This window comes from Metopolophium dirhodum, chromosome 1, assembly GCF_019925205.1.
Source record: "Metopolophium dirhodum isolate CAU chromosome 1, ASM1992520v1, whole genome shotgun sequence".
Lineage (NCBI taxonomy): Eukaryota > Metazoa > Arthropoda > Insecta > Hemiptera > Aphididae > Metopolophium > Metopolophium dirhodum.
In genome coordinates this window covers 147,709,418-147,853,596 of record NC_083560.1, presented here as the reverse complement: position 1 = coordinate 147,853,596, position 144,179 = coordinate 147,709,418, and the positions used below count along the sequence as shown (strand labels likewise).

The 144,179-nt window shown below is 30.7% G+C and overlaps 9 protein-coding genes, 1 long non-coding RNA gene and 1 pseudogene across 10 annotated transcripts; 4 read left to right on the top strand and 7 right to left on the bottom strand.

Moving 5' to 3' along the window:
• Positions 1–8,761: 8,761 nt before the first annotated feature.
• Positions 8,762–18,484, bottom strand: LOC132933288 (uncharacterized). The gene is made up of 4 exons (XM_060999598.1): positions 18,266–18,484; positions 17,723–17,939; positions 9,032–9,275; positions 8,762–8,972 (listed from the first exon to the last, which is right to left on the bottom strand). The coding sequence occupies exons 1-4, from the start codon at positions 18,482–18,484 to the stop codon at positions 8,762–8,764; spliced, it is 891 nt and encodes a 296-aa protein (XP_060855581.1).
• A 14,345-nt stretch (positions 18,485–32,829) lies between these two features.
• Positions 32,830–33,856, top strand: LOC132935318 (uncharacterized). The gene is made up of 5 exons (XR_009663210.1): positions 32,830–32,964; positions 33,122–33,210; positions 33,275–33,407; positions 33,476–33,687; positions 33,765–33,856. It is a non-coding gene; the product is annotated as an uncharacterized LOC132935318 (long non-coding RNA).
• A 23,323-nt stretch (positions 33,857–57,179) lies between these two features.
• LOC132934076 (uncharacterized) lies at positions 57,180–57,932 on the bottom strand. The gene is made up of 2 exons (XM_061000358.1): positions 57,830–57,932; positions 57,180–57,466 (listed from the first exon to the last, which is right to left on the bottom strand). Exons 1-2 carry the CDS (start codon positions 57,930–57,932, stop codon positions 57,180–57,182), a joined length of 390 nt encoding a protein of 129 aa, XP_060856341.1.
• Positions 57,933–57,944: 12 nt separating this feature from the next.
• Positions 57,945–58,960, bottom strand: LOC132933287 (uncharacterized; the record flags this gene model as incomplete). The annotated part of the gene is made up of 3 exons (XM_060999597.1): positions 58,926–58,960; positions 58,129–58,654; positions 57,945–58,055 (listed from the first exon to the last, which is right to left on the bottom strand). Coding segments are annotated over exons 1-3 (672 nt in total), but the record flags the coding sequence as incomplete, so codon positions are not given.
• Positions 58,961–87,426: 28,466 nt separating this feature from the next.
• Positions 87,427–89,259, top strand: LOC132933286 (zinc finger MYM-type protein 1-like). The gene has a single exon (XM_060999596.1). The coding sequence runs from the start codon at positions 87,427–87,429 to the stop codon at positions 89,257–89,259; it is 1,833 nt and encodes a 610-aa protein (XP_060855579.1).
• Positions 89,260–96,282: 7,023 nt separating this feature from the next.
• LOC132933285 (uncharacterized) lies at positions 96,283–97,791 on the bottom strand. Its single transcript, XM_060999595.1, has 4 exons — positions 97,515–97,791; positions 97,146–97,346; positions 96,799–97,070; positions 96,283–96,429 (listed from the first exon to the last, which is right to left on the bottom strand). The coding sequence occupies exons 1-4, from the start codon at positions 97,789–97,791 to the stop codon at positions 96,283–96,285; spliced, it is 897 nt and encodes a 298-aa protein (XP_060855578.1).
• A 5,701-nt stretch (positions 97,792–103,492) lies between these two features.
• On the bottom strand, positions 103,493–107,095 carry LOC132933284 (uncharacterized). The gene is made up of 2 exons (XM_060999594.1): positions 106,794–107,095; positions 103,493–104,390 (listed from the first exon to the last, which is right to left on the bottom strand). Exons 1-2 carry the CDS (start codon positions 107,093–107,095, stop codon positions 103,493–103,495), a joined length of 1,200 nt encoding a protein of 399 aa, XP_060855577.1.
• A 10,534-nt stretch (positions 107,096–117,629) lies between these two features.
• Positions 117,630–121,119, bottom strand: LOC132933283 (uncharacterized). The gene is given in 10 exon segments (XM_060999593.1): positions 117,630–117,965; positions 118,032–118,183; positions 118,527–118,710; positions 118,818–119,005; positions 119,571–119,736; positions 119,854–119,920; positions 120,458–120,600; positions 120,759–120,791; positions 120,793–120,963; positions 121,099–121,119. Coding segments are annotated over 10 exon segments (1,461 nt in total).
• A 2,132-nt stretch (positions 121,120–123,251) lies between these two features.
• Positions 123,252–124,354, top strand: LOC132933282 (uncharacterized; annotated as a pseudogene).
• Positions 124,355–130,690: 6,336 nt separating this feature from the next.
• Positions 130,691–132,789, bottom strand: LOC132933280 (uncharacterized). The gene is made up of 4 exons (XM_060999592.1): positions 132,693–132,789; positions 132,092–132,286; positions 131,574–131,913; positions 130,691–131,462 (listed from the first exon to the last, which is right to left on the bottom strand). Exons 1-4 carry the CDS (start codon positions 132,787–132,789, stop codon positions 130,703–130,705), a joined length of 1,392 nt encoding a protein of 463 aa, XP_060855575.1. The 3' UTR covers positions 130,691–130,702.
• A 5,077-nt stretch (positions 132,790–137,866) lies between these two features.
• LOC132933279 (uncharacterized) lies at positions 137,867–138,445 on the top strand. The gene has a single exon (XM_060999591.1). It carries the CDS (start codon positions 137,867–137,869, stop codon positions 138,443–138,445), a length of 579 nt encoding a protein of 192 aa, XP_060855574.1.
• Positions 138,446–144,179: the final 5,734 nt, after the last annotated feature.

Genomic DNA, 144,179 nt, shown 5'->3' with positions numbered 1-144,179 from the left:
TAGAAATACGCAAAAAATGTAATTTATAAAATATACCTATGTGGTAGTAGTATAACGTAAAATAATATATTCAATTAATTAACCTACTAAAAAATAATATTTAGATATTTCGGTAATATTCGTTTATGTTACAGTTATAAACTAGATATTATTTACTGTATTAAATATATTTTTTATGAAGTAAGTATTTAATAAAGCAATAAATACAAGCCGAATAGGTACGCGCGAATATCAAAAATATTACGGCAGCAATGTGGCATAATTGTACGACGTGTGTGCATTGTATTTACTCGATCCGTTATAGACGATGGTTGAGAAAATAATAAACATCGCTCCCGAATGAGCACAATTGTCGGCCGGCAGCCGATGGGCATTGTTATCTGTGGTCCGAGCCTGATGGAAAAAGAGGCTCATATGAAATTGCTTCCATTATATTTATATATTTAAAAACTATCGATGAAATAGGTACTTTTCATGATATAGCACTTTATTGTGATAGCTGTCCTGGACAAAACAAAAATCATGTTGTTTTGTCCATGTTGCGATATTTCCTATTAAATTCAAAAAATATTAACAGTATAACGATTAATTATTTATTGCCAGGACATACCTACATGCCAGTTGACTCTGTACATGCATGTATAGAGAAAAATTTAAAAAGAAAAACTGTATGGGCTCCTTCTGAATGGCCTACTCTAATCAGAAATTCAAGAAAAAAATTTGGCACTTATAACACTGTGGAATTAAATCATTCAGACTTTTTAGATTGGTCCGAAGTATGTAAAACAATGTTCAATCGACCAAAATTAAAAGATACTAATGGCTGTGATGTTAAATTTAAAAATATAAGAACAGTACATTTTAATAAAGACAATCTAAATGATTTGAAGATAGCTTATTCATTTAAACATGATGATGAGAATAATATTATGTTGAACTACAAAATTGTTAGTATAACTGAGAGTAGAGTGAGATCTAAAGTAAAAAATGATGAACCAAAACAGTTATATTTCACCAAACTGTCAATAACCGAAACCAAATACAAAGACCTCAAACAGTACCATACGTATGAGTGGGTTTTGACTACGCCAGGCATGCCCAGCCCAAAGCAATCTTTTGTTCTTTATTGTTTCGAGTATACTGGGTTTATGAAAGAGTGTCTCTAGTTCATCATTTTTCCTTATTCTCCATTCCCCACTAAGCATGTCTTTTATTGGTCCAAAGATCTTCCTCAGTATTTTTCTTTCCAGAACTAAGAGTTTTCTTTCATCACTTTTCCTTAATGGCCACGCCTCAGCTCCATAAGTAATAACAGGTCGTATTAATGTGAAGTATAATTGTAATTTTAATTCTCTTGAAAGTGATCTTGATCCCAGTAATTTCGCAAGACCATAAAGGCATTTATTTCCTGACTGAATTCTTGCTCCTATTTCTATTTCGATTTCATTTTTCTCTGAAAGTATGGATCCTAGGTACTTAGGACTTATATTGTCTTGTTCTTTTGAAATTTCGGTTGTTGATGTTAAGAGTTGGATATAATCTTATAGTGTCTCGTCTTCCTACTACCATATATTCCGTTTTGTCCTCATTGACATGGAGTCCAACTTTCAGTGCTGCTTTCTCCAGCCGGTTTAATAAACCTTTTAGTCCGTCTTGTGAATCCTCCATGATCACCAGATCATCTGCATAAGCCAGAAGTCCTATGGACGATTCCTGGAATTTAACTCCTTCTTGCGGTGTAATATTCATCTCTCTTACAACTTTCTCTACTACTATATTAAATAAGATTGGTGACATAGCGTCTCCCTGTCTTAATCCCGATTTAACTAAAATTGGGTCTGAGTTTGTATTTCCGTTATTATACGTTTAGGAGGGCTATCCCACGATAGTTATTGCAGTCTTGTTTACTTCCTTTTTTATGAATTGGACAAATCACCGCTGTCTTTCACTCTTTAGGCATTTTTTCAGTTGTCCAGACTTCGTGAATTACCTTCCAAAACCACTTTACCATTTCCTCTCCGCCTTCCTTTAAGAGCTCTGATTGAATGTCATCCTCTCCGGGGGATTTGTTATTCTTTAGCATGTTTATCTGTAATTTTATTTCCTCCAAGGTCGGTTCTTCACAATCCTGTGATTCTTGGAATTCCTGATTAAAATTAAAATTAAGGGTTTCACTCGGTTCTTCACAGTTTAGCAACTTTTCAAAGTAGCTAGCCCATTTCTTTGCCAACTCTTCACTTGTAGTTATCAGGGAGCCATCATCATCCCTTAGGAATCTTTCTTTCTTTTTGTATCCACCTCTGAGATCATTCACTCGCTTATACATATCTCTAGTTCTGTGTGTTTTATAATCGAGTTCTGCTGTTTCTAATATGTTTTGAACGTATTTCCTCTTTTCACATCTCAATATATTGCTGGCTTATTTTTGACGAGTTCTAAATCTTCTCAGTGTTAGTGAGTTGTCAGTGTCAATTAACCACTCTTGTCTTGCTAATTTTTTTCTTTGTACAGCTTCTTCACAAATCGTATTGAACCATGGTTTTGTTTTCGATACTTTTTTTCCCAAGACTTTCGTTGATGCTTCATTTATGCTTTCTTTTACATGTTCCCATGTTTTATCAACATTTAAGTTTCTTTCTATATCTAATTGTTTACTTTTAATACTATTCTGAAAGCACTCTACATACTCTTTGCATATTTGTTTGTCCTTTAGTTTATTTATATCGGTTCGTCCTTTGTTTGTTAAATTACCTTTCTTATATTTCTTAATTTTAACTTTCATCCATATACCAACCAGTAGATGGTCCGAGTCCATATCAGCTCCCCGTAAAGTTCTTATATTCAGAATACTATTTTTGAATCTATTATTTATTAGGACATGGTCAATTTGATTTTTATGTCTCCCATTCGGCGAGATCCATGTATATTTATGTATGTCTTTTCGTTGGAACATAGTACTTTTGACCACTAAACCCTTTCCTAAAGCGAAGTCGATTAGTTTAGTACCATTATCGTTGGTGCTGGAATGTAGGCTGTAGATTCCAATAGTCGATTTGTAGCACTCTTTCCTTCCTATTTTTGCATTGAAATCGCCTAGTACTAATTTTATATCACCTTTTGACATGCTAAACGTATCTTCTAGTGATGCATAAAACAGCTCTTTTTCTTCTTCATTTTTATCCTCAGTTGGGGCATGCGCGTTGATTAATACCATGTCAAAATTGTCTGTTTTAATTGTTAAAGTTGTAATTCTCGGATTTATATCTCTAAACTCCTTTACTGAGTGTATAATTGATTCGTGCACAGCAAAACCGGTTCCCAGTTTATGACCTTTTTCGAATTTTCCATTGAAGATGGTTGTTTGAGACACTTTTGTTGACCCGGCATCTTCCCATCTAATTTCTTGAAGTGCTACACACTTCGTTCCATATTTTTCTAATTCCTTGACCAAATCCAAAGCCGCACTTGATTTGTGCAGAGATCGCACATTCCACGTACCCAAAAATTGTTCCGTTTTCCAGTTTCCAGTCGTTTTACCATATACTCTAGTCCGAGGCTTGTTGTATGTATCCTGAACAAAAAGCTTTTTACAAGGCGGGTTGTCAACCCTGCGCTCAACCCCCAACCTGGAGGACCAGACTACCCCAACCAATTAAGGTCAGGGTAGGGCTACTGCAGCATACTTGTTAAGGTACACTGGACGATGGGCACGCCACTTTCCCTTCGCCAAAAATAATATACACTACTTTAGACAAATGAAATGAAGAGTAAATTGAAATTAATTTTTGGTCCTGAAACGATTGTTGAACGGAAATATTAGTCAGTTTTAATTATGATTTGATATTGTAACATTGAAAGAGAAGTGTAACCACACCTGATGACTTTACATTGTAGGTGGTATATATGGTTTTAAATGTATACTATTGTGGGTACCTTATCATCATCAGGGTGAACTAACTCATAAACATTAATTACTGTTTTTATATTTTCAATTTTGAAGGGACCACCATATAAAATAATTTAGATGTTTTTTGTCTATTTGATTGCTTAGCTTATGAGTGCGGACTAGTACTAGGTCGCCTATTTTAAAATGAGTGGGGTTAATATTTTTTTCTTGGAGTTTCTTACGAGCTTCTGCTTTAGTTAATTGTACTTCTTGAGCTAATATTAATTGTTTATGATAATTAAGAGGAGAATTATTGTCGAGGAATTGTATGAAATGTACTAATGGGTTGTGTTTTGAATTTTGAAGGAAGAGTGTTGAGGGAGTTTGGTGGGTGGATTCATGACGTACGTTGTTGAACGTCCACTCTATGTAGGGGACATATTGAGGCCATGTTTCTGGTGGCAATACGTCCTGAACATCCTGCCTAGCTCTCTCATAACACGTTCAGAGAGATTTGATTGGGGGTGATAAATACTTGTGTGAGATGCTTGAATTTGATATTTTTTCAGGGAGGTTTTCCAATACTTGCTAGTAAACTGTCGACCGTGGTCGGAAACAATACTTTTTGGAACTCCATAGTTTGGGAAATAATCTGTTGTTAACTTTTTTATACATATCTTAGCATTGGCACGCCTAAGGGGATATAATTTAATAAAACGGCTAAAGTTTTCAACGATAACAAAAATATAAGAAAATTGGAACATACCTACAGGGAGGGAACCATAAAAATCAACTTATAATTTGTCAAGGGGCTTATCTGAAAAAAAAGGGTAACATAGGGCCTGCAATGCAAGTAGTCTTAGGTTTACACTTCTGACATAACTCACAAGCTTGAACTACAGAACGGATAATTTTAAAAAATGAAGGGAAACAACATATGTTTTTTATAGAATGAGCAGTTTTGAGGGGATCAGTATGAGCATAATATTCATGAAATAAAATAATAACTTGCTTAACCATGTGGTTGGGTATATACAGAGACCAGTTAGAATCCTATTTAACTTTTCGAATGAATAAAATATTGTTTTTCAAAGTATAATAATGGTGCCATACTGGTGCGGGAACTGATTTTAATAATGAAATAATTTTAACTAATTTTGGGTCCTTTTGTTGTTCTGATGAAATATTTTGAAAAAACAGGATAATATCAGGGGGGCTGGGGGAAGTAGAGTAGAGTGTAAGACAATAGGGGAGTCTCTGGGAGGTCGGTCATCGCGACCGAGAGGGTGGCGAGACAGAGCATCAATAGGATTATCTTTCCCAGGACAATGATAAATGTTGAGATTTTTTAACTCTTGGAGGAAAAAAGTCCAACGGGTAAGGCGACTATTTTTTAATTTACAAGAGAATAAAAAAGTAAGAGCTTTATGGTCAGTATATACGTTTATGGGATGTCCTAAAATGTAGATTTTGAATTTTTGACAGGCGAAAAGGATACCTAACAATTCCAATTCAGTCACCGTGTAGTTCCTTTCGGCACCACAGAGTGACCTACTTGCAAATGATGGAGTATTTCTTTGCCCGTTACCATCAACTTGAAACAATTCAGCACCTAACCGAGCAATATATGAGGCATCAGTTTGGATACAAAAGGGTATATTAAAATTGGGGTGAGTTAGGGAAATTTGAAGAGAGAAAGCATCTTTAATCTTTTGAAAATCTATTTTGTTTTGTTCGGTGAAGGTCCAGGAAGAATGATTTTGTGAGAATTTACGATAGAAGTTACAGAAACCGAAAAATTATTAAAGGTCTTTTTTATTACGAGGAAAAGGAAAATTTTGAAGAGCTTTAATTTTATCAGGGTCCGTTATCATACCTTTGGGGGATATGAAATGTCCGAGAAATTTGATTTGTTGTTTATTGAAGTTGCATTTTTTGAATTTTAAAGTGAGACCAGCTTGTGAGATTTTATGAATGATCCACTCAAGAGTATTGAGGTGACTTTCGAATGAAGGGGAAGAGATTAAAATGTCATCTACATAAGTATGAATGTCATTGGGAGATGGACAGAGTATAGAATAATTATATAGGGCAGCCTCTAATCCTTTGCCCATGGGAGTTGAAAATTTTTTGATCGCAAAATATAGTGACTGCGCGTACTATGTACGTTACTGATTTCTTAGAATCTTAGCCGTCGTAGTTCAACTTAAAGCGTTCGGGGAACTCATACACACTAATGATCAAGTCACTAAGTCACAACACATACAGTCACTGACGCTGGATATAGAATATTTCCTAAATCCAACCCCTTAAAAATGATTCACTTTCGACAGCCTTTTAATTTTTATCAATCATAAAATATAATACAAACAAGCAAAAAAAAAATTTCGGGGGTGGGCAAGTGCCCTGGCTACGGTCTACGGCACTGGTATTTTGTATACTACCCAATACTGATTAATTACCTCTGGATATTCGAATGTCTTCATCTGTCCTTAGGTAATGACTAATGCTGTGCTATTTCTAAGTTTTTAATTGGAATAACTGTAGCAATAAAAAGATTTTGCCTCGTGAATATATATTTTAATCAATGCTACCTACTACTTTGGTTTTTGAAGGTCATAATAATTTTACAATAATATACTTCAAAGGATCATTTACCTGCATGGAATACATTTTTTAGTTATTATTAATTAATTATTATCACAATAAAGGTAATATAGGTACTACGATTGAACATAATTATCAGGGCCAATAAGATTAAATAATATATGTTATTAATAGGTACTTATTATCTATCATTATTTTTAATAATACGGTTAAAAATGTAATGGTGAAATAAGTTGGTAGATATTATACAGTTATACATTATGTTTATGATGTAGATACAGTCTTGTTAAGAATACTTTTCAAATGTATTCTTAATACGTATTTAAATACTTGGTGTCAATTGTATTTAAAATACGTATTCCAATACTTCCTTTTAAAAGTATTTGAATATAAATACAAATACTTTTTAAAAGTATTCAAAATACTTTTTTTTTAGTTAATTATAAATTTTATATTAAAATATTTATTTTTGTTTAGTTAATACTTACCTAATTATGGAATGTTAAAATTCAGTAACTTAGATATTAATATATAATCAATAATTATAATAATAAAACACACAATTATTCTAATAGTAGTACAGTATATTGTATAGTAATACAGTATATTGTATATTTTAATAGATATGAATTACATATTTGAATTGTATTTTAAAAAAATTGTTTTTTCAAATGTGTTATCGTCCATCTTTCCTCGACGTTTTGTTAGTATGGCATTGGTAATACTAAATACGCGTTCAATGGGAGCACTGCTAGGCAATGGAGTATTATGACAAATAAAAACTTTTTTTATATTAGGATATTCATTAAGTGATGTCAGTTTTTTTGTAGGGCTTCTACTCAGATATTGAGTTACTTCATTTTCCACAGAGATAGTTGATGTTCCTTGAAGTTTGTCATTAGACCATGAAAAAAAAGAAGAATCCTCAACTTCATCTTCACTGACTTCACTATTTTCAACTAATCGTTTATCTGTTGAAGCCTCATTTTCTTTTGAATTAAAGACATTTAAAACTGTTTTTTTAAAATCCGAAATAGCCAAATCCTTTTTTACTTGGTTTTTTATCCAAACAGTTTTAAAATACGGATGTGAAATAGCTGCTGTTGTCAAAAATTGGTCACTTAATATTTTTTCAAATCGTTTCTCAATGCTATTTATTATTACTGCTACCAATGGAGAACAGATTTTTAATTGATTTTTATTAAGTATTTGTTCATACTTGTAAATTAACTCGGTAATTGAAGGTATTAGAAAACCAAAAAACATATTTTTTTCACCTTGTAAAAGGTCTAAAACAATAGCTAATGGTTCCATCATCTGAGAATATTCTTCAAGGAATTCCATATCATTTTTATTAAATCGTACAATATCAATCTCATCACACAATCGAAATAATTTTGATGAATTTAATTTGGATTTCTTCAAAAAAAAATTTACTGAGTCATATGTTGAATTCCATCTTGTTTCTGTTGGAGTGACAAGGTATACTCCAAAACAACTTTTTATAACATCAGCAATTTTAGTAGATCGGTTTTGCTTATTCCAAAGATTAGTTAATTTCGCAAAGGTTGTTCTGCTCTGCTGCTTATACTTCCACAGAGGCGATACTGCATTTTTTACACCAGAAATAGCTTTTTGAATATCCTGTAATTGTAATTTGTAAGTTGATAATAATATATAGTATGAATCTAAAATTTAAAAATATTACAAAATAAATAAAATTCTCTTACATTAGTAGCGATTAAATTGAGAGTATGTGCTGCACATCTATGATGTTTTGGTAAAATATATACTTCATCCTCTGTGTCTTCCAATACTTCAGCAATATTTAAATGAGATATATCTTGAAAATCATTATCTTCATCTTCATTTGTAACAGTACAATTATCCAAATCATCTACATCATCAGGAATGAAGGTGATGTATGGCATTGTGGCTGTGTTATTATCTAGCTGTGTAATATTCAAGGCATTGGTATCATCGTCATTCGCCCCAAATACTCTAAAAAGTTAAAAATAAATTAAATTGATTGAAACATAAATTACCTATTAATTTTAGATGTAAAATTCTTGATTAAAACATAATAATTTAGGTTATAAAGTATTAATTGAAACTAATGAAAATTGAGAAAAATATTTTCCCAACCTCATAGCCCATAGGTACAACTATAGGTAGGTATAATTGTATAAACTATAAAAGAAAACCTAGGAAAACTAATGATATCTACCCTTTTTCGCATTAAAACTCAATTAAACATTAATAAAATATTTACCTAAAGCTTTTAACAAAATTGCTGCCATTATCTGTTGTTGTATATAAAATTTTGTTATTTATGTTAAATAATGTATAGACAGATTCCATAGACCTGGCTAATATTTCATAAGTGTGACTTCCTGTCAATCGCTTAATAGATAATAAGTAAGATTTGCGTTCGAGACTTCCATCTTCAATCCAATGAACAGTTATTCCCAAATAAGATCTAAATAAATTAATGACAGATATTATTAAATAATGAAATTAAAAATCTAAAAAATATACCTTTTAAATGTCGACCATGCGTCAGCAGTAGTTGTTAAATGTTCAACTGAGTTTAATTTACATTTCAATTTTTCAAAGACAATATTAAAACTTTTGTCAATATTTTTCATAAGAGTCTGTCGACACAAAAGATTTCTACCTGGGAATCCTTTAGAAATAATATCCTTAAAATTTACATGTGACACTATATTAAATGGTAGAGATGCATTTATTATTAAATCTTGAATCATTTGATTAAGTGTATCTGTGAAATAAGACAACAAACAATTATTAATAATTACTAATTACTATACAATAAATAAATAATATAACATATTTTTAAACCTTTTTTATTATTGAATATCTACTTGAATCAATTTATCAAATACAAATAGCTTTTTACATTAAACTATTAAGTAGGTACTAGGTACTAGGTACCTATAATATGTAGCACTAAAATAATATCAGTTCTTAAATATGTAATACAATTGATTTAAAAACTAACTATAGAAATATTTATATATTCTAGAACTATACTCTATTCCACGAGAGAGCAATCAGTCCGCCGACCGATTTTCGTCCGTGTTCGCGCATGTCCCCACTCTTGAGACCACGTTCGAGCGGTTTCGTCGGTGCGCGCCGGTCGTCGGTGAGCGCCGACGACAGGCGCTTGAACGTGGTCTCAAGAGTAGGGCGAACCACTTGTGGAATGCCACTGCTATAAAAAAGTATGTGTAAATACGTATTGGGCAATATTGACCGGGCGTATCGTTTTGGTGGCGCCAAAAAAATGTAAAAAAAAATGAAACAAATAACAATTTAGTTGACAGTTGTTGTAACTAATAACTGTCAATTGACTTACAACTAATTTACGAAATTATGAGAGGCAACAAAACGAGCAAATCAAATACCAAAAACAATTTTTATAAAATAAAACTAAATGGATCATTTTATACATATAAAATATTACCTAATTGGTTTATTTTGATATTAATGATAATACAAATAATAATTTTACATATTTCATTTTCTTTTTGTGCATATTAAATGTTTATATGTATTGTTATAACTGTTTTCTAATAAAATAAAATTCCATACATGAAAAATAATGAATTGTATAATGTAGTTTCATTTTTGATATACAAAAAATAGAATACCTATTATTTTGTGAATTAGTACGTAAACATTTTCAAATTGTGTAGAAAGAACACAGATATACAAAGGTTGAGAACCACTTGTTCGGGGGCCCTAATATATTAGTTATAGTACGAGGGTTCAAAATTACTGGAAAAAAAAATACCTCGGTGTGTAATGTTGCGTTGTGCATCAGCGTTGTCTATTGTGTAATGAGTGTCCGGTGATCGAGGGACCGACTGGCTGGAGCCTGACAGATGTTATTCCATAATATGGAATGTATACAAACTACCAACATTCAATCTACGGTCACTAACAATCAAACCGTACGCTAAGAGAGTACTCTGTTTGCACGTTATTTTTTATCCACGTTTTTTTGAATATTTTGTTATTTGAAATTGTAATTTTTTCAAAATTTTTCAAATTATGGAACGAGAATCCGATAATACTATATCTCCAGGAAAGCCCAACCCATGCGGAAAGGTAAGTCATTTTTTAAATATATAATAAATAATAATTCTTGAACTCTGAACTCATTATAATCAGTTTTCTGTAGAGTACTTTTCAAATGTATCTTAATTCCGTGTAAAAAATTGTTAGAATAAAAAAAATAGATCTTTAACTTCGGTAACATTTCATAACTATAAAAGGTGGGTAAGTGGATGTTGCTCTGCTGTACAGTATGTGACAAGTGGGTCACTGTAATGGATGGTGTTAAATTTGAATTCAATGATATAATATTATTGTATAAGAAAAACGATTCTAAGCGAAAACATTATTATGACATGAAACTAAAAAAGTATATATAAATTATTGAACTAGTATTTGATAATATTATATTTTAGATTCTGAGCGGAGCGATGAATGTATTGATTTTACAATGATGTGTGTTTTTTTTTTAATTTTTAATTTATTTTTCAATTTTTTTTCATTATTGTGTCTGTCATCACCTTTTAGGACAGTAAAAATTCTTAGATTTTTTTCAACAGTATCTTTTCTGATAGGAAAGTCTAGAATCTAGTTGGTACTTAGGGGGGTCAGAAGTAAAAATTTCCCAGTAATTTTCAAAAGCGCCATGAAAAACAAAATAAAAATTAAGGAAAAACGGGAATTTTTACGCAAAATCTGTTTTTGAGAAAATCAATTTTGGTTACAATTTAAATTCATATTATTACAACATTGGATATTCACTCGATTATCTATACACGATAAAACGTTGATAAAAAACATGACTATTTTTTAGCTGTTTACAGACATTGTCAGTTTTAATTTTTTTTAGTTTTTTTTTCTATAAATATTAATACAATTTTATTTATTGAGTAAAAAAGCGTGAAAATTTAATGCAAGGCTTCTGACATATTGTTGCAATAGCATTTGAAAAATATTAAAAATACATAGGCAAATTTTTTTTTTTTTATAAGCATTTAAAGTTCGAATTTTGACAAAATTTATCAAATTTAAAATTGAATTATTATTTTGTAGTTAAAATTTTATAAAATATTCAACTTTTATAGCTTACGATAATTAGTATCTATAATCACCATTTACCACATTATTAATATTTAATTACAAATACGTATATTATATTATATTATTGAAAAAATTATACATTATAAAAAATATTTTGTTTTAAATTACGATGATATTATGTGTAATAATTCAACTCAATTAACTACAACTTCACAATTAATATAGCATGTAAAAATATTTTGAATGATCAATATGTCTAATAATAAAGCTAAAAACATATTATACAAAATATAGGTAATAATAATAATATTTATCAAATAATAATTTATTGAATGCAGGCTGCACGAGGCATATTACACATAATATATTATCTTAATTTAAAACAAAATATTATTTATAATGTATAATTTTTTTAATAATATAATATAATAATATACGTACCTATTTGTAATTAAATATTAATAATGGTAATTATAAATACTAATTATCGTTTAAAAATATCTGTTGCACTTAATTAAAATTAATTATTCTTAATATTTAAATTTTAAATCAAAATTATAATTTATATAAAAATTAGAAAATTAAAAATTTCTGATTTCAAATTAAAATTTTTTTAAATGTTAAAAGTGCATAGGTAAAGATTAAAAAGTATAGACTGAAGTGAAATTTTTTTCTGTATTTTTTTTCGTGGTATAAATAATTTAATGTATAATACTTACTATAATTTATTTTCGTTTTTTGATTTTTTACCCAGGTTTCCCCTATATAATTTATAATTTATAATAAAAAATTTATAATTATTAATAAACACAATTAAAATATGATATTATTGGGTATTGGTCAGTATGCTATATTAAAATATTTATTTTAATAGACAATTTTTTATTTTCGGACTTTTTGTACCACCACGGCAATTAAAAAATGAATCGGAACTTTGTCCAACTTTTTTCTTACAGGGCCTTTTGTCCATGGACTTTTTGTCCCCAGACTTATTTTGAGTTGTTTACGGACATTTTCAGTTTCCAATTTTTTTAATTAATTATTACAATTTTTTTCAGTTTGTTTCTTCAAGTCAAAAGCTGATGATTATTAATGCTTATAAAGCAAAAAAGATACAAAATCCAGATTTAAAAATGGTTCATATGAAAAAATTACTTTCACAGGAGCTTGGAATCGGCCAATCAACAATCTATAATACTGTTTTGGAGTATCAACGCGATAAAACCGTTTCTTCACCGAACAAAAGAAAAAATAGGCGAAAAATTGCAGAAAAAATTGACGAGTTTGACAAATATGGCATTAGAAGGAAGGTTCATCAATTTTGGCACAACCGTGATCTTCCTACACTAGACAAGGTTTTAGTTGCCATAAACGAAGAAGAGGGTCTACCAAATTTTTCTCGTACATCGCTCTTTAAGTTGATGAAATCTATGGATTTCGTTTACGTCAAGCGAGGACGTCAAAGTGCGCTAATTGAAAAAATGGAGATTATTATTTGGAGGAGAAACTACCTGAGACAGATTAAACAATATCGGGGAGAAGGTCGGCCTATTTACTATTTAGATGAGACTTGGGTGAACGCCGGAGATGTAAATAGTAAAGTGTGGTCCGACAAGACTGTGGTATCAGCTCGAATGGCATCTTCAGAAAGACTATCAACCGGAGCAGTAAATCCTACTGGCAAGGGTAAACGATTGATTGTCAGCCATATTGGTTCAGAAGATGGATTTGTTCCCGGAGGTCTTCTATGCTTTGAGTCAAAAAAAAATACCCAAGACTATCACGATGTGATGAACGGGAAATCTTTTCGTGAATTGTTGGAAGGTGTTTTGCCCAGACTCAAAGAGAACGCAGTCATCGTCATGGACAACGCTCCTTACCACTCGGTAAAATTGGAGAAATGCCCAACTACAAATTGGAAAAAAGCTGATATTATCGAGTGGCTTCGAAGTAAAGGGGAGGTAATCGATAGCACAATGGTTATCGCAGAGTTGTTAGAGCAAGTACAAAAAATTAAACCAATGTACAACAAGTATGAGATTGATGAAATGGTCAAGGCTAACAACAAAACTGTGCTTAGATTACCTCCTTACCATTGCGAGCTTAACCCCATTGAACTTGCATGGGCTGCAGTAAAAAAATATGTCAGATCCAACAATAAACCATTTAAACTACAGGACGTCAAAAATTTAATGGTGGAAGCAGTGGACAGAGTTGGTCCTGAAATGTGGAAAAATTTTATCAGCCATGTCGTCAAAGAAGAAGAAAAAGCCTGGAGGTTGGATGCCATGGTCGATGATTCCATGACTGCAGAAAACCAACCGTGCGTTATGACCATAGGCAACGACTCGGACGACTCGGACGGTGACTTCAGATACTTGTCAGATACTGATTAAATGTTGTATATAATATATTATGTTATGTTGTTGTACAGTGTGTAATTGTGTATATGAGGCGTTCCGCGGCAAAGTCAGCAATCTCCACTTTCTTTGAAATAAATGTTTTAAAAATATTCATATAATACATTTTACTCTGCGTCGACTGGTAACACTGATTTTTATCACATATAATCCCCTATCGAGATATAACGTTTTAATACTAGCTTATCGCAGCAAAGACAGCAATCTCCGTTTTTAAAATAATAACGTGACAAAGTCAGCAATCTCCATTCCTTTTTAAAGTAAACGTTTTACTATTAAGTATGTTTTATATAATATAATGAGACACTTCTAATATTATTTAAAAAAACGTGAAGTTACCTTTAAATAACAGTTATTACATTTAAGTCATTACATTTAATTGAAATGAATCCTGAGATTTTGCAAAGTCCTTTGCATGCACGAAAAAAAGTTGGAAATCCAGATGAGTGGAAACGAAATATTGCTAAAGTTGCTCGGTAAGTATTACAGTACTTAATGTATTTTTGGTTTTAGTATCATTTAGTACGTAACTAATTTAGTACCTACCTAGGTACTTGATATTTCTTCAAACTGTAAGGTAAATCTACTAAGTTAACTAAGTATTGGTGTTAGTCATACGGTAAAATATATCATAAATCGATTTTGGTTTTTGGTTTCTTTAGTAAAAACTCCATAAATAATAGTGCTGGAAATCTTTATTATATTTCATCTATTTTACTATCAATAACAGTTTTTTGTTATATTAACAAATTATAGATACAAACCAAAAAGCCTGCCCAAATATCCTGTTTGTGAACATAACACGAACGCATTTCAGTGTCGAACTATACGAATGCACGATATAAAACATTTTCATAACATCTTTTATGCATCAAATATCAAAACTCAACAAGATGTTTTGATATTAAAATATACAAATTTCGGTCCCGTGAAACGTCATTGCCCGAAAAATGAAAAATACGCGAGTAAAAAGTTCCATACAAAGTTCTATGTTCCTTTTCACCAAGATAATGGAACTTTGAAATCCATTCAAGTTTGCCAGGCAACATTCTTAGGAATTATTCAGGTCTCTAGGTCACGTGTTGAAACTGTTATTCGCAATTTTATGCGAAATATTGAATCACCAAAAGAAAATCGTGGAGGGCTTCGGGAAAACAGAAAAGTAACTTACGTTTCAAAACAAGAAGCCGTTATTAAATTTATTCAAACGTTAATTGTTCAAGAGTCCCATTACTGCCGTTCTAAAACGTCTGTACGAAAGTATCTTGCTGGTGACTTGAATATTCGGAAACTTTACTGGTTGTACAATACACAGGCAAAAACACATAATCAAGTGAAGAAAACATTTTTTTATAAAATTTTTAACACCAAGTTCAATCTTGGATTCGGCCGTCCTGCAACAGATGCTTGTTCAACGTGTATTGAACTAAAATCCAGGATAAAACATGAAAAAGATCCAGAAAAGAAAGCTACGTTGGAAGCACAAAAACAACTACATAGAAAACGAAAAAATGCCTTTTTTGAGTTGGTACGTGAAAAACGGCCTGATATGGTTACATTATGTTTTGACTGTGAAAAAAATTTACCACTTCCTAAAATTCCAGACTCCATCACATACTATTCTAGACAGCTTTATTTGTATAACTTCACTATAACTGAAGGGTGTTCAAATGACGTGTTAAATAAAGAAACCGTGTGGTGTTATACATGGATGGAGGACGAGTTTCAGAAAGGTTCCAACAGACCTTATTCCACAGACTTCAAAATTTAACTTTTACCGGTGATATTAAAGTCTTGCGATTGATAGCGGATGGGTGTCCGGGTCAAAACAAAAATTCAATCGTCCTATCAGCAATGTCCATGTGGTTATTGAATCACGCACCACAGCAACTTGAATCAGTAGAACTAGTATTTCCAATCACTGGTCATTCATTCTTGCCTCCCGATCGGGTTTTTGGTAATGTCGAGCAAGAAATAAAAAAAAATGAAGAAATAATTTTGCCGTGTGAATATCGAACTATTATAGGAAAGCATGGAAAAGTACTGAAATTAGGTGACGATGTCGATGTCTATGACTTCAAAACAACAGCTGGAAAAATTACTAAGCAAACATCAACTTTACATTTCAAAATTAAAGAATGTAGAAGATTTTTTATTCGGCGTCATAAAAATGGGAGAAATTGTGAAGTGCGCGGTGAACTGGTTTACAAGCATAACGTGGGTGAATACAAAACCATAACAAGAAAACAACGCAATTTCAGAAATGTAAAACCTTCAATAATACAAAAATATGAACAATCCCGAGTGAAAGATGAAAAAGCTACGGATGTGAAGAAACTACTAGTAAAGCACTTTGGTCTCGATTGGGAAAAATCTGCTGAGAATCTGCAATATTATATCAATTTTTTCGATCGTCAGGTATCAACCCACGACGAAAGCAATGCATGTAACTCTGACTGCGAATATGTAGAAGAGTGTACGGAGTTTATAGTTTAACGTTAGTTTTTGTTTTCTATTAACACGTTTATTTTGTAACTATTTTTTTGTAATATTATTTTATAAAAATCAAAAGTTGTATGATCATTTTAAAAGTGTTGATATATTTTTTGTTTTGTATTTAAGAAGAGAGTACTGAATTATTTTATAGTTAAACAGTTGTTTTTGTTTTCTAGCAACAGATTTATTTTGTTACTATTATTAATATTGTTATTTTATGGAAAGTCAAAAGATGAATAGTTATTTTAAAAGTGTTAAATTTTGTTGTTTTTTAATAATAATAAAAAAAACCAGTTATTATTGTATGTTTTAATATTCTACTTTTTATAATATCAACATGACTTTTCCACCACACATGATACATTTTCCCCGTTTCTGTGGCAAATTAAGCAATCTCCGTGCGTTTCTGTGGCAAAAGCGTCAATCTCCGCGGTTCCGCAGCAAATTTGACAATGTCCATTTTTTTTCCTTTATTATTTAATATTATCGACATTTAACAAATTAAATGATAACGGCGAATATCATCAAAATCCATTATCAATCAATGAAAAAAAAAATATCGTGGAGAAATACAAGAAATAACGGCAAAACAGTTTTTCCTAATTTACCGAAAATCACTGCGCTTGGAGATTGCTGACTTTGCTGTAGAACGCCTCATATATTTTGTTGTTCTAATGTTTGTAAATGTGTGTATATAATAATATGAATGTCTGTAATGTCCTATACATTATTACATTATGTTGTTGACTGTTGTATAATTGTCTATAATTACTTCGACTTCTATTTTAAACATAGTGATGATCAATATATTATTTCTAATTATGTCTAACAAAAGTTTTATCCTAGGTAATATTTTTAAAAATATATTTGAGTTTTTACTAGTGACAATTGAGTAGTTTGATTAGCATTACGAAAGAATTTATATAAAATTATGTTGTACATAACAGACGTACAGTAATTGCGCCGTCTGGCGACTGCCAACAGCGTAGCGCCGTACTGCCGTAGTGGCGTATGCGCGCTGCGCGCGTAAACTTTAAAAGAAGGAGTATCGGTTTGTCACGTGACCGTCCTCGGCTGTCGCCGTGGATGTATGGAAGGGGAAATTGGGGTCCGCCGTCTCTGAAGCCGTCATTCGTGATGCGCGAAAAGTGATTGCTCTCTCGTGGAACGGAGTATAGTAGAACATATTTACCTTGAGAAACTATATTTATGCGATTATCTTTTGAATGTATGAAGCTTTTCATAGATGATTGTGTTGTATTAAATTTTTTTTTTTTAACGTTTGATCCGCTCCTGGTGTCATATTGATCAGTGCTATCAATTTCTTTTCTTGTACAATTTACATCAACAGATACATTCATACTTGGCATCAGTAATTCTTTTACAGTTTTTACATGACTATGTTTAAGCTGTGAAAATTATAAACTATTATAGGAATTTACTATCTAAAATATTTAATTATATATCTAGATATAAACTATATGTCTACATACATTGACTTGAGATATACCTATTAATATAACTACCTAAACCAACAAATATTGGAAAAACTATTATTTACTTATAAGGACTAACATTATCTAATCTAACCTAACCTATTAATAATAAATAATTTTAAGGACTTTTAGACTTGCCAGCAATGGCCTACATTTTCAAATGCCTAACATGTATTTATAAGTAAATAAAAAAAAAATAATACCTTAATAATAATAATAATAATAATAATAATATCTACCTTTAAATGTTTACGGAGATTGGACATAGATCTTGAATCAGCAGTTTGAGTCTTACTTGTCACACAATGATTACAAGAAACTTCAAAAGTTGTGTATAAATCACAGTCGATAAGTATTTTTTTTACTTTAAAATGTGAATTATATACCGGCCATGGTAAACTAATATTCACTTGTGGACATGGATTGTCCAATTCACAATTTTCCTCGGTTTCATCCATTGTTGTTTAAAAAAATAATACTTGATAATTTAATAAGTAACAACTAACAACTAGCACCAAAAATTAACAACGCAGGACGCACACGATGTTTCCTGTCGCCTGTTTGCCTTTGCACGTTTGATTTAGACATATAGTATTAAATTGGTAAATAAAATACTATGATTTATAAATTATAAGAAACATCAAACATAGACGATAGACTATAGAGTATTATCAACTCTTGTAATAAATAATAATGTAATATTACAACAAATATCTTATAATTATTAACTATATAGGTACTCTGGTGACTGGTACTGTATAGTACCGTCAACCGACAACGCGACAACCATACATCCACACATTAGATAAGAGATACAATAATAATTTTTAATTTAAAGTCGTAGGGTCAAGGGGGGTAATTGTAAATAGGGGTAATTGAAAATAGCATTGTTGGAAGTTTTAGTTTTAGTAATAATGACGTATTTGTTGTGTTTTATAGTGGTAGACATGTGTTTCGGAGTTGTGCACTAAGATAATTGATAATATTTTTAGGTTATGTTAATAAATTGTTGTTGTGAAAATCACCTTAATTTCAAACTGTGATACTAACTTGTACCGGTTTTTATTTTTTGCGTTGCTGCTTCAAAATGTAAGTACATTTATACTTATTATACATTAAACTTGAACTTGATACATCCGTGAACATAATAGTTATAATTAATTAATTTAAAATAACTATTACTTAAGATAACTTACAATTTACATTTGCCCCAAATATTTTGGTTACGGGGTTATTGTAAACATTAATTTGGGGTAAATGAGAACAGTAAAATATATTAAAAAAAATTATGTATGGTAGTTAAACAATACCTAAATATTCATGTTCTGATTCCAAGCTTTTACTATTTGATATAAACAAGTTCACAAGTTAATTTTTGAATTGTATTAGTAATATTTATTTTTATTTTAGAGTGAGAAATTATGTGAAAAAACGAAGTGGCCCTAGTTATACTCCAAATGATTTAGAAAAAGCTGTGAATGCTGTTAAAAGCGGAAGTCTTACATATAATCAAGCTTTTGAAGAATTTAATGTTCCTAAGGCAGTAGTTTTTAACCGTATAAAAGGAAGAAAAACTCCAATGTCATGTACAAAAGCTGGTCGGTCTCGTGTTTTCTCTGATGAGATAGAATTAGTATTTGAAAAATGTTTAATAGCTAGATCAAAAATGGGTTATCCATGCGATAAAAATGAATTTAAAGAATTAGTTGGACATTTTACTAAGCAAAGTAATTTTATCACACCATTTAAAAATGGTATTCCTGGAGATGACTGGTATTACGGATTTATGAAAAGGCATCCTAAATTATCATTTAAAAAACCTGAACAACTACAAAAAGTAAGAAAAGATGCTAGAAAGCCAGAAGTAGTATACGATTTTTATGAAAAACTGATGGATGTTGTTGTGGCAAATAATATGCAGAATCGCCCAGAGTTCTTTTTTAATGCAGATGAGAGTGGATTCCACACAGACCCTTCAAAACTAAAAGCAATTGGTGAAAAAGGACAACCTCTTAATCGTATAGTTGGAGGTTCAGGTAGAGAATCAATTTCTGTATTAGCATGTGTATCAGCTGATGGTAAATATTTACCACCATTAATAGTTTTCAAAGGATGTGCCGTTCAAGCTCGATGGACCTCACCTAAAGCCTATCCAGGTATATTATTTATTAACAGATGTTACCTATACATTATTTTTCCAATTTACATATTTTTTTTTATTTGTTTCAGGAACATTTTATGCTGTTAGTAAGAACGGTTGGATGGAAGAGTCTGTATTTTTTAACTGGTTTAGTCAGTGTTTTGTTCATCATGTACAACAACTTCGTCAATATAATAACAATGAAAGCCAAACTGCTCTCCTTTTATTTGATGGGCATTGTTCACACATAAGTATTAGGATATTTTTAGTCATATAAATTGTTTAACTTTATATTAACTGTTATATATATAAGGATGTTTCTTAAAGAATAAAGAATCGTTAATTTTTCTCACATTAATAAATAAAATCAGTTTTATTTTTTCATTTCCAATTGCCCCTAATATATATAAATATAAAAATGATGATGGTTCTCATTTGCCCCACGCCAGGTATTAATATTGGGGTAAATGTAAAAATGAATGATAATTAAATGACAATGTAAAATAATAAACTTATGACAACTAAATAACTATTGCCCCAGAGTTTATTCATATCCAATGCATACAAACTGAAGTATTCATTTACATTTGCCCCAAAAATATTGGGGTAAATGTAAATGTGTGGGGCAATTGTAAATATGCTATAATTTATAAAATAATGGAAAATTTTTGTGTATAGTAATCAAATTATAGTTCTCAGATGTGCAACTCAATGATAATGCTAAAAGAAAAAAAGAAAAATTATCCAAAAAGCCATAGTTTAAAGTCATGTTAAAAACTTGTGAATTTAGTTTACAATTACCCCACTTGACCCTATTAATCGTATTATTGTTATAATGTTATTAGTGCTTATTACAACTTGAAAATAAACACTATTTATAGATTCAAGAACTAGTCGTGGTGGTCTGTGTGACTGGGTCCCGTTTGCCTGTAAGTGGGAGTGAGTGGCTGACGGGGGTTTCAGTCATTCTGTTATCAGCTTGTATTTTGGAGAAATCTAAAATCTTATTTATAAATTCTCAGAAGTTAGAACCATTATAAAATAATATTTTAAAAACAAAATCTAAAACAGTACATTACAAAATATTGGAAATTGAAATTGGAGTAGAACATAGGAATGTAAAAGAGTATTTAGTATTCTAGAATATAAATACAAATAAAAAGTATTTTTTAAGTATTTAAAATACATTGGTTAAAAAGTATTTAAAAAGTATTTGAAATATAAAAAAAGTATTTAAATACTAGTATTTAAATACAAGTATTCGAATACTTAACAAGACTGATACTATGCAAATGACAACTTAGTGTTTATACTTACTTTACCTCTAATCTATCAAAATGATTTTATTTTGTATAATTTAATACCTGTGCCAGTGTGCACCGGAAACGATTGTTATTATATAAAACCTAGTAATAAGTATCTAGCTATAAGTAAGACGAAAGAACACTATGACGAATTTTATTACACACATTGTAAACACGCTAGAGACTTTCTTTTGTGTCCTGAAGGTTATCCATTACATCCACGCACTTGTAGACCAGCGTGCGAAGTACAATTACTCCAAGATCCTATAAAAGTTCCAAGAAGCTGCGAAATCATGCACGTACAAATGGGTACATTCATCTTTCACAAAAAAACGATTCAAAAACGAGTGGATCTACGTCACTAACTATGACATAGTATTCATCACCTGCGACGAAGATAAAGAATCCACCAGCCATACACTAAGAGGTGTAGGTATCTTAAGACTAAACGAAACTTGTAAAGGGTACGCCGCTAGAGACGTACTCATACCAGGAAAAGTCGATTACAAATCTGAATATATGGATTTCAACCCGAAATCAGTTTTAGAACACATAAAGGATATGCCGTTCACTGACAACAACAACTTAATGTAAGACTACCATGTTAAAACAAATAACATGGAGGACCTACATAAAGTGTCAGGTTCAAACAAACAATTAGAAAAACAACGGAAAGTCGACAACAAAATCGACAAACTAAAAGACACGCAGCGATTATATACTATATGTAATAACAAGTGGTATTTTTATGGCAGTAATCATATAAATAATAAGTATGGTTAAAGCAAAAACAGTAACAAATCACACGGAAGTAGCACAACCACAGGAAGAAACAGAAGAACTTGACGCAAACCCAATGATGTCACCAAGAGGAATCGACATGGTCGAGTTTCCACTCGCACCAAGAAACAGCCCTACCGGCTACCCAACACTTCGAACATTCTTGAATTAGCGGAAGTCAGGGACTTCCATCTTTGGGGGGAGGAATGTAGTAAACCGGTGGTATTACTAATATTCTAAGTACATTTGTATCCGTATAGATTTTATATAAATATAAGATAGAATCTATAGTAAAATTAGATTTATTACAGAGTCTGCACTACACACACGCTGAGTCTCGGGCAGATGCTTTTCGCTCTGTCCTCAAATTTATATGTGAAATTTATTACTTTTTAATAAATTACTTATAACTAACTTGTGCAACTTGACTCTCTACAACCTTCTCTCCTACATTAACCATCAACGTCGACGAACTCAAAAATATAAGCTAGTAGTGAGGGATCACTACAGTATTATGTTTACAACGAACAATTGTTTCAACTTCTTAATGAAACACATGCGTCTGTGGGACATGGAGGTAGAAACCGTATGGAGTATGAATTGAACTTGAAATATAAAAATATAACAAGGGAGACTATAATGATATTTTTAAATTTATGTGACCACTGTCAAAAAAAAGGCAGTACAATTAAAAAAAGTTTAGTTGTAAAACCTATACTTTCATCAGAATTGAACTCTCGCTGTCAAGTAGATTTAATAGACATGCAAGCTCAGCCTGATGGCGATTACAAGTTAATAATGGTCTATCAAGATCACCTTACGAAGTTCGTAATTCTTAGACCGTTAACCCATAAACGGGCTGAAGAAGTAGCCTACGTGTTAATTTATATTTTTACAACATTTGGAGCCCCGGCAATTTTTCAAAGTGATAATGGAAGGGAATTCGCCAATAAAGTTATTATTGAGTTGTGTAGTAAGTGGGAAGAACTTAAGATTGTTCACGGAAAGCCTAGACACTCACAAAGTTAAGGGTCTGTTGAAAGGGCCAACCAAGATATTCAAAATATTCTCGCAACATGGTTAGCCGATAATAATTCAAGAAAGTGGAGCGAAGGTCTTAAATTTGTTCAATTTATGAAGAATCGGAGTTTTCACCATGGTACAAAATGTTCGCCATACGAAGCTATGTTCGGAACACATGCTAAAGTTGGCCTAAAATCAACGCAAATTCCAACCGATTTAATTTCTACTTTAAAATCAGAGGAAGATTTAGAAAAAGCTCTAAGCTGTGGAATCAATATCAATATCGTGATAAGGACAGTGCAAAACAACTTTTTTCTGATGAAGATGAAAACGATCAAATAAAATTCAGAATAGAATCAATTTCTTCAAATCGATCGAACGCTGCTGAAAATCTTACAGTACAAGCTAAGAAAATTAAGAATATAAATTCTTAATTTTCTTAAAAAGAACGTTTTTTTCCAGGAAAAGAAGGAGAAAATGTTAAAATAAAAATTCCTGATGTGGATCGAGCAAGATGTGATCTTCAGTGTATTCTGGGAGCTATACATTCTGGTAATTAATTTTAAAATAATTTTAATTATAAAATAATTTTCAAATTAATAATTTTTTTTATAGTAAAAGATAATTTATATGAAATTGGAACAAACGAGGGCAGATTACATCAACTCTACAGTCGGAACCAATTCACAATATGTAAAGAGATGTTTATCCATGCTGATGATGTACCACCAGTACAAATTTCATTAAGGGAAGTGGCAAGAAATCTTTTAATTTGGGTGGCCAAGGGTACGATAGGTGTACATGCAATACATTGTGTAAGACCAACCGGTGTAAATGTAAAAGATCTGGTCGTCTTTGCAACTCAAAATGTCATAATAGTGATATTTGATCCACCTCACCTTTTAAAATGCATGAGGAATAATTTAATCTCAAAAAATTTAAAATTTACTGACAATGATGGTAAGAACAGAGTTGCTAAGTGGGATCATATCGTCCAACTATATGAATTGGATAAACATGAATGTGTAATTGGTGATCGTATAAATCCCAAATTGACTGATGCACATGTATATACAGATAGAATGAAGAAGATTTTTAGCCAACGAGTCGGCTCAGTCATGAAAATGTTGGCAACTTGCTCAAGTATGTATTCGATTAAATTTAACATTTTATTTTACTCTTATTAATTTTTATTTAATTTACTTTAGGCAAATCAGAGGACAGTAAATTGGATCCAGCTGCTGAAGATACAGGTGTGCTTAGGCCTGTTCGATTATTTCGATTAATCGATTATTACGTCGATTATTTTTTTCCATCGATTATTTTACAGTTTTTATAAAACTCGATTAATCGCCAAATAATCGAATAATCGAAATTTCCGATTAATCAAATAATCGAATTTTTCGAATAAACAATATGATTAATCGTTGTTTTGACGGTTCGAATGAACTTCTATTTTTAGAACATAGGGAATTTTGTATTCTATACCATTTTGTGTGGGTCCGTGTTTACTTTACACCAACACATTAACGACTAACCTTCCATAATATATTATTATTCTAATAGACCAGACCTGGTCAGACCTGTCCATGGTTGCTATGCGTCGTATCTTATGTAGTTATGTTCTATTGTCTATCTGTTATCAAGTATCAACCATAACGTCTTGTATAGCTGAAAGTATATTATAATACATAATAATATAATACATTTATACAGCAACATTTGTATATTCACAACTTATTATTATTCATAATTTATATTGTTATAGTTAATGTTTAGTCTTATATTATAAACTATAAAATATTTTTAGACTCAGATTATCTTTAAAATATGTAAAGTTCTCAATTCATAGATAGATACCTACTAATATAGATTAAATATTTAAATTTGAAAATCTGTGCTAATATGATGTTTTGAGTTCAATGATTGGGAATGTATTAAGGATAATATAAAAGTGGACATCTACATCTAAATGACTTACTGCAAATCTTGTTTAAAATTGTGTAGAAGTTAAGGAATCAATTTGCCCTTAGTAAAAAAATCGATTCATCGGTTAATCAGTCATTAAAAAAATCGATTAATCGGTTACTAGGTCATTAAAAAAATCGGTTTATCGATTAATCGGTCGTTAAAGAATCGATTTTCTGTTTGATTATTAATTTTCGATTAATCGAAATAATCGATAATACGTGAAATTAATAATCGAGTGGTAAAAAAAATAATCGAACAGCCCTAGGTGTGCTTTGTCTTTTTATAGACAAACTTTTTGATAGTGTGAATGACAGCACAATTTTACCACCAGTTGGAAAAAAATTGAGATGTGCAGTGACAAAAACATCTGCACACTGGGACTTCTGGAACCAGGCCCTAAGAACACTTGAAACAATGAAATTTGATTGTAAGCACAATAAAGTTGTTTCCATAAAAAATTGGATTGAAACAATCAAAGGGGTCAAATATATAATATGTAAGAAGTTATTAACAAATGGATTTGATTTTGTAATTTTAAGGAAAAACTTTTTTTGCTGCATTAGAAGCCATGGCTTAAGAAATGTTAATCATGCTGTAGTTGTATCTCTTCATTTAAGTCTTTATTAATATCAAATTTAACAACTACCAATTCAGTAGGGCCAAACTGTGAGAAGGACGATTGTTATGTAGTTTTGGATAGTCTAAAAGATTTATTGGAGTTAGATGACCATGAGATAAGTGATACAGAAAATAATTTATTATAAAAAAATAAACCTAGTAATTCAACAAAACCAATGTCATATAACGATAAAACACCAATTATTTATACTTCAGAATAGGGCTGGCGGTATTTAAAATTTTGATACCGGTATCCGGTATTTGTTTACTACCGGTATTTAATTAATATAAGTGTTTCCAAGTTTCCAACCTAAGAAAATTTACCTTTAACATGTATTTTTAAAAATCTTGTGTAATTATTTATTATTGTTTAAGACTTTAAGACTCTAAATATTTTGTGATATGGTGAAAAGGGGAGGGGTAGTTTCTAGAAAAATAATAAATTACTTCTACAAACGAAGAGGTAGAGGATCGTGAGGTAACTGATTTTATTTTAATCTATTTTTTTTGGTATTCGTGACTAAAAAGGTTGAGAAACGCATCTAGATGCAGGAAACGGTCTGCAAACTGGCAGTTTAGAATCACTCATCTTGTACCTATCTAGAACATGTTGGCTTCATATGCAGATATGTAGATATCTTATAGGTCATATGATATGAGTATATGACTGATATCACATATGTATAAAATAAAATAAAATAAATAATAAATGCTGGTATTTTCGGTAATTACTGGGGTTCGGTATTTTCGGTAATTACCGTGGTACGGTATTTTCGGTAATTACCGGTGTACGGTATTTTCGGTAATAACGGTAATTACCGAATCACGGTATACCGGTATTCTGAAATACCGAAGATACCGGATACCGGTATTTCTTAAATACCGGTATTTATCGGTATACCGAAAATACCGCCAGCCCTACTTTAGAACTTCAGAAAAATACTAGGTCATATGTAACAGGGTGGATAATAAAAAAAACTAAGCCACTTTTAAATAATTGTAAATTATGCCATTATAAATTAACGTCTGATATATTTCTCAGTAAACATAATTTTATAAAATCTTGTGAATATGAAAAATGTAAACTTAACTATCCTAAAACAGAAACGTCTAATTTATACGGAATTATAATACATTTGTTCAATTCAAATATATCAGATGTAATTGGTATGTCAAATGTAAAAAAAGAAATAATTTTAATCCTTAAACAATTTATTAACATTGAAGCATTACAATGTCCAAAGCACGATTTAGTTGATATATTTTTAAAAACATCTGTTCAGTTATTAATTTTTTCATTCATTAAAGAAATAAATTACATTTTAAAAGTAGGTGAAAGGAAATAAACAAACACGAGTAATAATATTAAAATTGCTGCTTTAAAATACAATAAAACCTATAAAACTAAATCTGCAAAAATTAATTCTATGAAATTTGGAAGTAAATAATTGAATATATTTCTATTATATTCTTATCATTACTAAATTTGTTTGTATAATATGTACCTATAATTAATATTAACATTATTTTATTTGTTTTTTTTGATATGGATAATTATTATTATAATAAATGTTATTTATGTCGCACCTGTAGGTAACTACAATCAGAATTTGTATAACATACCTAAATATATGAATATAATAAAATGTTTATTTTTTACAATTAATTGTGTCATATTGTATAATATTTTATAAGTAGAAATAAATACCTACCTACATTTTGATTAATGATATTTTAGTTGTTTTTATTTTATAGCATTTTTATTTTAAAAAAACAGAAATATGAATATTTGGCAATAATTGATTAAATCGATTAACTATTGATCGATTATATCGATTGTTAGGTGTGATTATAGTAGACAACCACCGGGAGCAGTAGTGTCGGTATTTCAGTATGATTGCAATGAGTGGTCTTTCTATTTATCTCTTTTCTATGCGGGCACCGCGCAATGGACGTGCAGTGGGTTGTATTCTTCTTTGTTATCTATTATTTTTACTTATATTCCCTCGTAAATTCGTAAATAATAATATAAATATTAAATTGTGTTTATCATTTATAATTAGTATTAGTTCATGCTAAGTGCTAATACCCCTAAAAAAAAATTTATTTGAACAGGTTACTGTTTTTATTTTTTTTTTTACTTTTACAGTTTTTCAGTCAGGCTGTTTTGGCCGGTGCACACTGGGCGTCTGGGCGTCTGGGCGTCTTGCACTTGAAAGTGGCCGTGGGTACTTGATTCTTGTGCAAACGTGCAAAATTTTAACTTGTAAGGTTAGTGAGTCGTGAATGTTTTGACTGTGTATATAACTATTAAATTAAAAAATATTTTTTTATTTGTATACGCTGAACAGCAAAGTTTTAATAAGAAATCGAGAATCTGTGGCTTACAATTTCAAACCATTTTTATATGTTGTATTAATTTATAGATAGCGTTTCAGTCGCTAAATTTCTCCCACTACAGAAACACTGTTGAATAACTTGACCGCAAATATTAACACCGTCGCCAGTTCATACTATCTTAGTTCATGGTCGGGAGCACGATTTAAGATATACAGGTTAAACATCGGCCTATAACGAATAGTGCTTTACGGTGACTGGTGATCCAACTATATGAAACAGCTGAGGGCCCAGAATCACTAGCGCTTGTTGTGGTTTAAATATGTTAAATTTATATATAATATCGTAAAGATATAAACCACTTACCACGGTTATTTGCTTTTGAGACCAATAATACCTATAGTATATAATTAATATTGAATCTTTAAATTTGTCCTCAGGGTGTGCTAGTAGTACTGGGAACAGCTGTTTCAGATAGTTAGTTCACCAGTCAAATTATGGGAGTTCGATACGCTACCTGTATGTCTTAAATCGTGGTCGAGAGTGACGACACCTTATCAATACACCTTGCCGTCGACCAATAGAAAAACGTGGCTTGTGAGCTCTATAGTCTGAACATACCCCCCTACCATCGTCGGTCAACGATGCGGCGATGCCCGAAGCTGAACTACGATTTTCTTAAATACTTGTTTAATATCTTTCGCATCGTATCGCACCCTTCGACACGCGCAGACCTATACTTTGACAATGGTCAAAACGCCCGAAACAAGTAAAATGTTTATTAAAAACTTGCTGGCTTGATGACAGGGGACGAAGATGAACAATCGGGTTTGCCAGTAGAACACTGAATCACGTTGAAAAAAGAAACTGCACAACAGAAATTGAATTATTGGCAATCGTGTTTGGGTGCAAAAAGTTCCGGAACTATATAGTTGGATATGAGATAAATTTACTAACAGATCATAAAGCATTAACTTTTTTTACAAAGCTGTCAACTATTGAATGACCGTCTTGTGCGATGAGCCATCAAGCTACAAGAATACCATTTAAAAAAACAATATATTCCAGGAAGAGAAAACATCGGAGCAGACACATTGTCAAGATACCCACAGGCCACAGTCACCGGAAGACCAATACACCAAAGAAGATACCACAATAATAAATAATAAGTCATTTCTAACAGAGTACAGTGACGGAAGTCATTCTCATTTTTTCGATTTCCAACAGTGAAATCTAACGTTTGTTCCGATTTAAATGTAAAATGTTGGCTCAGCGAATGGCATGGCTTAAATCATTAAAAAGAATCGGCGTACTTGATAAAATCAATTGGACAACGTGCGCATTTGTTCAATCCATTTTAAAACTGGTAAATACCGATAGTTTATAAGTTATAGTTAATATAGTTTAACATCACAGCATTTTTTGGCACATTATTTTATTAGAAACAGTCCCCGAGCGTACCTTAGTAGTAACAAGACACAGTTGCGCGTACCTACTATCATACAATAGTCACAAAACAAATAGTATTGAGCGCTAATACGCTATTCCCCCACAACCTGACGTTTGTGAAGCTGGCCCCCCCATATTGTCCCACAAACTTCAAACTCGTATCAAAATTTTGCAACTTTTATCCAATTAATTGCATGTCTCGACAAAAAAAATTGCAATTCATCGTGGGGCCCGTAAATTCAAGAATAATTATGGTAGCCCCCCCCCCCCACCCCCTCACACACACACACAGATGATCCGAAACAAGCACAGTTAGTAAGCGGATAAATAGCAAATAGTAGTTAATCTGTTATTGAAGTTGTCGACTTCAAACATTTATTTTTGCCGAATTTTTTTATTCAAAAATTTCCCATGTTTCCTATAATTGGTATAAAAGTAACAATAAACATAATTTTTTATAAATATACTAAGGAAACTATTACTAAAATTACCATAACGTATGCTACACAGTCCATATGGTCCCACTGACTTCAAACTGGTATCGACGTTTGGGAATTTTTCTTGGACTAATTGCATGTGTTACGTCCCAACCGACGTCGATATATACATCAACGCAGAAATGAAATACGTGATGTACTAGGTATGATTAATATTTATTAACGTAGTACAAAATTACAATGTTATAATATATGGTGTAAAAGAGTAGTGTTACGACTCTTTAAGATAGAATTTAAACTGCGAGTGGTGTTACGACCTGACTCTGAATGTCCCTAACCGTCTGAAGAGCTCTTGTCCTGTATATATATATGATTGTGTCCTTTGGAGTGGGTGGTTATAGTAGTGGCTAAGCTCGGTCATGAGACAGAGTTCGGGTCTCGTATTTGGTATGCTGGTAGACTCGTAGTACCCTGCGTATGGGTGTTGGCTTTCCAGGAAAAATACGTGTAACAACACCTTCTATAGTTTAATTGTTTTCTCTACGCTTTTGCAACGACCTCCGCATGTTATACTATACTAATTGCCTTATTAGTTATAGTGTCAAATATTATTAGAGACGTGCGTAATATATGACTACTTAATACGTGGGTACGTAACACCTCCCTTCTAAAAAAAAACTTTATGTTTAAAAACTTAAATATAAATCTTTAACATTTCCATAGTATGTAGTAGTAGTATATATATACCATTCCTGGCGCAGTGCCTTTTAGTACAGTAAAGATCACAAAGAAAAAAATTTGTAAAAAGATCAGAAAATCGAAATGCAATATTCCCCAAAATATTTTTTCAAAAAACTTAAGTCGAAATGTACATGATAAAAGAGGGGGCAAAACGCCCCCTCTGGTTCAAACGAAAAAAACAGCATTTCAATCACAAACACATTTTTATATGTCAGGACTTTTAACATTAGAATACCCAGACTTTAAAGTCGAAATGTACATGATAACAGAGGGAGTAAAACGCCCCCTCTGGTTCAAACGAAAAAAACAGCATTTCAATCATACAAATGAATCAGGTTTATATTGTCTCTTGTCTTAATCCTTCAAGAATATTTTTTCTCAAAACTTATGTTATTAATAATTAAAATGGAAAAAATCTGCAAAAGTAGTCCCCATTGTACAGACATCGATTTTTTAATTTTTAATTTTTTAATGTTTTTGGTGACATCTGTACAACAGGGGGCTTCTAAGATATATAGCCTTCATCGTATCACAACACAATGGGGAGACGTTATTTGTAGACTCAAGGGACCAGTGGGGAGAACATTAGCCCCGATAACACAGGCCACACACTAGTGTCTTAAATCCGACTATACTTAACATATAATCGAACAAGCCACGAGTCGTGTGTGGCGTTGTAGTTACCACAATAAAATACCCACCAGCCAGTATCGAAGCTAACATGTATGCATACAAAGCCTAACGCGTTCCCACTGCGCCACGACACTCGGGCATGTATAATAGTATAACAAACACTATTTAAATAAAATTAAACTAGTATAATTATACCACACTGTATACTATAATTTCTACTAAGAATAGTAAAACCGAATTAAAAGGAAACTATTCAATTGAACAATTGAATCGTTTATTCTCTTCAATTATGTAGTTGGAAAATAATGGTAATTACATTAAAATAACAACAAAAGATTATTTTTCATTAGACAAACATTTTAAATTAAGTTTAGGAATTGACAATATGAATTATTTATATAAACACACTGGAGAAACCTTAAATAATAATATAAATAAACGATTAATAGTATGATTAATACATTGCAACAGAATTGAAAAATCTTTTTCATCTGTTAATAATGTTAATCACATAGAGGAAGATCTTTTGTATAATTTGTATTATGATGATGTCAATCCTTATATAAAAACTAACCCAATAATGTACATACCAGTTAAAGGAAATTTTCAAACTATAGAAATACATATTATAGACCAAAATGGTAAAAAAATATTATTTTGATGATGATGATTTCATTGTTTATCTTGATTTAATTAAAGAATAAGATTGAAATGCAGTTTTTACCGTTTGAACCAGAGGGGGCAAAACACCCACCCCCCTATATTAAATTATTTTTCAAGAGAAATATTCTCTTGAAAGCAAACATATATTATATATAAGTATATTATATTTTAACCACTAAAAGTTTCTTCAATAGTACCTTTTTCAATGTCAAACAAAAATTCATCTTCTCTTATGAAAAAAATATAACAAATTGTATCTTTAGGTAAATCTTCATGTGAACGAACCCAATAATACGCATCATATATTATTTTGATCGTTTCCCCTTCGGCTACATTTGTCAACATAAAGCTTAGATAAATATCAGCACGTAGAAATTCGGCTAAATAAATCAGTCATATATCCAATTAGAAAACCTATGGGGATATAACGAGAGGGCAATGCGATCTTGATAGGTCCTACAACCTCATAGGGATGGGTAATTCTTGAATGAATCGATTCACTGAATTGATTCAGCTAGATGAACCGATTGAATCGATTCAGTGCTGTAAAATGAATCGGTTCATCGGTAACACTGTTTGTCTGTTTCAAAACTGAATTAGGTAATATGGTTTTATATCTATGGTTAAATTTTGTTCAATGTTCATGAAAACGACATCTAGTATACAATCATTATTTTATGCCAAAAAGCAAAAATACCTGTGCCCATGTTATCATTATTATTTATGATCAGTTATCATAAACAACACATACAAATTTAACAACATTTTGCAATTCATTATTTTATTTAATAAAAAATAAAATATTTATGACTTATCGACTTAAAATCAAAAACAAAGTTATGGTAAGTACTAAGTATGCTATTCTTATAATTACATAATAATAATCAACTTTTTAGTGTAAAATAATTTAGTATTATAATTGTATAATTTATTTTAAATTGAAATTTAAAAAAATAATTTACTCAACCCTTTTACTTGATAATCTGTTTCGTTTTTCAGTTACAACTTGTCCACCTTTGGAAAACACACGTTCACTCGGAACAGATGTACCTTGTATGCAAAAACGCCGTTTCATTATTTCAAACAAAGTAGGGTAAATATTTTTATTTTCATTCCACCATCTTAATGGATCGTTTGATCTTGCAATTAAAGGTTCTTGAAGATACTTATCTATTTCGATAATCATCAACGCTTTTGGATCCTGAGACTGAACTATATCAGTAACTTCCAAATCAAAGTCGTTCCAAATTGAATCTTCTTTATTACTCGCTGTCGGTGGTATCGGGTAAGTTGTCAAGTTACGTTGCTGTACATTTTTTTCACTTATTATAATTTTTCCTTTATTGACAATAGATCTTTTGGTGTCTTGAAAAGCAAAATGATTTTTGAATCCATATTTTTTAAACCGAGGATCCAAAAATGTTGCCTCAGCTAACAGCATATCTTTTTCTAAGTGACCAAATCTCTTATTTGTTTCTTCAGTTAATTTATGTATAAAGTTGTCTATGCATGGAATTGACTGATGTTGGGTCATTAGTTTGTTACAAAAGTTAATTAAAGCCTGGGTAAATAAAATAGTTTTAGATATTGTTACTCCTTTTTCACATCTCATTTCAAGAGTTATTTCTTCAAATCGTTTCAGAATATCGCAAGATTTACTTATTATCTGCCAATCATCTGAAGTTAAACTGACATCATAATTAAGATCTGCTAAGGAAGACAGTATTGGAGTTTTAAATTCAAAAAACCGTTGAAACATATGAAACGTAGAATTCCAACGGGTGACTACGTCTTGTATAAGTGTATGGACTGGAGAGTAACCTAATTGCTCCTGCATTTGTTTCAATTTTTCAGTGGCGAGTGTACTTTTTTTAAAGTACTCGACAATGCTTTTAACTTTAACTCTAGTTTCTTTGATTTGTTCCAGAGAAGATTGAACAATAAGATTAAGGCTATGGGCAAAACATGAAACATGTCTCCACTGACATTGCTGAATCGCTGAAATTATGTTTGAAGCATTGTCAGTAGTACAAGCTGCTATTTTATATTTTAAACCCCATTGACTTACAATATTTTGAAGACAGTTTTTAATATTTTCACTTGTGTGTCTCATTGGAAATTTTGCACATGAAAGTAAATATGATTTTAATTCACAGTTCTGATCTATGAAGTGTACAGTAATTGCCGTATAACTCTCATTTTTAAGTGATGTCCACGCATCTGTAGTTAAGGCAACATACTGTGCATTAACTTCAATATCTGCTTGGACTTTTTTGTATATTTGATTATAAAGAACAGACAATAATGATGTTGAAAGGGTTTTCCTAGAGGGAAGGGAATAACCAGGGTTCAACATATTTACCAGCTTTATAAATTCAACATCTTCAACGATACTAAAGGGGTAATATTCTTTAACTATCATTTTAATTACCTGTTGGTCAATTAATTGCCTTTTTGATGCAGTTACTGGTTTGCTGAAATAATTAGAAATTTGACATTGCTGTGGACGAATTGATGATGACGGCTGGCGATTAAGAAGAGGATATCTATCTTTATTATATGTTGCAGTCGATACGACTCCAAAATTAGAAGATGTTGATGCTGATGGATTGCCATTATTACTAGAAGGATCATCTGGGTTATTTTCTTCTACATCAAAATTAGGTCTTGAACGTTTGGACAAATCAGTTGTTGGATGTTTAGATTTTATATGTCTTAATAAATTAGTTGTCGAAGATTGATTAAATTTAAGCACTGTTTTACAAAATCCACACTTAGCTTTATCACTTTCAATTACTGTGAAATAATCCCAAATCACACTGGTCTTGCGATTCATTTTTATAAAAAAAAAAAGAATTTAATTAAAACACCTGTAATTTTAATTTAATACACAAACGTATTCAAAAAATATGAATTGACATTTGACAAGACACAGTACAAACTTCAGTGGTCACTGGTGTGTTGTGAATGATGATTATTTATACAAAATATAAACAAAATTAAAAGTATCTATCAAACAAATCTAGCCTGCAGGAACATGATTAATCATGTTGCTTATTGTATGTAAACAAAGACATAATTATATATGTATGTTCTGTAATATTATTTTGTGAGTATGAAATAAATGATTTTGATGTAAAAATATATATTATAGACTATATTATTTTATTTATAAATAATATACACCATATCTCAAGATGTTCTGACGTATTCAATAATTTGTCTACATTAAATATTATAGTTATTTGTCGTCGTCATGCAAAAAGCGATCAAGTGAACAATTTCATAATTAATAACTGCACAATTTGTATTTTTTTCTCTTGGTCGATTTTTTATGACTGCAACTGAGTTGCGATATAGTATAGCAATTATTGTGCAACGAGTAAGCAATTAAAAAAACTAAAATTGTTTTAAAATTAAAAGTAAAGTATTGTCAATCAAACAACTCGATTTATTTCCAATATAAAAATATATATAAATTATAAATATTTTCACAAGTGATGATTCATAACCAATTAACTTTTATTTATTTAAAAATATTTTAGTTAGTAGCTAATTCTATTGAAAAATGTATTCCATAAATGTATTTAAATTAGTCGTTTCGTTGTACCCAATCAGTATATATCATGCATTTTTCATGAATTGTAATAATAATATTTTCTTTTTGGAAAAACAATTTAAGTCTTTATTCTTTAGTTATGTGTAGAAGTTGCAATGTCATGTTGGCTTCAATAGCTATATACATTACACAGTATAGATAAACATCCATATATTTAATATCTATAACTTTTTCAATTATTTTTACTTATATTTTGGTAATACGTATAAAATGAGTAAGAGTAATATTTTTGAGGGAATGATATATAGATTTTTTTAAATCATAAAAAAATTTAAAAATGTCTAAAGAATTAAAAAATTTAAATTTACAACATTTTTTTTGTTTATTATTAAAGTCAACCACATATTCAAAAATAACAATAAATTATATTATCGATATGTCATTCCTTAAAAAAATATTCTCCTTTATCTTTTTTGTAATGGGTGTTTTTACTATATGATTACTTTAAAACTTATAAAAAATGATTCTGTGTAAATGCGTTTTGTATGTTGATCGTGGGCCGGAGAGAGAAAACAAATAGTGCGCTGACATCAACTTAATGCGAAAAGCCCTACATTGCAGTGGGAAGATGAATTTGTTACTAGCGTAATTAACCAGGATTCGAGACGCTTTTTTTAAATATCTTTATTCATTTTTATTGATTTTTATCCAATAATGTTTTGTAGCGTCATGATGCTTTCTTATATTTTGATTAAACGTTTAGGTACGTAATTACGTTATAATCAAAAGATTCAGTTAAGTAAATCATTAATGTTTTGATTCATATTTTATCTGAATACTTTTAGGTGAGTAGTTGATTGAATCGAGATGAATCACTGAATCGATACATTGAATCGATTCATTTAATTGAATTGAATCAAGAGAATCAATTCACTCAAATGATTCATATTTCCCATCCCTACAACCTCACCTAATTCATAAATGTATGAATATAATGTTTAGAAATTTCTTACGAAATATACATATATATATAATGCATAGTAGGTATCTAAATATTGTCGGATGGCGTCTACCATATATGGCAAAACTCGATAACACGATAACACGGACACGACTCTCCGATTAACCAGGCATGGGAATGGAAACAACATCCTGTGAAGTCCACGGATATATCGATAGACTAAGGGGAAGTAGGAGAGCAGGAGGCCCTATAAAACCAGACCCGAAACGGCCTGTAGATTAGACGTGTGACACTATAGTACAGACGAGCACCTTCACGAGAGACAACATAACAACTTTGTCAAATTAGACTTAGAATATTTTATGCAGAAGAAATTCAATAAACAACTTAACTTTCAACCAGTCTCATTATTTTGTCAACTCGACCTAAGAAATCCTCTACTAACGGTCTTCCTACCTGCAACTTATAAACTAAGCAGTTATCTCAACAGCTAGTTTATAACACATGTAACTCAATATGTAAAATAATATTTATTTTAGTTGCAGACATATTCATTGGTTGGTAAACTGTTTTAATTAGAAATATTGACCTATATATTTTATCAATAATCATGTTATTCCTAGAAGGTAGAGTATCTATAAAGAACAATAATTATAAATTAACAATTATATACTGATTAAAAATAAAAAATAAATAAATATAATACTGATTTTGTAAAAATAATAATCAAATGTTATTATTTGTTTTTTTTTCAAATAATAATTTAGTTTGTTTTTACTACTGATTATTTGATAGATTAAGTAATATAAATTACTGATTACCATTTCAAATCACCATAACCCCCCTACCTTATATGCCCATTACAATGGACCTTCGAATACAAAGTTAAATAAATTAAAAACTACTCTCACAAATTTTGATTTTGAAACGTCGGAAATTTTTTTTAACTCATGTAAAATAAAATTATTTCACTGATGTGTTCTATTAAGTGCGCCTATAAACCATCTAAATAATAGATGCAGTGTACTGATAATAATTTCCATACCAATTTGTGTGTTATCTGGATTATTGAACTCATCATCACAATTAGTATTCTCTACTATGTCCACGCATGGCCCTAAAAATCAAACAGTAATTTTAATAAGTACCTACTACCTATTATATATTATTTTTATTTTTCACAATTACCTAGACTATCAATGGAATTTGGACTCCATGCTGGTAGTTTATTAATTGCTTTATTTTTTTGAATTTTCTCCTTTTTATAATGTTCTCTTTTTGTTGACTTCTTCTGCCTAGTTCTGATTTCATCATTTGTTTCATATGATGAAGATGAAACGTTATAAGTATTTTCAGACCTTTTTGCTCGGACACAAGCCTGAAAATAATCATCTTAAAAATATAAATATATTTTATTAACATAATAGGCAATAGCAATAATATGTATGCTTTAGTATTATATATTATAATATTACCTAAGTCCTTGCACATTTTTTTTTTAATTGTTAATACTGAAAATCATAGTTATTTGGTACTAGTCTTTGTTTAATAAACTGTTTTGCATTTTTTTTCGGCCAAGCAGATTTGTTATCTTTGACCCAAAATGATGGCACAACTTCAACAGTATTATCTTTAGAAAAATTCACAACTGACCACATGTTTAACTGAAATATAACAAATACTAAAATAACAAAACTGCCACATTTTAAATAATTTTAAATTTATTAATTAAATTGTTTAAATAGGTATTAATTAATTAATATAGGAACTATAATCTAAATTATCATAAAACCAATATTAATGATAAATATAATTAACAATCTTTATATTTGGTAACTAATAACTAACTTCTGATATAAAATATTAATAACTATTAACTATACATTACAGGTAGTATGAATTAATGGTAAGGCTATTAACGCATTACTGTCAGAATGAATTAAAATCATTTTTTTTTTTTTAATCTCATTTATAGGATAGCAGTAGAGTTCATGACTTAATGTATTAACATTATAAATATCTAATTCTGAAGATTTGATCGGCTTATCAAATAAAATGTCTTTGTTTTGAAATTTTTTACAAATTAAAAATATTGCATCATCTTTATCTTTAACTATATTGAAGACTTTTATTATGTCACCATTACATGTTAAAAGACAACTATCAGCTTCTGTATTTAATTTGATACTAAATGTTTTCATTTTAAAGGTAGCATACTGGAATCCTTCTATATTTTGAATCAATGGTCCATGTTTATGAAATCCAGAAAAAGTAAACATGGGTATTTCTTTTTGAGAATTTAATTTCAATAAACTTATTTCATTACTTCTTTTAACAACTTGTATAAGTGGTTTGTCTGGCTTCCGTATCATGTTCTTTAGAGTACTCATGTAGTTCTCGAATGGAAATGTAGAACAATTGTCCAATGGACCGAATTTAATATAGTCATCACAGATATGGGTTAATCCATGAACGTTGTTCATACAGTGACCAAGATCAAACTCCTTGAACACCAGTTGGGGCTTATTTATAAACGGAAAACTAAACAGTAATGCGTTCTCAAGTCTGGCATTCCCTTTAAAAACAGACATGCCTCGTCGAACGAGAAAATTCTCTCGAATATGAAATTCTCCATATTTACAAAAAAATGGGCTTGACTTGACGCAGACCGATCCGATCGGTCTATAGACCGATTCCCTAGTGGCCTCCTGTCGCCATTAAATCCCCTGACAAGTCCTCCTCATAAGTCGCCTGTTGCCGGACCGTCCTGGTGGTCGCCTTCTGGGCCGAGGTCACCATTGGTGAAAACGGTTGTTTTAGACGACGCCGCCCGCCGTCTTTCACCTCCAATAACTACGGCCTCCCCACTCAGGCTGGACAATGAATGGGTGGACATCGACGACAGCGACGACTTCAAAAAGTCAAAGCGTAGGACTGTGACGGAAAAACAACAAATGGCTGAGGACACTCCCGTGAGTCTATTACTCATTTAATTATTATATCTTATCCACGCTTATAATTTGCTTTTGCCCATTAGATGGTTAAATATTGCCCGCTGTGCGAACATTGCACTTCGGGGAACAAAATAACCCGGCACATTGAGAATAAGCACAGAGGGTTGGTCAGGAGGCCCACTGCGAGCCACCTGAAGGCTATTGGCAAGTTGATTACCAGCGAGTCCCGGAAATCATATACCCTGGTTCCAATGTCCGTGGTCCAGAAAAAACTGGGCGCTTATTGGGACGACCGATGCTTCCGGGGCATTGCACACGAGTAAATACCGATTAAATTCAAATATTCAAATTCCATTGTTAATTTGGCGTATTCGTTCCAGACTTACGGCCATGGGAAGGTTAAAAGTTTATGGTGGTTCTTGGAACCTGCCGGGAGTTGAAGACTTGCCAAACCCTTATTCCGCGCATCTGTTGGAAGCTCCTGTAACGGTTACGGGCTTCGAACCGCTCGTAACGCCCGAATCTAGAACCGCACCCGTGGTCGAAATACCAGTGGTAAAAAGACCGGTGGAAAATACAGAGACGCAACAACGAGAAGTGCCGCCGCATACGATTGTGGCGGAAAGTTCGTCCAGGTATACTAGTACTTCCCTACTAGCCTAACTAGCCTACTAACCTAACCTAACCCTATTAGTATATTAAGTATATTAAGTACGTCTAGGTATATTCGTGTGGGTATTATCTTGGGAGGCGTTCTTATTCATTACTCGGTCTACAATTAATCGTGTTTTACATTTATTTTCGTCATTAGGAGCGTCAGAAAGTCAACCCAGCACCTTGGGCTAAACGAACAATTGCCCAAAACCCACTCGCTGATTAAAATGTTTGCTGCTACGCTGAAATCAGTTCACGGTGATGAATCATCAGCAGCTAGTAACTACATAGCGAATGTGTCGCGGGTGCTGCATTTCGTACACATCCACTTGGTGGAAACTAACAACCCTCCCAAACATTGGGTGGACCTGGTTTCCACCGATGTGGATGTGTACGAAAGGTACATGACACTGTAAGTACCAGTGGTGCCAATGGTATGGTTAAGTATTAAGTATAATCAAACAATGTTTATATTGTTGTTTAGACGAGAAAGTACTGGCCAAACGAAATCAACGACCACCAATTATATGAAGAACCTCAGGACGCTATTCGAATACATACTGAAGGCATACATATACTCGGATCCAACATTCACCAAGGGGTATGATCTTTGTCCTTGTGTTCATACAGTGACCAAGATCAAACTCCTTGAACACCAGTTGGGGCTTATGTATAAACGGAAAACTAAACAGCTGCCTGGCGAGCTTTTTTCAAGGAAGACAAAAGAGGCCGAGGTGCTTCCACAACACACTGAAGTTGAGGCCAGCGTTAAGAAAATAGAATCCAATCTGCCGGAAAGCCTCACCGAACTAGAGGCCTTGTTCAGAAATGACGGAACAATTTGCGTCCGAAGCGAGAAGAACGGGACCGCGGAGGAGAAAAAGGTTTGTGTGTATATATTTGCGCATAACGCTTGCATGATCGAAACTTATGAATTTATATTTTTTAGTTATCTAGTCTATGGCGCAAGATCACTTCAGCTTTGATGATCTCTATACTTTTGGACCTCCAAACAGAGGAGTGGCGTCGTGGTGAACATGACGCTGAGTGAGTGGGAGTCCGAAGACACCACTTGACCAGCGCCGTTATCACAGTTAGCGACCACAAAACTGGGGATAAAGAGCTGGCCTCGTTGGTCATTGACGAGGAGATGGAGTTATTGATGAAGAGGTATCATTTGATTAAGACTTTCCTTGACCTATGCAAATTTCCTACCAACATTTTCTGTTCTCAGGTACTACCATTTGCGAATTCGGACGGGGTACAAGCGAATTAACTTCTTTGTAACCAACCGGGGCGAAAAAGTTACAAAGCTGTACGACGACTTAAATAAGATTTACGGGTCCAACCTATCGGCCAGAATATTCCGAATTATGACGGAAACCAGCGGCCGTAGCCATGATGCTGCAACGTCTTCGATGGTTGCGAAGGCGTTGCAGCATTCTGAGAACACGGCGCTGAAGTTTTATAGGTTGCCCGACACTGAAGAGGTAATGAGAAGACAGCGAAGTCTAGACGCCGTTACCCATACGGCACTGGTGAAATTGTTTGTCGACAAACAGTAAGTTACTTTATCTCCTTACGCAATCACATAAGACTAAACTGCTCTGACTGTTATCATTTGTTTTCAGTTTCGAAGACTTCTACCCGCTGGTACCTTATTCGAAGTTTCCTTCACCCAATGAAGCGATCGAGAAAATAACAACGCATGAGATAGTAAAAACATACCCCGAAGCCGTCATCGACGTGCATTATGTTCTCGGGCTGCGGGACAGATTTGACTGCCATTTACAGGACCAGCGGGCACAAATCACACCGTAGGGTGCTATATAATATTGTTGTTATTCAATAGGTTTTTGTTTCGTATTTTTAATATATATGTGAGCTGAGAAAATTAAGAAATGCTAAAGTATGTTTTTTATCATAAAATAGTTGCGCTGACCAGGCCCGTGCGCAAGGGGGGGGGGGGTTTGGGGGTTTGGGGCCCCATGGCCGAAAAAATTGTGTTTTTCATTTTTGATCTATTACCTATATACAAGCCCGGATTAAGATAATTTTGGGCCTGGGGCCAAACAATTTTAGGGGCCCATATCCATAATCAAAATTTTGGTGACCCACAAATAAAAATATTTCAGAAAAAAAAATATATTCATCAATTTATTTCTTATTTTTTTTTTAAATACAAAAATAAAAATTTTATTAAAAATATTTTTTTCTAGATTTTTGGGCAGCAAACTCTTTAATTATATCATCGGTATTAATTACCTCCAAAACATCACTCTCTGAACACAAAACCATAAAACTATTTAAATTTTCTTGAGAAGAGCTTGTTCTATACTTGTTTTTTATTCGAGCTAATTTGGAGAATGCTCTTTCAGCCGAACAATTTGCAATAGGTATGGTTAGATATATTTTAATTGCAGTATACAAATTAGGAAAAGAAAGTAATAGATTTTTTTCATTGAAATGCTTCCAAATATCTAGCAGATAATCTTGTGTGTCATCATATGAAGGTTTACTGATAGACCAATATTTTTTGAATTGTATAATTTCATTTTGTATAGTATTATCAACATCTTTTTTATACAATAAAATAAAATTTTCAAGACTTTTATTAACTTCTTCTTCTTCATCAGTATCTTGTGGTAAAACAACAAATTTCAATAATATAAGTTATAAGTTGTATTTGTAAAACAAAACACTAACACTAACCACTGTTAAACGTTAAACGTTATTATGACTTCGACTGAAGACTATACAAGAGACAAGACTTGTTTCAGTATTGTTATCGTAGAAAAATAACATAAATAGAATTCGTCTGGTTAATAAATAATAATTATTGAGGAATATGTTTTATCATCAAAAACAGTTTGATAACTAAATCTATTATTAGTAATGATGTTTCAACCGTCGTAAATCGTAATCGACGGTATTCACTGTAGTACAGACTGTACTCGTGATTCCTATAATTCCATTGCATTATCATTATCATCCTGCTAAAAATAGACGATAGTCGATAGCATAATAATAACATAGGTGATATCCATATTCCATATCCATTATCAATATAGTATTTAGCCCACCACAGAGTACTCTATGTATAGGCGTATAGCTTATAGGAAACGTTAATGTATAATAATAATAATGATATAAGTTTATATTATTATTTATTATCATTGCAAATCTTTGTATTTTATCGCATTTAATATATTATATTTTACATGTTTCTTTTGAGTTTTGATTTACGAAATATACTATTATTACTATATCCAAATATTTCTGATTTAATAAAAAAAGTACTATTCGCCAAGGGCCCACTTTTGTTTAATATCCGTGGGCCCAGGGCCATGGCCCCTCCTGGCCCCCCCCTTAATCCGGGCTTGCCTATATATCATATTTTCTAACCTTATTTGTAATAAATAATAATGCATAACATAATAGTACAATACTATAATAATATAATATAGTGTTGTCTTCATGTTTGCTGTTTATTGACTTTCGTAATCGTTGCCGTTATCGATAAAATATAATGACAATAAATGTATGAATATAAGTATAGAGCATACATGCCACACAACAATATTTTATTCGACCGCAATTAGTAGAACACGAGATTACACGATAACGGATTTCGGGAATTTTAAAAGTTGTTTATAATCATAGTTCATACACAACGATTGTAAGCTCACAGTGAGACGTTAGTTATAGTGTTATACAAACACGCCGTTAGAAATAACATCAAAATGGACATTCGAACGTTTTTCAAAAAACCACGGCTAGAAAATGATGAGATAGTAAGTACATTAAAATTATTTATAATTACTAATAATTCAAATCATTTTTAAAAATTAAATTGGACTACTATTATAATATAGAGGTATGTTTATTTTTCGCGTGTGCTATAGAACATAATATAGTCATCCCGTTCGTGATTTGAAATCTATTGTTAATTGTTGTCGAAATATTTTATATAATACATTTTATTAAATGCAATATTTAAATCTATGAACACAATTATTCAATTAATCTGATTAATTTTTACATTTTATTTACAGGAAAATAGTTTTAATAACCAGTCACAACCAACTGAACCAGCGAGAAATGCATCTCCATAAACAAATGTATCAGTGTCACTTCCAGAGATTGTGCACCAACATGACATAGGATTATATGTGAATAAACCTGCAACGGCTGCAACTGAAACTATTGACTTGTTTCCGGGACTTCAAAATTTGATTTGGACTCCTCCAGAAGACTATACATTTTCTGTTTCCGAAAAAAGAAATTTAAAATTTCAAAGAAGTTGGTTGCTTAAATATAAATGGTTGGCTTATTCAGCAATTATGAATGGCGTATTTTGTAAGTATTGTGTGTTGTTTTCTGTCGGAGGTGGAGGAATTGGACATCAAAAGTTGGGACTGTTAGTTAAAAAACCGTTTACAAACTGGAAAAAAGCTTTAGAATCATTTAGTTACCATAACTCACTAGAGTATCATAAAACTTCATTGTTAAAATCAAATATGAGAGCAGAAATTGATAACCAAAACATTTTACCAGTTGATTTACAAATTTCGGAACAACAATTAAATTTCATTAATGAAAGTAAAAAATGTTTGATTCCTATAATTGAAACTTTAATATTATGTGGCCGGCAGGGTTTGGCCCTTCGTGGTTCAAATGATTCAGGGAGAATAACCTCCGAAGAACCTTTAACTAACGATGGTAATTTTCGGGCTCTTTTAAGATATCGAGCAAAAACTGACGATCAGCTTAATACTTTTTTGCAAAATTCCTCAAAAAATGCCATGTTTATAAGTAACCGTATACAAAACAATTTTATTGTCATATTTCATAATTTAATTCAAAAACAGATTATTGAACGAGTCAATAAATCTTAAGCATTTTCAGTAACAGCAGATGAAACTGCCGATATTGCTGGCATAAAACAAGTCTCAATATGTGTAAGGTATTTAAATAATGATGACGCTAAATTAAAAATACGTGAAGATTTTTTATGCTTTGTACCTGTAGCAGATGTAACTGGGAAAGGTTTATCAAATGTTATTTTGGATTTCCTTGAATATTCTGGAATTGACTGTGCGTATTTATTTGGACAAGGGTATGACGGGGCTAGTACTATGAGTGGTGAATTTCACGGAGTTCAAGCGTATATCAGAGAAAAGTATCATTTAGCTCTCTACTCACACTGTGCTGCCCATAGTTTCAATTTAGCAGTTAGTGCCGCATGTAGTATCCCCCAAATTAGAAACTGTCTTGGTACAGTCCAATCTATTTACAACTTCTTTAATACACCAAAACGACAAATTGCACTTCATGATGCAATACAAAATAATGAAACTTTGTTACAAGAAAAGAAAAAAAAACTTAAAAAATACTGCGCAACAAGGTGGGTACAACAGCATGAATCAATTGGAACCTATATAGATTTACAACCAGCTGTTATTGACGCCTTAGAAAACATTTCAAGTACTTGGACAGATTCAAAAACAACATCCGGATCTTTTCAACTCCTTTCAGCAATAAAAACCTTAGAGTTTCAAGTATCAATTCACGTTTTGCTTTCAGTACATGCATTGGCTTTATCATTGAGTAGAGTTTTACAAACAGAAAATCAAGATTTGGTTGAGGCTGTTAAGTTAGCAGATGCAGCAAAACACGAACTTGAAGAAAGAAGACAATATTCTACAGAAAACTTCAACAAAATTTGTGTGACTGTAGAAGATATTTGTAAGAAGTACAATATACCTGTGACTAAACCAAGACTCGTACCACGCCAAACTAACCGTTCTAACATTATAACAGACTTCGTAGCAGATTATTATAAAATTATTATTTACATACCATATCATGATTTATTTATCACTCATCTTCAAGATCGCTTCCTCAAACATCGAAATATTTTGTCCAACTTCTCATGTCTTTTTCCTATTGAAACTACATCTTTGGACAAAGTTGCTTGTAAAACGTTGTTTGAAACCTACAGTTCAATTTTACACGACGATTCCCCAGAAATTTGGATAAGTGAGGTAGAAATTTGGTGACGACGACTGGTGTCGGGTTATGTGTTCGAAAATGATATGTTCGAATGAAAAGTGTACGAAAAAGCATGTGTTCGGATGAATTTTTGTTCGAATGAATTTTAGTTCGAAAACTTTGTAAATATTATTATCTATAGTATATTAATAGCCGTATATTCCGACTATTGTACCGTTAACCAGGGAAAGACGGTTAGACGTGTATTCAACATTAATATAATATAGTATCTAATAATCTAATATAGAGCAATAAATTGTATCTACTCGTTATGTTATCGTTAGCGTTATCATAATATGGGTTTCTGTAACATAGGTATCGACTTTAATTTACCAACTGCTGCAGTATATTTCCGATTGTCAGACCGAACGAAATAGCGAACGAATATGTCGACGTGTACTATAAAATTAATACCTACTATATATAAGAAAAATATGTTATTAGTTAATGAATATGAATTTATGTTTAATAAAAATAATTTTCGTAAACGAGATAAAGAAAATGTGTACTATCTGTGTACAATCTGTGTCAAAAAGTGTGGTGCTACATTTCGAACAATTATTAAAAACAATGAACATATTAAAGATGAATCGTGTACATTAATGGATCATTCACATGCACCAAATCCTATAAAAAATGAATGTAAAATAATTAAAAATAAAATCAAAACTGCTGCATTGCAATCTCAAGATAATCCACACAAAATTTACCAGGAGCAAATAATTGGAGTTCCTTCTGTCGTCTCTTCACAACTTTGCAAAAATGCATCAAAACAACTTATTAAAAGACAGAGAAAAGGTAAATTAATTGAACCATCTTGTGTTGAACATTTTAACCCTCCTATTGAATTAAAAAAAACAATTTCTGGTCAAGAATTTTTAATCAAGGACATTTACGATGACAACAATAGAATTATTATTTTTACAACATTTCAAAATTGTTTTTATTTAAGAGAATCAGAGTTTTGGCTTGCAGATGGAACATATAAGTCTTGTCCTAGTTTCTTTAAGCAATTGTACACAATTCATGGATCTATTAAGAGAGGAAACGACCAGATATGTTTACCATTAGTATTTGCCCTTATGACAAATCAAACTGAAAATTCGTATAAACTAATGTTTACAGCACTTAATGATTTTGCTATTGAACATCGTATTAATTTTAAAGATAATACGGATCTTGAAATTAATACTGATTTTGAAGTTGCTGCTATTAATGTCATCAATGATATTTTTCCATTTGCAATGCATTCTGCGTGTTTTTTTCACTTTTCGCAAAATATTTATCGTCACATACAAAAGGAAGGATTAACGACCAAGTATATGGAAGATCAAAACTTCAACTTACTTTGTCGACATTTACCAGCATTGGCTTTCCTTCCGGTTTCCAAAGTACGTATAAAACACGAATTTTAATACCCAGCATTATTGTTAATATCAACATATTTTCGCATATTTTCCTAATAAATATATATTTTATTTATATAGGTCAATGAAAGTTGGAAACTGCTTAAAACTGAATTTTCGAATGATGAAAGGGAACAAAAATTAATAGATTACTTCGAAACAACATATGTTATTGGTAAATCAGTGAGACTCCGCGGGCGAAATCCACAAGTAAAACCCCCGTTATATCCACCAGAAATATGGTCAGTAGCTCAACGAGTTGAATATGAATTGCACGCACTACTAATATCACTGAATCTTGGCATAGTCGTTTAAATAGGTAATTTTAAAATTGGTAAAATTTATATATTTTATATTTTATAATATAATATTATACTAGGTTGATATCGAAACATCCAGGTGCTTATAAATTCATAACACTTCTTCAAAAAATGCAGAACGAGAACGAAAGCTTAATTGAACAATTTATTCAAGGCAGAATTGCAAAAAAAATAAAGGTATCCCGACAACAACATGAAGATAGAATTAAAAATTTAGTTTTAAGATTTAAAAATAGTAATCAAAATAACATTGAGTTTTTAAGAGGCATTGCGTACAATTTAAACTTTTAACTTTAATATATATACATTTATACAAAGATTTTTTTTAAATAATATTATATAATAATTTAAATAATTTATACATTAATTATAGACGAAGAAGAAATTATTAAGAAGAATTATTAAGAAATTAATAATTTAATATATGTTAATATATTTAATAATATATACATTATTCATATTATTAATTATTATTAATATTATTCGAACTAAAATTCATTCGAACATAATATGCTTTTTTGAACATTTTTCATTCGAACATATCATTTTCGAACACACAACCCCTCGTCACGACGACTAGTTGGTAAAAATATTCGAAACGCCCTTGATGCCCTTGATATTTGTAATGCAGATGCATTTCCAAATGTCCATAAAATGTTACGTGTAATGTCAGTTTTGCCTGTGACTACAACGACTAATGAAAGGTCATTTTCTACATTACGTCGGCTGAAAACTTACCTACGATCAACAATGGGCGAAGATCGCTTAAACGGACTGGCATCATTGAATATACATCGTGATATAAACGTGGACATAAATTAAGCACTGAATCAATTCTTTTCTGTCCCTCGTCGAGTTAATTTATTAAAAAAATGATTTGTATTTTATAGTAGGTATTGTTAAAAACACATTTAACATAGGTACTTACAAAATTAATAATAAATATAAATAAGTTATAATACTATTTGCTGATTATTGATGTATCTATGTTATACATTTTTTTTTTCAAAACACCCCCCATTCTAAAATCCTGCGCACGGGCCTGGCGCTGACATCCTCTTAACTTTATTGCCTTCAAAATGAACATTTATCACGAAAATCATGATTATTCCAACATGAGGCAAGTTTTGAACATCTCAACTCTTACCTCTCGTCGTGCAAAAGCAGACTTAGACTTTCTAAATTTAATTCTAAGTGGTTCTTTGGACGTCCCTGATCTCCTTGCAGCCATACCATTCAGAGTTCCTTCTCATTCTTCCAGAAACCAATCACAATTTTATGTTCCAACCCACAAGACCTCGTATGGGCACAACCACACTCTACACCGCATGCTCAGAGCTGCGAGCAACCAATAATCCTTAGGCCACTAATTATACTTCTACCTTTATAATTATACTATTTATCCATATTATAACATGTATACTCTGAAATATTTATACTTTTATCTAAATTATTTATGTACCTAATTAATTATTTATGTATTCTACCTTACTGTACTTATACTATACCTACTTGTAATAATATGTACAATTGCCGTTTCGGCGTTTAATAAACAATAATAATAATAATAATAATAATAATAATACATTGAATTAACAATATGAAGAATATAAAATATAATACCACTTCGTTTATATTATTATAATAATATAACCTATTAATTTTATATTGTTCTAGAATCTAGGTATTAGTTCTGATTCATGAAGACAGAGAGTTTTAGTAGGAAGTTACAATTTATAATATTAATAACAATAATGAGCACGATAATTATTATTAATAATATAGTTTTTTGGGTACTTACCGTAAATGCTCCTATACAACTGTGAACTTTACTGAAGTAGGTACATCAACACGTGCGTCGTAGATAGGTAGATATAAAAAAATAGATGGAATAGAAATTCAAAAACCGACGGCACAATACAATTTAGAATTTAACAATTAATTATTATAATTCAATATTCATACACATTACACCATTACACAGGGACAGCAGAATAGAGTGTCTTACTATATAGTTAGTCGTAACTGTAGTCTGTACGTATGACGTGTGTATCGTGTAAGGACTATGTCGTGTGGGTGTGTGAGTGTGTGAATAGCAGTGCGGCGTACGGTGGGGGAATACAGTCGTTGTATGGTGTAGGGTAGGTTGTAAAATTAACTGATCAACAACAACAGAATCCTATATTTAATATTTATATCAGAAATCATAATAATAATATACTGAACAATAATATAATAATAATATATTGTATATTAATCTGTCATTGGATTGTATTGGAATATAATAATATTATAATTTGTACTTCATGGCTAATACAATCTACAATTAATAATATAATAGCCAGTAGGTACCTACTTAATAATAATATATTGATACATTTGAATAAAACAAATGTAGTACAAATCGCTTTAAATCTTAACCTAGTTAATTGTATATTATTTTAGTCACACACACACACCTTTGATACACTTTGACAAAATAATATTTTAAGTTACACTTGTAGTCACTAGTCGGGTTATATAATGCAGCAATGCAGCTAGTATAATACCTATATACAATATTATGCACTAGTGTGTCTGAAATTCTGAACACTATTCTGATGCCACTGGCCAGATACTGACGTAGGTACTGTAGTACTACTGTACTAAGTCGGAGCCGTAAATATGCCTCTGTCTATATTCTATGCATAAAAGACCGGCTACGACTTTCTAGGCGATCATGAACAAGTCGCACGCTGTTGTACCGATTTAAATAATATAATGATAATAATATAATAAAATTAAGAATATTATTTCATTATTTCATTTATGATGTCTTATTATTAATATATTCAAAATATAATTTAAACAATTCATATGTATTATCATAATGATAATATATCCAGAATATTATTTCATTATTTCATTAATGATATCATATTATTAGTATTTTCATAATATTATTTTACCAAATAATTACTTGATTTTATTTTAATATTTTTTCTAAAATATTATTTTTTTAACGAAGATATGATATTAATAAAATATTATCATTACGAAAATGCTATCTGGGACCCACTTGACGGCGGCGCTCTCCGCACTCTGCTCTGGTGCTCTCGGCGTCGTCCCGGGACTCGTTCCGGAGGAAGTACGGCCGCAGGCGGCCTATACATTTAGCGGGGAACGCGAATACGTCTTCGTCCCGGAAGTCAGACCTCTCAAAGAGGAGTTTCAGGCGACCCGCGTCGAAAAATCGTTAAAAACGTGACGACGCCGCGACCACGGCGACGGATTTCTCCGCGGAGACTCTCTCCGCGAACGGGACTATAAATTTATTGGGGAACGCGAATGAGGGGCGAACGAGTCCCGGAGACGTGTCAAAGAGGGCTAAGACTCGAATTTTTGAAAAAAAAGTCAAAAAACGCTCGCGACGGCGGCAGACGTAAAGCGCGTCGTCTCGGCCGCGGAGGGCCCGCCGGGAAAAAAGTATTTTAGTATTTTTGAATTTTACAAATAGTCCAGTCATTTAACGATTTTTTGAGGAATTAAATCGGAAAGTTTTGAAACTTTGCAAAAATGTTCGTTATAGGCTCCTGATAAACCAAAAAAAAGTCGCCATCCCTCCGAGGTCCGGAAGTGTCCGCCATCTTGGATTTTATGTGCGATTTTTCAGTTTTTTTAAATTGTCTTTGAAAATACTAAATTTATCTCAAAAATACCTTTATACAAAAATGTAGCTGACAAAAATTTGAACAAATATGATTTCATTATTTTTTTTTGTAGCTTGAATAGGTTAAGAGCAAAATGTATCCATGTATTATAATATTGGACGCGGCGAGCTATAATACTATGTATATAGACGGCAAGTTGGCGACGTGCCGCGCCGCGCGCCGCACTCGTGTCCACTAGAAAACGCAATATTTACGGTTTTTTTTTTTATATATATATATTAACATATTACAAATAAACATTATTATTGATATACACTATAATATTATTATATAGCCATATAGGACATATAGGTGCATTGATTATTTTACAGAATTAACACAATATTTTTAATATAAATTGCTTTATTTACATTTTTTTTAAATTAATATTATTGTTCTAATTCATTATTCATATTATAATACAATTAATAAATTATTTTTTTCGTTTGGATGATGGACAATATATAACTTCATCCTCGTCATCATTTGCATCATCATCGGATTCTTCTTCAATACTTTGCTGTTCACAATTTAAACATGAAAGGCCAGAAAATGTTTTGCATGCAGCAGAATACTTCAAACCTTGTTTTCTGCAGCCACATGCTACTCCACAATTTTTTATGCACGCACATGTAATTTTTTCTAAAATGCATTTTGGCGCTGGTTCGTTGCATGAAAATATTGGTTGCAGTCCATTCCTGGTTGTTTGCCATCCCCAATCTTTCGAATTTTTTTCTTCTCCGTACCACAATTGAACCTGGTGATATGTTCGATATAAATGTTGTTTTAAGGCCTCTTTTGATGGGGGTAAGCTTGCCAATTTGAATTTATTTCCAGCTATTTTTCGGGTGAATAATAAATATCTATATTCATTTATATTTGTTTGACTTGAAGGGGCACCATATAATTTTAATATGTATCTTTCCCCGGCTTTTAAAATGTTTTCAGGTGTAGAGTTCGGGCAGTTAAATACATTTACTATTTCTCGAAGTTCTGGATATTGGTTGAGAAGTTTGAAATGTTTTAATTTTCCAATATTATAGAAGCATGAAACAGTATCACATCCACTGATAGTGTGTAAAAATAAAATTGACCTTTTTATATCATTAACCTTTTGAATATCTTGAATTGAATACATTTTTTTTTCATTTCCTCCATTTCCTGGTTTTAAAAATATGATCTGATTTTATACCGGTGTAAGAGCTATTAATAAAACCAGTAAGTCGATGTCTTGACTACAACAACAGATTGAATTTTTGCTCTCTCTATTGCTTCATTTACAATTACAGTGTCAGCATCGTCATTAGCTTGTTTAATAGTATAACCTTCACCTATCAAATATGAAGACAACATTTGTATCAATCTACTTTTATTTCTTATATTTGATAAGAATGATGTTTGTGCAACAGTTAGAACCATATCTTCATCAAATAAAATGTCCGCCGAAGTACTTTTTACGCGTCGACTACGTTCCATATTTTTTGTACTTGTTGAGCTTTTATCGTAGCCGTCGAAAACTATAACTGCATTGGGCCCAACATTTTTCGTTATATAGGTCAAGTAAAATTGAAAAATTTGACTAAAAGTTAAATTTAATTGCCACATAACTCTATGTAAAAGAAAACCTCCATCTATTTAATAGATTCTATTACATATAACGAATCACCAAGTGTAAAATTGTCAAGTTTCTAAGACTGTATAAAATCGTACAATATCGATTTTTTTGTTTTCCTCATTCCTGTTTCGTTAAATAATGAAAGTGGGTATTGTAAAGGAATAGCTTTACGTACTCAATTCATGTATCAGTATATAAGTATTATTATACTCGGAGAGGCAGTTCTCCTCGAGTTGTTATGGTCTCCTAGACGTAACCTCATCAGTGGCGCCCAGACAGGTTAGCAAGGGGTGCAACTGCATGTGCTTTCGTTGGTGGTGGGTGGGTGGGTATAGTCCCTATGGTTATAGGTACCTACCTAGATAAAGTATAGGAGTAAAGTATGACAATGCTACACGACAACTCATATGATGTCACAAGTTACTTAGTTACAACATATTAAATGATAAAGTAATAGAAACATTAATAATTGTTGTATCATCTGAATCAAGAATAATACAATATTCGAATATTAACGCTGTACGCTGTTTAGGCGTTTAGCTGATACGCTCGTATATTTAATATTTAATATTACGAATTATTATATTTTTGTATACGTAAACAAAATTACAATACGTACGCGTATTGCTACATGGTGATAAGATACCAATAAGTAATAACAGCGTATATTAGGTATTTATTTTTAGAAATGTGTTTCCCTGTTCCCTCGATAAAACTAGCCAGCAACCACTCTACCCGGCCTATCCATTGGCTTCACGATAATTATTAATTATTATGAAATAACCGATAATCGGTTAGTGAATTCCAGTATTCCACACTTTCCACTAGAATACTAGATATTTTAGTGAATTTGTTATTTTTCATTTGTGTTATTCGTCAATTGACTGTTTGATCTACGAACTTCAAATTATTTTGTATGCGTCTATGGCAATTTTGTATTGGTAAAATTAACTATCACTTATTATTATTCAATTTTCACAGTTACGTTTTTATTTTTAATTTATTAAAATATTTCATTACGTCATATTGAATTTATTAATATGTTATATTTTAGTTGAATTATAATAAAAAAATTTCCTATTGTTCATTAAATAAGTGTTTAAGAGTGCGCAACAGTAAAATTGAAACGTATACAACGCTCCAGAGATGGCGTTGTTCGCCGTATCGCCGTCGTTGCGACAGGCCGTAACCACGCCTATTATGTCCATAACTAGGTCCCACATGCCACAGTGTCGGGAGAGGCGCACTAATATTCTGCGGACTGTCATACTATACGTTTCGCGTCAATGTATCTCACGCATATTATATAATTCTATTCACGCGGCGCGCTCGCTGCTGGGTTTAAACTCACAAGCTACTAGTAGACAGTAGGCAAAGTTGAAAGTAGTAGTGTAGTAAACAAGGATTTTTTTCAATAATAACAAAAGTGTATATTGTATATTATGTATGTGTACTTAAACACTTCTAGACATTTTTTTTTTAATAATAATTTATTGATTATTTAATATAATGAAATAAAAAAAAATGTACTAACAACATTTTTTACAGTCATCACCGCGGGTCTTTTATATCGGAAACAAGTAACCTCTTTCCAAATTGTGGGTTGATCAATTCCGGCAGTAGACAGTTCATATAAAAACTATAATAATGATATAAAACCGTTATATTATATTAATTAAATATATAATTATAAATGTGCATTAGTTTATATGCTAAGTTTTGTGCAGTCATTACATTTATTTAAATACTGACTTTTCTAATTTTGGTGCCATTTTAGTCTGCCAAAAATCATCATCATAATCTACTCTTTCAATACTTGTCCAATAGCTAGTATAAATTATAAAATAACATTTTGTTTTTTTACAAATATGCATTTGTCCTTGGATCTGGTAGTAGTAGTTGCTATTTTTTTTTAATTTTAATTTTTTATCAAAAAGTTCACATTGTGGCAACTATATACAGAAATAAAATAATCATAAATCATAATTATCACCACAAAGAAAATAACTATTGTATTAGCTAAAAATTATTCATAATACCTTTTTGTCATTGAAAGCATCAATAAAATTAATATAATCCTTAGCTGATATTGGACATTTAACTTCAATAATAGTGTCATCATCAATCACTCCATCTGTACAATTTTTACAAAATATATATTGAATTTAAATTATATTAAATAATTACCTGAATTTTTAAAACTAATAACAATATTTTGAAGACAAACTAATATAAAAAAAACCGGGAAAGTCGCGCTCTGCTGTATAGTAGGGGTCGAGTGGGTTAAATTTGAATGCAATGATATCATTGTATACGAAAAACGATTCTGAACGGAGATGATTTGTCAATATTTTCTATTTTTACATTTATATTGATATAAATTAATTTTCTATTATTAATATAATAATTTTGATGAGTTTTATATGAACCTTGTATTGAAATTTCAAATCTTAGGTGAATATTAAATATTTTATGAATTTTTTTCTTCAAAATGACTTTTGTAGTTTTTGACGAATTTCGGGAATATTTGAACTTATCTAAACGCTAATAAAAAAAACTGTGCCTATGTATTTACAAAATGTTTACCTACACTTTGACCTACCCACTCGACACAATACAGCAGAGCGACTTTCCCAGTTTTTGTTTTTTTTTTCTATACTAACGATTCTTATTATTTATTATTTTTTAATAAAAAACATTGGTAATAATGCACTATTATAAATAAGTCTATTTTTAATATTACCTGGACTGGCTCCCAAAAATGGGTATTCTAAATCGCAGTATAAACCACATGGCTTAACTTTTAAAAACATAGTTTTTTCAAAATCTGCAATTGCCGAAGATTCCATTGCTTTCCAATATTCCGTAGCCTTTGAATTAAAAGTTCTGTATACTAAATCATATACCAGATTTTTACATGATGTAGTGGCTCTTTTTTTGCATACGCGTCCAAAATTTGAGGCAGTTAATCTCTTTCGTCTTTCTATGTGCCACTTCTTAGAATTTGATTGGCTTCGAGTTTCTTCTTCCAAAGTATTTCGCTGATACATATTCATACATAATGTGTTTAAAAATTTAAGTTTAATTTCGTCATAGTCAAAGGGTTCGTCGTTTTCTAGAGGTTCGGCTAACCCATAATCAGCATCCGGACCGTAATGTTTAGTGTTTCTGGGTACATTTTCATTAAATAACATACGTCTTCTTCTCTGATCATTTTTATTTTCTTTTGAAATTAAGAACTTTTTACCAACATCTCCTAAAAAAATAAAACGTCAAAATTATCATATAAATAATTTATAAGTTGCATTATAATTATCTATTTGCTGTAGAATTGAAAATTGAAATCAACGTATTCAATTCAAATTGTCCCAAGATATACAAAATACATATTATAGTCTATTATATTATAATTATTTATTTTCTTACCAGGACTTTTATCTTGAACTAATGCTTTATGAATAGTACGTATGTATTTTCCAGATGTGTTGTGAGATAGTAAAGCTGCTTCTACTCGGACATTGTAATTATGTCGTTGTGAAAAATTTATTCGTTTGCCGGAAAGGTGTTTATTTATGATGCTATTAAATTGTTCACAAATATTATTGTCAACGTTCATCAATAAACTTTCAGCATTATTTGCTAAGCGGTTTACTATTTGAATAAATTCGTCTAACAAACCAGTAGTCCGAGCTTCGTCAATATAATTAATTTCGTTTAGCTTAGTACCATTGCAAAAATACGGTTCACATAATCTATGGTCACCAAGAATATGTCGAAAACTATTTGTGATATCTTTTCGTAAACCTGGGTATTTATTAATTATACATTTTTATTTTACATTATTTTTATGGAAAATAAACTCGCTTACCAAATATTTTCTCTTCTTTTGTCTCACATTGCAACTTGCTGCGGTAATCCATGGCCTTAGTTATGGCACTTCGAAATCGTACGGGATTTTTTTTTATATGGTTCCTAATTGAAATTGGATATTTTGTATTTTTTACTATTCCTGTCAATTTTTTGCCATAATTCCGTAATAAATGGTTACGGCACTCAATTTTTTGAATAAAAAAATTTGGACCGTATGGCATTACCTTTTGTAGCCTTTTAGTAACACTAGAATCTCCATCTCCTTTAAAATAAAAACTAGTGATGTGGATTTTACGTAAAAAATAAAGAATTAGTTGAATAAAAAAAATTGAAATTATTGTGTACTCACGAAATTACTTTACCATCATATCACGAAATTAAATACCATATCACCAAATTACCTAAATTATCTCAATGACTTTTGAACTTTTATAAAAACTTATCACCGATAAACCGAACAAATGAAATAACTTTTGTTCTAATTAATAAAATATAATTTTTTTTTTATAAAATTTCAAATGTTTATCCAGTTTTCGTAACAAATATTTGAATAGGATTCACAACTTAACTACTGCATTACTTATACTATAATTATAATAATTAATAATATAAATAATTATCTTACCAATTAATTTATTATATTTTAACCCATGCATTTCTACACTTTTTTTGAAACCTTCAGCGACCGCATCTGCTTCTATACTAGTTGCTCCTTTTGACCAGTTCATAAAGCATGTATGGTTAGTAGAACCTTCGGTTTTCTTATTTTTAAATCTCTGGCAAATTACGCAATATCGATTTCGAATACCAATAAATAATATTTTTTTAGTCTTATACCCAATTATAGTAGCCTAAAATAATAAAAATTCAATAACAATTTTTTTTTTATTAATTATGTTTATAAGACTTATTAAAACAACTTACAACACCAGACAAAGCATCATACTTCGTTTTGTAACTACGCTTTGACCATTGGCCATCTGCTACAACGGTACACATTGGTGTACCATCATGGTCAATTTCGCCTGCCGCTATTGCCAATTTTTTTTCCTCTTCGCCTGCAATTTGCATTTCTTTCAATGCCGCATTATGTATATTTTCACTCATAACCAATAAAACTGCATTATAAGTTGTATTTGACATACATGGCATATCAGCGGAAACAAGTACTTCAGCAAGTTGTGTATAGCCTATACCAGCTGCAATTGTCCCACTAACTATAGCTTGATTTATTGGAATAAAATCTTCTGGTTCAATTTTCTCAGATTCAAACGCAGATTTTAAATTACACATTTTACATTGAAAAATATATGAAGATCTGAATCCGTAACGTTTTTCAGATAAAAATTGCATGTCTAAGAATGAGCAACCAAAACTTCCTGCGTGTTTACTTTTTTGTATTTGTTCAAAAACATACATTATATCGACAATTCGACGACCAGAGCAATTCCTAAATAATAATAATAATACGAAAAAGTAAAAATATAAGAATATATATAATACGTTTCATAATTTTCTCGATGTTATTTGTAAAAAATATATAATATTTTATTAGTAGGTTTATATTGCATATTTTATACTATATACTATATAGCCATATATAGATATGTTGAGAATATATAAGAATCTTAGAATGTCAACTATATTACGATTATTTTTAAATATTAATTTAATGTTTAAATATATATATATAGTATTCGAATTACGTACTTAGAGATTACTGTATCAGTATATGATGATGAAGAGGATGATACATATGTTTCTGCACATAGCTTATGGTGTTCAATAGAGATCAGCCCGGTCCCGGGTCAACCCGGACCGGACCGGAATAACCCGGACCGGATCCGGGTTAGGTCCGGTCTGGGTCAAAATATTTTATATTCTTGGTTTAAGTGTTCGGTTCGGGGCACAGTCATATTATAATGGGTTAGGTTTGGTTATATGTTTTTTTAATATAACTGTTTTTTAATATAACTGGGTATGGTCCAGTCCGGTCTTTTTTATATTATAATGGATATTTTTTGGTCTGGGTTAAATCAATTTATATACTTGGAAAAATGGTATTATTTGTCAATTTATTTATAATGATTTATAAATAGCATTTGTTTGTATTTCTTAAAATATGGCCATTCGCTCGTCATGCCCTTATCGGTTATTAAATAATAATAATAATAATAATATTATTATGTTAAATATGTTCCATCAATACGGGAAATTTTAAAAATAAACGTTGTTTCTTGTTTACTGTCGAATGTCGAATATAGTACCAGTGTCTAATAGGTACTTAGTAGTCAGTAGTCACAGTCACTAGTCAGTACGATACTACGATGCGTGGATAACACTGTGCCACCAACATAAAGGTAAGCAGTAAGCATAATAACCATTTTGAGTACCACTAACTATTAAGTATTAGTTATAAATGTTATAAATTGTTAGGAATAATAAATTAAATATTAATTACACACATAACACATTGATAATGAATAACTTATCAGTTGTCAACCAAAGTTTACGGATTACTAAAATATAATGTTATAATAGGTAGTTATAAACTTATAAATTAAGTTTGTATTTGTAACTGTAAAATATGGTGTACCTATTCAGTACTGGTATTAATATAGAATTATAATTTATAAATCATATCAGAAAAACTAGAATCTTACTTCTTAATTCTTAGGTGATCAAAAATCAACAATCTTATACAATAAACTATAAACTATATAGTAATACCTAATATAACTTATATTGTTATATAAATATATACTTCTTAATTCTTAATTATTTATAAGATTATAAATTTATAATACTTTTCAATTAGCAGCATGCACATCTAAAACAAAATGTTTAACTTTTTTTATTTATTACTTATTAATTTAGGTAGGTACTTATTACTTAATATTGTAAATTGTTTCAGAATTAAATTTTAATTTATCTCATAATTTTAAGTGTGAGATTTTGAAAATCTATAGTTTTAATATAGTTTAAATATTATTATATGATTGTTATCAAAAGAATGTAAATTAATTTTTAAGGTAGTACACATTTTTCAAAACAAATAATATAATGAATTTAAATTGTGAAGATTATAATCTTTGTAGTTACTATAATATATTATGAATTTATGACTACCTATTGACTAGCCTTGGCTTGAAAAATACAAAATTAAATATAGAATTTATAGTATTTAGCTTATTTTTATTTACATTGTAAGAACTAAGAAGTAAGAACCGCCCCAAAACAGTAGACCATAAGTAATAATGGACTGCGCCTAGCTAATGTATGTTATGACTAAAGACCGGATTTAATTGCATTAAAAACACTCAAAAATTGCATAATAAAATTGTATAATTGCACCAAAAATCACATAAAAATTGCAAAATAAATTGCACTATAAAAATGCAAGTTGTACCTTTTTATATATTTATAAATATTAATATTACATTTTTGAATTAAAAAATTGATGATTAAATACATTTCCAAATTATTTTCATTAAAATTAAATCTTCTATTACTTAAAATATGTTTGTACAACAAAAAACTACGTTCTACGTCAACACTCGTTATTGGTGCATATTTAAAACAATTTAATAAAGTAGGCGTTATATTTAAATTAACATTTGCTTTACATGACATGACTTCATAGTAACACTTTAGAGTTTTATACCCTTCATTTTTTTCAATTATGTACATAATTTTTTCCTTAATTTTTTTCCCATTTGGACCAGGAATATTTGTTAAAATATCTTCAATTTTTCTAAAAATATCCATACTTTTCAGTAGTTCACAATTAGATTCTTCCAAATTTTTTAAATTCATGGATAACTCAGATAAGTGTAATTTTATGAATGCTAAACCACATTTGACTGCATTATCTTGTACAATCTGTTTCAGCTTTTCGACACTTCATCTGTTAAACTTTCAATCATGTTTTTAAACTTTTCAAAATTATTTGCGATAAACAACATAGATAATACACCTTTATACTTCTAAGAAATATTGATTTGTACATTTGATTACGTGAAGTATACAAAATTGCAAAAATTGCAAAAACATTAAAAATTGCAATAAATTGCAACATAAAATTAAACAGAAAGACAATAATTAATACAAATCGTTTACATATTTGATCAAATTTGATTTATCTTAACTACAAAAAAAGTTGCAATATCAATTAAATCCGGTCTTTAGTTATGACTCTTAAATAAGTTGATAAGATTTTCCTCAATCTTCAGAATACTAAAAATATTTAAAAATTGTTGAGTAACATTGTTTATATAATTAATATGAATGTTCACTTTTTAGTTGATTGTCAATGTAAAGTTCAAGATATTTTATAGAACTAACTTTATTCAAAATAAATTTCTTATTTATAAGTTATAACAATATTATATTCAGTATTATCCAAAGTTAAATTATTAAAGTGTAAATAGCAGGAGTTTTCAATATTTAATTGTAATGAGTTATTATCAAACCAATGCTATATATTATTTTAATTAATTTTCAGTTAAGATTCAATTTTTAAAAATGGGAGATAAGTCTGAATCTAATTCTGAATGTGAAGCAGATATAATTCCTCAAGTTGAAACAAAAATAACAGTAAAAAAAAAATTATTAAGTGGTGAATGTATTTTAATTGACAAAAAAGGTACAAGTGCCGTATGGGAATTATTTAAAAATGTGGTATATAATAATGATGAAAATATATTCACGGGTTTTGTAGCTTGTATTAAATGTAAGCAACCATTTAAGTACAGTCATAGTAGTGGCACATCAACATTGAGCAGACATAAATGTGTAATTGTTAATACCAAGGACGATGCTCAAACCAGTTTGGATTCTTTTGTGTCTAAAAAATTAAAAACAATTCCCGATAAATTAAAAACCGAATGCATAGAAAAATCAGTGAAGTTTTGTAGTGTGGACATTAGACCATTGTCTATAATAGATGGATCTGGTTTTAAAGAACTTGGACAATTTTTAATAAAAGTTGGTCGTCAATATGGTGATATAGATATAAATGATTTAATGCCACATCCAACTACTGTGTCAAAAAATACAATAAAAATGGCTGAAAATCATAGAAATACACTTTTTGAAAATATTGTACCGTATATAAAAGACAATTGCTGTTCTATGACTACGGATATGTGGTCTGATAAATATAAAAAACGACACTACATAACTATTACTGTTCATTATATTGATATAAATTGGATTTTGCAAAAAAATGTACTACATACTGGTCAATGGCCAATATCAGAGAAAAAAACGGCTGAAAATATTAAGAATTCAATCGGTACTTTTTTAACAAGCTTTGAATGTACAAAGTCTCTGAATGCTAATGAATTAATGAAAAAAATCACATTTGTCACTGACCAAGGACCAAACATGACAAGTTCAAGTGGATTAAGCGCATAAAACAGATTAAATTGTTGTGCTCATATGCTTAATACCGTATTAAGACATGTTTTTGATAATAAGTTTTTAGATGCTGAAGATGAAAACAATAGGAAATTGTTGGAACCCGTTACCAAACTTTTATCAGGAGCTAAAAGCTTTGTGAAATTCATGAAAACTTCTGGAGAAGTAAATAAATTATCAAAAGGTTTAATTCAAGAAGTGGAAACAAGATGGAACACAAGGTTGGCAATGCTACTATCAATACATGAGCAATGGGATGAAATTCTTAATGAGTATGGTGAAGATTTTTGGCGACTTCAAAATATAGATATTGAATTACTCAAACAAATTACTGAATTTCTCAAACCATTTAAGACTGCTTCTGATGAATTGGAAGGAGATATTTATCCTACTATACACAAAGTTCTTTTATACAAAGTTGTTCTTGAAAAACATATTAACAAGTATTGTGACTTGGAAGAAGATATATATGATTCATCTGGAGAATTAAATTCAACATCCATAGTCAAAAAACTAGGAATCCGCGCTAGAGAAATATTTAATAAAAAATTCATTATAAACAGGACACATGAAATGGCATGTTTTCTTTGGCCAAATTTTAAAAAATTGAAAATGGTGTCTGACGAGAATGAAAAGAAAAGGATTCTAAACAATATCAAGTTAGAGCTTCTGAAAATTGAAATAGCACAAGCACAAAATGACCAAAATGTAGAAAGTGAATCAATCGAAGATACTGCAGCTCTGAATATATCACAGTTTTCTGAATGGGAAGATGATGCACCAAAACCAAAACAGTCATATGAGCAAGAAATGGATAATTATTTAACATGTTTTGTAGGTAAAAATGTAGATACTGACATACTCAATTTTTGGAAAAGTCAAAATGAGAAATTTCCATTACTCTCTCAGTTAGCTCGCCAAACTCTCTGTATACCAGCATCTAGTGCAAGTAGTGAACGAGTTTTCAGTGTTTCAGGGAGAATAATTGAAGAACGTAGAAGTCGTCTAAAAGGAGAAACAGTCGACTCACTTGTATTTCTACATGACTTCTTTAAAAACATAACAGTACCTACTACCTAACAAGTAACATATTTTATAATATTATTTGTTTTTAAAAATAAAAATTAATAAAGCCACTAGGAGTTTCTAGTGAGTAGGTACTGAGTAGTATTTATTTTGTTAATTGTTAATTTATAAAATAATATAAACTGTTGGTATTCTTAATTAATTTCATGATTTTTTTTATTTAATTCTTAATTCTTTTACCTACTGGCTACTACCTACCTATCAATCAAAAAAAAAAAAACTAAATAACTATAAACATGAAATCATATTAATGAAGTTAACAATTCAACAATTAATAATAGTGATTGTACAATTGTAATAGTGTTTAAATTATTGTAAATAGTTATTTATAGGCTCAAGTAGTAATATTTTAACTTTTAAAACTAGGTATATAATATGTGCATTGTGCAATATGCACTGAGTAGACATTAGATAATATAGCTACACGATACAGCTATATAGGTAAAATAAATATCACTGCTGGCAGTAATATGAAAGTAAAACTCAACAAGTGTCATAGTTGAACAAAAAAAAAAAGGTAAAAAATAATTATTAAAATATATACCTAATTTATTTATTATTTATTTATTTATGTATATTAAAGGGGTTTAAACCCTTAAGCAAAAATACAAATAATTTTGAGTATAGTTTCAGCTTAATTTGATGATTAGGTACTAGGTAGTTAATAATTGAAATTATTTAAGTGACATTTTATTTAGTTTCTAATAAATTTAGTTTATATGGATGATCCGGTTTAGGTAGTAGGTACTCAATAAGCATATTTGTCCTGGTCCGGGGTTTTATTAAAAACTTATGATCCCGGGTTGGGCGGTTTGGTTTAAAAAAAAAAAATAAAAATCCGAGCTGGGCTGGTCCGGGCTTATAAAAAGTTTGTAAGCATGGTTCAAAATTGGTCTGGGTTGAAAAATATATTTTTGGAATTGGTCTGATCCGGTTTAACAAATTGTCTTAAATATTTGGTCTGGGCCGATCCGATTTTTATAGGACCGGGCTGTACTCTAGTGTTCAACATCAGAAACGTTGCCAAACAATAAATTAGATTCAGTTTCTGTATTCACCAAATTCGTATTTGAATAACTGATCTGAATATTTTTTGGTGTACTAGTCAGAATGGATTCTCTAATAATAATATACATTTTAGATAGTTATTTAATTAAAATACGTAAGCTGTATACAATACATTTATAAATTTAATAGAAGATTGTCCATATGTTTTGTTTATAATAATTATAAAAAAAACTCAAACGTCATCATTACACAAAAACTTTTTATGAGCGTCTGAAATTTAAATTTTTACACAATTATTATTAAAAAAGTATAAGTCGTGGAAACTTGAAACTTTCACTTTGTGTTTAATTTTCAATTCTTAGTTTTGAATACAAAAAAAATTATACATTTTAAACTACAAAATAATTTTCAAATATTCTTGATTTTGTCGATGTTTGAACTTCAAACAATTATAAAAAACTTGTTGCCTATGTATTTTGGTAATTATTGAATCACTCATAGATAAACTTATGTAAAACCTTCTATTCAATTCTAAAAATTGAATATTTCAAATACCTAAAAATAGCTGGAAATTATCGAAATATATTGAAAAAAAAATATGGGATAAAATGTCACTTTAAACAACTGGTAAAAATTTCAAGTCTCTACAATTTATACTTTTTTAATAAAAACATATATCAAAAATCGTTTATTTTACGTGATTTCGTAAAAATTTAAATTTCCAATGCTCATACAAATATTTGGTATTATTCCAGTAGAGTTTTTTTTATAGAAATTTGAAGAAAAACTTTTGAGGAACCTTGTACCAAATTTTCAAATCTTAGGTATAAATATTTTAAATTTTATGAAATTTCAACTACAAAATATTTTCAAATTTTCATGGTTTTATCATATTTCAATATTATAATATTATAATATAATATTTCAATATTACACACTACATACAATCTTAATATTTAATTTATAAAGCATTTAAATTTACATAAATGGTGAAGGTTCTGCAGTTTCTTCAGATGCTAATGATTCACTGATCGATGTGGTAGGTTCCCTATGTATAAAAATAATAGGTATGACTCTTAGTCGAACTATATACTTTTTGTCCATATAATAATTTAATACAAATATTACTTACCATTTTGGTGTTATTTTAGTAAAATTTTTAATTCTTTCAAAGTTTAGTTTTTTTATACTTTTACGTCTCGACGGTGCTATCCACCTTTTATTAGAATTACCAACTTTATGGATATCCATTTAAAAAAATGTAACAAATCAAATGTGTAAACCCGGAAAAAATACACTACAGTCTATAGAAGTACTGCAGTAGTCAACTGAACACCTTCAATTGCATAGACTCATAATAAATTTGTCAAAAATAGTAGTTACAATATCATTTTTGTTATAATATAATATTGTGTAGAGGGAGTAAGATATAAATTATAATTATACAGGATTACGAGAATTTGACATTATCGCGATTCGCGGCAGCCGGCAGTGCTATTTTTATAATTATCGCAGCCCGCAGGACGGACCGATTGTGACGTAAAGTAGGTAAAATTTACAACAATGCAGCCAGCCGCTAGGTGCGCCAGCTGACGGTGTGAACAAACTATACACTTTTTTGTAAAACCCTTTTCCGAATTTCAAATGCTACGAAGTCAATAATGGTCGTACACCCATAAGTAATACACTGTTTGAAAGGTGATAATTTTTTCTATGTTTTGTTGGAAACCGATTTCTGAAATTAGTATTAACAAGCGAGCATTACTGCATAGAAAAAGACCATTTTGTAAATACTGATTTGCTTATATTTTAGATAATTAATTACAATATCAAATATCTGATTCCAACAAAACATAGCAAAAACTACCACCTTTCAAACAATGTATTAGTTATGAGTCTACGACTATTACTGACTTCGTAGCATTTGAAATACGAACGTAATATTTTCAATACAAAACGACTGGTGTTGCACCCTCTTAATCAACGTGCAGAAAACAACGTCTACTCTAGAAGTAAGTTTCATTGATTTTAAATACTTGTAGTTATAGCTAACTATATAATATATTAATATTTATAAGTTATACTAATTATAGCTATATAGATTTTAATTTTAAGTTAATAAAATGTATTCATGCATTATGCATATTATTATTATTATTATTATTATGTAGGTATAACATAATTAGGTTCAATGCTTAATTTCTAAATCAAAATAAAAACTAAATAATAAAACTGTTCACTTTAAATTAGTTTGATTTATATCATGCCAAAAAAGAAGCATATTTTATTTAAAATTTATTTTTACAGATTAGCAATATGTCGTTAGTAAATGAAACTAACATCTGTGCTTGTGGTAAAATAAAATGTTTAATGAATATGTACAAATTGGCTAAGACATACTAAATCGTGCAAAAAACGAAAATCAGTACTTTGTACTGCAAAACTGAATACATTTTTTAAATCTTCTAGACTATCAAATGATGTTTCTGACAAAGGTATGAGTACTTTTTGTTCATTATAATTTAGTTATAAACAAGTATTATAAAATAAACTACTTTTAACTAGCTATTTCTACAACTCGCTCTTATATTAAATCTTACATTATTGAAACTGTAGGTACCTATAATTTTGTTTTTATTAATATTTATTTTTTCAGTTGACAGTTCTAATTTGAATACTGTCAGTAGCATATCAAAATCATCAATAGAAATGGATGTTCAAGGTTCAAATACAAATAATACTATATTATTGCCTGAGAAGTTTAAGATTATAGGTAGATACCTACATTTTATTTATTTTTGTATTTTTATTAAACTATTTAATTACCTAATAATTTATGCATTAATTATTTTAGTTCCAACATTGGAGGTTGATTTAAAGTCGAACGAGGAGTCAAATGAAAATGAATCTGAAGTAGCTATATCTACTACACTAATGGCTGAACCAAGTAATTTATATATTATATTTTTACTAATAAGTATAATACTTATATTTTATTAAGCCATTTAATTAATAATTTATGTATTAATTATTTTAGTTCCAACATCTGAGGTTGATTTAGAGTCAAATGAAGCTGAAGTAGCTTTATCTACTACACTAATGGTTGAACCAAGTAATTTATATAATATATTTTTACTAATAAGTATGATTATAATTATCAGGGTAGGTAGGGGGTAAATGCAATTAGAATTTCACTTAATTTATTTTTATAACACAATACACATTATATAATTATATGACTATATTATAGTTAATAGGTAAAATATTTTTTTTATTTATTTTTTTTATTTTTTTTCATTATAGATAATATGATCGAAAATGTATTTGAAAACGATCCAGCACAATTTTCGTCAAAAAATTTTCAGTCAAATGCAAATATTGCTTATGAAATAGTTTCCAAAATATTAGAAATGGGACCATGTCAACCACTTCCAACAGAACTTCCTGGCGGTAAATATCCAGTTATAAATGGTCATCGATTTTCACCAAAATTGTATCATAGAATATTACCTGATGGGACTGTAACAAGACGGAATTGGTTATTATATTCTAAGTCAACTGAACGTTTGTATTGTATTGAATGTATACTTTTTCCTGGAAAGGGTAAAAATGCTCCTAATAAAGCTTGGGTTACTGATGGTTATAAAAATTGGAGTACTTGTACTAACAAAATAGAAAACCATGAAAAAACTTCAGCACATATTTACTCTTCACTCACACTTAAAATTCGACAATCATCCTTACCATTGGTACCATCTATTGCTACTAAAAAAAATGAAGAAGTTTTCATAAATAGAGAAATTATCGAAGAGCTGATTGACATAACACTATTTTTAGGAAGACACAATATGGCTTTTAGAAGGCATAGGGAAAACTGGCAAAATAATATGTGTGGCAATTTCAAAGATTTATGTTCTTTAATATCAAAATTTTCCCCTGCAATTGCAACTTATTTCAGTTCTCAAAAGCAAAAATATAAAATTAATCAACGTTCTCAATACTCATTTACTTCATGGCGCCGACAGAATGCGTTGATTGATATAGTGTCAAATCATATAAAATCAAGTATATCTCTCATTATAAAAAATTCAAAGTTTTTCAGTATTGCCATAGATTCGACATTTGATGTCTCTCACCGAGAACAAATTTCTTTTGTGTTCAGATATGTAGATGAGGAAAAATTTGAAATTAAAGAGAGACTCTTAGCATTGAAGGATACTCCAAAAACAACTGGCAACGCCTTGTGTGAAATTTTCAAAGAAGTGTGTACATTAAACAGTTTAGATTGGACCAATAATTTGGTTGGTCAATCTTACGACGGCGCCTCAAATATGAGGGGACGATATAATGGATTACAACAATTAATACGTAATGAAAATCCTCAAGCAATATTTATTTGGTGTTTCAGTCATCGCTTAAATTTAACTGTCGCTGATGCAGTTAGTGTATGTTCAAATGCCATGGATCTTTTCGGAAATTTAGAACGACTATACGATTTTATATCTAGCAGTAAATTTCGTGCAGACGTATATGAAGAGCAACAAAAACATTATCAAGGACAGCAAATCCGTCGATTAAAAAGAGTGTCCTGTACTAGATGGATGTCTCATAAATTTGCATTAGATGTTGTACTAAATACTTATGTGGCAACAGTTGAATGTTTAAATGTTATTCGCAGTGAATCGGGTGACAAAAAAGCTGGTTCAGAAGCTGGAGGTTTTTTAAATTATTTTCAGTCAACAAGATTTGTCTATACAGCTTATAGTTTTAAAGTTCTGCTTCAAATTCTCGAGCCTGTATCAAGTTTGCTACAAAAAACAGATTTTGATTTGTTGGCTGCATCATTTTTAATAAAAAAAAAATATGAGGAAATCGTTTCATATCGATCAGAGGAATCATTCAAAATTATTTTGGCTGAATCTGAAGCATTTATGGATTCAATGCAAAATATTGAATTTCAGCCACTCCTAGAAAGACATGCTAGAAAAAGAAAAATCATGTTCGATGAACAAGCACCAGATGAGACAATCAGTGACCCTATAGTTAATTTTCGGGTAAATACTTATTTTGCTTCTGTTGATCTCATTTTGTCTGAATTAAATAGACGATTTATTGACAATAATAATGAAAATGTAGAACAAATATCAATATTTAAAGATTTATCTCTTCTATCAAAAAAACGAATGAAAGAATTAAAAGCAAACCCAACCCAACCCAACCCAACCCAACATAAAGATGCATTTTTAATGATATGTAAAGTGTATAAAAAATATTTAAAGCCAGAAGTCATTTGTGATGAATATTTAAATTTCATCCAGTGTTTTGATGTTTTTCTTAAAACTGATGAGTTTCCAAAATATTTACATAGTGATAATGAGATAGCTAAAGATTCAGATTCTGAATTAGAAACGGAAAATTATGATAACGATGTTGATGATGATAGTGATTCTTTAAAAAATGAAATTGAAAATCATGGAAGTTTGTTACCAGTATTCAGGTAAAAAACTTGTATTGTTATTTTTTATGTTCTTTTATTCAATATGTTTACTGAATTGTTTTAAATTACTTATCGATGTACAACTTTTTTTACAGGGTTTTTATGCGCAATGGTCTTCATACACTATTTCCAAATATTTATATTTTGTTGAAGCTATCTTTGACCTTGCCAGTTGGAAGTGTATCAACTGAAAGAAGTTTTTCAAAGTTGAAACTCATCAAAACTAGACTAAGATCTACTATGGGAAATGATCGATTAGAGGGACTAATGATTATGTCCTGTGAAAATGACATAAACATTAATTATGAAGAAGTTATTGAAAATTTTTGTAAAACTAGTTCATATTTATTTAAAGCTTTACATTAAAAATAAAAAGTGTTAACTGTATAATGTCATTACAAAATCTTATTTTTTTTAAAATTAATTTAAATTTTTGTATTTCATTGAGGATTAAACTAACCTATGTTATATTTATAATGTATTGTAATAAAATATGAAGGTAAGATCTAGGACGTCTCGGGTTTCTGGTGTAGACATCTTAATTATTATTTCTAGTTATTTTAAGTAAATTACACTTACAGATAGCAGTTCAATAAAAAAACGTTTTGTTTTTAAATAAAAAAAAATGGGTGGGTGGGTGGGTGGGTGGGTAACTTTAGTTAGTTGCATGTGCTCTCAAGATACCTCTGTGCGCCACTGAATATAGGGACAATATATTTGTATAGATTGTTGAAAGTATGATACATATTACATACCTATTATAGGCTATAACTAGTAACTGGTTATATTTTTAATAGAAAATATGTACTTACCGGTCAGTTTAAAAATACTAATTAAACAAATATAATATCTTAAACAAGTAACAAATAAACTAAAACAATATAGGTAATATCTTAAATATCTTAAGACACAATGTATGATGGAATAAAACTACAAGACGTCCATTATAGTTTCACTGTGGAACTACGAATAAAACATGGACAACACATTAGTATAAAAAAAAATAGTGAGACATCTTATCAAAATATGTCAATATTCATAAAAAATTAAACTATTAGGTTTTTCCATCATCTAGTGTGGACGTGATGCGCGCGCTTTGATATAGTCCCTCGACCGATAATTGTTCCCTGATTTAAAAAAGACAATTGTGGCAGACTATTTTGTTCTCCAATCTATACAATTGTAAGCAGACAATATTTATCATCAGATATTATAAAAAAAATTATCATAGTTATGACGTAATAACTTAAACCTTCTGCCATTATATTTACAATTTACTTATGTGGGTACTATGGTTTTTATACACAATGACCTGCTGAATTAAAATATTACTAATAGCATACTGGTATACAAATTTTAACTTTTTTAATCACGAGAGTTAAATATTAACTTTTTTAAACTAATTTTTCGTGCTGGTTTCTAATTTGTTATTAGATTTGTTTTATTATGCCTTATGTTTATTATTTATACTTATAGTTCCTTCATTTTTTGTAAGTAAAGTAATTGATTTGAAATATATATACAAAAGTAAATATTGATACAATTTTATATTACCTAATTTTTCAATGATGCGAGATTACAATTAAAATAATACGTTATTTTATAAATTATTGCGATAAACTATTTACAATAAATCAACTAAATTAAAAAGTAGATCAATTACAGATTTAAAAATGTTGTGACCATGATTTTGTATTACCTGTACTTTTTATCATGATCTAACATATTCTAGCACTATAGTCCGCGACACGAAAAGTGGCCGATTTGTACCGCGACCCGTTGCGGCTTCCCTACCTGTTAGCCATTGGTTCTCAACCTATACCACCTCCTGCCCGGCGCACGGCGGTCGCAGTGCCATGCATCTGCGCGCAATGTGTATTCCATACATTATAGTAGACTGGTTTTTTTTGTGCACCCTTAGCTGATCTTCTGGAATGCCTGGAGGGCAGCTGCAGAATGTGCTGTGGTAGGGGATACAGTAATGCACATAATACAAACACGTTTTATGGCACTCGTGTTTTATCTTTTTGTATGTTGTGTACTGTGCGCTCGTAAACAACTATTTTTTTACACTGTTTTTTCTCCTGCGTTACCGTGTTAATCCATTTAAAAATGTCGTTTTCCGATTCAGATACTCACAGTCAGAGTAAAAAAATTATTCATAGTGTGTATTTATTTTTAAAACAATTATCAAAGAAGTCAGATTTAACTGCTGATTTTTTTAAAAATGCGCAAGTTGTTACTGCCGAAGCTTGTGGTGTGGGTTATCGTACTGTAAGACGGATTTGTGCTGAAGGAAAAAATAATATTAATCCAGAAACACCAGGTGCGGAACCTACATTTGTTTCTCCACGTAAAGGGTATAAACGAGCAAAAACTGTTTCGGAGCTGGATGATTTCGATTCCGATGTTGTGAGGAGAACTGTCCACGAGTTTTACGACCGGGGTGAGTACCCAACGGCTCAATTAATATTAAATGTCGTAAAAAAAAAAACAAATTACAATGGGTGCGTTCGATCAATGCAAAGGCTCCTAAAAAATTTAAAATTTACTTACAAAAGATGTAACGATGGTCGTATGTTTTTAATGGAGAGGAATGATATCGTCGCACTTCGGTGTAAATTTTTACGACAAATGTGTACGCTGCGAAAAAATAAAGACGATCGTCCAGTGGTTTATCTCGATGAAACGTGGGTAAACCAAAACCATTCACGCACCCTTATTTGGCAAAATGAAAATAATTCTGGTGGTCTGAAGGTGCCGACGGGTAAAGGAGGCCGACTTATTGTATGCCATGCAGGATGTAGTCGCTACGGGTTTATAGAAGGGTCAAAATTGGTATTTCGAAGCAATACCGGAAATACCACGGATTATCATAATCAGATGAATGGTGAAGTATTCAAAGAGTGGTTTATTCAACTGCTTAAAAATCTAGAAGAGCCATCAGTTATAGTCATGGACAATGCGCCTTACCATTCAATCCTCAGAGACAAATATCCGAAAAGTAATTGGAGAAAAACCGAAGTACAACAATGGTTAAATGAAAAAAATATTGAGTTCCATCCATTGGAAACATTACCTGAACTTCGGCAAAAAGTTAAAAACCTATTGCCACGTGAAAAAAAATATGAGCTGGATGACATTGCAATTGAAATGGGTCATGAGGTAATCCGTCTTCCACCATACCACTGTAAGTATAACCCAATTGAGTTAATTTGGGCTCAAGTTAAGGGCCAAGTAGCGAAATTTAACAATACTTTTAAAATGGTTGATATTGAGCGGTTAACACACGAGGCATTAGATGCAGTAACAATAGACGACTGGACGAAATGCGTTCGTCATGCAGAAGAAATTCAGGACGAGGACAACAAAAATGAAATAATGAGGGACACCATGATAGAACCAATAATTATGACAATATTACCAGATGACAGTGACTGGAGTGATGATGAAGAAGATATTGACGAAGAAAACCACGGATAACATATGTCTTAAATAATATTAAATTAAAAATTTTTTGTATTTGTATTTTTTTTTAAATTTTTTTTGTTGTTTGGTTTGAATAAAAAAATTAATTATAGTAATTTTAGTAAATTATGTTTAACTCTTTCGGTCCTGATTTCTATCTAAAAATTCATAATGGTGTAAAAAAAGTAATTATAAATAGATAATATAATGATAAAATAATAATAAATAATGGTTATGGTGTATAACGTCTTTGTTAACACTATTAAAATTGAAATATAAAATCATTTGTATAGGAGTTTTGGAGTTTAGGAGTTACCGTGTTGATTACGCGTTGAAATGGTTAATTTAAAAAAACGCGGCAATTTATTTAATTAGATTATGAACCACTTAGGCGAAACGGCCGCTAGGTTCGCGACGGTCATCGGCCACATTTCATGTCGCGGACTATAGTCAACATAACTTCAAAGAAAAATAACTGGGTACTACTATAACCTACCTACTCAAATTATTTAATCCACCCTATCTCACTCACCCTCGTATTTATCGTACAAAGCAGAGGGGGTGGGCGCTGTACTAAGATGCGAGGTTCTACACATTATGGCCTGATGAAATCGTTTACCTTGTTCATTACTTGCCGCACCTAAGTTTTCTGGAAGAAATCTAGATGTGAGTATAAAAAAAAAGTATTTAATGTCATTGGACATCCCAATTTATTATAGGTACACGTTTAATATATTTTGAATCCCATCCTTGTATGTATTTAGGAGTTTATTTAGGACGTTACACAGATATTTGTTGTCTCCGTCTTACAAGTGCGTAATATCAAATTTATACTCAGTCGATTACGTTTAGCTCCGTTAGTTTAATAATTTGAGTCAATCGACCTATTATGAAACTTGATGGTAAGAACATTATCTGTGTTTGTATGTCGTTTTTTTTTTACGATAATTCAGTTGCACGCCCTAAAAAATGCTTAAATAAGTATGCATTTATGCACTCAAAATTGGCAATATATGCATTGAAATATGCCTTAAAGAAGTTAAAATATATGCATTTATATGCACTAAATATCTAATTTATGCACTTCAAAAATGTTTACTTAAAAAAATCATGAACAATTTTTGAAATAACATGAATTATCCATTCATTTTTTTATAGTTATATTTTATTTTTTTCATCACAATTAAAAAAAAATAGATTTTAAATTCTATTCTTGAGCAGCCTTCATGAACTGCGTATAATTTACGTCTTTGTTAGTAATTTATTTTAAATCTGAAACTTTCAAAAAACGATCGCTATTTTTTTTCGTCAAATGTTGATTCTTTCCATAAAAAAATATATATTGATATAATAATATGAATAGGAATATCAAAATAATGTATAATATGCCCGATAAAATAGAAATATGCCAAATAGGCAAAAACCTCTAAATATTCAAATACATGCAAAATAAGATTTCACATATTTAACCGAGGTATCTACCTTGAAATGGATTTCTATATGTCATCTAGCATTAAATACAACTTAACAAGATTTATATGCAAATGCATTAACTTACGAGCTATAATGCTATAATGCTCGTAAGTCATAACCATTGTAAACGACAACTCGTTGGCGCACAAAATTGTGAACAATGAAAACCCGGTTGTTACAGTATTTTGAGTGTCTTAGGTTGGCCCCTCTTCGACACGAGACTTGCGGGTCCATTTCCTCAAAAAATGAGATACTGTTTTCCTCTACTGTCCATTTTCCTCCAACAAAAGGTTGGATTCCATTTTCTTCCAAACCTTTTTTTAGACTAAAATTTTGTCCATCTTATTCCAAGTATAAAAATATTTTGCAAACAGCATCAGCATCAGTAAATTGCATAACGAAGACATTTCTAGGTATTTCTTTTTTTTAAACAGGTATTCATTCGTTGTAGAAATCACGGTTATCACTTACTAGTTATAAACTCAAACTTCTAAATTATAAAAGGTACCTCAAGATACCAGCTGCGGTCATAGTATAATATTATATTTTCATTATATATTTTTATCATTATTAAAGGTAGTTTCCTGTGTGGTTGTTAATAGCATTGTGACATGGTCTAACCACTGAGATACCTAGTTGTTTTATCTATATATATAAAAATGGAGCGTGAAAAATGTATGTTACCTAATAAATCGAGAACGGCTGGTCCGATTTGGCTTAAATTTTTTTTAAGATGTTTCTGATTGCCAAGCGAAGGTTTTTACGAAAGAAAATTTTAGGAAAATCCATCGGAAAAGTAGGAAATCTGGATGTCGAAAATACAACAATGTAGTCCATCTACATATTGTTTCAGATTAAAATAATAATAGTGTATTATGTATTGGTTGCTATTGGTTAATCGGGCATGTTTGTTGTCAATATATATATATATATATATAGCTGATCCCGTGCACTTCGTTGCCCGTTATGTACCAACTCTATATGACTCAAAATTTGTTCAGTTCGTTATTTAATATTCGGTGTATGGTGTTCAAAATTTATCTTAACTTTTCTGTTGCCTGGAATAAAAATTCTGATTCGCAGCAGTATATTATCAGGTAGGCAATCTACCTGCGGTAGATTGCGGACCCCGTGCTGTTTGCAATTTTTTTTACAAAATGTCAACATTTACCAGTTCTACATCTAAGAAGAAATTTACATTCACCAGAAATTTTGGTGAATGTCAACATTAACCAAATGTCAACATTCACCTTATAACATATATATATAAATGAATGTTTGTGTGTAGATTAGACTACCTTGGGAAGAAGATAGATAGGCTAGTTTAAAAATGGTTAAATTTGTTTTTTTTCCATCTGATTTTAATATGGTTACTGGTTAGGTTAGGATTTTGTATTAATTGATTATTGTAATCCACCATAGGTGGAATACAACAAACTTGGTATAATTTTGATACTTTAAAGTTAAATCATGCACTTATTTACAAACAGCACGGCGGGATCCGCCGCAGTGTCGGCCTGGTCCAGGCGGCTAGGAGGCGATCGCCTCCGAGGCCCCGACCCGTATTTTTCAAAAAATAAATGAAATTATTTACCAACATTTACCTACTACATATTATATAGCCCAATGGTATGTGTTTGGATCCATTAAATAATTTTATAAAAATAATATATTATACATTTTATTATTTTAATGATACTAAAATCATAATATCTTAGTCCGTGGTAATAATAATATATAACTATATTATAACTTTGGAATCTATGGTTATGTTTAAATACTATATTATATATACATATCGATCCATGATAAATATCTATAAAACGTTTTTAAATTATTTTTTTGAGATTTGGTATTTTTGAGAGGCACTTTGAATAATTTGCCTCCTGGGCCCTTTAGATCCCAGGCCGACACTGGGTCCGCGATCGACCGCATAGTGACAACTAAAACGATTAATATTTACTTAAATCATCATCTAATAATTAATATAAGAAGTAATGGAATAATCCTACCTAAACAATTGCAGTTTATTTGCTCCGGCGATCCCCAGATAAAGTGGAGTTAAAATATAGAGGGAGTAATAATCGCCGGCTACCTTAGGAAATAATTACTCCCGACAATTATTACTCCCCAGGTAATGTGGAGTTAAAATATAGAGGGAGTAATAATCGCCGGCTAGCTTAGGAAATAATTACTCCCCCAGTAAAAATCACCGGGAGTTAATTTCACCGGTCACACCGGATTAAGGCGTAAGCAGTGTAGGCTTCAGCCTACACAACCACGGATTTAGGGGCACGGGCACTACATACTATCCTTATTTTTTTTTTTAAAATAGAAAAATTGTACAATCTGTAAAATAATTATTGACAATAAGCACAATACTATCCTGATGTTATTTTTATTTAAATATTATCGGAAATTTGAAATAGTAATAATCAATGCGTTTATCGTGCGGTCTTCTAAACCTCGTTTTATTTTTAGATTGTTATTTTTCCGTAGAACCGGTCACACACCGATAACGTATGTAGAGCCGCAGATGGCAGACAATGCCAATGCGTTTACTTATTTATATTTGTCGTAGCTCGCCGCACGATGGTCATAAATTGGGTAAAATAGTATAAAATATTAAATAGTATTAGTATTTCATATACACGCGTCACGTGCATCGAAAATTCGTCCGTTTGATCGTACGTATGTTTTGTAACCACTATTGTAACTTGTAAATTTAAATTATAAAGGTTTTACTTTAGTGCGAGTAGTGCGTTATATATAGTTTAGTGTTCGATATTTATGTAAAAATGGATCAGAAACGACATATTAGTGGAGCACAAGCGAGAAAGCGTGGAATTGATAAAAAAGAAAAAGAAGTGATTTTACTTAGTAAAATACCTAGGTTAAATAATTTTTTTTAAACAAATAAATAACATTACCCCTAGTTGTGTTGAAGATAATAAGCTAGAATCTTCAAATGATATAACTATTACTAATAATTGTTCTACTACTTCTACTTCTATTCAATGTACTGCGTCTTCTTCAGATCAATCAGTTGTTGATATACATGAGGAATCAGAAAAATCTGAGCTAAATGTCATTCCTAATCCTCTTACGCAGAATAATACAAATAATTTTAAAGATCCAGCAGATTGGACAAATAGTAATATATGCCGTAATTATATTGCAAAATTTGGATATGATCAGAACATTGATGCAGATTTTACCTCATCAAAACGAACTTATTCTCATTATGATCGTTATTGTAGTAAATTAATCTTTACGAAAAATTGAAAAAACGGAGAAAATGTTTCACGGGAATGGCTTGTTTATACAATTTCAAAATTTGTATTATTTTGTGCTCCATGCAAATTATTTGGATGCAGTACTCAACTGGGAGATGCTGGATTTAATGATTGGAAAAATGGACATTTCGTTATTTCCAGGCACGAAAATTCTTTGGCACATAAAAATAATACATTAAGTTTTATTACATTACAAAGTGATGTAGATAGAATTGACACTCAATTGGCAACACAAGTGACTGATGAAATGAATTACTGGAAAGCTGTTCTTCATCGAATTGTTAAAGTAATTAAATTTCTCGGTGCAAAAGGTTTATCATTCAGAGGTGATAATGAACAATTTAACAAAATTAACAATGGGAACTTTTTGGGAACGTTACTTGCTAAATTTGACCCTTTTATTGCTCAACATATAGAAAAATATGGGAATAGAGGGAAAGGAACTCCGTCTTATTTATCATCCACAATCTATGAAGAACTTTTACTTTTGATGAAGAATGATATAATTAAAATTATATTAAAAGAATTAAAAGCAGCCAAGTATTATTCTTTAATTGTTGATTCTACACCTGATATAGCAAACGTTGATCAACTTGTTATTGCATTAAGATATGTTTTACCTAGTGGTGTACCTTCAGAAAGATTTTTAATATTCATTCCAAACAGTGGTCATAAATCTGAAGAAATGAGCAATGTTGTAATGGATTTTCTTAATTCACACAATATACCAATTGAAAATTGTCGTGGCCAGAGCTACGACAATGCGAGGAATATGTCAGGTCAGTATTCTGGATTGCAGTCAAGAATTAAAAGTTTTAATTCATTTGCAGAGTATGTACTATGTTCTGCACATTCTCTTAACTTGGTCGGAACGTGTGCAGCAGAAAGTTGTAATTCTGCTACTTTATTTTTTATGCTTCTCCAGGAACTATACAATTTTTTTTTCTAGTTCTACTGCACGTTGGGACACTTTAAAAACATATTTGAAAAAAAATCTTAGTGTAAAAAATTTATCAGTAACTCGCTGGAGTGCTCGTTTTGATGCTTGCCATGCTTTATTTAATTCTTATGCATTTATAATTGAAGCTTTGCATAGTATAGTTGATAATCAGGAAGAAATAGCTGTATATAAAGTAGAAGCTAATGGGTTGCTTGCAAGATTAAAAACTTTAGAAACTGGTTTAATGATATGCATATGGAATTAAATATTAAACAGGTATTTTTTACTCTATAAATTAATTATTTTTAAATAATAAATTATGCGTTTATTTATTTTATTTTATTAGGGTCAGCTTAATAGATAAATAAATTAATATAAAGTTTAATATGATTTTAGTTTTAATGCTACAAATAAAAAATTACAATCAACTGACATTGATCTTCATACAGTATTAGAACTATATAATGGCCTTGAAAATTACTTGGTACAGATCAGAGATGATTTTGATGTTTTTGAAAATAAGGCTGTAGAAATTACTGGTTGTTCGGAGCATGCCAAAGATTCCAAGAGAAAAAAAAAGAGAAAGGTATGTTTATCTTATTAATTTTAAAAAACACATAAAATAATTTTAAAAAAGTCATAAACATTAACAACATTAAAAACTATTTTTTTTTTAGGCTATGGCTGATGAATCAAGATCTCAACCTCTCACAGAAATCACAGGGAAAATAGATTTTATTAGAAATGTATATTATGTGATCATTGATACTCTTAAATGTCAACTTAGTTCAAGAAGACAAGCTTATGAAAAAATATCAGATATTTATGGGTGTATACCCACATTGTATAAAACACCGAGTTCTATTGTTATAAGGAACACATGTGAAACTTTGGCAAAATATTTTATTGATGATGTTGAAAACTCAAGCTTACTTTTAGATGAGTGTATTCTTTTTTCAAAATTAATTTCCACGGATAAAAATGTAAAATCTGTTCTCTCTATGTATAAGTACATCAAGACCAAAGAATTAGAGTGTATGTTTCCAAATTTAGAAATAGTTATGCGTATGTACCTTAGTACAGCAGTTTCAAACTGCTCCGGCGAAAGAGCTTTTTCAAAATAAATGCAACGGGATATTAAGCACAAGTTTAAATCTGGGAAATCACATTTTCATTGAAGCTGATACACTATCATTGAATTCCACAACATATTTATGTCTTTTAAGTGAAATTTCTGTAAAACTGGATCTAAACCAAAAAAAGTAAGCATAAAAAACATGCATAGAATATAGATATATACAATAATAGTAAATTATTTAAAAAAATAAATTATATCAATATTGTATTATTGAGTGATTAAATAAAAGTGTAAACAATTTTTTTAATTGTTTATGAACAATTATTATTTTTTAGATACGCATTGGTTACAGTTATTCACTATGTATCATTTCACTATATGACCTATGTTAGACGAGCATATGGCAAATGGGAAAGACATAATGATTTAGAACAGAAAATTAAAAAAATCAAGGGCATAGAAAAAACTAAAATTAATCCTCATTTACTTTTGTATATAGAAACAAATGATTAATTTCAAAAGTAGTTTTTAATTTATAAACTGAATTTTATAATTTAATAAATTTTACAGTATCATGTCAGTTCACATAATTTAGGTACTTTGATAAAGTACCTAAATTAAGTTGAAATTTTATTTTACATAAAAAAAAGCAATAACAAATATAATACTTTTCATGTACAATTATACAAAACGTACCTACCTATTGTTTAATAGAATGGAGTGCTGTACAGTTCGTTGAAGATAACGTACTATACATGTGCCAATCTAAAGTATTAGACAAGAATTTTAAGATTGGTCAATCCTATATAGTTAAATGGAAAGACAGAAAGAAGTATCTTGCCAAAGTGCTAAAAAAAGGAAGTATGTTTTTGCTTTTCATATTAATAATAATAATTATTACAACTCCTTTTAGCCTTTAGGGAATATAAAATCACAATTTATTTTTTAAATCCACTAATTCACTTTATATTATGACTTTTAATTTTATCCCACTTCATATTCTCTATCTTAAACTTGAATACAATTTTTAAAAACATAACCTTATTTATTTTTATGTTATAATTATATCTATGTCTTTATTATAAGTAAGAAACGCATACCTATGTTAAAAAAAAAAAAAATATTACACTTAATAGTATAATAAATATTTTTATAATTAAAAATATATAATATTATTATATTATATTTAGTATAGGTATATCAGCTATATGTAAAATTAAATAATAATTTTTTTTAGCTACTTAAACTCCTTACTCTCAACACAAGCTTTCGCCTTATAGAGAGTAGGTATCAACTTATAATCCATGTAATTGCTATTGTATATATTATATAAATATAGTTGAATATTATATTAAGTAAATAAATTAAAAAAAGTGTAGGTATAATATATAAATTTAACAGTGAAAATATTAATAGAATAAAAATAAAACTGTGATTAAAATTGTATAAGCAACTACTTATGTTCCTAGTGAATAGTAATTATAATAAATACTGCCTAATTGCTTTAAACCATTTACCCATTAGATAGGTCCATGTACTTAAAATATGTATAAAACGTTTATTAATACATACAATAATAAAATTATGATTATAATTTTACATTATAGAAAAATCTGTGATTGAAACATTTTTGCAACATCGAATAAAAAATACCATAAATTCAAAAACCGTAGAAAGTGTTTCCAAAGGTATACTATATTACTATACTAAGGTATTTTTAAAAAACTATTTTCTATTAAATAAACTAAATTCTGGATACAGATTTATATTGTTTGTTATTCATTATATTTAAAATATATTATAGGTATATCATAAGCCATTTAAGTTAAGAACTTGCTAAAATATATGTTGAATACATTTATTTTTCTATAAATTAGTAAAACTATAACAAACAGTGAATGTGTGATTGTTGCTGATGAGAAAACTCCTCCTGCCAACATTAAATTACCAACTATTAATGCATTTGAAGTTAATAATGAAATTGACAATGATATTGATTCTCCTGTTGCTAAAACGTCTGATTTGACTAATACTGCATTTATTTCTGAAGGTATATAATATATGGTTGTTTAAATATTTGTCTATTTGTACCTGCACTTGCACATTTTAAATATATTTTGCAGAATAGGTAATAATTAAAAATGAATAATTGTTGCTTTTATTAGATATTTTTATATACAAATATATAATAATTAAAAATATAAGTATAATAGTTTCTGATGAGAATCCTCCTATAGCCAGTATAATAACGTTTATTAACGAATTTAAAATAAATTGTGAAATTGGCAATGACGAGTCTTCTGTTCATGAAATGTTCGATTTGATCAATGTACCTTTTTCAGAAGGTATTAAATAGATAGTTGTTTAAAATTTAAAATACACCAACTAAAACAATAGAATACCGAACGCAACAGAGCGGCGGACCCAATGTTGTCGCGTCGCGTCTGTGCGTAGTGCATACTGCGTAGAACTAACTAACTACGAAAATAATAATAATAATAATAATAAGCACGGTACCGTGTGGCGGCAGCCACACAATATTACATTGAGTATTACACTAATGATTATTATTACTACAACTGGCATTAAGTGGACCCCTGTATAAAGAGAGAGAAAAAAAAATGATAATATACAAATTTGACAAATGATAATAATAAATTATAGTATAGTAAAATCATACATAGTGCACAGTAAAATAATCATTACCTATAAATATAAAAATAATTAATATCAACATAAAACGAATTGTAAATATTTCTTATACAAAATATTAAAATATTTAGTGAGTGCAAAAAAAAAAATACATTTAGTTCTGTTATTATAATCAATTAATTACATTATTTTTTTTTTGATCCAAGGTTTAATATATTTGCTTTCAAAAACTGAATTAAATGGTAATTGGGTTACTTGAAATCCTTCAATGTATTTTACTACATATCTATCATTTGGCAAAACTACTTTGATTTCATAGGGACCAAACTTTGGTATATGTTTTTATTTACTCCTGGTGTTGTGTCAATATTCTTAACCATTACATAATCTCCATTAATATATTTCTTTGCGACACAACGCTTGTTGTCTACATACTATTTATTTATTATTTGAGCATATTTATTATTTTCATATGCAATTTGTCTCATTTCATCAAAATTTCTATCACTACCTTCATCTACAAAATTCTCAGTCTCCAATACTTTGCGCAAATAGTCATTAGTTTCTCCATGCTGGTTAATTCCAAATAACAACATACTTGGGGTGTTCTTTATTGACCTATTGTGTGTATTAGTTATTGCAAGTTGGATCTGTTGCAGAGACTCATTCCAGTTTTTACCTTTTTCATGCATCAATTTGGGTATCATATCCTTAATAGTTCTATTGTATCTCTCAATTTGGCCATTAGCCTGAGGAGACCATACAGCTATTAGCACATGTTGAATGCAATGTGTTTTACAAAAGTTTTCAAAATATTCAGATGTAAAGCTTGTTCCTCGATCAGAGATTATTCTAATTGGTTTGCTATAATAAGAAAAATATTCAAGTAGCTTTGTGCATGTTTCAATAGATTTAACTGATCTGACTAGGTACAATGTAAGAAATTTACTGAAAGCATCGACAATTATAAATATGTGACGGTAATTTCCTTTTGTAGAGTTTAGAGGACCATAATGGTCTATATGTATTGTGTGGAATGGTACATTATTCTTATCTACTAATTTCAGCAAACCTTCAGACTTTCCAGTTTTAGATGAAAACACTATACACTTTAGACAATTATCAATATAAAGTTTGACATATTTGGAAACCAATAAACTCGCTTAATAAATTCAATAGTACGATTTATGCCAATGTGCCCCATATCATCGTGGCATTTTATTTTACACATTTCGGATGGTAGATAAAATAATAAACGACCTTTACATTTTCTATAAAGAAGTCCATTACGAAGTTCAAATTGTTTATGTTCAGAGTTTTCTAGTAATTTAATAATTTCTTTAATCTTATGATCACTACTTTGTTTAATAGAAAGTGTCTGATTAAAAGTACAGCCTTCAAAAATTAATATAGGGTTTCTACTCAAAGCATCAACATGTTGCATTTGCGTTCCAGACCTATGTTCGATTTGGTAGTCATATTCTTGTAAGAATAACGCCCACCTAGCTATCCTTGGGTTTATGTCTTTCTTAGCAAGGGCCATGGCTACACTATTGTATAGATTATATAGATTTTATAATACAAAGTAGGTGATAATAATTCATCCAAACTAAATATTATTATTTTTCATATTATATTTAATTTTTCCTTTGAAATTCACAGGTGATTTGCACAAGGATATTTATCCTCAGGTGACTAAACTTTGTCAGTTAGTGTTAACTATTCCATCTACGACGGCTTCTTGTGAACGGTCTATGAGTACATTGAAACGTATTAAGACTTTTCTTAGAAACACGATGACCAATGAGCGGCTTTCAAGTTTATCATCCTTGGCGATTGAAAAAAATCTACTGGGTGATATGGCAAAAGATCCAACTTTTGTAGTATAATAATAAGTCTCCCCAGAATATTTACTCACGAGCCGCTACTGCACACAACCATTCATTTTTATCTATCTATCTAGTTAAATTAACTATTTAATGCTCTTTTTACCCTTTAAAATGCGAATTACCATATTAATTATTTTTTTATTAATTTGTAAGTACTTCAATGTTTAGAAAGAACCGTACATAAACTGGGGTGCGTATACGATGACGCATTAATATTCGTAATAATAAGTAAAACACCTTGTCCTTGTGTATGCGTAGGATATTTTACGACTTCATTTTATTTAAATACACTTTAAAACGTATAAAAAACCGTACATAAACTTTGTATGTGTACGTATACAAAGACGCTTATTATTCAAAAATAATAAGTAAAACACCTTGTGTAACTATACGTAAACGTATAGGATATTTCACGACTTTACAGCGTGTGCCGAATACGGCAATGATATCAAAAATAATTTACAACAGAAAGATATCCAAGATCTCACGACTTCATGTTATTTTAATACATTTCAATTTTCAATATGTAGAAAAAACCGTTCATGAAGTATGTAGGTAAGTGTGCGTATACGAAGACGCGTTATTATTCAAAAATAATAAGTAAAACACCTGAAAATAAAAAAACGCTAAAGACGTATCACAACTTCACAGCATGTGCCGAATACTACAATAATAAGTAAAACAGTTCGCAAGCCGTGAGTGTCGTTATACAAATGAAATATAAACGGTACGCGTATGTTGGTCAGTACTCAGTGGTGCGAGCGTAGGACAGCATGCCATAGAGTACAGCATGCCTACCCCCACTTCTACTCCTGTTGGGAAAGCCTGTGTGCGTCGTCGATTATTGCGGCAAGCGTTATAATAGAATCATAAATGACACGTCATGCCACCATGTTAATTTAAAATCGAAATTAATAATATTATAATGTGTTATCGATAAAGTTTTGAATATCCGAGACATATCTATATATCTGCTCGTCGGTCTATTGCTCTATCGTCTGCTCGTCGGCGGCGCGGCGGTTGGCGGTGACATGGAAGGGGAAATTTGGGCGGCCACGTCTAGCCACCGCACGTCGACGGCTGCCGCACCGCGAACCCCTCACCCACCGTTAAAAATTAACTATTTTATGCTCTTTTTACCCTTTAAAATGCGAATTTCGAAAAATCCTTTCTTAGTGCGCCTATACATAGTAATAAGTACATTTACTGAAAATTTCATATCCATAGCTTCAGCAGTTCCGGCTAGGCGATGATGAATCACCCAGGACAGGTCTTTTTATATATACAGATGTTGATGAAAATGGAAATAATGATTTTGAAAGTAAACTAAATTGTTTTGTTAAAATAATAAAAGTGTAATTTTAATATTCTGCATTAAAATTGTAATATTTTAATGTGTATTTAAATTTTTATTTACTTAAATAATTTTCTTTTAGTTCTGCCACAGCCAACAATCACAAATGTTGAAGATAGTTCATCTGGAGAAAAAGATTATGTTCTTAATAATGGTCCATTGCTTATTAACCCGAATAATAGTACAGCTGTTATATCAACAAATGTTGATGAAAATGGAAATAATGATTTTGAAAGTAAACTAAATTGTTTTATTAAAATAATAAAAGTGTAATTTTAATATTCTGCATTAAAATTGTAATATTTTAATGTGTATTTAAATTTTTATTTACTTAAATAATTTTCTTTTAGTTCTGCCACAGCCAGCAATCACAAATGTTGAAGATAGTTCATCTGGAGAAAAAGATTATGTTCTTAATAATGGTCCATTGCTTATTAACCCGAATAATAGTACAGCTGTTATATCAACAAATGTTGATGAAAATGGAAATAATGATTTTGAAGGTAAATTAAATTGTTTTATTAAAATAACTATAAAAAAAATTTCTTTATCAGGTACTTCAGTACAACCAGATACCAATAAAAAATCACTGGACATAGTCTTTTCATTTTTGATTGATAAATGCCAAGATTTCCCTTCAGATCCATATTTATTCAAAAATATTACGTTGTCGAAGGCATTAATTAGAGCTCTTATTGAAGTAGGTCCTTGTCAGCCAGGAATTGAAAAAAAATTCAAATTTCCAAAAAATGAAAAAGGTAACTGTTTTAATCCAGACTGGTATGATATTAAATAAAGATCCGGCTTCCATTTCAAAAGAAATTGGCTAGTATTTTCTCCTAAAAGTAACAAAATGTACTGCTTTTATTGTTTTTTATTTCGCACATTATCAAAACATAATTCTAATTGGTCTGACCCTGCCGAAGGAGTGAATAATTTTCGTAAAGGACTAGAAAAAATTATCAAACATGAGACATCTAGTGATCATACAAATACTGTAAAAGAATATTTAGTTTTAAAAGCACGATTACAAAATGATAATACAATTATACATAACTTAATGCGAGCAGAAAAGTCTGAAAAAGAACATAATCGTAATGTTTTAAAACGTCTAATTGATGTATCCCTATTTCTTGCAAAAAATGGTCTCCCATTTAGAGGACATAAAGAAAAATTGAATGATGGAAAATCAAATAATGGACTGTTTTTAGAACTTGTTAAGCTTATAGCAAATTATGATGCAGTATTATGTAAACATCTATTAGAGTCAAAAAGAAACCAAACTTACCTAAGTAATTTAATTCAAAATGATATAATTGAAGCTATGGCTCAAGAAACGTTACAGTTAATATTGAAAGAAGTAAAGATAGCAAAATATTTTTCTATCATAATTGATTCAACTATTGATATCAGTCGAGATGATCAATTTTCCTTAAGTATACGATTAGTGGATCAAGGTGGAATAATTAGAGAACATTTTTTGTGTTTTGAGGAGTTACCAGGGGCTTCTGCAGATAACTTTTTTGATGTTCTTAAAAAATGTTTAAAAAAATTTGATTTAGATTTTTCTATGTGTAGAGGTCAGTCGTATGATAGTGCTAGTACAATGTCTGGCCGTTATTCTGGTCTACAATCAAAAGTCAAAGAATTATCACCCCTTTCTTTGTACATTCATTGCTGTGCTCACAATCTAAATTTAGTTTTAATTGATTCTATCAAATCTTCCATCGATGCAGTTTCCTTATTTGGTACTTTAGAATCATTGTATACTTTTTTAACTAGCAGTTTGCCTAGATTGCATATTTTGGAAGAAGAACAAAAAAAACAAGTAGAAGGTATTGTTTTGACATTGAAAAAACTTTCAGAGACAAGGTGGGCTAGTCATAAACGTGCTGTAGATGCAGTTTATTTTAGTTTACCTGCAATTGTTAAAACATTAAAGAAAATTAGCAAAGGAGAAATTCCTAATACAAAACAAAAAACTGTTTCTGAAGCTCAGGGTTTACTTTTACATATAATAAATTTTAAATTCAGTTTTTTTTTAATTATGTGGAGAACAATTTTAGACAAAGTATACATATCATCAAATTATTTACAGAACTCTTCAATTAATCTATTAACAGCTCATAGCATGATTCAAGCTTGTTTTATTGATATTGACTCTATGAGAACAATTGAAGTATTCATGGAAGTTAAAGAAAAGGCAATAGTGTTTTGCAATGGATTTGACGGTAGAAAGCAGTTTGATGAACCTAGATGTAAAAAAATAAAAACCAATTTTGGTGAAAGTACAGAAGTTCAGTCAATAAGTTCAGTTGATGAGCGATTTAGGATCAATACTTATTTTGTCATTTTAGATGCATTTACCAATGTTTTAAAATATCGCTTTGAAGATTTTTCTAGTATTGTAAGAAAATTTGAAATCCTTGATCCAAAAAAATCTTTTGAAAGTAGACCCAGTAATGAAATTTTAGTTGAACCCCTTATAGAACTTTCTACATTTTATCAAGTAGATGTTGAACAAGAAAATCTTATTTTGGAGTACAAGTCGTTTTGTTCTATGTATAACCAATTAATTGCAGAAATAAAAAATAAAAAAGTATTTGACAACAATATGTTAAAATTCATGATTGAAAATGATATGATTTCTTCATATCCAAATTTATCAACATTGTATAAAATATATTATACTCTGCCTATAAGTAGTGCAACTGCAGAAAGGTCATTTAGTAGGTTGAAGCTTATAAAAACATACCTCCGTTCTACAATTGCTGAGGATAGGTTGTCTAACTTGGCGGTTTTAAGCATAGAAAGAAATGTTGCTGAAGATATGGATTACAACAATGTTATTGAAACATTTGCCAAAATGAAGAAAAGAAGAAAAACTTTTTAGATGCTCTGAATTAAAATTTGTAAAAAACGTATTCTATAGAAGAAAATAAAGGTACCGATTTATTTGTTCAACTGTTATTTCTTTAAAAAAAAAGTGTTACCAGTAGTTAATGCTTTAATATATTATTAATGGTTTTAAAAATTTCATAATTTATTGTGAAGGTCTTTAAATAATTACCATTTTAAGGTAGTTAGAATTATAGAAGACGTAGAATTATTTACATTTTAAAATTGATAACCTTTTGTATCATTTATTTATATTGTTTTTCACAAAAAAACATGTATGAGTAGGTATAACATATTTTTTATTTAAAGCACTAAGTCATGATTCGAGTTAAAGAGGTATGAGGACATTTTTGTTTAAATAAATATAACTTACTTTTAAAAAAGTTGCGTGACCTCTAAAAAAGGATGGCCTCTACAAAATGTCTCTGACCCACCGTTTTAAATTCCTAGACACGCCACTGGTGTTATCCTTTCAGTACTTGCTTGTGTGGGTCGCGGATCTTATTTCAGCCGCATTGCCGCTTACGTAAGCCTTCCCAGTTTTTAATAGTCAATCAAAATTCAATAATAATTAACTTAAATACCAAGTAGTTTAATAAACAGTTCAATTCTTATTCAATTTGTTTTTGCGACAGTTAATTTACAATTAAACGAGTGAGTAATATTATAGTAAGTAATTTATGGTTAATATAATGTGAAGTGTATAAGTAATAAACATAGTTTTCAGGTATGAGTTGTAACGATCAAATCGCCGTTAATCATTTACGTTTATTAAAGTTATATCAATTATTTCTTCACGTTTTAATATTTTATCCACATAAATCATACAGAAGACCACATCGCAATAGAATATGATTCTAGTTATCAGGGCCGGACCGGTGAAAACGTTCATTATAAACCGGACGGGACATTGTCGCCACACTATTGCGGTTTTGCCGCGTAAACGGTTACCCTTTCCACCTAAATTTCGACCTATACATCTGATAAAAATGATGTAGTTATTCAGTTGTAGTATTGCAAATGATCATTTGTCTGCACGTGGATTTTGAGTAAACATAGGCTATTTAGTTATTATTTTATTAAACTTATTAATAATGAAAATGAACAAAAAAATAAAGGTTGTTTGTATTGCGGAAGCACTTGGACTGCTAGATGAGCCCGTGCAACGTAAATTTTGGGTTCATCCATTAAATGTAAATCGTGAAAAATCGCAAAGATTTTGATTATTTTTTGAAAATCTAAGAAAACATCCAGATAAATTTTTTAAGTATTATCGGATGTCCATAACATCGTTTGATGAACTTTTGGAATATATACGTGAATATATTACCAAAAAAAATACATCTTTTCGAAATGCAATTTCGGCGGAAGAGCGTTTGACAGTAACACTGAGGTAAGTGATATTTAAATATTTTTTTTCTTATTCAAACTGGAAAAATAACATATAACTATAACATACCTAATACATATAGGTACTACATATATTTTCTAAACTTAAATAGGTACATTAAAATATAAAATCAATATTTGTTCAGCACTACACCCGATATCAAGGTTACAAGCCAGTCTTGTAAAGTAATTTAAGAAAAGTATTCCAAAAATAACCTACTGTACAGCAGAGCGACTTTTTTAAGTATGGGATCTTTAAAAATAAAGGCTCCAGGGGTCTTTGGTGTGCAAGGCTGAGTGACCGACACTGATTAGGTACATATAATTAAAAAATATATTTAAATATTTTAGATTAAAACATTCAAGTTTATTTAAATATTCATAGAATCATAATAGTTTAAATTATAATAATGCAAAAACAATTAACAGTTATAAAAAATAAAAATAGTCAACACTTTTTATAAGTACCTACTTGGTACAGCAATAAATGTAAAATAAAATAAATTAATTTTCAACTTAACCTACCCGGTATGATAAAAGATAATACAATTTATAAATAATTAATATTTATTTAAATAATAATCATTTATAATTATTATTTTTATAAGGATGTGTATCTGTAAGGGGGCCAGGAAGTAAATAAGGATTAAATATAGGTGGTATTGTTGACAATGTTGAGGATGTTGGTGTAGTAGAAGTTTGCTGATAAATATCTGATGGGTGATATGTGGTAAATGAAGTGGATACTGTAGGGTTGAGACTATTGGGATAATTTGTTTGAAAACTATATGGAACTTCGGATTGTAAAGGATTTATACTATGGATACTATGATTAGAGAGATCTGGTACAGGATTGTTTGAGTTGGATGTGTGAACAGGATTTTGGAAATTGTGCGGTTGTTGTTCTGTTTTAGAGAGAGATTTGAAAAAATTAATTACATGTGATTGAAAATCCAGTTTTTGATCTTCTGTTAACTTTCTTACGTGATTTAAAAAACCCATTAAAGGTCTATTTCCACATGTCCGTTACGGGCACGGGACGGGACCGGGCCGACCGGGCCGTCAAAAATAAAAATGATCGTTGACATTTGTTTAAATGCACATATTTTCACATGGACGAAACGGGTCCGATCCGGGACGGCCGGGTGGTGTCCGGGGAAAAAAATATAAATCGCACGACCGGATTCAATTTACCCACCCCAGTCCGTAATAATAATAAAATATATATATAAAATTAAGGAATTGTAGTTACACAATATTATTTAATATTATTTGAATTTTATATTACTTATGTTTGCTAGTTACTTATCTAGTATCTAATATTATCTATATTCTTAAAATAAGTTTTATTTTTATATTATTATTTATAACGTTGTTATATACTATAACGTTGTTATTTACTGATCATTATCAATTGTCCCTTTGAAGTTTGATGTGTAATGACATGTTTTGTCAATAGTTAATTTGGTCATTTGGTGTATAATTTTTATAACCAACATATATTTCCATATTATTATTAATTTTATTAGATTTTTAGTTGTGTTATACCTACAATGAATAACGAAAAATTAATAGAAATCGTACGTGGTCATATAAGTTTATATGATCTGTCAACTAGTGAATATTCTGATGCCAACTCCAAGGAAAAAATTTGGAAAGAAATCGGTGAAGAAATGAAACAACCAGGTATGTTAATAACTAATAAGATAATAAATTGCATATAATTATTATTAATAAGTAATAACTAATAAAATTGCAAAATATATTATAGTTGGTAATAATAAAAATAAGTACCTAATAAATAATTAATATGTAGACACTTTTTTTTATATTAAGTACCTACGTATAAATACTGTAAATTAATATACAATATAATAACAAAAAGTTAATATTTATGAATATAATAGATAGGTAATTACATGACTTATTAATTTTATATGTTTTCAAATTTTCAAATTTTGCCATGAAACTGAACCAGCAGAAGAGCTAAAAAATGTTTTGTATATTTCTCTGACTGCAAAAGCTTGTTGCGTTGCATTTCCACCTTGAGCTGGCATATTTTCTAGTGTTGAAACTTGAGTGGTGGTAGAAATATTATTTATTTCAGTTGAATGTTTATAAGTAGAGACGGTGTTTTCGTGTTTTTTAATAAAATTATGCAAAACACATGTTGCTAAAACTATTTTATCAACGTTTTCGGGTTTTGATTGTATCCGTCTATTATAAATTCTGAACTTTTGAACCAATATTCCAAAGACATTTTCAGAGCAACGTCTGGCTCGAGACAGTCGATAGTTAAATATTCTTTTTACGTCATCATCTAACTACTTACCAGGGAAAGGTCTTAAAAGATTTCTTTTCAACGGAAAAGCTTCATCCCCCACAATCACGTACGGTGCCTTATTAGTGGTCCCAGGCAGTTCAGTATCGTCTGGTATATTTAATTTTCCTTCATCCAATGCCTTTCCAAATTTTGAATGTGCCAATATTCCCCCATCGCTGTTCTTGCCATATGATCCAATATCAACAGCTATGAAATTATACTGTGCATCAACTAATGCTAGCAACACCACCGAGAACGTTTTCTTATAATTGAAAAATTGTGATCCACTTTTTGGAGGTGCTTGGATAGCGATGTGTTTTCCGTCTATGGCGCCAATACAGTTAGGGAAATTCCATGTATTCCAAAATTCGTGAGCGATTTCTTTCCAGATTTCCGTGGTTGGCATTGCCATAACCTCAGGCATTAATTTTTGGGAAATTATGCTACAAGTTTCCATTACAATGTTGTAAACTGTAGTATGACCGAGGCGGTAACTGAATGAAATGGTTTTTAATGAATCGCCAGTAGCCAAGTACCTATACAAAATAAAATTATAAACATAATATAAATAAAAATGTATGGTATCTACCATTTAGTTTAAAAACTGTATTCTATTTAAAGATGTATAGGTATACTTATGAATATCCGTTTTCGATATTTAAGAAATAATGCAAATCGATGATAATATTTAGTAGATACCTACTAGATAATGCCTAAAATTCAGTAACGACATGACATTTTATTTAGAAATATTAAATGTTTGTATATATGGTAAATTTCCAATCGCACGAATAATATTTTTAAATTACAACATAATAACCAAAATCATTAATATTGATTTTAATATGTATAATTACGTCCAAATTCGAATTGAAAATGTCTGTATAAAAAAATAACTGTGTTAATATATTTTTTAGATTTTTTGGTTACAGTATGTAATATTTATTAGAATCATTGTTTTAAATTTTCAAACCTTAGTTATAAAAACTGAACATTTTATAATTTTTTAATTGCAATGATTGATAGTTTTCGAGATTTTGATGAATTTTGTCAAAATTCGAACTTTAAATGCTTATAAAAAAAATGTGTGCCTATGTATTTTTAATATTTTTCAATTGCTATTGTAAAAATATATCAGGAGCCCTATATTACATTTTCAAGCTTTTTGGCCCAACAAATAAAAATGTATTGGTATTTATAGAAAAAAAACTAAAAAAATTTAAATGAAAATTTGTATGAATTTCTAACTCAAAATAATTTGCACATTTTCGTGATTTTTACGTTTTAAAATTGAAGTATATTTTAAAATTGTATTGATAATATTAATATTTTATTTTTTAGCTTCATCGTGTAAAAGTAGGTGGACAAATCTTAGAGACCAGTTCCGTAAATCATTGAAAAAAAAGGAGACAGTCAGTGGACAAGCAGCGAAGAAAATTAAAAAATACAAATATGAGGACCAACTCAGTTTCTTAAGACCTTACTTCCAAGAAAGAGACACTATATCTAATATACATTATGATGAGAGTAACACAGATGCAGATGAAGGTTTAGAAAATGTGGAAAATGATGAATCGTTCGAAATCAATGTGGTTGACAAACCCGAAATAACAGAAAATGACCGTAGTATCGTTAACCGTAGTGCGTCGGGTAAGATGAAGAAACGTAGTTGCGAAGAACAACCAATTGAGTCTGCTTCTTCAATACTCATGAAGTACTTTATAAAAGAGAATGAAAAAGACCTTAAAGAAAAGTCACCAAGTGCTGATCCGGTTGATTCATTTTTGAATGGTATTGGTGTAACGATGAAGACATTTACACCATACTATTTGAATTTGGCAAAATCCAAAATATTTTCCATTGTTCAGGACATCGATATGCAACAAATAATGGAAAATCAGAAGCCTGGGACCAATAGCTACAATAATCCTACATCGGCTACATCTTTATTTCAAATGTCCGGGCACCCCAGTGGCCCGTCATCTCAAATAAATAACAGTTTGTGTTGCCGCCGCAACTTAACAGAAATAAGATATCGGCCACGGGGGAACAGCTGGTCACACACACACACACAATCACCGCTGTAATCATTGTTTTATTTTTGTATATATTATTCAAACGTGTCCAGTGAATTATTATGTAATTGTACCTACAGTATTATTATACATAATTATTTTTATTATCACCGCGTTATTGCACTTCGCCGAATAGGCTCCGCGAATATTATTTAACACGGCCGCCGCGATTTTTGTCTCGTACCGAACGTTCTCGCAGCAGTATCCACGCATGCATTTTTGTACCGCAATATTATAATATTTTTTATACTAAAACGGTAAAGTATTGTTATTTACAGATTTTTGTTGCAGGCTCGAATAGCCAAGTATTTAATTATAATCTTATTATTGTGCGCCATAAGGGCCATTTATTATACATATTGTAATTCAATTTACTTTAAGTTCCGCGGCGCAAATTGCCATATTATTATAATATATTGAGTGTGCGCGAATCGCCGGCTATTTAATAGTAAATAGTATTGTATCGTGGGCGCGAATCGCCACGAATTATTATATAAAATTCTTGTTATATTATTATTATTATTATTATCATTACCCGGTGCGTATCGCCAGTGTTGTCTTTTTTTTATACATTATTGTTATAGCAGAAGTATGAGACCAGCTGGCCAGTCTGCGCTCCACAAATTGTGAGTTATTCTTATTACTATTATTATTTTTACTATTACCCATTTCGTATTATAATTATTATTTGTTGTACCAGAAGGGCCGCATAGTATTATTAATTTATCATTATTCTGATTTGTCATAAGGACTACATATTATTGTAATATTATTTAACGAATTTATATACCTACAGCTCACATAGCTGCACATAATATTAAACCTTAACTCTGTTGAGCCAGAAGGGCTAATTTATATAATTTATTCTGTTTTGGGTGAGAATGGCCATAATAGCATACATGTATCTCGTTTAGCCATAAGGGCTGCGATTCATTATATTATATTTTTTTACACCATTATTGTGTTGCTGTGATTTATTGCCTTATTTATTATTTGTTATTTATTATTATTATTGTATTATACAGCAACTCATTTATACCAGCAACTGTGTTACCATTTTTCCTTATTATTAATTATTATAAACACACCCACATATATACACACTTAACACACAGATAATACACATAATTACACTACACGCATTACGTAGTTCGACAGTATTTGCCCGGCGATCCCGACCACTGCTGTTCGAACTATTACACCATTACACACCCAGCTAGTGCTCGCATATTTAAGACCTAGGTGTTAGTGGTGAGCGATTATAAGGTGTCCGGGGTGCGCGTATTATCGTCATAGGCTCCCGGCCCGCACAGTTTGTATCAAAACCTATTATCGACACCACCATCATCCTCATATCCAATTCACGCAAATTATTCAACTGCAATTTTAAACACAGAAGTTACTCTGAAACTACCATTAGATATGAATCAAGAAAATCAAACTGTGTTTTATTCAAATATCAACCCACAAAAGTAAATTTAAAAAATACCTAACTGTCTTAATACATATTATATAAAATAATAATTATAATAATTAAATAATATAATATTATATTAAATTATTATATCTATATGGTAAAAGTGCTACCAATTTTCAATAATTTAAGTTTTTTTTTTTATTTTTTTATTTTAAACAGAGAATGTATTAAATTAAATTGACAGTTCATTTTTATAATTTTTTCAATAAATCATTACACACATTATTTGATTTAATAAAACCAATTTGATTTTTGATTTTTTACTAGTACCATATTATATTTTTTTTCAGCATTAGGTACATCTCCTACAACATAAAACGACAAGTTAACGACAACAACACGTAGTGCTAGAATTCTACCCTGAGAATGTTGAATAACAGGTTCAACATCTATTTCTTTTGCTAGTTCTGTTGCCTCAAGTATACACTTTTCAAATGCTTCATCGTTATGATATCTTAAATTTGGAAAGTACATTAATAATCTTTCCAATAATTTTAATGCGGCACTTATGTCAAAATTTATTTTTTGCATAAGCTTACTAACTGGGTTAATTTGGTTAAGCAAATCATACCAGAAAACAATAGAAAAAAGGAATTTAAAATTTTTGATATGCTTACATAGGCATTCTGCTTCATATTTGGTCATTGCATCCGAATTATTGTTATCAACTATATCAAATAAAGAATCATATATATCACCTATGTAATGTCGAAAAGGCTTAAGGGCGTCAATTCTACTCTCCCATCTTGTTTCACTCAATGGCTTCAATGTGAGATTTGTAATATATTTTAAGAGAACCTGCCAACGAGTAGTAAAAGCTGAAAAAAATACATACACTTTCTGAATCGTGTCAAAAAATGATATTGCATCTCTTGATAATTTGACTGCATCGTTTATTACAAGGTTTAATGAATGAGCACTGCAGGGAATAAAAAAAGCTCGAGGGTTAATGTTTCTAATTCGTCGCTGTACTCCAGAGTGTTTACCTTTCATGTTAGCCCCGTTATCGTATCCTTGACTTCGCAAATTTTGAATAAGTATATCTAAATCACGTAACCGTTGAATAAGAATATCACTTAAGCTCATCCCTGTACTACTTTCAACTGGTATAAACCCCGGAAAATGTTCATGAATGTTAACATTTGATTCTTTATTTTTCAAATCGATTAACACAGAACGAACTATTAAGGTCATTTGTTCAGTGTGGCTAACATCAGGAGTGCAGTCCAAAATTATGCTGTAATATTTGGCTTCTTTTATCATTTTTAGTATCTTTGATTTCCATACAATTTGATATTAAATATATAATTTCATTTTGTATATTTTTCCCCAGAAAATGAGCGTTATTTTGATTATTTAAAGTTCGTCTTATATGTTCAGACATAATCGAGTCATATTTTGCCAATAATTCAATAATTTTTAAAAAATGTCCATTATTATGTTCATAGAGTTTATCTGATGATCCCCGAAATGCTAAACTTTGTTGTGCAAGAACTTTTACAACTGGTTTTTGATTAGTATCGTCTATGGCAAAGTAATGTTTGTATCGACAATAAACATATGAACATACAAAATCTGGCGAAACGATAGGTTACAATACTTATACAAAAATAAACATAATATAACACCATACTATAACGTAATTTATATTTTTCATAATATAGATAATGAAAATGACGAAAATAATTCTGGCAATTCCGCCGTATCGCCGTATACCCATTGCTCGTTCGAGATAAACATGTGAGATTAAAAATATCGTTGTGATAGTGATTATACGAGCGGTGATCGCCATGCAGTAATTTGTATTAGTGCCGGATCACACTATGCGTTTTGTCGGCTGCCGATAATACGCAACCGATCGGTAGACGACCGCAACATCTATAATAAACATACAAACCGCGCTATCGGGCCAGACTAACCGATTCGGCGAACCGATTTAAGAGGGCGCACTAGTAGACAAAATATGGCATAAAAACATTGTTTCGTAATTCCAGGAATACGGCTTATTGAAGCGCTTTACAGTATAAATACCTATTACAAAAATTGTAGAGGAGAATTTTTTCTAGAAACGTAAGAAGCCCGATTTTCGATATTCTTATTAATTAGTAAAATAATTAATTGATAAAAAGTTTAAAAAAACGTGTTAATTTACCATGCGATATTGGACGATTGGAACAAGATATCAAAAATCGGGCTTCTTACGTTTCTAGAAAAAAATTCTCCTCTACAATTTTTGTTATAGGTGTTTATACTGTAAAACGCTTCAATAAGACGTATTCTTGGAATTACAAAACCATGTTTTTCGGTAAAAAAAAAATTTATTTACGCTCGTCATGTGCTGCGCCCATTATAGGCAGCGGCAGCGCTCGATACTAGGTGTTTATACCACCACCCCGCGCGCGATAACAGCAGTACCGCACCATAGGTCAAAACGGGTTTTCTATCGCAGCCGTGCGCCCGTACATAGTTTATAAATAACCCAGATAAGAAAATGATTATTATATTATATTCTAATACGAAGAGGGCGCACTATAGAAGACAAAATATATGGCATAAAAACATGGTTTCGTAATTCCAGTAATACGGCTTATTGAAGCGGTTTACAACAAAACTACCTATTATAAAAATTGTTGACGAGAACTTTTTTAACAATCGTAAGAAATCCGATTTTTGATATCGTATTCCAATCGTCCAATATCACATGGTAAATTAACACGGTTTTTAACTTTTTATCGATTAATTATTCAACTAATTTATAAAAATATCGAAATTCGGGTTTCTTACGATTGTTAAAAAAGTTCTTCTCTACAATTTTTGTAATAGGTAGTTTTGCTGTAAACCGCTTCAATAAGCCGTATTACTGGAATTACGAAACCATGTTTTTATACCATATATTTTGTCTTCTATAGTGCGCCCTCTTCGTATTAGAATTTTATACAAATAAAAACTATACTTTTGTTCTTCATGTAAGACGGCTTATTGAAGCGGTTCACAACAAAACTACCTATTATAAAAATTGTTGACGAGAACTTTTTTAACAATCGTAAGAAATCCGATTTTTGATATCGTATTCCAATCGTCCAATATCACATGGTAAATTAACACGGTTTTTAACTTTTTAGATATAGTATAAAGGGACTAACTTGCATAAACATTTTCGAAAAATTATTATTTTGAAAATTAAAAAAAAATTATTGGCAAAAAACAATATGTAATTTTCAATTAATATAAATAATACACTAATAATACACTTTTAACTGTCAATTTTAAAAAAACTACAATAACTTAAATAAAAATTGTTAGATAACATTTTGCCGTATTCAAAATAAAAATGAAATAGAACTGAAAAAAGAGCATAATTACTACTATCAGATTCAAGGCCAAATGCACGTCTCAAAAAGACAATTTTGTTATTTTGTTGTGTATACCGAAAATTGGTTTAAAGTTCAAATTATTGAATACGATGAATCATTTTGGTCGAATAAAATGGTTAGCAAACTTGAGGTGTAAGTATAAGTGTATACTGTATGACAATAGTAAAAAACTATAATATTATAATGATATGCTAACAAGTATAATAACATTTTGTAAATACTATCAAGTATCAGTGTTTCTGTTTGACAAAATATAATATAAATGTTTTTGGTTAATAATATAATGTACAAATAAATAAAAATACAATTAATATACAATAGGTACACACGTTACACCTATGTGTATTGTATTGTTGTTTATTTGTACATTATATTATTAACCAAAAACAATTATATTATATTTTGTATTATATCTTATGTTATATTATATTATATCTATATAAATCTTAAATATTATTATTTCATTAAATTTTTACAGTTTCTACAAAGAATGTTTACTACCGGAAATTGTAAACCCGCAGTATGGAAAGAGACTTTTGATTACCGATATTAAAGAACCGGCTCATATACTTGACAATATAAAGAATAAAAAACAGAAATAATAAATTATCTATATTAAAAAGAACAATATACATTATAAAAAAGGTGGATAAGTGGATGTCGCTCTGCTGTACAGTAGGTTACAAGTGGGTCACTGTAATGGATGGTGTTAAATTTGAATTCAATGATATAATATCATTGTATAAGAAAAACGATTCTGAGCGAAAACGGTCAGTCACCCTATGATATTACCAAGTATATTTGATGATATTATTGTGAATAAAGTAATTTATATATAACCTATTAACGTGGAGCCTTGTTTTAAATTTTCAATCCTTAGCCATAAAAGTTAAACATTTTATAAATTTTTAACCACAAAATAATTAATAAATTATAAATTTGATAAATGTTGTCAAAATTTGAACTTTAAATGCTTATAAAAAAAAATTGTGCATATGTATTTTTAATATTTTTCAACTGCTTTTAAAACGATATATCAGGAGTCTAATATTAAATTTTCACGCTTTTTTACCCAACAAATAAAAATTTATTGATATTTATAGAAAAAAAAACTAAAGAAATTGAAAACTGACAATGTCCGTAAACAGCTCAAAATGAGTCAAAATATTTTCAACATTTTATGGTGTATAGAAAATGCTAATATAAACATTTAGTGAAATTTTCAAGTATCTACAGTCATTCGTTTTTTAATTACAATAAAATAAGAAAATTGTTACATGAGAAATCGAGTAAATATCAAATGTTGTAAAAATATAAATTTCAGACGCTCATAAAAATTTAATTTAAGTTTCTTCTAGACATTTTTTTTTTGATAAAGGTAGACAAACTTATGAGTAATCTTATATTACATTTTCAAATCTTAGATTTAAAAAGAAAAATTTTTATGAATTCTCATCAAAATAATTTGCTATTTTTCGTGATTTTTCCGTATTTTGTCAAAATTTGAACTTTAAATGCTTATAATTAAAAACTGTGACTAAGGATTTTTAATTTTTTTCATCTGCCTTTGAAACAATAAACTAGGAGCCTTCTATTAAATTTTCAAGCTTTTTTACTCAACAGATAAAATTTTATTGATATTTATAGAAAAAAAAACTAAAAAAATTGAAAACTGACAATGGCCGTAAACAGCTCAAAAAGAGTCAAAATATTTTCAAATTTTCATGGTGTATATAAAATGCTAATATAAACATTCAGTCAAAATTTCATGTCCCTACGGTCATTTGTTTTAGAGTTACACCAAAAACCAAAATCGATTTTCTCGAAAACAGATTTTGCGTAAAAATTCCCGTTTTTTCCTTAATTTTTCTTTTGTTTTTCACGTCGCTTGTGAAAACTACTGGGAAATTTTTACTTTTGACCCCCCAAAGTACCAACTAGATTCACTTTCCTATCAGAAAAGTTACTATTGAAGAAAATCCAAGCACTTTTACTGTCCTAAAAGGTGATGACAGACGCAAAAATAAAAAAAAAAAACACACATCATTGTAGAATCAATACATTCATCGCTTCGCTCAGAATCTAAAATTGTTTGTTATATATTATATTTACGGCTTTATTAAATGCATTGATGAACTCATACCTACAAGTTTTTACAATAATGTATTTATGATTAACTGATTTATTAATATCAACTTCATATTTAAAACATAACTAATGAATACGTGTATAGGAGAATATTCGTACTAACTATCGTACGAAAAGTACTTCAGGTTACCTAAAGTTAAAACGTAAAAGACGCAACATGGTTACTAAAAAATGTATTTAATCTTATTATTTTATGTGTATTTAAAAAGTATTTAGATTACAAATGTAAATCAAGCTATTTTGTTAAATTTGTTGTAATTTATGTATGGATACACATATTTAAGTTAACAGGAATCTTTCATTAAAAAGTAAGTCTAGCGAGGATCGAGCGCGCGGCGTGTACGTACATTAGAAATACACGGGTGACAATTTACGCAATGGTCAATATTGTATGGACCCGCTCAACTAGACTGTTTGTGAAATAATAATGCGCCTCTCCTGCAAGTACGCCGCGTGAATCTCGCCACAGAGACATGGGCGTGGTTACGTCCAGCCGCAACGGCGGCGATACGGCGCACAACGCCATCTCTGGAGCACTCTAACACTTTTACTATTGCACACTCTTAATACCGTCGGGAACCAGCCGCAACATGTTGCGGTTGACTTTACCGATGCGTTTCCGAAATTACCCCACAACACATTATTTTGTATAGAGCCGACCACACCTACGGAGTATCGGTTGCGGTTGATAGAGCTTTTTATTTAAATTTATTTAAATTATAAAATATTTAGTTTTTTTTTATATAAATTATAAATATGTATTCGACGGAGAAATTAATTTCGGAAGTCCAGAACTATCCTTGTCTATGGGACATGAGTTCCAAAGAATATAGTGATAAGGACTTGAAAAGTGCATGTTGGATGAAGGTAGCGGAGGCTGTTTATTCTACAAATTGGAATAATTTTTAACCGAACAAAAAGAAGAAAAAGGTAATTATAATTAAGTAGTAATGTAGTAAAATAGTATAATAGTATAGTAATTACAATTAATATATAGGTATGATACATACGAATTCTATATTACAGTATTATATCTTTCTTTTTTTTTTTATTTTTTTTTTTATTAAAAATAAAGTATATTTACAATCTACACATAAGTGTATAATGAGTAAGTGTGGTGACAATTTAAGTAAGTATTGTGAAAAAGAAAAATAATAACAAGAGAAGGAAGGCTCCCAGCAGTGCCACCTGACCAGAAATAAACAGTATTATATCTACAAAATTAAATATTATGTTGGTAATATTTTTTTATAAATAACCACCAATCCATACCTAATTTAACATATTACTGTATTATATTACACTTTATTCTCACGATAGTTTTAACATAATATAATAATAATAATATATTTATTCAAATATTCAATTATATTTTATTTAAAACAGAATATTTAGAAAATATTTACACACAATTTAATACTAACTACACATTTTTCATAGTTTTAAATTGTTGTTCTATATTGAAATGGCACAGCCCCTTCATTTATAAAATAATTCGCAAAACTGTCTCTTATTTCCATCCCATTACGATTTACGTACCTGCCATATCCTTCAAAATCGTCCAGGTTATTTATATAAGCCGTATCTGCAGTATTTTCATCATAATTACATCCGTCTCTCTTTCTTACATAGTTGTGCAAAACACAACATGCTTTTATGATGTGATCACAAAAATCGGGTTCTACTAGAATAGCCGTATGCAATACATTCCACTTGTTGGCCAATACTCCAAAAGCACACTCCACGGTACGTCTTTCTCTCGATAACCTATAATTAAATATTCTACGAACATTATTCAGACCCCGTCCTGGATATGGTCGTAATAAATTTGTGTGTATTCCAAATGCCTCATCGGCTACAAATACAAATGGTTGTATATTATTTCCTGTTGATGGCAACAATACTGGATCTGGAATTTGGAGTTGATTTGTATATAACTTTTTCCCAATTACACTTTTTCGAAAAACGTTTGAATCAGCTTCTCGCCCGTACGATCCAACATCGATAAAAATAAAATTTAAATTCGCATCTACCACTGCCATAAGTACGATTGAAAAGTACTTCTTATAATTATAAAAAAGAGATCCAGAATTGTTTGGGTTTCTGCATCTTATGTGTTTACCATCAATGGACCCGAGACAATTTGGAAAATTTGTTTTTTTATAATAAAGTTCCGAAATTTTAATCCATTTTACTCTGTTTGGTTCCGGCATTTCTGTAGGTTGTAACACTGACCATAAAATCATACAAGTTTCACGGACGACGATTTGGTTGATAGTTGTTTTGCCAATACGAAAATCAAAATGTAGGGCAGAGAAATGAATTCTCGTTGATAAATATCTGTTAAAATTTAAAAAGTATTTTAGCAATAAGTTTAATAAACGTTGAAATAATGCTGTTTTTACACAAATCAATTTCAGGTTTTTATTATGTTATATAAGAATTTCACTTTTTAAAAAAACAATGCAATATTTTTTTATAACATAATTTCAAACATTAGGTATAATTACTTAAAATTTTATGAATGTTCGACTTCAAAATATCTAACATTTTTATCATATTTAGTAAATATTTAAACTTTCTACGCTTATATAAAAAAAATTGTGATCTACGTGACCTATTTTTTTTAATGGTTATAAGTAAAACTTATGAGAATTCTTGAATTACATTTTCAAATTTTTTTGGCCAGGCAAATTTTTTTTATATACATTTTAAAAAAAAACTTAGAAAAATCGAAAATTTGAACCGTCCATAAATAGCTCAAGAAAAATCAAAAGTTTTACCATGTATAGGTAATGCCAATTTAATGAAAATTTAAAGTATCTACAGTTTTTAGGTTTTGAGTAACAGCCAAATTAAAAATTCAATTTTGTCAAAAACTGGTTTTGCGTAAAAATTCCCGTTTTCTTCTAATTTTTTTTTTTTTTTGTGTTTAACGGCACATTTTAAAATAACTGAAAATTTTTTACTTCTACCACTCAAAGTACAATATACATTTACTTTGCTATCCGAAACCACCCTTGATTTTTAAGATTGAAGCACTATTACTGGTCCGGATTTTCTCCTAAGACACAAAAATAAAAAAATAAAAAACACTCCGTTCAGAATCTAATACTAAAAACATTTTTAAAAATCCATAATCGAATATATTTTCTTTTAAGTATTTAGAATAGTGTTTAAATACAAAAAAAGTATTAAAATACAATTATTCAAATACCTTACAAGACTTAAAAATAGCAATTTCATAATAATATTATATTCAACACTATTCATCATTATCACAAAATTTGAATGTAATTAATACAAATTATTTATATTATACCTATTTAGTTAATGAATTAAAGAATAAAAAATGGGAGACATATTCGTGATGCTTACAATAAATATTTGTCTGAAGAAAAAAAATGTATGAAGTGGATCAGAGGGAATGAAAAGAAAACCATATGCTTACGCTGAAACTTTGTCTTTTTTAAATGTCACAGTTAAAAAAAGAAAGTAAGTATGTCTATAAAAAAATTGTGTTAATGCGTTTATGAAATTTTTTGATGATTATTGATTGTTCGAAAAACTTATGAGAACCCTTGTATTCAATTTTCAAGCTTTTTGACTGAGCAAAAATGTCAACATTATATTTATTATATTTTTCATTTATAGAACAACTGGTAATTTTGAAGCAGTAGAAGATGATGCAAGACATAGTGCGGACGATACAGTCGATATGGATGATAATGATATTTCTGAAGTATCTGAGGTACAGCGTAATGATTCACATTATTTCCAAACTTTTAAACAAAAAAAAACCAAAGTAACACTATTTCAAAGTAGTTTGATCGAACATTTAAAAAAAAATAATGAAAAAGATTCGGATGCAGATAGAAATTTAGTATTGTCATTTCTTCCATTTTTGAAAAAACTAAATAATGATCAAAAATTAGATTTTCAAATTCATGCTCTCAAATATTTGAAAGAATTAACTCAACCAAAAACTACACCCAGTCATCCAATTGGTGGTCCATACCCTACACCTACATATTACCCTGTGACTCAAAACATACCTTCTAGTATGCAATATCCATACTCATATCAGTCATATCCATACGCATCTCAATCGCAATCATCGTTGGCACATAATGAAATGACTATAAATCATCTTAACTCCCAATACTCTAATATAGAACACGCTAGTATTCAAGGCCAACAATATACACCAAGCTCGCAACTTTCACCACCTGACAATAATTCATAACCATAATATATTATATTTAGAATAAACATTGATATACATTTTTAGAATATTATATTCCACTTTGTATTCAATAACTTTTAATAACTATTTTTTAACTAGAATTATATTTCATTTATCAACCAAGTAGGTACTATGTATTTTATTTTCATTATTAGTTTATATTATATAATTTACGTAAAAATTTAAAGAAGAAGAAGAACTCATGAGGTAATGGTTCTGTTTTAATATTATATTCATATTTTAAATATAAAATTATTATAATTTTGTACAATCCAATGTTATTAATTATTATAAAATTGAACTAGTATTTAAGTATTAAATATTATTTAACTAGGTGTATAAAGGTACTTTTAATCGACCTGTAATGATGCATGATTTATATTTTAAAAAAAGTAATAAAACATTTCATGAATGAAAAGTCAATATTTTTATGTCCTTTATTTTGTTTATAATAATTATATTATTCTCCTTTTATTAAACTCTCTTGTAAAACATACCTTAATGTCACCGTCAATCTTTCTTCAGCACTTATTGGATATCGTAGATGGGTGATCTCTTTTGTAATTTTTGGCCTCACTTTTTCTAGTAGTTCTTCAAATGATAAAATTGACATACGATAGTAATCGTAAAACTTTTCAAAATATTTTTTTATGTCGTTGAAAAATACAGTAAATCGGTTATCATCATCTCGACTACTATGAAGTGGATGGACCCAGTATCTTCTACTCTTTGATGGTATTGGTTCATCAAGTTCACCTGCAGCTTCAGCCAAACATAGTATTTCCGCAAGAGAACTCATTTCATTTTAATTTATTGGCAAATTCGGAATAATTTAATAAAAATCAAACAAGACATCCGAACACTCTTGCAGCTAAAGGCAAACTAAATCGTACTTAGGTGCTAGGTAGGTGCTCATGTACACATTATCTTATAACATTCTACAATGACGTAGATATACACATTTATACACGTCATTTAACCAATTCGTTGAAATCAAATAATTATAAATATTATAGGTATTACATATAAAATATGGTTTCTTAATCTATAATCAATTATACCAGTATATAGTAATATAGTATTCTGTACAAGCTCAATTTCGTTGAAAGCAGTCATAATATAGCCTGATATTTAAAATAACATATTTTAAATTAAAATATTTGCCGCGCTTTTTAAATCGGCAACCGATAAACAGTGTAGTTTGGTCAGTTTTCCCGATTGCGGTTTATTGGGACTGTATTAATCGGCAACCGACAAAACGCATAGTGTGTTCCGGCACTTATATTTATTAATATTTAAACCGATAAAACGCAACCGGTGAAATAGCATTGTTCGCCGAATCGGTCAGTCTGGCCCCGATAATGCGGTTTAATGTTAATTATGGATGTCGCGGTCGTTTACCGATCGGTTGCGTTTTATCGGCGACCGACAAAACGCATAGTGTGATCCGGAAAATAATAACTAAAAATCAATAAATCCATAATATTTTTGCCGCCCCTAATTATCCACTTAAAATTGCCGCCCAGTGCTAATGCACCGTTTGCACGTGCCTCGAGCCGGCCCGGCCAGTTATCATTAATAAACCTAAAGTTATTATGTATGTATTTATTTTCAAATAATAAGTTATGTTTTAAAGATTAATATGATTGATTATAACTAAATATACTAATTTAATTTCCAAATTTCAGTGAAAAAAAACTAATAAATAATGAAACATAAAATTATACAATATTTAAACTCTGAATTATATCGTATTATGTAAAATGAAAATAAAATATTTTCAATAATCTATAGTTTAAATAAAATAAAAATAATTAATAATTCAGTATTTTAGAGTAAGTTTGATTAAAAAATAATAATTCTATGATAATTAATATATGTTATTTACTTCCAGACAGAGAACAGAGAAATAAAATAATTAACACCCTTAAATAGTCTAATTCATCAACAATTTTGTGATTGAATCAATTCATTTTTCAACTACGATCTAATCAAGGTACATCGTTTAAGATTCGTTCAACAATCAAGTGTAAAACAATAGGTATGTAAGTTATACATCAAATAAAAAAAATTGCCTATAAATAAATATTTTTTCACACATTTTCAAATTGTAATTAAATTTTAGATTAACGAAATATTTCAAAAATAAATTAATTTAATTTAATTTACTATTTAAATTATTTAATGTTATATAATGTTATAAAAGATAATCAGTATGATTATTTTAAATATGTTTTTGCAAAAGACGAACAAATTTCAAAATATTGTAAAGGAATAGCTTTACGTACTAATATAATATATATGTAGGTAATCGATTCACGTATTAGTATATATGTATTATTCTACTCGCAGAGACAGTTCTCCTTGAGTTGTTATGGTCTCTTAGACGTTAACCTCATAGTTAGAAACCACATTATATTTTGGCAAGCTAATCAAGGGGAGCGGCCAACAACAAGTTATCATTACGAGGCGACGGTTGCGAGAATAAAAACTTATTGAACCAGCTACATCCACTTCAAGGACGCCCTGTCCATGCGCAGGATCCATCAAAGGAACCGACATCATATATAGGAGGGCTGGGAACACAGTAAAGACAGATGTACCTGGACCAGCAACGCAGAAGCGACTTCACACCACTAGCCATATACAGGACGACTACTACTACTACTATTAGCACGACGATATTATACATTTTATTCTTTTATAATAAAAACATTGCATTTACTATTCTAATTTGACTACTATTATTTTCGAAATCATCTACATAGTGAATATCTGAAGGGGCAGCACGTAACACTGGCGCAGTCAGTAGGATATTCATTCAAAGGAGGCAACCGTCAAAGGCTACAGTCAATAAGGAGGAATTTATCACTCTTCCAAGGCGACCACTCTGAAGAAGAACCCACACAAAACAAATAAGTCACGATGCAGCACCATCAAATTCATCAGCATGTTATCAGCATCAAGGAACACCGCTTTATTGTGAGTGAATAACTATTTTAAATTGTTACATACACGTATGCAACATAATTAAAACAAAAGTATCGTTAAGTAGTCGAGCATAGGTATATTGGTGTAAAACGTAAAATTGTATTAAATTATAGGGTATTATTGAATTATTATTGAAGTTTTATTGAATTAAAAGGGTATTATTGAGTTATTATTCAAGTATTATTGAATTAAAGGGAATTATTGAATTATTATTATATTAAAGGGCATTTATTGAATTATTACTTTTATGAGAAACGTATTAAATAAGTGGTGAAGTGATTTATGGACAAAGAAGGTACATCTCCCTCGAACGTAGCTAATTCATTGTATAACACTAGTGTAGAAGACGAGTTAAACGAAACGAATAGACAAATTGAATTATTAAGCCCGATTAGAAGCCCAGCCCAGTTGAAAACCCAGTTAGAAGCCCAGTTAAAAGATAACCCAAGTAGAAACCCAAGCCCAGCACTTAAACCCACTACGCGTAGCACAGTTACAGAGAGTTTTGAATTTCAATCATTAGATTATACAACTAAAAAGCGCGCAAAGAAAATGGTGCTTATAAGATTAGAAGACGCTTTTAAATTAGTACCACTATGTACAGAATAGACGATATTTATCAATTTATAAATGCATGCGACATGGCAGTAAGCTTAGTAGAGGAGGCAAATGCACCAACGTTAGTCAAATATATTACTACAAGGTTAACAGGTAGAGCATTAGAAATGATTAAATATAAAAACGTGTCGAAGTGGACATATATAAAAAGTTATTTAACAGACGCATTCGAGGTCACCGCTACGGCTTCAACCTTACAAATACAATTAAATTCTATTAGGATGCACAATAACGAAGACGTAAATGATTATTGCCATAGAGTAGAAAAATTATATTACCAACTATGTACCGCCAGTACACTAGGTAAAATAGATACAGAAGCAAAAATTATACATGAAACACTTAAAGAACAAACGTTAGCAAACTTTATTAAAGGATTAGTAGAACCGACTAGGACAATAGTAAAATCACGTAATCCGAAAACCCTTGAAATGGCTAAACAGTTATAAAAAGCTGAAGAGGTCGAATATAATACGGAAAGGGATAATTATAGGCGTAGAAATAAAAATTCAAACAACAGGTAGTTTTTCACGTAACAATACTAATAACTATCAGAGAACGACTAATACGAATTACAATAACAGAAACAACGGAAATTTTCGATCAAATAACTTTACGAAATTGAATAATTTTATGCGAACAAATAATTACCTACGAACAGATAACTTTTCACAACCAAATAATACTAACAGGCCAGTAATAAAATGCTATAATTGTAATGGAAATCATTATGCATCAGAGTGTGGAAACAATCCAAGAACTAACTATGCAAATAACAGTAGCAACAACCGTCCACCTAATAGAAACAATTTTACGGATAAACGAGGACCTCATTCAAACCATAGGGAAATTAACAATACCGATAGAATTAAACGAAAAAAATATCAGTGCAGAATTTCATATAGTAGGAACACGATTTCCAATTCCCAAGGACGGTATTCTAGGAAACGAGTTTCTCTCAGCTAATAATGTAATAGTAGATGTAGCAAACAACAAGTTGATTATCCAAACGACCTCCCATTCACCAACAATGACTAATGAAATCGTAGAGGAAACCAGTTCTATCAAATTAAAACCACAAACCGAAACTATAATAGGAATTTTGATTGCTGACCCATTAGTTGAAAACAAGAATATTCTAATACACAAACAACAATTAGTAAAAGATGTGTTTTGTAGTAATACAGTATCCGTCGTTAGCAACGGTAGGGCAATAGTTAGCATGATGAATATATCAGAAGAAATAAAGAGTATAACTAAAACCGATTTAAACAAAATACTTAACGATACTGAATACGAAATATATACAGTTGAAACAAAAGGCAATCACAATGAACGTATAGCACGACTAAAACAAATAATAGTAACTGAACACATGGACGAAACTGAAAAACAATCTGTTTATGAGATATGTGAACGATACAATAATAATATATTTCACATGGAAGGAGGATTTTAACTTTTACAAACGCAGGTACACACTCTATTAAATTAAAACAGGACCAACCACCCATATATCGTAGACCTTATAGATTACCTCATGCAAAACAAGACGAAATAAACTCGCAAATTAAAAAAATGGAAGAAAATGGAATTATTGAGAATTCTGGGAGTACCTGGAATTCCCCTTTGCTATTAGTACAAAAGAAAATGGATAATTCAGGTAAACAAAAATTCAGAGTAGTGGTAGATTTTAGGGCACTTAATGAGGTTACCATAAATGAATTTCACCCTTTGCCAAATATTACAGAAATACTAAATCAGCTAGGACACAGCCAGTTATTCAGTGTTCAAAGGCTCACGGGAGTTAACAGCCTTTTCGACTAACCAAGGTCACTGGCATTGTAAACGAATGATTAAGGGAATGAAGACGAGTCCCGGGACTTTCCAAAGAATTATGAATTCAGCTTTAGCAGGTTTAATAGGAATTAAATGCTTAGTATATTTAGACGACAAAATCGTATACGGGAAAATTTTGTATGATCATAACAAAAAACTAATAAACGTTTTCGAGCGATTAAAAACTAGCAATTTGAAATTACAACCAGATAAGTGCAATTTCTTAAAAAGAGAATGTATATACCTAGGTCATGTCATTACGAAAGACGGGATAAAACCAGATGAGCGTAAATTAAAATCAGTTGTAGAATTCCCAGAACCAACAACAGTAAAAAACATAGTCGTTTTTAGGATTAAGCGGTTATTACAGAAAGTTCATAAATTCGTATAGCGCAATAGCAAAACCATTAACTAATCTTTTAAAAAAGGATACTAAATTCGTATGGAGTAACGATTGTCAAAAATGATTCGATACTTTGAAAACAGCGTAATGCTCCGAACCAGTACTTAAATATCCTGATTTTACAAAGATCTTCTTATTAACTACGGACGCGAGCAACAAGGCGCTCGGAGCCATATTATCTCAAGGTGAAATAGGTAAAGATTTGCCAATTTGTTATGCATCACGCACATTAAATAAAAGTGAGAGCAATCACTCAACAACTGAATTAGAATGTTTTGCAATAATTGTTGGGGTTAGCAATTTAGACCATATTTATATGGTAGAAAGTTTATAATACTAAGTGATCATCGTCCACTAACATGGCTCTTTAATCTAAAAAACCCATTATCAAAACTAGCTCGATGGAGAATACAGTTAGAAGAATACGAATATGAAATACGCTACAAAGCCGGGGTACTTAACTCTAATGTAGACGCACTTACGCGAATGTATTCGATTCAGGAAATAAAAAATGAAACATATGAACAATTCCTCGAAAAAATAGAAACACAACTCGTTACAAATAATAACGTAAAAAAAACTAACTATAGGTACACTAGTAGAATCACCAAAGGCATATAATATAGTGTCAGAAATTGCAAGGCAATAAAACTTTAGGACAGGGACAAATTACCAATTAATAAAGCAATTTGGAAACGATGCAATGTTACCGCTTCATTTGCTACCCTTTGCGTATTCGATGATAAATGCACTAAGAAAACACGGGAAGCTATAAAGCAAACAGAAGAATCGGGGGCTAATATACTACACATAATGAAGGCTCAAACAACAGTAGTAAAACAAATAGCAAAAAATATAGGAAATACGTTAGATCAAACCGAACAATTATATATAAACAGTTCGACTAAGGAACAACAATTATACGTAAGAATGTTACAAATACAAACTACAACTGTTCAGAGCTAAATTAATTTCAAAAAATTACTAAAATGAGTATTTACTACGAAAACGATAATTTAGTATTTATTACAAAAATACCGTTAGTTATTGACATTGAACTTACATTATACCATTTAATACCTATACTAATAATCCATGTTCAAAATAATACTGAAAGGTGGTATCTTCCAACAATTACTTATACCAATATTGCAATAACTAAAGATAGGGAACGATTTACCACATATACAGAAAAACAGTTGGACGACTGTACAGAAACTACAATATATAGAATATGTAGAACACCACAACCTATTCAAGAAAACAGCGAGCGCCAACCATGTGAATTACAATTATTCAAAGGACCTGATAACACTTCTAAATTTCTAATCATCAGAATTGAGCAATCGAAAAGTTTAATTTACAAAAAAATATATACCATAAATTACGAAACAAAAACACATGGTTACATGTGGGAAGTTAAGCACTAACCATAAATTGTACAGATTTAGTCGAGCCATTCACGCTAGATACAAATAAAATTGGAAAAATAACTATCGTGAACAATAATTGTCAAGTATTTACACAAGATGCAGTACTAACCGCCACAGAGGAGATTTTCAAAACGAATTATAAGGATTTCATACCTACAACTAACATAAAAAACATTTTATAGAAGATACCTGAACACATACATAGACTCGAGGTAAATAAAGAATGGGGAGACAATCCAAATACACAATGAACGGATATACACGGCGTATCCAAGTCTTTGGATGAAGTACAACAAATGATAGATTAAGAAGTTTTAAGAGAACAAAGCCAAAAACACCAGTTTATACACAGTAACCTACTATATGTAACAATAATATTAGCAGCACTATCTCTAATACTCATAATAGCAATATATTATATATATTAATTAAATGCAAATATATTAGTGATGAGAAAGTAATAGATATACCCAGAAGGATAGTTAAATATAGACCATCAAACAGAAGTGACTACCTAACGTACATACACCTACTAAGGTACACACACAGAAAAGTGTTGTTGATTCAACTCTCGAAAGTGTCAATGCTATGCAAAACTGCACGTCGTTTTCCAGCCAGTTCTAATTTGTTGTTAATTTAACAAAAACTAAATGTTGATCATAAAATTTGTTTTAAAATACATAATTAGTAGTTATCTCCGTTTCAATTCTGAGTCAAAATAACCACACATTTATTTAAAACAATTATACGGCGGGTGACTATAATAAGTTATTTTATTGTTAAAATAACTCCAACTATTAGTGAAGTTAACTATATTTATAATATAGATCAAATAAAATTTACTTCAACTCAACTTCATTATTGTAGTTGTTTTTTAAGAAGAAACCAATGTAGAATTACACTATGTACCCAAGTGTTAAAATAACCTCATTTTTGTTATTGATTTAATTGAAAGAAAATATTGAATCAACACATTTTAAATATTCAAAATAAATTTCTTGTATGTTATTTTAACCACATAATTTTCAATAATTTTTACCTCATGGCTTATTTTTTACCTCAACTAAATACTGCAGTATAAACTATAATAAGTAACTGGTATGGCTAATATCGGCTTAAAGTCTAGCAAGCCGTAATATAAATCCTATGAATAATAAAATTACAAATAAGATTTTTGACATTTGTCATTTATGCTATGTATAGGATAGGTTAGATATTATTATACATAATATAAGATAAATAAATGAACAATTTTTTAAGTTTTATATACAAATCAAACTTTTATTGATGCCACAAGTACAATTAAATAAATAGGTAATATATATGCAAAACAATACATTATAAATAAAATAGGTACACAGATAGGTAATAATTTATTTTGATTAATACTAATAAACAAAAGAATATTATACATTTTAAATACATTATAAATTACAATGCATATCTTAATGATACAAACAGAGTTCCATTAGCTAAAGTTCTAATAACAGTAGGATGTATAGTAGTTGGATCTGGCAAATTAGTTAAATAACTACCAAAAATTTGCAATCCAGAATTTAATTCCACTTGATAAGCATGAAAATGGCTGTCGAAACCAATAGTTATTAATGGAATAAATATTATATATGGTATCATTGAGGTACCTATTACAATTTTTATTATTTTTCCAAATATACAACTGTCTAATGTTACTTCTAATACTAAAACCATACCAACTCTATAGGATACACCTTTAAAATCCATCCATGATACAAATTATTTTAATTCAATAAGTAATTGCTTTAAGAAACTAGATGGTATTTCAACAGTTGGGGAAATAATACAACTTTGACCTAATTTTAAATCTGGTCTTAAACCAGTTTGTGTAAAATATCGATTTATCATTTGCAATCGAAGCTTATTTGTAAGGGTATAACCAAGGTTGATTCGACAAGGTATTGAGTTTGAAAAAGCTTTTAAAATTTTATGTTTTGCTTCAAAGCGTATTGAAGAAGTCAATATTAAAGGCCCGTTTTTAAGTAATAGACTGCCATAATGGGTTAAAAAATGGAATTTAGGTTTTAGAGTACTTTGAGATAATAATAAGTATAGCCGATTATGTTCAGCAACTATATTGTTTAATAAAAAAGAACATTCAGGTTGAATTTTTTTCGAACAGCAAATATCAACAATTTAGCGTAACATTAAATATAATTTCCAAACTTCAGTTTCAATAGGAATTAGCTCACCGACAGTTAATCCAAAATATCGAACTAAACAAAGCATCTCTGAAGATGACATAATTATACAACCATTATTCAAATTATTTTGGTTAATTGCAGGTGGTGAATTTTTTTTTTCGGTAAAGCCATATTCAAATAACATAATACGATTATTTAAACATTCTAAAGTAAAATATTTATCTTTTATTAGGTGTGTAATGATTAAAGCCATATCATAACGTGCAACTCCTTCTGTAATGTCATGCATAAAATCACATACACTATTTACAGTAACGTGATAATTGGGAATTTCATTGAATATGCAAAGTTCACGTATACCTGTTTCAGATACATTGGCTTTTAGGACATCTAATTTATAATTTTCGACATTTCTTAGATATTCCATACTTTCAAAGAGCATTTTTTGAAGGCTTGTTTTATGAGAGAAACAAATTCTACAGTAATAATTTGCCGAAAAGCTTTCTACAAAACCAAGTATAGAATTGAGACCCAAGTTATCCCCCAACACTAACCCAAGAACAAAATATACCTGAACATTCACTGAATTTACTGAAATAGATATTCCGTTTTCTTGCAAATCTATTAATACTTTAATCAGAGAAGCGAAAATAATTTTATTATTAAACTTTGAACTTCCTCTGTCCGAAGAATGAAATAAAAAGGCGGGAAATATGTTATCTAAGGACGATAAATACTCTGGAGGAAAAGCAGGTACTGAATAGTATACACATCTCATTTTATGAATTCCTGAATGTGACCCTAATGGATTTCCCATTTCAGCATCGTCGTAGTAAAGGAAAATAGGAAAAACTATTTTATCAAAAAATTTACACTTAATTGTCTTCCAAGTACTACCATTTAAAAACGATGTAAGAATATTTTTTTGTTTCATAGCATTTTCAGTATACTCTAAGGCTGTATTATAAACTCCCGGAAGTTCAAAGAACAGTTTTAAATTTTGTTTAATGGGTAATAAATGCCCTTGGACTGGTACCATTATTAGTTTATCTATGCCTGAAACATTTTTTTTTTCAGGAGTAAAGCCCAATACTATTGTTTTAGATTTAAACATTAAATTATTAGACTCAAAATATTTCATTCTTTGATACTCAGTTTTAAAGTTTAAGAAAGGATTTTCCAAATCATTAAACATTGACACAATTTCATTTTTATCTGAAGTACTGCATACTTCTAAAACAGACATGACTTTGTTTTTCAAATGTAAAATAAGCTCACTGGAAAATAACATAGATACTCCATCTATTATTTGTTGTATAAGGATTTCTGTTACAGTTGGTTTTGTGTACAGACTGGTAATAAATTCTAATACACAATTAATAATAATCTCATTATAGGATGTACTAGAAGTTTTATCCGAAGTTTTATTAGATGCGCTACAAAAATGATTTGATTCATGCTCGAACGAAGATTTATTTAAATCATTGGTTAATTGTAACACTGGAGTATTCAAATTAATTGTTTCAACATTCTGGGAATGAACTACCATTAAATGCTTTCTGAATTTTTCAGACCCTTGAAAATCTCTCACACATCCTCCTTGGTTACAGGTGTATATTGAGTGACTATTAAAGTTATGATAGACTTTCAAATGCAAAATAAGCTTATTAATCGATGTACATCTTAAATTACACAACAAGCAGCAATACATTTTTATTAATACTTTTTATTAATTTAAATCTAAAAATGTTATAAATGTAATATTTAAAGAAATTATTTTACTGTTACTGTTATTATATAAGTAGTACTTTATACTTAATATGTTAATATTACAGTTGAAAATTAATAAAAATGAAAATGATTTATTTTCTATAATGATTGTAGCTTACTAATAACTGAAGTTGTAGTTGCAGTTGATCTATCGTAAGCAGTTACAAGTTTAAACAACTCTTGTTGAATCACTATCCAAGGGTCATAACACTCCTTGGGATAGGAACAATTGAAAACAAAATAAGATTTAAAACAAACCTCCAAAGCTTTAACAGGACAGTCAAACAACCATAACTTTTGATTTACCCTAATATAACATGTATCAATTGAGTTATAATCTTTCCCAACAATGGTAATGTAAGGTTGTATAGTGGCTCCTTGTTGACTGTACCTTGAAAGCCTTTTCTCAATGTCTTCTTGAAGTCCAATGAGATTCTATTCAAATTGAAAGTTATCATTAGAATAAATTAATGTAAAATGTTATATAAAAACAATACTAACCGTACAAAAATAAGAAAATGCTGAAGCAGATTCTAATAAAGATGGCTTCCAAGATTTACTTTTATTGTTTAGGGTTGTATTACAAATAAGTGTTTTGGTTGGAATTAAATACGGAATCAAAAGTAATTTCAAAGCATTTGTTGTTTTTACATCTAAAAAACAAATAAAAATGAAAGTAATTTAGTAAAAAATAGTTTGGTTAGTAATTATAAATATAATAATATAAATTTGTTATTTTTGATTGGGCCCTCAAGATTAAATTGATAATTTAATTTCATAGGACCAACATACAAATAGTAAATAATTACTATAAAAATATGTATGTAAAACTAGAGTAGCTGGTATTTGTATACATTTGTATAGTAATACTTACAGTCTATAGAAGTATATTTTTATATTTCAGATAAGAAATGTTTAGAAAATACAAAATTAGAAATTTGAGATGAAATTGTAAAAACTAGTTATGGTTTAATATAAATAAACTGTTATACATACTTCCATTTAGTACAGCCAAATCTAGTACTGATAAGAGATTACGGGCATATTTGTCTTTGACAGAATTTTTCCTAATTTGCAAAAGCTTAGCAGTAAAAATATCCCAACAATTCAAGAAACAATTCCAATCTTTAAATTGTTCTGAATAAGTGTTTGAGTAGCATAATTCAAAATCTTTAATAATCTGAAAATAAAAACAGATTTTTTTTTATATTTATTACAAAAAAGTTTCTTAGTCTATGTAATTTATATTTTCTTATCTTATAATAAATAAAAATACATAGAACATACCAATTCAAATCCTCTTGGACCTTGAAGAACAGGCCACGATTCAAAAATGTCTGACAAACACAGACTGTTGGGATTCAAAATTTCATTTTTTCTTAACTCCAATGTATATTGCCACTTAGATAAAACAACTTCAAAACTAGCAGTTAATCCATCATTTGCCAACCTTTGCTTGGCAGCATATATATCTTCTATAAGTGAAAAAAAAACATGTAATTTATTAGTAATTCAGCGATAACTTTTTTAGAGAATTTGTAAAATCTTTGAAATTTAAAATTAGATGACATGAAACAAAATTAATTTTGAATGTAAGAAAAAAAGGAATTAGCAGTTTTATATAAATATTACATAACATTGGTCAAATTTAAATTTTACATAAATAGGTACCAATTGTGATTTATAAACATTTTGATTTTTTTTAATGTAAAAATGAATTTAAAACATAGGTACTGTATTCAGATAATTATTGCCATACGAATAATTATAACCATTATAATAAATTCAAATTTGTTAGGTACCTACTGTATGCAATAACATACCTATAACATGGTTTTGTTAATGATTCTTTTTAATACATATTTTGTACCTTTACATATTTTTTGTATACCTATTACAAATGTGGATGGAGTATTATTTAGTAAAAAGTAATTAACATTCCATCCTTGAAAAGGAAAACAAAAATTGTTACCAAAGAAACATAGTTTTCAATCTAAATCAATTATTTTAATTTTATCAGTTTACCACAAAAAAATTTACCAGAAAATAAAATTGTCTGTTCTGGAATGTTGCAATATTTTTTTACAACAGATAAGACACCAACTGATCGTAGTCGTCTAGCCACATTTTTCCATCGTTCGATTAATTTTCCTTTAGCATGTGATTGATGTGCACCTTCTGTTTTGGCTGGTATAAAGTAAATGCTCTAAAGATAATATTATTAATTTATTTTACTAAGAATTAATTAAAAATAATGATACATAAGTACATAACATTTATAAGTTTGTAATGTGAAGAAGTTTTAATATTATTAGATTTATACCTTTTGCTCCTTAGGAAATACTTCAACGATTAAATTGGAAATTTTTCTAAAAAATAGATCAGTTCCTCTGTAATAACAAACAATACAACTTATGATTATCTATCTTATACCTATATCGTGGTAAAATGTATTTTTTTACTGCAAGTATAGTATTGTAAATAATCATAGCCCATGAGTGCAGATTAAAAGTATTGGATTCAGCAGAATATTTAGTATTATTTAAATATGTGACTTTTATATCACCTAACTGTTTTTTATTCTTAAATAAAAATATAAAGTACCTAAATAAATAAATGTAAAAATATATTCTACATTTAATGACCAATACATAACATACTTTATTTTACATTATCACAGCTTATTTAATTTAAATATATTAGTATTAGGTATGTTCCCAATTTGATCAAATCAATGTTCCCATGTACAAAAGTTAACCCTTTTTCAGCTCTAAATATTATAATCAAATAGAATCTTGTGTATTTGCCTACCACATGGCCACATGTGCGATGCACACGCCTAGATAAACTATATTACCTATACACAATACACTCCAACCCTGATAAAAAATTATCTATTAACTAATTATGATGAAAAATATTCTTACTTGCTCTTGTCTTGAAACAGATGATTGATCAAAAGTTGTGTAAGCAAATTTTGCGAATCATCAGATAGGGACCCATTATTTTGTTCAGCATCGGCTAAAATGTATCTACCATCGTTGGTGGTGTGTATTAAATCTAATAAGGTCTATAAAAAAAATTTTAAGTACTTAAAACATGTTAGGTACTTTTTGTATTTAAATAGCATGTAAATAGTTTGATTATATATGAGCCTGAGAAAGTTAATCAAAATGTAGAATTACTTATATAATATATTACTTATCCGAATTTAAATAATATACTTACTTCAATCGTCCATTCCATTGGCTTATAAGTTATAACTACCATATTTCTTATGTTCCAATGGCGATGGTCTTTCTTTTGAGCCGTTTTTAGACGTCGATGTAGCCGTTGTAGGCGCAGATAGAACTGTATAATGGTTATTTGAAATATCTTGGACTTCGGTACAATCAAAATTTCCTCCAACAGACTGCTGTGCTACTGCAGTTGTCTGCGGTGCGAATGAATCCAGATATAGAAACTATATAGATATTTTACAGAAAACGAAATATTCGTTTAAGAACACCACTCAATTACACTAAAAAAATTGAATTCTTTAAAAATATATTGTTAATTTAACACGTACTTTATTTTCAAACAAATCCATATTCGTATTGATATTTGATGACATAAATTTATCCAAATTAACAAATTTACACAATATTAAATTGATCACAAAAGTATGTAGCGACTATCGCGAAGAACGCGGAGACGGAAATGAATTGGAATTTTAAATAATACCGGTTACGTAAGGACGTATGGTGCACATTAAACGTAATAAAACTATTAATACAAAAAAAGAAAACACACACACGAACGTCGAACAATGGTGCACAGACGACAGTTATCAATATCTTGGGAAATTTGGCGACGCGGCCACGGCGGCGGGAAGTTTGTCCTAAATTTAGACATCCAGTACATTTTTCTTCTTATCGCACGTCGTTTTAAAGTATAATGGGGTTGATTTAACATCATTGCAGTTATCAAATCCATTCCATATAAAATATATTATGGCGGTCAAAATAAGATTCATGACTGTTGATTCGACCCAGAATTATTGTTCAAATTAATAATATTAAAATGTCATATTAATATAATTTTTAGTTATAATAAGTAAATCTTACATAAATTTAAGCATAACGTGTATTTAAAATAATATAAGTTATGAGTAATTTTGAAAATTTGTATTGTTACTCTATGTAACTCAATTCAACGCGTTATTGTCGTCATGTGTAATACAAATATTTCTTAATTTAACTTATTTGTATTCAACATATTAATTATTGCTAAATCAACACCGATATTTCTATGTGTGTACATAAGGGGGTTTGCAGAGACACCATTCACTCCACCACCGTCACCAAGATAATAGTAGAGAAAAAAAAAATTATAATAAAAACAAAATAAATAATTATAGTTAAATTAGAGTATAAAAAAATAATAATAATAAGCTAGTTATTAATATTAATAATAAATATATATAAATAATAGTGATGCAAACAAAATAATAAAAATTATGTTTCAGAAAATAAACAAGAGAACGTCAAAATAAAATATACGTTAACCAATAAAAATATAAATTATAAACATGGCCGGAAATGCACCAATATCTTTAGAATACTCATTAACTTCACATGCAATCGATTTTATTAAAGAATTAAAAGAAGTATTATTAACTAGTGCACATATTCAACTAGTACGAAGAAACATAATATACGTAAGCTGTTTTGAACATCACGTACTTGAAGCACACAATATAATGCCTATCCCACTATCAGAAGAAGAATTAAACTTAGTGATGATTCCTTTGACCACTTATCTTCATCCATTTTGTAATCTTACACGTCCGAATAGATCGATTTGTTTAACTATAGGTGCAGTATTAAATCAATTAATTAATAGACGTATTTTTACCACCGATTTCTTTTTATAAATAAATCCTTGTTAAAAATAAACAAAATGAAACAAATAAAAATAAATAAATAAATAAAAATAAATCAAAAAAAAAAATAATAATAAAATTAAATAAATAATAATATAAATTATAAATACATACAAACAAACAAAAAAAATAATACGTAAAAATAATATTTCATAAGTAATATTAACACCAATTAAGATATGTAGTAATATTAACGTAACAATCGTAATAAGAAATAAAATTTTGACTATTTCAGAGTATAAGAAGGAAGAAACAAAATATAAAATACACGTACAAATATAAAATATATAAAAGATTTAAACAAAAACAAAACACGAACGAAAACATACCATTGTCGGCAGAGCTTCCATTAACACTACAAGCAATCGATTTTTTCCGAGAGCTGAAAAACGAATTATTAACCGGGTGGCACAACCAGTACGTTCGTGGGGATATAATTTGTATAGGATAAACGACATGTAATAGAGGCTAATAGAAAAATGACTATGCCTTTTACACCACGCGTATTAAATCAAGCTATGGTACCAGTAACCGCGTTCATACACGCAGTAAACGATAACCCTAGCCCGCGGATAGATCGATTTGTGAGGAGGTGGGCGTGCTCTTAGAGCAACTAATTGCACGGCGTATTTCATCAACAGATCATTTCTTCGAATGGTTAAACAAAATAACAACAACACCACAGGAAATTATACATAGTAGTAATATGTAATTATAGTAATAATAATATGTATACATTTTATATTTTATATTCTAGCTCTCAAATCCGTTTTTTCATAGTGGATTTCGAATTCACTATGATCAATAAGACCGAAATATTATTGGTATCCGGCGTAACAGTTTAGAAAAATATAAGCCGATGAAACTGGAGGGGAATCCTCTTGTACTTACGCAAGACGATAAGTTAAGGAGGTTCCGGCGCTGTGACTTGGGAAGAGTTGTGCAAACAATCAAAAGGATTGACCACACCATTGTTGGAACAATTATACAAAAGTATAAGCCATCAGAGGGAGTCAACTTTGTCAACGGTATACCTACAGAAATATTTGCACATCAATAACAGGGAGCCAATAATAGTTTTTTGGAACGGAACGACAGATCTAACAATTGTAAAAAGATTAAGGTTAAGGGGTATATTAGCGTTTTTAAATATAATAGCATATAGCGATAGGAATAATGACGAATTCAATTTAAAACTAACTAATATAGAAACAAGTTCCCTTTATATTCAGGGTACATAGGAAAACTTAATAAAAACGGCAGAATGTTAAACTTATTGGAAGCACATGGATTGGCGTGCAATACGAATCACCATATCACGCATTGTCACGATCCAATTGCTGATGTAATTTTAACCAAATGCATTTTTGACTATGTAGTCGGCGAAATAAGTCCGATATATTTATATAGACTAGGTAAAAAATATAGAAAAAAAAAATAAATATATATAGATTTTTTAGGATAATTTCACGGTGAAGGTAATTACGTAGACTTAACACAATTATATTATTTTAGATTTATCGAAAAATTAAAAAAAATATTAAGCACCTGTACTTCACATATTTATAAATTTAAGAAAATTAAGATGGAACCAGTATGCTTTAACTGGCACATGTTAAAAGCAAACAAAAGGTTAAAAGAACATTATGATTTCAGAAAATTAAAGAAGATAGCCAGAAATATTGAACTCTTTATGAATGACCATTGTAACGGAGAATGTAAGGAATTACTTAAATTAATAGAAAAAATAAGAGATCCGAGCTGTATACTCGATTATCCTAAGTAAATAGAATTATATTGACATATGTGTGTAACAGTTTATTATATTATTCACATAACTTATCAATTGGTGGAAGATTTATTATCACTAAATATATTGGATTCAAAAGGAGAAATATAAACTTATATTATATAATTAACTAACATTTAACACTTCTAATATTATAATTTCAGGTAATCAACATTTTCTCTTATTATGTTAATTAAAAAAAAAAACAAACGCAACAGAATGTAATTAAATAATATTGTGAATTACATTATAATTGTAAAACGTCATAAAATATGTATAACAAATTGTAACCTGTTATAACAAGATTGTAAATGTAAAACATATATATCAATTATTGTAACTTGTTATAAACAAGATTGTAATGAAATGTAAAATATATATAACAAATTGTAATCAATGTAAATGTATATCAAAATTGTAAAATCAACTACTGTTGACTATTGAACTTAAATATCATTGTTAAAGATTCTTAGCCTTAAGCCGTGTCCAGACCAAGAAACAAAACAAAAAACATTGTTGTCAACAAAATATGACAAAAAGTTACCGACAAAGTTACTGACAAAAATTAAAAACATACGCGTCCAGACCAAAGAAACATTAATTGTCGGAATGACAGTCGACATTTAGTCTTTATCAAAATGTGGTTTGAGGAGGACGTTGCGATCGCTGCTGCTGCTGCTTGCGTAATTTTAAGTTTAAAATCAAAAAAACCAAAAAAAAGATTTTGGGTTCGTCCAAGTCTTTTAACAAGGAAACAATATAGTGGTAGTGATTTAATGATTGACCTTCAACGTGAGGACATTAATATATCCGGAGAGTTGAGGTATGCTATAGTACCGTTGTATATTTTTATCTAAAACTATGTAGGTTACCTAACCTGCCATGTCACGAGCATAGCGTGTGTGATTGTGGGACCACTAGTGGTGTTAGCCGGGTCCGTCGTGGCGAACAGATTGTCGGCCGGTGAGCTAGTAGCAGTGGTGAGTGGTGAGGTGGGTACTCCTACTAGTCGTTCATAGAGGTGTTCCTCATCTACCGGTGGCCCGGTGGTTGGGTTGCGGGATAGCATGTCCGGCGCCTCGTTCTGTACGCCGGGCACATGTGTGGTTTTGTAGTCCAGGTTAGCCAGCTGTAGTGCCCAGATGGTTAACTTGGAATTTGTGTTTTTGGCTCGGTGGAGCATGTGAGTGCCGATTTGTCGGTGAATAGGTCAAAGCGGCGGGCCTCTAGGTATGGTCTAAACTTGTCGGTTGCCCAGATTATCGCGAGGCACTCGCGTTCTACCGCGGCGTACCTTGTTTGCGTATCACTAAACTTTTTGCTTGCGTAGGCGATTATCCGCCTTTTATCCGGGCTGTTACCCCGTTGGAAAAGGACAGCACCTGCTCCCTCCTATTTAGCTAGCATCGGTTTGTAGGCAAAACGGTTTTCCGTAATCCGGCGTCGACAGTTTTGGCGAATCGTACAGGGCACGTTTTATTTTGATAAATGCGGCCTGTTCGGTTTCGGTCCACGACCATTTGGTCCCCTGTTTAAGTCTATTCGTTAGGGGTGCTATGGTGTCCGCGTAGTTGTCGACAAACTGGCTGTACCAGTTGCAAACGCCCAGGAACTTCCGTAGGTCCCTCAGTTTGGTTGGTGGGGGGTAGTTTATGATGCCCTCTAGTTTCTCCGGTTGTTTGTCTATTCCTTCGGAGGTGACTAGGTGTCCGAGAAATGAAATTTCAGTGGCTCCGAATTTGCACTTTCCGGGGTTGCATGTGAGCCCGTGCCACTGTAGGCGTTCTAAAACTTTATCCAAGTGGCACTGGTGTTCGTCCACAGTGTTCGAAAACACCACTATATCGTCTAGATATACGCGGACGAACTCGTCCAGGTACCCCCTCAGGACTTCGTCCATTAATCGCATGAAAGTCACGGGGCTGTTTTTGAGGCCGAAGGGGAGGACTCAGAATTGGTATAGGCCCCGACGCGTCCGGAATGCCGTGTATCTTCGTGCGTTTTGGTGAAGTGGGACCTGCCAGTAACCCGACTTAAGGTCCAGGACGCTGAATAATTTTGCGCCTCTCATCTGACGTATCAGCGTATTGAGGTCGGGCATTGGGTAATCGTCGGACTCAGTGATATCATTGAGCCGCCTATAATCAATGCACAGTCGGGGTGAGCCGTCTTTCTTTTTTGCTAGGACGATGGGTGCGGCCCACGGGGATGTGCTTTGTTCTACCAGTCCCTGCTCTTCCATGTCTCGTATCATGGTGTCGATTGTGGCCTGTTTTACCGGTGGGTAGGGATATGGTTTGAGTGCTATGGGTGTTTGGTTTTTGAGAAGGATGTCGTGTTCAATTAACCTGTTGCGTCCTACCCTACCGTTGAATACGTCCGGATAGCTGCGTACTACTTCGGCGAGTTTCGCGCGTGTGTGGTGGTCACCGTTTATTGTTAATTTGTCGACATCTAGTGCTGGGGTTGGGGTGGGTGTCCGCCCTTTCCAGCACGCTGTTGTTCTCCTATCCGATCCTAAATGAATAGTGCTCGTTGTGTAGTCCCAGGTTACTTCGTTTTGTACGAGCAAGTCGTGACCTAGGAGCATGTCGCAGTACAAATTTTCCAGAATGGCTGCGTTGAAGGTGACCGTGAGGTCTCCGATTCTGGCTACGAATGTGGAGGTACCACTCGTCATTGTGGTATGTCCGTCCGCCATTCGTACCTGAGTTGGTTGTCCGTGTGGGGGTGTGCCATATTTATGTGCTATGTTCGGGCTTACATACGATTTTTGTGTTTGTGAGTCGAGTAGAGCTGTTACGGGGCGTGACCTAAATTCGAGTTCGACCGCGGGGGTCGGGGCATACACGTTTAGCGTTATTCGACGGTGGTTGTGATGTATAGCTGGGTAACTGGTGCTTAACCGCGTTATCGGTGCTCTGGGGAGCGGTTTGCATCGCCATTACTAGAGCATCCGTTTCGTTTACCTCTGTGCTATGGGTGTGTACCGTATGAGTACGTGTTAATTCCGTAGTAGGGGTCGTTGTGTGTGGTGATGATGACCTGCTACTTAACGGAATTTTAATGTTTTTGATGGGTGATATATCTGATGACGCCGAGTTTATCGATGCGCGTTTGATAGTTATATCCCCGTCTGTATTGCCGAGCGTTGTGTGTGGTGGCGTGGTTGTGTGTGTGTGTGTGTGTTTGAGGCGGCGGCGTGGACAATTGTCCGTCGACTCATTTCCCGTTTCCCGAACGCGGCGTGTTCCCGGGGCAGTCACTGTTCCAGTGTGGACCTCCACAGTACCTGCACGGGTTGGGCGGTTGCGGTTTACCTGCAGTACCGTCCCGTGTACGCGGTTGTTGCGTCGGTTGGGGTGGGCGGGTTTGGGAATATGTTTGTACGCCGGTTTCGGCTGTTGTTGTGTGGGCGTTTCGTCTGGTGTGTATTCCAGGATTCCAGCTACCCGGCGGAGGTCTCCGAAAGTCGCTGGTCTCTGCAATCGTATATGCGTGCGGTATTCGTTGCGCGTTAGACCGGCTGTCGTAGCGACTAGCTGTGTTTCAGATAGCCCGGTATTGACGCGGCGCGCGAGTTGATTTTTTTGTGTCACGAACTCCATAAGCGATTGCGTTGGTGTTTGTCGGACGGATACTATCTCGGCCCGCAGACGTGATTGTATTTCCACGTTGTCGAATTTTTCTAAAAATTCGGCGCGGAACTCATCCCAGGTGAGGTCCAGTAGTCTGATGGTGTTCCACCATGTACTGGCTGCACCCTTCAGCTGCTGCGTGACAATATTAGTCCAGGCCGACCTATCTATTCGTGTTTGGTACAATATCGATTCCGCTTTGTGTATAAATCGTACCGGGTCCTCGGGCGTTGTTCCGAGGAACTCCGGCAGCGAATGTTTCGCTGCACATACGTCGTCGTATGGTATCAGCGTCGATTGTTGTGACGCATAGGTGTGTGTGGAGGAGGGGGCATGGTATAAATTTGGCGTGTCATCGAACCGTACCGAACGTTCGGCGTGTTGGTTACCCGCGGACGGCGGTTCGCGTGCCGCGGAGTACCTCGTACCGTATTCCGTGTTGTTCGATGACACATTGTGGTGGTGGCGGGTCGGTGCTGTCCCTTCCGGTTGGTGTTCCGGTGCTTGGCGTGCCATACACATTTCAAGGCGTCGCATTGTCTCTGCAATGCGGCGTTGGTCGTCACCAAAGCGGGCCATGCAGTCCTCGAGCATGGTCAGTCGCGATTCCAGAATGTGCCCATGCGCCGAGTTTTCCGCCGCTTGCCGTAAATCCTTAATTATGGAACGACTCGCTTGAATCATATCCATAGCCTGTTGGTGTGTGGGTGTGGGTGGTTTATTGGTGGTGATGTTCGGTGGCTGGGCGGGTGATGATTTGACCGGTTGGTTTTCCCTTTGTCCGGCGTCAAGCATCTGACCTGTTGGCAGGTTGTTTCCGGTATGTCCGGCGGGTTCCATAGGCGGAAACCGGACTTCATTGGCCTGTAGGTTCAGGTCCGTGAAATGTTGTATCAACCGGATTTCGAGATCATCCTTCGCGCCCGTATCCGACAACTCGCGCTGCCTGCATTCGTAGCGCAACTCCGCGGCGGTCAACTCATTAATATATTTTCCCGGCATGACGTCTGGTTGTTTTTCCGGTGTTGTTTACGGGAAAATATAAAATGTGGCTGTTGTCGGTGGAACGGTCGTTGCGTTCCTTCGATCAGCTGTGTTGACCGTTTATCGGTGTTTATTTGCGTACGGAATGTAGGTCAGTGGGTTGTTATTGTTTTGTTATTGCGCTTGCCGGGCGATCACAGTAACCGGTTTTCGCAGAGTGTTGTCACGAATGCGCGTGTGTGCGTTATCCGGCCCACTACTGCGATTAAGGAAGACGGCGGCTGTCGCTTTGAGCGGCGGCGGCGGCAGTCCGATTATGTGGTATTTCTGTCCCAGGTAATTGCGTGTTGACGTTATCGGTGGTGGTGCTGGGTGGTGGTGGTGTGGCCCTCTCGCGCTCTTGCGTTCCTACCTACCTACGTCGTGTGTGTGTGGACTTTGGAGCGTCGCGCGCGATGTAGTCGGTGTGTCCGTAAATCGGGCGGCGCGGCTGGTTGTTACGTCCTTATGTAATATATTACGTAACGCCGGTTTTTCCGTTTTCGCCAGCTAACCACGTTTTTGTCGGACCGCGTCGGGGACTTTTTTCCAAGTCGCGCAACGGGTGGTATATGATGGTGGTAGTAAGGGGTAAGTTAATAAGTTTTCACTTACCGGTGATTCCTGTACGGGGAGCCAGTTGTTGCGGACCTAGTGGGTGCCGGTGGGTGAGGTGGATCGAGGTAACCAAGTTTTTCTTTAGTAAATAAAAAACACAACTATTGAAGGCGAGATGGTTGAATTTATTCGTTCACTCCAAACAAACAAAAAGAACAACGATTATGGCAAGGGTTATTAGCCCTGTGGGTAACCGTTACGAGAAGCGAGACCAAAATAAAAAAAATAAAAGATAAAAGACGATTCGCCGGGGGGCGTATTTACGGATACTACTCGAGACTGGCCAATAGATCCCGAATTCAGTTAGGGTTCGTAAAACAAATTAATTTTACGGATACTACTTGAGTCTGGCCACTATGTAATATACCGCTATACTCAAATAAAGGCACATGTAATTTACCGCTATACTATGAATTCATCTAAATTTATTCTAATTTTGTTGATAGGTTAAAAATAGGTATGTAAAAACAATATTATTAACAGTGTATTTGCGACTATATCTATAAAAAAAATTAACTTATAATCTAATATGTAGAATGTAGTGTCGTGTCGAGTGAAAAGTAAATGAAACAAACGCAATTTAAATCGACAAAATTCGGAATTGAACTCGACACCTATTAAGTATTTAATGTAGCATTAACCCTTTCAGACAACAAAACACCCCGACAAAGGTTCAAATAAAATAAAATAAAGGAAACTATATTAAATCGTCTAAGAATAGGCCACACTTTCATCACACATACGCATCTTATGGAAAAAAATGATCCCCCCATATGCGAAATGTGTGGAGTGGACCTCACAGTAAAACATATTATTACTGAATGCCGAAAATATGATGACATGAGGAAAAAATACGACATATCTCAACAAATCGGAGAAGCATTAGGACCTGACACCCAATCAATCCGCAACATCATACAGTACATAAAAGAAATCCAGCTATACAACCTAATTTAAGACCTTTTCCACAAGATATATAATATGAAATTGTAAATATTTTTAAATTACTGTAAATTGTAAACTAATGGCCACAAAAGCCGATGTTTTATAAGATCAATAAAAAAAAAAAAAAATAAAATAAAGGAAATAAATAAAAACTTGGTAAAGATTCATTTTATTATTTTATAACAATATAATATAATATTCTTAATTGGACATTAGTAGGCATTTAAAAATATTATTAATGAGATTTTGCATGTGGCAAATTGTTTAGTAAATTTTTACCTAGACTTCGAACCTTCTGTTTTTTTCTTTGCTTGAAGTTTTGTTCTTTTGAAGACGGTCGTCCTGCTTGGATGCGTTTAGCACCAGAAGTTATTAGTCGTTTGCGCCTGGATCTGGAAGTTGGCTGTGTTTCGATAAGATTTGCACGACGAAGTTTATTGAAATTAAAATCAACCAAATCAGATAATGATGTTATTTTTTCCAATTGTTTGTTAAACTGTTTTATCTTTTTGAGCATCAAACTATTAGGGTTACTTTGAGCAATGTTTTTTATTCGGTCGATGTTATTTTGTAATACATTGATTCCTAAATTTAAATGTTGTCCATAGTCATTATTTTGCGTTTCATGTTCAGTTATACTTTCATCAGTTGGTAACATAGAATTGAAAAAAGTTGACATGTTTTCTTCAGAAGTTTTTTCCCGCTTGGAATTATTAGTAGAAACGATATCATTTGCGAGGTCCATTGGTTCCATAAATGTATGATCGAAATCTTTACCAATAGCAAGGTTACCTAATTCAATTCTATGTTTCGTTGATAAATTTACAATATTTTCGATGTTAAATCCATTCAACTGTATGGCACAAATATGTTTACAAAATTTACCTCCTTGACCAAACGCACATTCACAGTGTTCAAATCCATCATAAACTTTAACTGTATAATATATATCATTATTAGAATGGGATGACACTTTATAAGATGTGTTATCGATATTATATTATTATATATAGGTATCAATAATATTTCAAGTTTTATAATAGTTATTAAATTTATTTTATAACTATAGATTTATTAGTCTTTAATTAATTCATTAAAATACAAACCTAGAATTTTCTGATGGTCTTTCAAATATAACTCCTTTAAAATAAGAATAGCATATTGAACATCTTCCATCTATTACAATAAAATGGTTTCCTTCATCTGTAACTTTAGCTCTTCTAAAAGCAATACAGCAAGGTAAATTTGTATGCATCCATATATGTTCAGCTAAAATATTGGTCCACGATCCTTTCGGTAGTACTAAATAAGAACGAAAACTATTTTTATTTTTGTATAGAACTTCATTAGGTTCTATTTGCTTCCATTCATCAACAGACAATGTAATAGTAAAATGTTTAGATGGTAAATTTTCTACATTGTCACCACTGCTATCACTAGATTCATCTATAAATATTAAATTATAAGTACCTACCTATATTTCATAAAATATTAACCAATAGGTATGTAATTTAGTAAATTAATAAAAAATCATAAATATTCTATATTAAGAGATTTAAGACACATTGTTTTTTAAATTGTATTTTATTTTTGAAAATATTTTATTGTAATTTTAAAATATTACCAAATTCAACGATAGGCTCAACACTTTGGACATTATTTTCAGAGTCAAGTCTCTTGTCTACTACACCAATTCCAAGCTTTTCATGGATACCATGGCGTCCTTGTTGAACAAATATATAAAGAGCACTTTTGCTAATAGATCCACCTAATCGATTACTTATATCTGACCATACATTGTTTGATGCTACAACAATTTCTAAAATAAAGTTTATAAGTAAATTAAAATTCATGAATTAGCTTGAGAAATATTAAATACTTTGATTAAATTGGTTTGTTTTTGTTTTAAATTATGAAAAAAATTTAACATAATACATCACTTCACACCTGATATATTGTATTACATTATTCACATGAAACAAAGATTGAAATTAACCTTATTTAGGTACCTATTGTTCAGAGATCTAGCTAACTATACTTACTTTTCATTAAACTAGGTAGTACTGTAGTAATAGGTACCTTTCTATCGTTGAAAATATTTCATTCAAAAATTAATTTTCTACAGAGATTTTTTTTTTTAGAATTAAAGATACTAATATACTTATAATCTACAAAATGTCTTTATATTAATACAATTTTAAATAAAAATGTAGGTAGGTACTTACTTTTTCCACAATTGTTTTCTTCAATTACAGCATTTTTGTAATAGAGTACTGCGTCTATAACCCTTAGTGGATCCACTAAAGGTTTTCTTCCAACCATAATATTGTATTGTAATAATAACTTACTAGCTAATAACTACTTATTACTAATAAGTAAGCAAATTAAAAAAATAAAATATAAACTACGAAAAACGGTTTTGTCTCTCTCAACTGCAAGTATAACACTAGGTATAATATGATGGTCGTCTGTCAACTGCAGAATCGTAGCTAATGAAAAGTGCCTAATATTTTAAACCAAATTACTATAGGTACCTATTTTTAAACAATTGATTGTTTCTTTATAACATTATTCCACATGAACACTATTTTAAGAAAAGGCGGTAGTACCGGAGTTAGAGAACATGGACGGCCGGCTTTGTCGGCTAGCGCGTGGGTAACAGTCAATAGAAATAAAAATATACCTATAGGTAATCTATTCTAAATTTAAAACACACATAATCATTTTCAAACTCATACAGCAGACTTATAATAAATTGTCTTAATTATTATAGTAAATATTAATAAATAATGGAAGTCTAAAGGTATATTCAGAGTTTATTTCAAAATATTTTACAATACCTAATACTAAAAAAATTTTAATTCGCGGACATAATATAGTATAGTACCTACTATAAAGTCTATAATATAATGACCACACCATTTTGTTTGAATCTAAAGAAAAATTAACTAAATAATAATTAATAAAAGTATTGGAAATAATAAATAGTACAGCAGTTTGATCAGAAACTATCCACCATCTCGTCTAGTGAATACACATTGACCATAATATAATACTAGGTAGATGGTAAATAGGAGAATAATATAATATTACGTAGCTATTTTCTTTTTTAAATGTCGGTATTTGTATAATCAAATTTTTTTTCAAATACCTATAGATTAATATATTACAATACATAGGTAGGTACAGATTGTATTGGTGACCGTGAAAGTTTTTCAAATTAAACAATAACGTTAAGTACCTATATGGACTCCTAGAATAATAGGTATATAAACTATACCTATCTATGACTATATATCATGTTCAAATAAATCCAAGTCTCAAAAATACGCTAAGTATGTTCAAATAATTTTAATTTTAGAGCTTTGATTGTATGCATTTGAAATTTCAAATGACCTATGTCGGGGGCTAGCGTGACGTCTCGCCACCCCTCCGCCCCACGGCAGGGTTTATTGATATCCCCCCCGCAACGAAGAGCGTACGAATGTTTATATTGCTTGTACAAATACGTAAGAATAGAGGGCAAAGCGTTGGTAAAAAAAAAATTTCGATTTATCTATGTCGGGGGCTGGCGTGACGTCTCGCCACCCCCCCGACGCGTTTATCGATATCCCCCCCGGAACGAAGAGCGTACAAATGTTTATATTGCGCGTACAAATACGTACGAATAGAGGGCAAAGCGTTGGTAAAAAAAAAAATTCGATTAACCTATGTCGGGGGCTGGCGTGACGTCTCGCCAGCCCCCCGACGCGTTTATCGATATCCCCCCCGGAACGAAGAGCGTACGAATGTTTATATTGCGCGTACAAATACGTACGAAAGAGGGCAAAGCGTTGGTAAAAAAAAAAATTCGATTAACCTATGTCGGGGGCTGGCGTGACGTCTCGCCAGCCCCCCGACGAGTTTTTGATATATCTGAGCCACTTTGGGCATACAAATTCTGTAACACTGCTTACAAATTCGTACAAATAGCATACTAAAAGATAGAACAATCAAATTTCGGTATTTTGAAAATGGGGGGGCTGGTGTGACGTACGTCTTTAAATGGCCTATGTATTTTTAATATTTGCTTAATGTTTAATCAAACTGCTATTATATAAACTTATGGGGAATCTTGTATTAAATTTTCAAGTTTTTTAACCAACGGATAACATTTTATTGACATTTATAAAAAAAAAAAACTAAAAAAAATTGGAAATTTCAAATGTTTATAAATAGCTTAAAAATATTTAAAATATTTTGAAAATTTTATCATGTATAGAAAATGCCAGTATATACATTCAGTGAAAATTTAATGTTTTTACGGTAATTTGTTTTAGAGTTACAACAATTAATGTTCGTGTGATTCACTAATTTAAATAAGTGCATTTTTTCATACAAATAATATTTTATAGATATAAGAAAAGAAGATATTTCATTTTTACTAACCTCCATGTTTCAAATAGTTGATATATTTGACGATCGGTAGGATTGATTTGTGCATTAGCTAATTGTTTAATGCACTCCATATTATCCGCATCGTCAATAGAACTAGTGAGTTGTACTTCGTGATAAGTTTTAGCAGCAGCAGGGGTCATTCCACCAATAAAATATGTAATGAAATTTTCGCGGACCTCCTTACTTACTCTAAGGTAGCTACATGCTTCAGCATTATAAACTTTATGAGTATGGACAAATACTACCTACCCGAAAATAAAATAAATTAAAAACCTAAAAATTAGTAAAATAAAATAATTTATTTGTTTGGAAAAATTGTCTTACCTTTATTTCTGTGTCTAAACCTTGACGCATAATATATTGATCTTTTCTTTGTGTGTTCACAGTATTTTTTTTTACTACAATTTTAATTGACGCACTGCAGTTTTTATCACGTAACCTTGTCAAATTAGAATTATGACTTTTATTCTTTGATGAATGTTGGCATATGTAGTCTTTACGATAAACATACATTTGTTTGTTAGGAAATGTACATCTAACTATCCAATTTGTTTTTGAATATAATGAATATTTCCGAACCCAATCATCGCAACCTTTACTGTATGAATCATCGACTTGGCAAATTTTGGTTCTAATTGTAGCATTATATTCACTATCATTAACGATATAAGACTTCACTACTTGGACATTAGAATCGAAATTAAAAAAGTGAGACATATTTGTAGATCATATAAATGTAAATAAAATTATATTTCCAAAATATCATAATGTGCGTACCTACGTAGTAAGTTACCAACTAATAATATTTAAGTGTGATAAGTCATAAGTGTAACTGCGAAAGCAATAACTATTAATAACTTTTGTAATAGGAAAAATAATGCAATCCTCAATATACAACCCGACATTAAGGTTTATATTTAGGATACTCTCCCACCTTTAACTATTAATATATAAATATTAAATTATATGTGGCAATTGATACCATATTTTTAATCCGTTAATGTCTAACTAAGAATATTATAATAGTAGTAATTAATATTTAAATATTAAATTATACGTGGATATATTATAAACATAAAAACATAGGAAAGGATGTAGATATCGTAGATACAGTAGGTAAAATCATAGGAATTGAATTTTAGGATTTTAATTAAGAATATTATAATAGTTTTTATTTATTTGCTTATCTAGGAAAGGATGTAGATATCGTAGACAAAAAATACAGACATTTAAATAATACTAGTATATGAACGTTATTAAAATTATTGTAATATATCTACATTCTACATATTAGATTATAAGTTAATTTTTTTTATAGATATAGTCGCAAATACACTGTTAATAATATTGTTTTTACATACCTATTTTTAACCTATCAACAAAATTAGAATAAATTTAGATAAATTCATAGTATAGTGGTAAATTACATGTGCCTTTATTTGAGTACAGCGGTATATTACATAGTGGTCAGACTCAAGTAGTATCCGTAAAATAAATTTGTTTTACGAACCCTAACTGAATTCGGGATTTATTGGCCAGTCTCGAGTAGTATCCGTAAATACGCCGCCGGGGGCGTGTAGGTGTGATCCCTCTCGTGCGGGTCGTCGATAAAAACTGGTGAACTGATGACATTACAATCCGGTTCAGTGTTCACCCAACGGCCGGCCGACGGTTCACGGCGCGGGTGTCGCGCGCCGGCGTCGTCCGTCGTCGATTGGCGGTTTGTTTGAGAAGCGTTGCGCGGCTTTCCGCGTAAAAGGCTATTTGGATTCAAACAGCTATTACGCGGGACCGCGTCAAGACAATACTAAAATAAATTATTTTTATAGCAAATAAATATATCATATAATATTTATTAATATATTATGCTGACAGACCATCTTTTTTTAATTGTGATTTCAAAGGGAAAATATTTTTTTTCTAAACAAAATGATAAAACTATGTAGGTAAATGAAAACATAATATTAATTTTATTATAAATCAATTTCATATACTTTTATGATTAAAAAAAAAAACAATAGCAAAAACCTCTTTTGTGTTGAAAAATAATAAAAACATATAGGTCTACAGAAAATAATAACTTTTTTTAAATAGAATGTAATACTTCATCGAAACTATCTTCGTCAATGAATGATAGTGCAGGTGTTGTAGGTGTTGGTGAAGCAAGGCTTGTTATAATTGAACTTGCTGGTGAAGAAAGAATATTAGAGCTTTGATATGGCACACTTACAGACTGACTTTGGTTGTACGGTTGTTGAAAATATTGGTACTGCTGCTGAGGGGGGAAATCATACTTCCCAGTTTCCGCTTCATACAATATGTTGTTAATTAAATATTCTACAGTACTTTTAGCATAGTTTGTACGTAATTTTCTTGTTTTAAAACCAACGTGTTCTCCAAATACATGATATTCATCTCTTTGTCCTTGCTTGCTTACCAAAGATTTCATCACTTCATACGCTTCTTCGGCCATTGGATTTTTTTTCTTTTTTGATTATTTTTCTGCATTGGTAATTTTGGTGTAATGAACAATGCATCCGAAGTATTTGTTGTATTTCCAGGATTTGTGTGGCATTCATATTGGTCTTTTACGTTATTTTCCTCGTTGATAATTTCCAAAAGTTAATTTTCTTCTGCAGTACACATTTCATTATTCACTATCTGAAACAATTCAAATAAGTTAATTTTATCTGTAGTATACGAATATATACTAGTTGATAATTATTTGCATGTTATTAAATTTTTCCTTTTTTTTCTACGTTTTTGAATGACAACAAAATAAAAAATCGTTCAATAAGAAATAGTTAATTTACATTGATTAATGTCATCTGACATCTTGAAACGCCTAAAAAAAAATATTTAGAACATATTGTATTTTGAATTTTTTATATTTTTAAATCGGTAGATATGAACAAGTTTTTTACGAGAAATGGTTAATTTAATGAACTATTATATATTCTCGATGCCCACAACAAAAGAAGAATGGCAGTTAATTGCCAATGATTTCAATTGCCAATGGAATTTTCTATTTTGCATTGGATCTATGGACGGAAAACACATAATGTTACAAGCTCCGGTTCAAACAGGAAGTGAATATATTAATTACAAGGGATTTTTCAGTATTGTTTTATTTGCTGTTGTCGATGCCAATTACAATTTTATATACGTCAACGTTGGATGTCAGGGCCGTATATCAGATGGTGGCATGTTTGCGAACACTACATTCAAACATTTTTTAGAAGAACAAAAATTAAATTTACCAGAAGACATGTGCCTGCCAGGAAGAGAAAAATGTATTCCACATATATTTGTTGCTGATGACGCTTTTCCTTTGAAAAAACATATCATGAAACCATATCCAGGCACACAAGAAAAAGGATCAATAAAAAGAAAATTTAACTACCGATTAAGTAGAGCCCGACGAGTGGTTGAAAATTCATTCGGAATAGTGTCTGCAATTTTTAGAGTTTTACGAAAACCTATGCTTCTAGAACCAGAAAAAGCAACAATTATAACCTTAACCTGTGTCACTTTTGCATAACTTTTTGCGAAAAAGTTTTTCATCTAGAACAAGTTATACACCACCTGGTACTTTTGACATAGAATATTTAGATGGAGTGTTACGTGCTGCCCCTTCAGGGATTCACTATGTAGATGATTTGGAAATAATGGTAGCCAAATTAGATTTATAATACAATGTTTTATTAGAACAAATATAAAATGTATAGTATCGTCGTGGTAATAGAAGTAGTAGTAGTCGTCGTCCTGTATATGGCTAGTGGCGTGAAGTCGCTTCTTCGTTGCTGGTCCAGGTACATCTGTCTTTACTGTGTTCCCAGCCCTCCTATATATGATGTCGGTTCCTTTGATGGATCCTGCGCATGGACGGGGCGGTGTATGTAGCTGGTTCAATAAGTTGTTATTCTCGCAACCGCCGCTCGTGACTTGTTGGCCGCTCCCCTTGATTAGTTTGCCAAAATAGGATATAGTTTCTAACTATGAGGTTACGTCTAGGAGACCATAACAACTCAAGGAGAACTGCCTCTCCGAGTATAATAATACTTATATACTAATACATGAATTGAGTGCGTAAAGCTATTCCTTTACAGGAGGAACAATAATACCTGGCCAATGGAGAAGAGATCAAAATAATTTAACGCCATTAGCAAAAATTGGAAGAAAATCGTCACTAGCTGCACAAGAAATTAGAGACGAGTTTTGTGATTTTTTTCAAAGTGCTGCTGGTAAAGTACCTTGACAAGACAACTATTGATGTTAAAATAAAAAAAAAAAAAAAAACACAAATCAGTTAGGCTGACTCTCATTGTATCATAAGAATAATTGTAAATCAAATATTTACAAATTGTAAAGTATTGAACCATTTAAGTATTATTCATTAAAAAATTAAACTCATATTATTATATGATCTTTCAATCAGTATATAGTGGCATAATTTAAAAGTCGATTTATTAGAAAAATGTATAGGTAATGACTTACGTAGATATTGAAATGAAAATATTACATATTGTAAACTGTATAATAAATATTATGTGTGTTGTTGAAAAAGTAAAGCTAACCTAATATTTTGTTTTGTATATTATGAGTTCATATTTGGACTGTATAATAAATTAAATTTGTAGTTTTAAACCAAACTTGACATACGTTATTAAGTATGTATTATAATGAAACATAAATCAGTAGGCATATAATAACTAGTATATAATAACTCATATGTACCTATAATTTTAATATGGAAGCATTGAAGCCAAATATTTTGACTGTAAGCATATTAGTCTTATTTTATTAAACCAATGTTATTAAGACCTATGTATGTGTTGATGAAAAATTAAATTGTTTAAAAATGTTATAGTAAGTAAGATTCTCATAATGTTAAAACAGTTTAATATATACACATCACTCTGTATTTAAAAAGTATTACATAATAATGTAATTTATAATTTACTTACTTCAATTCCAGCATCAGACGTTACACGAGGTTTGTTTTTATCCTTTAAAAACATCAAAGAATTGAAAGCGAACCATTTTTACTCCATAACTTCGTCAGTTCCAACACCTGACTTCGTCTTTTTGCATTCGCGATAAAATTGGCCAATAACATTTTTCATTTTTTTTCAATGTCTGCTTTGTCAATGTTCATTATTTTTGAAATTTCACACCACGCGTCATTTTTTTTAAACTTATTTTTATAATCTGACAGCGTTTGGTCCCATAGTACTGGTCTTTCATAGTACAAATCAATTAATTGACACACTTTTTCTCTAGATAACTCTATGGTAGGTATTAACGAATAATAGCAAATACGTATATTACAATATTTAAAGTGATCAGTAGTGAGTAAATCGACCAACTGAACTTACTAAACACAAAATAGTACAATTTCATAAAAATATCAAAATGTTTCTGTGACAACGACGACAGGTCTGGACATGCCGATACATTGTCGATGACAATGTTTGTAAACATCCTTTGAAGTTTACAGCTACTCGGCCGATCACAAAAAAAAAAAAAATTTTGTCGACGACATTGTCACGGACCCTGTCGGCGACAAAATTTTAAAAACATACTCAAAAGTTTGTCGACGACAATGTCGAAAACATGTGTTTCCGACAATTGTTTCTTGGTCTGGACACGGCTTTACAGGCTAATAATCTTTTTTTTGGCAGGGAGGTGTAAAGGAATAGCTTTACGTACGGAATATATAATTTTAGGTATAATTTCAAGGTAATTGATTCACGCATTAGTGTATAAGTATTACTCTACTCACAGAGGCAGTCCTCCTTGAGTTGTTATGATCTTCTAGACGTAACCTCATAGTTAGAAACCACATTCTATTTTGGCAAGCTAATCAAGAAGAGCGGGCAACAACAAATTATCATTACGAGGCGGCAGTTTCACTAAATTGCGAGAATAACAACTATGTGAACCAGCAACATCCACCTCAAGGACACCCTGTCCACGCGCAGGATCCATAAAAGGAACCGACATCATATATAGGAGGGCTGGGAGCACAGCATAAGCAGATGTACCTGGACCAGCAACACAGAAGCGACTTCACGCCACTAGCCATATGCAGGACGACTACCACTACTAGCACGACGATATATACATTTTATTCTGTTATAATAAACACATTGCATTTACTATTCTAATTGACTACTATTATTTTCAAAATCATCTACATAGTGAATCCCTGAAGGGGCAGCATGTTACAATAAGCTTATGTGTTAAGAGAATACAGAACGTGAGAAATTGAATAAGAAGCTGCCCACTGGCAACACTTAGTATGAATTAAAAAAATATAAATCGAAAATTATTATATTAAAACATAAAATACTAAATAAATGAATATAAAATTAAATTGTATTATTAGATAAAATAAAAATAAAATATTTTCAATAATCTAAAATTTATATAAAATTTGAAAATTAATAACTCGGTAGATATGTTATGTTCAATTAAAATATATTTAGTAAATATCAATTTATTTAAAAAAATTAAAAGTAAAATAGGATAAAATTATATGTTTAGTTATAAAATATTATTTACATATAATAATATTTAATATTAAAATTATAGATCGATAAAAGAATTTTAATATTTTAAAAGAATTTTATATATTTACAGGCAAAAACCGAAAGTCCGAAAGATAAATTAGTTATAATCGATTTTGAATTCACAAATTATCAACGTACCGATTTAGTACTTATTTCTGCTGCAATATCACAGACTCACGAAAAATCTAAAAATTGAACGTATGCGAGGTCGACCTATAATAATATTACCTGTCGTGAGAATATCGCTAATGAATAACTATTATTCCTATATGAAAACCAGATTTACTACGAAAATTTTTTGAAAAGAAACCAGATCAACATCAAGTTTAACTAAATGAATTAAATTTAACTAGGAAAACAACAATTTTAAACTTAAATTTAAATTATTTAAAAAACTATATTTATTTTAATAACCAAAATGTAATTATTTTACTATAGAACGGTTGTAGCGAGCTGTGGCTATTTACCCGATTAACCAATATATAACACTTATTTAGGCAGTGTCAAAGTGTATACGTAATCATAATATTATATAGTACGCGCCGCGTGTGTAGTAGTACAACGGATATCGAGCGCGTGACCATGGACGGCGTGCGTCAATATATATGACTACGTATATAAATAACTCGTATAATATGTCCGTATAGATCTTGTGTGGTTATATGGAATAAAACACCACAAATGCACAACAACAACACATATACGTGTGCAAAGCGTGTGGCAATCCCACGGTAGGCCTAACCGCAAGATGACTATGTACGGTTATACAGAATAAAGAAGGAACAGGGACTGACCCATCGAGGAGAGCTGATGGACAAGCGTTGATCAGACGAACAATTGACTAGCTCAAGAACAGTCATTAGTTAACTATAGTCACATCTCGCTAGCTTCAGTCATATAATTGGACTTGGAGTATTTTTTATATCAATCACAGTAGAATAAATTAAATAAATCAAATATATTATACCATAAACTCAAGATCTTTATTATTTCCATCATCCTTCTATTCTTTGACTGCGGCACGTTACACGGTAGTTCAGTTAAAAAATACTAATATGATTAGGTTTTAATACAAATATAATGTTGAGTATAACTGCATACGATACTGATAATAATAAATATTTAATTTAAAATTAATTAGTTTTCAAATTTATATGAAATTATGTTAAACCATAAATTAGGATATTTAATTAAAAAATGGAAGATTATTATCGTCGAAAGAAACTCGCAACTTATATATACAATACAGTTAACGATGTAAAATTAACGAAATTAATTTTCAATTATTTATGTTAAAAAACAATTATCAGCACATCCCTGTGTGCAATATCTGGTATCGGAGAAGTAAAATAGATGTTCTATTGCGATATGATGGGTTAGGGTGTGTTATTATTTTACAATAGAATCCAAGATTATGTGTTCAAAGTTATAACCATATCAGTGCAGAATACAATTGGGGAAAGAGTAGAGCCTCTTTATGAAATATGGTTTTTAAGAATATCCCTCAATATTTTATTATTTACTCCAAGCTACATCAATGGAACCATACCTAGCCATAATATAATATAATATAATTATATTGTTTACTTAATCTTACTGTACAAAATATTTCAGTGACATTTCACTGCTTGCTGGTTTCTTCGCGTGCCAAACGTTGGCTTCCATGACGGAACCAATCTTTTACGTGACATTCAAAGCTGCTGTTAGTCATTTGATAATTATCATGAGAAATTTCTAAAATTGTAATAATATTATTTTATTGCAAGTGGGAACACACATTAAATAGATGAAAACAATAAATACAATAAATAATTACGTTTTAATATCTTCAAATTATGAAGACAGAATTAATGTGACTATCTAGTCGAAAATTATTCTTGAACCTTGTCCAAGAACATACAGAAGATAATTTATTTGTAAATATTTTTGAGAGTACTCTTTTGACGAAGATTTTTAAATTTGTTCCACCAACTGAATGTATAAAATGAGTCTAAAAAAATAATACAAAACAAATATAATACAAAATTAAAATTAAATTTTACTATTCTTACTATTTTTAGTTTATATTCATCATTTTTTAAGTTTTCCTCCATATCACTTATCTCTGCAATATCTTTTAATGGAAACATATTTAAAACCAAGTCATCAAATGGAACGTTTTGTGCGCTAGGAGGATGTCTTATATGTTCTAAAAGCACATCTAACTTTTTGTCCAATCTATTTAAAAACATATTTGTTGAATTCATAAATTCTGTGGGCACATCATTACTATGATTATTAGATGCTGAAAAAATTTTTTTTATCATTATTAAAAATAAAAATATTGTTATAGGTATACTTAATTCAATGTTTACCTTGATAATTTGATAAATCTGAATCAAAATTATATCTGATAGGTGGCAATGCATCAGATCTTGTATCTGAAACAAGTAAAAAAAAGAATTTAATATTTTTTTTTATACACAATTACCTAATATAATATTAATAGATATTATTACCTTGCCTGTTTTGTAAACTACTATCAACGTTTTGTCCAATAAACTGTATAGTATTTTGGCTTCTATCTAGCAACCGATATAAAAATGATAAAAACTATAAAAAAACCTAAAAAGCAAAATTGGATATTTAAATTATTAAACACTTTATTATTACCTTCATTACTCAATAAAATATTTTCATCTCCGTTTAAGTTTAACTGCA

Bases quoted from the DNA above. Each gene is read 5' to 3' on its own strand.
- LOC132933288 (XM_060999598.1), bottom strand. From the start codon at position 18,484: ATGGATGAAACCGAGGAAAATTGTGAATTGGACAATCCATGTCCACAA. The intron at 9,276-17,722 runs GTAAATATGTTC...CTTATTTCACAG, and splicing joins CATAAATATAGTTTCTCAAG to ATACACTTAATCAAATGATT. The intron at 8,973-9,031 runs GTATATTTTTTA...TAATTTATTTAG, and splicing joins GCATGGTCGACATTTAAAAG to ATCTTATTTGGGAATAACTG.
- LOC132934076 (XM_061000358.1), bottom strand. From the start codon at position 57,932: ATGAACTGGTCAAAAGGAGCAACTAGTATAGAAGCAGATGCGGTCGCT. The intron at 57,467-57,829 runs GTAAGATAATTA...TTTATTTTAAAG, and splicing joins AAAATATAATAAATTAATTG to GAGATGGAGATTCTAGTGTT.
- LOC132933286 (XM_060999596.1), top strand. From the start codon at position 87,427: ATGCGAGCAGAAAAGTCTGAAAAAGAACATAATCGTAATGTTTTAAAA.
- LOC132933285 (XM_060999595.1), bottom strand. From the start codon at position 97,791: ATGATAAAAGAAGCCAAATATTACAGCATAATTTTGGACTGCACTCCT. The intron at 97,347-97,514 runs GTAAACACTCTG...TATTTTTTTCAG, and splicing joins TAACGGGGCTAACATGAAAG to CTTTTACTACTCGTTGGCAG. The intron at 97,071-97,145 runs GTAAGCATATCA...AAATTAACCCAG, and splicing joins ATATGAAGCAGAATGCCTAT to TTAGTAAGCTTATGCAAAAA.
- LOC132933284 (XM_060999594.1), bottom strand. From the start codon at position 107,095: ATGAGTTCTCTTGCGGAAATACTATGTTTGGCTGAAGCTGCAGGTGAA. The intron at 104,391-106,793 runs GTATGTTTTACA...AAATTTTAACAG, and splicing joins AGATTGACGGTGACATTAAG to ATATTTATCAACGAGAATTC.
- LOC132933280 (XM_060999592.1), bottom strand. From the start codon at position 132,789: ATGGTTGGAAGAAAACCTTTAGTGGATCCACTAAGGGTTATAGACGCA. The intron at 132,287-132,692 runs GTAAGTACCTAC...ACTTTATTTTAG, and splicing joins AGAAAACAATTGTGGAAAAA to AAATTGTTGTAGCATCAAAC. The intron at 131,463-131,573 runs GTTTGTATTTTA...ATAATAATATAA, and splicing joins AGACCATCAGAAAATTCTAG to TATCGATAACACATCTTATA.
- LOC132933279 (XM_060999591.1), top strand. From the start codon at position 137,867: ATGCCCACAACAAAAGAAGAATGGCAGTTAATTGCCAATGATTTCAAT.